General features: G+C 29.4%; 11 protein-coding genes across 15 annotated transcripts; 4 read left to right on the top strand and 7 right to left on the bottom strand.

Annotated features, from left to right (window-relative positions):
- Positions 1–1755: 1755 nt before the first annotated feature.
- Positions 1756–10133, top strand: LOC123301217 (carboxylesterase 4A). Its single transcript, XM_044883952.1, has 8 exons — positions 1756–1813; positions 1881–2126; positions 2184–2411; positions 3604–3853; positions 4097–4495; positions 6606–6908; positions 9314–9463; positions 9529–10133. Exons 2-8 carry the CDS (start codon positions 1887–1889, stop codon positions 10131–10133), a joined length of 2175 nt encoding a protein of 724 aa, XP_044739887.1. The 5' UTR covers positions 1756–1813; positions 1881–1886.
- A 1115-nt stretch (positions 10134–11248) lies between these two features.
- LOC123301535 (piwi-like protein Siwi) lies at positions 11249–22550 on the top strand. Its single transcript, XM_044884311.1, has 12 exons — positions 11249–11432; positions 11557–11821; positions 11878–12043; positions 12899–13027; positions 13088–13253; positions 15546–15783; positions 16161–16487; positions 16571–16929; positions 17958–18426; positions 18530–18698; positions 20545–20827; positions 21996–22550. The coding sequence occupies exons 2-12, from the start codon at positions 11558–11560 to the stop codon at positions 22258–22260; spliced, it is 2835 nt and encodes a 944-aa protein (XP_044740246.1). The 5' UTR covers positions 11249–11432; position 11557; the 3' UTR covers positions 22261–22550.
- A 6602-nt stretch (positions 22551–29152) lies between these two features.
- LOC123301216 (coiled-coil domain-containing protein 18) lies at positions 29153–55571 on the bottom strand. The gene is made up of 22 exons (XM_044883951.1): positions 55527–55571; positions 54676–55392; positions 52728–52940; positions 52383–52505; positions 50861–50921; positions 50677–50812; positions 47994–48757; positions 44959–45131; positions 44756–44794; positions 42473–42640; positions 41274–41300; positions 40228–40605; positions 39545–39823; positions 39112–39280; positions 38273–38940; positions 36551–37378; positions 34689–35642; positions 34457–34624; positions 34180–34320; positions 33769–34099; positions 29999–30182; positions 29153–29460 (listed from the first exon to the last, which is right to left on the bottom strand). Exons 1-22 carry the CDS (start codon positions 55569–55571, stop codon positions 29325–29327), a joined length of 6702 nt encoding a protein of 2233 aa, XP_044739886.1. The 3' UTR covers positions 29153–29324.
- Positions 55572–63252: 7681 nt separating this feature from the next.
- On the bottom strand, positions 63253–66606 carry LOC123299703 (dynein light chain 1, cytoplasmic). 2 transcript variants are annotated; one of them, XM_044882008.1, is made up of 3 exons: positions 66485–66606; positions 65820–65937; positions 63253–63573 (listed from the first exon to the last, which is right to left on the bottom strand). In XM_044882008.1, exons 2-3 carry the CDS (start codon positions 65925–65927, stop codon positions 63412–63414), a joined length of 270 nt encoding a protein of 89 aa, XP_044737943.1. In that variant the 5' UTR covers positions 65928–65937; positions 66485–66606; the 3' UTR covers positions 63253–63411. The 2 variants fall into 2 exon arrangements, with proteins under 2 accessions (XP_044737943.1, XP_044737942.1); XM_044882007.1 differs by having other exon boundaries at positions 66392–66547.
- A 3130-nt stretch (positions 66607–69736) lies between these two features.
- Positions 69737–74822, bottom strand: LOC123299667 (TRAF-type zinc finger domain-containing protein 1-like). Of its 2 annotated transcripts, XM_044881957.1 has the most exons (8): positions 74556–74822; positions 73072–73205; positions 72768–73013; positions 72118–72375; positions 71410–71797; positions 70806–70934; positions 70660–70738; positions 69737–70211 (listed from the first exon to the last, which is right to left on the bottom strand). In XM_044881957.1, exons 1-8 carry the CDS (start codon positions 74585–74587, stop codon positions 70014–70016), a joined length of 1464 nt encoding a protein of 487 aa, XP_044737892.1. In that variant the 5' UTR covers positions 74588–74822; the 3' UTR covers positions 69737–70013. The 2 variants fall into 2 exon arrangements, with proteins under 2 accessions (XP_044737892.1, XP_044737893.1); XM_044881958.1 differs by lacking the exon at positions 70660–70738 and having other exon boundaries at positions 70017–70211.
- Positions 74823–78537: 3715 nt separating this feature from the next.
- On the bottom strand, positions 78538–86804 carry LOC123299896 (dihydrolipoyllysine-residue acetyltransferase component of pyruvate dehydrogenase complex, mitochondrial). Of its 3 annotated transcripts, XM_044882301.1 has the most exons (7): positions 86529–86804; positions 85793–86247; positions 82896–83270; positions 80872–80946; positions 80463–80799; positions 78970–79266; positions 78538–78909 (listed from the first exon to the last, which is right to left on the bottom strand). In XM_044882301.1, the coding sequence occupies exons 1-7, from the start codon at positions 86651–86653 to the stop codon at positions 78780–78782; spliced, it is 1794 nt and encodes a 597-aa protein (XP_044738236.1). In that variant the 5' UTR covers positions 86654–86804; the 3' UTR covers positions 78538–78779. The 3 variants fall into 3 exon arrangements, with proteins under 3 accessions (XP_044738236.1, XP_044738235.1, XP_044738237.1); XM_044882300.1 differs by having other exon boundaries at positions 80463–80946; positions 86529–86803; XM_044882302.1 differs by lacking the exon at positions 82896–83270 and having other exon boundaries at positions 80463–80946; positions 86529–86801.
- A 3520-nt stretch (positions 86805–90324) lies between these two features.
- Positions 90325–93717, top strand: LOC123300445 (phosphatidylinositol 4-phosphate 5-kinase 1-like). Its single transcript, XM_044883020.1, has 3 exons — positions 90325–90444; positions 92008–92463; positions 93533–93717. The coding sequence occupies exons 1-3, from the start codon at positions 90336–90338 to the stop codon at positions 93577–93579; spliced, it is 612 nt and encodes a 203-aa protein (XP_044738955.1). The 5' UTR covers positions 90325–90335; the 3' UTR covers positions 93580–93717.
- Positions 93718–93786: 69 nt separating this feature from the next.
- Positions 93787–104706, bottom strand: LOC123301215 (integrin beta-nu-like). The gene is made up of 11 exons (XM_044883950.1): positions 104646–104706; positions 104004–104089; positions 103744–103939; positions 102110–102441; positions 101679–101969; positions 100088–100420; positions 99260–99432; positions 98811–98909; positions 97502–97579; positions 96967–97319; positions 93787–95718 (listed from the first exon to the last, which is right to left on the bottom strand). The coding sequence occupies exons 1-11, from the start codon at positions 104704–104706 to the stop codon at positions 95363–95365; spliced, it is 2358 nt and encodes a 785-aa protein (XP_044739885.1). The 3' UTR covers positions 93787–95362.
- A 3272-nt stretch (positions 104707–107978) lies between these two features.
- Positions 107979–109953, bottom strand: LOC123301214 (chitin deacetylase 1). Its single transcript, XM_044883948.1, has 6 exons — positions 109674–109953; positions 109387–109611; positions 109080–109323; positions 108743–109020; positions 108333–108577; positions 107979–108254 (listed from the first exon to the last, which is right to left on the bottom strand). The coding sequence occupies exons 1-6, from the start codon at positions 109951–109953 to the stop codon at positions 107979–107981; spliced, it is 1548 nt and encodes a 515-aa protein (XP_044739883.1).
- A 9237-nt stretch (positions 109954–119190) lies between these two features.
- Positions 119191–120940, top strand: LOC123300241 (chitinase domain-containing protein 1). Its single transcript, XM_044882774.1, has 6 exons — positions 119191–119545; positions 119610–119790; positions 119847–120050; positions 120115–120276; positions 120363–120585; positions 120786–120940. The coding sequence occupies exons 1-6, from the start codon at positions 119321–119323 to the stop codon at positions 120925–120927; spliced, it is 1137 nt and encodes a 378-aa protein (XP_044738709.1). The 5' UTR covers positions 119191–119320; the 3' UTR covers positions 120928–120940.
- Positions 120941–122368: 1428 nt separating this feature from the next.
- Positions 122369–130411, bottom strand: LOC123300679 (short-chain dehydrogenase/reductase family 16C member 6-like). Its single transcript, XM_044883292.1, has 6 exons — positions 130292–130411; positions 126713–126986; positions 126410–126645; positions 123864–124025; positions 123603–123802; positions 122369–122505 (listed from the first exon to the last, which is right to left on the bottom strand). The coding sequence occupies exons 2-6, from the start codon at positions 126969–126971 to the stop codon at positions 122400–122402; spliced, it is 963 nt and encodes a 320-aa protein (XP_044739227.1). The 5' UTR covers positions 126972–126986; positions 130292–130411; the 3' UTR covers positions 122369–122399.
- Between the last annotated feature and the right edge of the window lie 13768 nt (positions 130412–144179).

Genomic DNA, 144179 nt, shown 5'->3' with positions numbered 1-144179 from the left:
CGAGGTGAGTTTTGACGGTATTGAAGGTCAGGATCAAATTCAATGTGTCTCCAAATTTCCTCCTTTAAACCCAACATTTTTTTTTAATTTTTCTGTAATTTTCCAATTTTTCAGGTGACAATTATTACCTCTATATTACTGCCTACTTTTTCCTATGTATTTCAAAAAATTCGTGATAAATTCTTATCATAGCTACCACCGTTTGACTAAAAATCATTTTTTTCATAACTAGTGTAAAATTTAAACTATAATTGATTTCATAGCTGCAATAATATTTTTTATACATTTTCATATCTACTGTGTGGGATTTTCCTTATAATCTTTACAGTAAAATTTACCCGCTTATATGTTGGTTAGAAAATGGTGTGATACATATTTACCGTTTTGAAAAAGATTTTTAAACAATAAAGTTACCTAATGTTTTGTAAAGTAGATATTAATAGTTTAGTCATATTTCCGAGTGGTCATAATCTTTCTGAGCATTCCACAGTAGTAGCGGTTTTAATATTTGCCAATAAAATAATTGAAAAATAGTTCCATAATTAAATTACGACTTTTTGTTAATCGTGTTACACATCGACTAATTTGATGAGTAAAATTCTCCCCATACAATTTCCTGCATCTTATCAGGTGCAGTAGTTTCGCTCATGCGGATACGTCCCGTTCGTAATTAGAACATGTAATTAGCTAGAAAAATCGGTGAAAATTATGTGCTGGTGAACGTGCCAAACTTCTTCAACTATTGATGATTTCAAATCGCTAATGCATACATATCATAGTATTGTTATCGCGTATTGAAAGTGAAGCTCTATCAGTCCCAGTAAATAAAAAACTTGCGAAATCCATTTTAATGTGAAATTATTACAGCAGGAAACAATTTAGGCATAAATTGTTGAACCGTTATCTGAGGTCAAAGGCCGAAGCCATCCATTTTGATCATCCTTGATCCATTTTTTAAAGCGCTTGAACCTTTAGCGTTGTGAACACCATACCATATTGCAACTATCTCTGAAGCCGAAGGCTCCCTGTCACTATCGAATTGATGCTTCTATAAGAGTAAACTCAATGCCTTGCAACTAAAACGAACTCAAATACAAAAAAAAAGACCAAAATCAAGCCGAAGGCCTCTTTAATGTCTAAAGAGAGACGGTTCAAAAGCTTCATGGATATTAACAGAGAAAAAGGATGATGTCAAGAATATTGTAATGTGGTATTTGTTTTTAAAATTGTAACTGTCAAGTGAAGCGGGCGGATAACGGCTATTAAAACTATTCAAATAGTAAAATTAAACCTATGTATAAAATTTCATTTGATTTAAATAAGCCTTATAATATAAAAACCACCTTATATGATCGCATTATGTTGATCACAAAACCAATATTTACAATTTTAAAATTACAGTGCAGAATAATAAGGAACGCAAGTTTCAAACTTGAAGTTACTGTTCCTGACCACTCTGTAGGTACTTCATGAACATGGGAAAAATGGACCATCAAAAATGATTAAAATTTTGGCCACTGTCTAGTTTTGGGTGAATAATTATCACCATTTATCACCGACCATACAAAAACTGAATGTAACCTTGCCACATTAAAAAATTATCATTGTTCCAAATAATTTTTAAAAAAAATGTTGCCCTTGAAAGTATGTGTAATCCATAAAGGAAGACAAAATATTCTAAATTATCTATCCGAGTTCCTGAAATAAAAGTCAGTGGGAGAAAATTTAATCATTACTTATATAAAATATAAAATCAAAGCAAAATATAGTTCAATTTTTGTGTTTCATCAAACTCTGTCAATTAGTTTTCATAGTAAGTTTCAGTTCGTTTGCTTTTTCGGGATAAAATTTATTTTTACTAAATTCTAAACTTCTTCCAGAACAAAATGTTATTAAAGAAATTTATACCTTTAGTAGCGTTATGGGGCGTATTTATTTTACTACCCGATGCTACTGAAGGTATTGTTGGGGGTCAGGAAGCTGTAGCTCCCCCACCCGACGATCCTGTGGTGTTTGTAAATAGACGTGGGAAATCTGCAAGAATATTAGGAATACGGGATGAAAAACGGTACAATTTCAAAGGATTACGTTATGCCCAGCCTCCTGTGGGAGAATTACGTTTTCAAGTAAGATTCAATTTTAGAAATTTTCAAATAATCATCTAATAAATTTTCTATTTATAGCGTCCACGAATGTATACTTTAAATGGTGATATACAAGCTACGAAATATGGACCGCCGTGTCCACAGCCAAAAAAAGGGAAGGACAATACTACAATGATTGTCGGCAAAGAAGATTGTTTATACCTAAATGTATTTACTCCAGAATTGTCTGATGGAGGTGAAGGTCTTCCAGTTGCCGTTTGGATTCATGGTGGTGGTTTCCGTGTTGGCTCCGCCGCACAATACGATGTAAGTAAAGGACGACCCATATAATACATTGTTTCTAAATTCATTGCCTTCGCCATCAATGGCGGATCCACCTATATAGGCATGATGGACATGCCCATCACCTAAATAGACTTATGATTCAATAAAATTAAAAAAAAAAAACAATTAATTACTTTAAATAGTTAGTCTATTGTTCCTAATTTCATAATAAATCCCCGCCTGATAATTTTTTGGGGGAACATTTTTTTTTGTTTAAAAATTTGTTTCAAAGCATGTAGATTCCAAAAATCGAAAAAAAATTTGAGCGAAATCGGTAGAAGAATACTTTCGGAAATCAATTTTCATATTCCTATATTAGATTCCGTTATCAATGAAACAAATGTTGGTGTCAAGTACTTGACCATCGATATCCAGGCAATGAAAAAAGTGCTTCACAGGTACCGGCGATTCATTAATGATAGTGAATCAACTGTCATAAATGAATAATGACTCTGGATGGCCAAATGGAAAACAGAATATGAAAATAATTCTGCCATACCAGGAGTCGGTGCTCATCTCATAAGACAGGAAAGATTATTCGGTCTTGCTTTTCTAAGCATCTAGAAATCGATGATATTATCAACGCTTTCGCGAAAATAAACGAAAGCTTGAATTAAGAGAAGAACCTAAATAAAATTATTTAATGTAAAATGTATACTGGCGTTTAATTTGATATCAAATAAATATTTGAAGATATCAAAATTAGTTCAGTAGTTTAGAGTCTAAATGTGACACTGTGATGTGTAAACAAACGGACATTTACTTTTGTAATTTTTATTAGCGAATAAACTAACATTTTACAGATTTATTAATTTACAAATATACTTTACAATATTTATAGGAATGCACTGTATCGATCATGAGCGAGTTCATACTCTGATTCGAATTTGGCCGATTTTCGGGTGCTGTGCCGTGCCCATTTTTTTTTAAGAGCTAGATCCGCGCTTGTTCGTCATTCAAGCAGCAATATACCTACTACATATTCAACCAAATCGCTGGAGCTCTAATATTAGCTAATTTTGAGCTTGATCCATTGAATTCAAAATAAAATGAATTTTATATGTGTCGTCCTTTAAACTTATCTAAAAATGAATATATATTGATCGGCATAGAAATCTGAAATAGTAAAATTGCTAAAAGGTATTTCATTTTAATATAATATACAATTTTTTAGGCAAAACATTTAGTTAACAAAAAAATGGTAATTGTTACGTTACAATATCGTCTTGGTTCACTTGGTTATTTGAGTACAAAGAATGGAGATCAACCAGGAAACGCTGGACTTTTTGATATTAATATGGCATTGCGATGGGTTCGTGATTATATTCAATTTTTCGGTGGAAACCCCAGAAAAGTTATAGTTATGGGCCAAGGTTCTGGTGGTAGTGCAGCTGTCCTTGTTGGCATGTCTGATATGACAAAAGGTAAATACACAAATACAGCTCGAACAATAAGTTACAATTTAGAAAATATTATTGGTTCTGCAAAACCGAAATTTGGAAAATAATTCGAACTTAAAAATAAAAACCTTTTTACAGAGTGTGATTAACGTTTTGAATTATCTATTTTCAATTTCGTTAGGAGTAATAACTTGAAAATTCGATTCACAATCAAATAAAATGTTACCTTCAATAAATTTTATTTAAAACATTATCTCTCTTGTCTAGGATACACTCATGGCGTAGTTGCTATGTCTGGAACGGGATTATCCCATTGGACATTGGACAAGGAACCGAAACGTACAGCAAGATCATTAACAGCTGCCCAAAAATGCCCAAATAATTCCGAACGTGAAATGGTAAAATGCTTACAAAAACAACCACACGAAGATCTTATTAAAGCGGACTCAGATATTGAAGAAGATCGACAAGCTGATGGTGATGATGTTTCACAAAATATTGCAGGTTTACAAGCTGCTGGACCAGTTAACGAGGGTGAAGACGATAGACGTTCACTTCCATCATTTGTACCTCGTGAGCCACTTGAATCAATGGAAAAGGGTAAATTTACCCGTGTCCCATTACTGACTGGTGTCACCAAAGATGAAACAGCAAATGCTGTGAACAGTACGTATGATATTTAGGTCACTTACATCCCATATAAAAATGTCTCAAAACTACAGCATAGAAGACCACATGTGATATAGACCATAAAATTGAAAACAGGAAGTTTCTATATATCATTAACAAGATAAGGTCTCTTTAGTTTTTCGGTTGTAATTTTGAGAATTTTCATATTAATATTTTTATACTTGAAATTTTTATAATACAGTCCCATCAATGATGTTTTTACTCAGGAGTCCTCAATAACAGCTCCGATTTTGATTTTTTTTTTTTCAAAATGATTCTTTTTGTATATTATTTAAAATCATAAGCATTTCAGAGGGGGGAATAATCTGGAGTGGTGATAGGCAATGTCGCGACTGATATATCGACGTACAACCTAAATCGCTAATGATAGAAATTTGAAATTTCGAGAGGGTATTGTAAAATTCATTTAAGAAATAATTTTTCGAAATTCATTCCCTAAATAGGGGATGAGAGTTTGTATGAAAATATGTACAAATCGTGTTCATAAAATCTACTATAATTAATCCATTTTCCTTTATCCGTCTGTCCTTCCGTTCGTCTGTAAACACGAAAACTGTAAACCGAGATATCAAGCTGAAATATGTATAGCATGCTTAGGACGTAACAAGTTCCTTATAAAAAATAAAAAAAAATTTTTTTTGTGTCCATTTTCTTCAAAACTATGAAAGATAGGGAGTTGCAAATTTGCAAGTAGCTTCAACTAGTTATTGTCAAAGATTCTTGAAAATATTTTCAAAATTTTCGAAAATCCAAACAAAATGTGTTCTTCTTTCTATATACAGTGTATTTCAACAATTAACTCAGTCAATTGTTTCTTTTCACTTGTTTACATTATATCTCTATTCATATTTAAATATTTAAATTTGAGGTCAAATTTCTTTTTTTCATAATCATTTTATAGATTTTTCTGGTCATCTAGTGGAGGACCTTTGACCTTGGAAGAACAGGCGAAATTTTTTTAAACATTATAAATTTCGCCCGTTCTTCTAAGGCCATAGTGCTGCACTTACGACTGGATTTTTTCATTCTTACTATCATGTTTTTTATCAAAAATCTAAATATTTCTTAAACGAATAGAGATTTGACACCAATTTAAATATTTACAAGTGGAAACAAACAATTGACTGAATAAATTGTTTAAATACCATGCATAGACAGTGTTGATTACTCTCTCACATTACACATACAAACTGATATTCCCATATAATACTATACAATTTACGCCTAGTTTGCGCTCTCACGGGTAAACAGTGATGTTTACAAAAAAATGTTTCAAACAAAAGTTGTTTATTTTTTTAAAAAGAACATTTTTTATGTTTAAACTTTTGTTCTATCTCTAACGGTATACAAGATGGGTCCTACGGACCCAATACCCAATTGACCAATATGAAATATTGGTCATTTAAATAGGTTAATCAGTAGATATTTTATATACAAGTGAAAACAAACAATTGACTGAGTTAATTGTTGAAATACCATGCATAGTCAGTGTTGATTTCTTTATCACATTACACATACAAACATGTGACACATACAACTGATAATCAAGTATGGTACATATTATAAAATTTCCGACTAATTGGCGCCCTCACGGGTAAACAGTGATGTTTACGAAAAAAAGTTTCAAACAAAAGTTGTTTAATTTTTGATAAGGAACATTTTACATTTAAACTTTTGTTCTATCTCTAACGGTTTACAAAATGGGTCCTACGGACCCAAGAAACAATTGACCTATGTTGCTCATTGACGAACTTGATCTCACTTTTTACGTCCTAAGTACGCTGTAAAAATTTCAGCTCGATATCTTTTTTCGTTTTTGAGTTATCGTGTCCACAAACAGACGAACGGACGGACGGACGGACAACCGGAAATGGACTAAAAAATTTTTTTCCTAGCATCATTATTTTTAAGCGTTACAAACTTGGGACTAAACTAAATATACTATGTATATTTCATTAATACATGGTATAATAAAATTTACCAATGACAATTTGAAGAAGGAATTTACTCCCGTTTTGCATATCTGTAAAACTTAAAATCGCCCAGTGAAGCGTAACTGTATTGTAACTATTTATTTTATTTTCAGATAACAAAAAAGTAAACATGCGCAAAAAATTAAAAGATAATCCAAAGTATTTACAAGAAAATCTACTTGGAAATTTACAATCATTTACAAATATTCTACAAAATGGATTACTATCAATACCTGGAATCAATCAAGTGGCTGATATTGCTGGTGGGGTGGCAAATCGTTTAACCGGACGTACAAAACGGCAATCAATTACAGACCTTGTAAATAAAGTCAATCCACTTAAATTTGATAATTATCTAAAATTAGCAAATCCAGGAAATCTAGTTGAAGGTTTACTCAAAGCTGCTGAAGTAACTGGTATGTACCTATAAATAATTTTTAAGAAAATAGTATTCGGCCATAGATGCTTATTAATTAATAAATATCTGGTTACTCGGAATTTTGTTAGTTTAAAAGACACAAATTTTATCACCAATATAAAAACCGTTTAAAATGTCTTCATACACAAATACCAATTTGAATGTCCCAATAATATCTTTTTACGATATATGTATAAATCACAACAGCTTCTACCAACCAAATCTGACTGAAGCCATAAGGACTTCACACTATACAATACATACGAAGCAAACCACGTAAAATGTATATACTCACAAAATTTTCTAAAAATGAAACCTAGCTAAATCGATTTTTCGCCCCAGAAATCCCCTGAATAATAAGTTTCATGGAAATTGTTGGAGCCATTTCTGAAATTGTTTATATGTATACAACGTGATCTGTTATTAACTACAGAAACCTAACTTTCCAAAATAAGCTCATCAAGAGCAACAAAAAAACTCTTTTCCAAATTTGGATCTGAGCCCTAATTTGGGAGCTACAGGTATGAGAAAAATTGATAAATTTGTTTATTCACTGACAACATTCGATAACCAGTAGCCAATGATAATCAGAAGATATTAGTAAATTTCAGGATTTTCAAAAGTTATAACATGATTTAATTGGATTATATTATTTTGCAAAAACATTAAATTATTGTACGTAAACAAACAAACTATATGACAATGGGTGCGGTTTGTTTGTTTACGTCCAATGATAAATTGTTTACTGATAAGTATTATTATTTTATCAGAATAATAGAATAAAAACTTATAAGTAAATAATTTATCATTGGACGTGAACAAACAAACCACACCCATTGTCACATAGTTTGTTTGTTTACGTACAATAATTTAATGTTTTTGCAAAATAATATAATCGAATTAAATCATGTTATAATTTTTAAAAATCCCTACCTCAGTTCAATATTATTATAAGAAATTTACTAATATGTTCTGATTATCATTGGCTACTGGTTATCGAATGATAGTCAGTGAATAAACAAATTTATCAATTTTTCACATACCTGTAGCTCCCAAATGAGCCCATACAGGGGCTCAGATCCAAATTTGGAAAAGAGTTTTTTTGTTGCTCTTGATGAGCTTATTTTGGAAAGTTGTTTCTGCATTTAATACCAGAACACGTTGTATATCAATATTTTATATTTTATTGGTTATCATAACTCTGAAACTACCCTTGGCTTCGCTTCATTACGATCAGTCTGAATGAAAATTTTTTTTTTTTTCATTTAAAAAAATCTTGAAATTACTGCTTTTACATACTCTATAGGCCATTTAAAAGTTACATTTGGGGTTGCGCTTGTCAGAAGATGCAATTTTATTTTTTAAATATCAAGGATGGGTTAGTGTAAGTTAAATTCAAGTTTGTGGGGTTGTAGCCCTTGTCAGGTTTTTATTATTGCAATAAAAATCTAATTAAATAACAATTGCAAAATACATCATGCCATTTTTTTCTCATTCCTATATATTTAACACAATGAGATAAAACCATGACTTTCACTCAGGAGGCTCGGGTTCGATTCTCGGTATCAGAACCAAAATGTAAGAGGTTGTCCTTACATATGAAAATACTGCAAAATACGAAATAAAAATCAAAGAACTATTTCTGACAAATTATTCCGCAATAATAAAGTGCAAACAACAGGCAATGTCTACAAGGCAAATTCGCATTATCGAATGCATACTCTGTGTCCCAAAAAACGCACATTTTAGTATATATCTCTATGTATATTCGTGCGATTTTTGTGACACAGATACATTCGAGAGAAACGCAATTGCAATGTCGTTCTAGCATCAAAATAGGATGTATTTAGGTACAGACACATAATTTATATCATAAAATACTATCTATCATTTTTTGAAAAAACTAGATTATAATAAGTTCCGAAATCTTTTGACCTATGCTACCTTTAAAGTTTAAAAAATTTGTATTAATCAATTAATAGGATGTTCTAAGACCAAATAAGTATATCAAAATAAATATATATTTAGCAATAGCAAAGAAAACCAAATAATGGCGGAATAATGACTAATCTTCCAATTGGTCGCAGAAACAAAGCACTTAAGTTCGAAAATTTGGACAGTAAGACGGATTTGAATGCGGTTTTCTGTATTCGATTCATTAAAGCGTCAGGAAGTTTTGTGACCTAAATTGATTTATAAGATTTTAAAAATATGCAATTCACAATTAGGTTAGAATTTTTAGTTATTGCTTAGTCCAAATCCAGCAGCAGAATCAAATTTTTTTTAATATAATTTTTTTTCATTTTTATACCCTGTATATATGTAATATATATCTTGCAACTTTGAAAAAATAAATGGCAAGTTTAATGATTTTAAAAATGTTAATTTTTATTTTGTTTGCAGGTGATGCATTATTTAATTTTCCAGCGTTTTTAACTGCTAACTTATGGACAAAATCAGGAACCCCCACATATTTTTACAGCTTTGAACATAAGGGTAATGCATCAAAAGGTTATAATTTCCTAGCTGGAATTCCTTTAGTATCAGAAGAAGGTAATTCTTAAATTGATATTCATCTATTAAAAAATCGGAAATTTTATGTCAATTATTTATTTTAGACAAAAAAAGTTCCGATTCAATAAGCCATGGAGATGATTTAGCGTATTTATTCAAACCTCAAACACTTGAAGGTGAACCAATTGAGGGAGCTGAAGATGGTTTTACAGATGAAGATCATCAAGTTCGTGACGTGTTTACTGACCTCATTTCTCAATTTGCTCATCAAATTGGTCAAAAAAGAAAAGGCAGAGAAGTATCAAGTTCATTATTGAAACAATTTACTGAAAAGAACAATGACTTTACTCGGGTTAAATCGAAACCAGAAGTCTCCGAAGGTTTCCGGTTCTGTGAAATGGCTTTATGGGGTGGATTGAGTGAAAGGTTACAAAGTCCAGCATGTAAATTCCTAGATGCTTTTGGTGATACTGTAGAAGGAGTCAAACAAGGAATTGAAGGTGCAACGAACTTACTGAAAAATCCAATAGGTGGTATTGGTAGTAGTGGATCTAAACAAAGTGCAAAGCCAAATAATCCAATTGGAGGATTTCTAGCAAACAGAATGGGCGGAGGTGTTGATGAAGATGAAGAAGAAGAAATGATGCAACCAGTGAAAAAAATAAATAGTCGCCCAAAAAATATTTTTGGTAGATCAATGTTTGGATAAAATTTCTCCATAATGTATGATGCAATAATTGAAATAAATAATTGTCTTTTATAAAATCAATTTTTTTTTAAATTTATTTTATTGCATACCAAATTTTTCAGCGATTCTAATTTAAAGAATAGTATTGAGAATACTATTTCAAATTCTCATAGTAGAAATCACACTGAACATCATAGTAATATTGAAAAATGTGTTTATTGTTAAAAGCAACAGGCTTTATTGTTAAAATGCAATATCTTTTTTGATTTTAGCCAATTTTGTTTCTCTTGAAAGAAATTTGTTTGTTCATAGAGTTATCAGTATTTTTTGTTTGTCGATATCTCACATATTTGGTAAATTTTTAAGAAATTTAGCTAATTTATTTATTAAGGGTTGGTGGTTTTCCATAAAAGTTTTTGCATTCCTTACAACCACATGAATCGAAAATAGTAATTAAACTACATATTTGCACTGATGTTGTTTTATAAAAATTAGATTTATAAACAAATAGAATATTGCGTCTCAAGGACATTATATTAAAATGCAACTAATGACAAATAAAAGATATTTGGAAAAAGGAAAATTTTGAGCTCATGCACCATATACTGTTAATGGAACCGAAAATATAAACAATTTGCTTTGGAATTATGCACTTATTGCACTTATTAATGAATCAATTTTGAAAAAATCTGTCATCAAAAAGTATGTAAATTAAATTAGCTCTCAATGTTTCAATAATAAATCAGTGCTCCAAATTTCGTAACAATAAGCCAGACTAGCTCATTCAAAAGAAAGTTTCCCCTACTGGCCTAAAATATATTTAATAAAAAATTTTTTTTATTAATTACTTGTAATTCTAGCGAGTAATTATTCAAAAACCGAAAGTTTTCTAAATTTTAAGTAATATTTTGAAGAAATGCAATGATTGAACAAAAGGTTGTTTAATTAAGAAAAATACCTCCATCTCATATAAAATGTAGTATATTATATAAAACAGAATCTTCCTTGAAATAGACTATAAATTTTAGTAACACATACACATTTAGGGATTTTTAAGTTTGGCTGTTATTTGTTTTTAGTGTATATTTTTTAGCGGGCAAGTAGGTTCGGATATTAAACTTATGGAAAAACTGTATTATTTATGAGTTTATCACGTTACACGTATACGTAATTCATTTATTATATTTCGATTGGTGTTAGTTGTTATTTGTATTCTGTACTAGTACTGTGTAAAATTAATAACATAGAAAAAAATATAGTGGTGTTAATAATCAAACATTTTGCGAAGCTTTTTTTTAAATTTTGTTAGTGAAAATAAAGGTACTTATTAAAGGTTATTATATATTTTTGTATGTAAATTTATAGATACTTATTTTTAAAAAAATACTTGTGTGTTTAAAAACAAGTTATGACCTGCTTTTAACTACGACTTTTTTTTGTTCAGAATGTCAGATCAAAGACCTCGTGGTCGAGGCCGTGGGCGAGGTGGTGATAAAGGTGGTCAACCACCGCAACAAAGAGGCCCACCTCAATCAGCAGCTGGTGGACCGGCACAACAAAGGGGTCCACCTGCTTCACAAGGAGCATGGGGTGCAGGGCGCCCTCAACAACAATCTGCACCTGCTCCTCAAGGAGCATGGAGTGCGGGGCGCCCACAACAAGGCCCTACGGGTCAAGGTGCCTGGGGTGGAGGTCGACCTCAACAGGCAGTAAGTAAAATTGTCATTATTGTTTTGTTTTATTTTTAATATTGTTATCTTTTTAGCCACAAGGACCTCCTGCACCTGGTGCAAGCTGGGGACCACGGCCTGGTGGTACTGGTGCAGCACCACAACCTAGACCCACAGGCACACAAACCACAGCTGGTAGAGCAACACATCGCCAAGCAGCGGTAGAACGAATTACCGAACAAGTTGGTCGAATGGAAACAGGTAAAAAAACAATATTCATTTCTTTTTAAATATAAATTGATACGATAATAAAAATACTATTTTGATTCCGATTCCTCCATGTCTTGAGTAGAATATTTCTTAGGTTAAATATTCTAAAATTGGTGGACAATGTTTTTTTTACGATTTACGGCGTAAATATTTGATGTAGTGAAAAAAGAAATGGAAAAGTTCTAGATAATTAAAAAATCAACTTTTATATATAACCTTTTTTGGCATACCTCGAAATTTTTGAGCAAAACGCAAAAACCAAGTTTTTAAATTTTTATTCCGCCAAAAAATCCAAATCTTATCTTTTTTGGTATGGTTGCAGCTATTGATGTTTCCGCTACCTAGAATTTTTTTCAAGTCACTTAAATGGTTTTTTTTTTACTGTAGACAACTTTTCCCATGCTAATTTTTTTTCCGTAAAGACTGCAAATTTCATACAACAAAATAAAAACATACTACATCAACAAAAAATTTCGTTTAGTTTGCAAAAACTGAATCAATAGTTTTAATCATACCAAAAGGCATCAGGTTTAGATTTTTTTGGGAATTAAAGAAAAATTATAACAAAAAAATCGGTTTTTGCGTTTTTCTCAGAAATTTCGAGATTATGTTAAAATTGTTACATGAGCCACATAACGACCCACACACTTTTTCAAAAACCGACTGGTTGCAAACAAGTTTGTAACTGATTTACAACATAAATCTCAGCCGTGGGTGTAGTTGCGAGCAATAGTTTACTTTTTATTGACCCTAATAATTTTTTCAAGATCATTACCTAATACAGCTCTTAACCACACAACTTATAATCATTTTTGAATACGTTGAATTGTTTATATTCTGCTTCAGGATCTGCAAGAGGAAGTGGTGAACCCGACGCAGGAACAATGGGTTCTGGGCGTGGTGCTACCCGAGGACGTCGTAACGTCGCTGTTGATATACTAAGAACTCGCCCTATCTCTGTAACAACAAAATCAGGTAAAATATAGAAATCTTTTTAAAAAATTAATATTTATTAATGTAAATAATAACTTATAGGTTCAACGGGCGAAGCAATCCGCTTACAAACTAACTACTATGAATTATTAAGTACGCCAGATTGGAAGTTATTTGAATATTCAGTAACTTTTGATCCCAGTGAAGATAGACTAGATTTTCGTCGAAAAATGATGCGTGTCCATGAAAAAACATTAGGCGGGGGCGGGTAAGAAACATATTTTAAATTAATACTACCACTGATAATTCAAAAAACGGACCATTTGAAAAATTCATTTTTTTTTTTTAATCAGATCGAAATCATCTACAGGAGTATTTAACCATAATTCTAGTTTTGGAAATTAGTTTCCTTTTTGTTTTTTACATCTCACAGTGTTTCGTCTAATGCAAGCTAGCGGGACAAAATTATTTTTTGACTTATTTTTATTGTATATGTATTTTCCAGGTATATTGTGCTATTTTAAGAAAGAAAAAACATAATTTGTACACATTAATGTATGTAGACCGTAGATCGGTATTGATATCACAATTTCGCACGTTTCATCATCATTCCCGGGGTGAAATGTAGGTAAAGACGTTGTAATTAGCGGTATATACCTACATACGTACCTTACTTACTACCTACTTTAGGTAGAATTTATCATTTATGCTTCCTTCAGGTAGATTTTAACAATAAAAAAAAAGAAAACATATGAATTGTCAAAAACTATATTTGATTCGGTTTCAATATTTTTTCAAATTTTTATGTATTAAATTAACTAAAATATGGTAAGAATAAAATAAATAAGCTAAAGTACTAAGAAATTATTTAGAAATATAAAAAAACTTAAAAATATGTAGGTTGGTTGCTAGAAATATAAATCTTAAAACGAGTAACATATACTATATTAAAAAAATATATAATACTACATTAAAAATAAAAAAATAAATATATATTAAAAAAAGTTAATCAAGAAAAAATGTAAAGTTAATGGTCGTCATCAGATTCTTCGACATTACTATCCCATTCTGTAGAGTCTGACAACAAATAATCCTCCTCATTAATTTCGCGTACTAATGACGTGGATTTTGATGAAATTGAAGGTAGGACAATTAACTGCAGAATCTCCGCTGGCAAAGAAGTATAATTCTTCCGTGGTAACTCTCTAAATGCGTTTATTACAGGATCGGAAGTAATCAGAAGCATTCTCAATAGATCTGTATTGGTAGCAACACGTGACCTCTTTCTGGAGTGTTGCTCACGGAATCTACGGCAATCTTTATTTCTTACTTCCTGGGCTTCCTCGGATAGCTGCTCAATTGGAAGAAGGCAAGATTAATGACTTCTGTACTGTGTATAAGATTTCGTCTGTAGCGTTGCTGTTCTCGAATCTCTGCTTATATATACTGTGTCCCGAACTACCATCACAGTCCCATTTGCTTATCAAAATGTAGGATGAACGATGTAACACACTTCTAATAACTTCCGACTGAGCTGCAACTTAGCTCATTTGCAGATCGAGTTTCCAACAGATCTACTACTCTTCGTCTCTTTGTTTTCATTGATAAGTCATCAAATGACTTTTTTGGTCGGCCTATATTCTGACCTCCTGAGGTTGTTGAAGATGTTGAAGGGCACGGCTGGTTTACACATACAGTTAATTCCATACCGCACCCATCCAACCAGTTTTTATGTTTCATTAAAAATATTTACCTATTGCATTTTGATGATGCCCACTTTTCACTAAATTTCGCGTAAAAACTTGAGATTTTCGTCTTGAGTTTTCTTGTAGATTCTTCAGACATTTTATTCAGGCTATGTTTATTACATAAAACATCAAAAATGCGATGAATTCTTTCACTTTTGTCATATTTTAGCCATTCTTCGAAAAAATCGATTTCGTCATAGTTACGACTCGCTCTGAAAAAAGGACAATATTTTTACTTGCGGGCGTTTTCGGGCTTTAAAATATATATGAATCTTTTCTTAAATGTTTGAAGTATAATATACAGAAAAATCTAGCTGGATACATTTGGATACAAAAAGTTGCAACCCTTTAAAGTTTAAATTTCGCAAAAAATATTAAGTATTTCCATGATATTAATCTAAGCCATGGTACACGAAAAATGTGAGTGATTTAATTTTTAAAAAAACATAAAAATAGAGTACATACCTTCAACTAAATGATCCATCACGAAAATCACTTTCCACTATACCACAAATTTTAATATATGCTATCGAAAGTGTGAACAAAATTCAACTGATTTGCAAATGCAACACTACCTTTGTTATCACTGTACTTTGAACACAAACACCTACCTGGGTGGAATGTTTACCCCAATGGTATCTTCGAATTTGGTACCTACAAAGGGTTGTTAACATAATGTTCTAATCATTTTTTTGAAATTGCGTTATGACTTTTGTCCCGCTAGCTCCATTTAAACGACACACTGCATCTTGATGATTAATTCGAAAATAATTGAATACCTTACATAAAATTAATGAATTTCTTATTTTTAGATATATATTTACGGGCGGTAATTTATATACAACACACCGATTAGGGAAAGATATACTCGAAGTATTTTCCGACCATCCAGTAGAAGAAAAACCTATTCGTATAACTTTAAAGTTATCTCAAGAACTACCGCCGACAAGTCATCAGTATCTCCAACTATTTAACAGCCTCATCAGAAATTGTTTAAGATTTTTAAAATTGCAACTTGTAGGTCGAAATTATTTCGATGCTAAGGCCAGTGTAAGTAATATGCGTAGATCGTTAATGTATTTCAGTGACTTTAACTTAACAATCAAAATTTTTCAAATAAATTTTGATATTTTGAAAATTCGTTTATTTAAAAATTTCAATTTTGAATTTTTTTTATTACAAATTAGAAGTTACTGGACTAATAGGAAAATCATTGATAACGTCAGATAGTCAATATGACGAGTCCTATGCAGGCTTAAATCTAAAAAACAGAGCGAAATTTTTTGGAAAAAATAAAACATTAAAAAAGATTGGTCTGTGAATGGCCCTGTAATCTTAGTTCTATTTTAATCATTCGGTTGACGCATAGTAAAATGATTTTCCCAATAAGAAATAAACTTAAATATTATTTTTTGGTATATTTACAGGTTGACATTCGTGACCATCGAATGGAACTTTGGCCGGGATACGTTACCTCTATTCGTCAACATGAGACGACAATTTTAATGTGCTCAGAAATTACGCATAAAGTAATGCGTCGTGATACCGTTTTAGATTTCCTTAAAGAGTGTTATCATCGTGATGCCAAAGAAGCTCGACAACTTTTTGAGAAAGGTATTATTGGGGCTGTTGTTCTTACGGACTACAATAATCGAACTTACCGAATAGATGACGTCGATTGGGAGAATTCCCCATCAAGTACATTCAAATTACGTACTAATGAGGAAATTTCATATGCTGAATACTTCAAAAAGGTAATAATAAAAATTCGTGAATTATTTTCTTGATCGTCCTAAATTCACATTAACAATTTTTATTTAAATTTTGTGTTAAACAGAAATATCAAAAAAATATCGTAGATATGCGTCAACCCATGTTAATATCCAAAGCAAAGCCGAGAGAAATTCGTATGAACATGGCTGATCTCATTTATTTAGTTCCCGAACTATGTCGAATGACAGGACTTACTGATTCACAACGTGCTAATTTCACTTTGATGCGAACTTTGTCGGAATATACACGTGTCGCTCCAGACAATCGTATACAAAAATTACAAGAATTTTCACAAAGACTGTTAAAAAACAGCGATATTACAAATTTATTTCGACAATGGGACCTAAAGCTATCCAATGCATTGGTTGAAGTAGCTGGTCGAGTTCTTCCACCGGAAACAATTTGCGCAGGAAATCAAGTCAAGTAAGTTATTGGTCTATGAAGTATTTCTAAGTAGATGAGTAAATTGCAGTTTGACTATAATTTTATTCCATAAAAATATACAATAATAAAATCTGAAATAATTTGCAGACATCAATAGATTAGGTTAGTTCTCGTTTTTGTGTGACGTATTAGTTCCACGATTTAATAAACGTTTATATTAAATGTAAAGTTGCTTCAATGCAGATTTAGAACAGCAATATTCCTGTCAAAGCACGATGAAAATTTGCTCCATTTTGCAGGAATCATATTTTTCGAAAAAAAATGGTAGCGACAAAATCGTGGAAGTAAATAAAAATATTTATTTTCCCAATGATTTTAAATTCAATTTATGTGCAATTGATTAGAAGACGCTTGTTAAAAATAAAAAAAAGAAAGTAATAGTAGGGCAAAATTTCTAATTTCAGTAGAATGACCTAAAATTTGTTGGCAATGTATAAGAGTGTAGAATAGGGTATTCTACTATTTTTGAAAAAGTACTTCAAAATGTTGATTTTGCTAATAAAAAGTCACCAAAAATTTATTTCGGAAAAATACACACGCTTTCTTGCCAAAAACTTAAATTAAATTTTAAACCTTTTTTAAACTGTAAAAAACGCGGGCATCCAATTTGATGACGTAATATCACTATACGAAATAACACAAATAAGTTTGAAAGATATATTCATAGACATCTAATTATAATAAATATAAATATTTATTATCGTATATATTATACTCAGCCGTCTACACTGAACTAACTGATGGTCTATGACTCATATGGCTATGACATCACAGCAGGGCTTACCCGCGTTTTAGGTCACGTGATATACAGTTTAAAAATTACGATTTTTAATTTTAATATTTTAAAAGAATAATGTGCTTTTATGGCTCGAAATCAGAATATTTAAGTATATTTTTACATAAAATTTAACTTTTTTCAAATTTCATGATTTATTTTTGACTAACGATAATACCCTATTGATTTTTTAGTATTTATCCTTGTTTATCATTTTCAAATTATTTTGCAGGTTTTCTGCGGGTCCAAATGCAGATTTTACTAAAGAATTACGTGCGAATCCAATGCATATAATTGCTCCTGTTAATCAGTGGATTTGTGTCTGTCCAAGTATGCTTAAAAATGAAGCCTTCAATTTTGTTAAAATGATTGTCAGAGCCTCCGCTGGTATGAGTTTTAACATACCAACTCCTAAATTACATGAAATACAAAACGATTCGGTACCTAATTACTTGGAAGCTTTAGAACAAGCAATTAATAACCATAAGCCTCAAATGCTCCTTTGCATTGTTACAAACAATAAATTGGATCGATACTCAGCGATTAAAAAGAAATGTTGTGTAGATCGTCCTGTTCCAACTCAAGTTATTGTAGCCAAAACATTGAGAAATAAAGGTGCCATGTCGATTGCCACCAAAGTGGCAATTCAAATTAACTGCAAATTGGGTGGAGCAGCTTGGGGAGCTGAAAATCCCCTTGGGGTATGTATAAATTAAAGCAGCAGTTCTATCAATAATTTAGTTGGTGGAACTAAGCCAAACCAAATCATACATACTGGAAAACATTATTATTTAAATTTTTTAGGGGCTTATGGTGGTAGGTTTTGATGTCTATCACGATACTATGAATAAAGATAGAAGTTTTGGAGCGATGGTCGCGTCAATGAATCGATCCTGTTCACAGTACTACAGTACCTGTACACCACATACACAAGGAACGGAACTAAGCAATGATTTCGCATTAAACATGGAAAGTAAGTGTTAAGAATAAAACTACATAACAGGGTTCTAACGAGGAATAAATTGATAACACCTCTGTATATACCAAAATTAATGGAAATGATGAAGAAAATTTTCAAACAGTAACTTTTGTTTTTAAGGAATAATTTTCCATATATATTGCGTTAACTTTACATTAGTCTATCGAAATAAATGTAAAAACCCCGCAGTAAGGATACTTTATACCTCTAGAATTTTTTTTTTTGGAGTCCAAGGTTGTTGTTTTATTATGAGCCGAGCATAGTGTTAGAAAATCTAAATTTTTTGTACGCTTATTAAGGATATTGTAAAACAATTAATTATTCTTTCTCTAACCTATTTTGAATGAGTTGGCCTTGAACTGATTTCCGAATTTCTTCTCTTCAATAATTATAGTTTGGAACATTAAACTTATTTTCGATTTATTTGCTTGTGTCAAATTATATAAAAGCCCTGGGTAAATTAAGATTAAAGCTCTACAGAGTCAAAAAATTCATTGATTTCTGATTGGATTAAAGGATTTATCAATAAACTTACAGTCTAACGCTGATGTCAAAAAAGGCACCCATCGAACTTCAAAATATAAAATGAAAAACTGTTCTGGTAGACAATTTGTTATTTTTTTTATGAAAATACCTCCTTAAACTTTTTTTTAAAAATAAAGTTTAAGATATCTTGTCTGGATGAGGATTTTTGTTAATAAATTTTCAGACTTTATTTTGAATGCGTAGAAAATAAAGCTTAAAAAATAAAATATGTCGTAGTAAAAAAACAACCTCTTTAAATTTACGCAAGTTGTAGTAAATTAACAGATTTTTACTTAAGTATGGCGTGCGTAACATGTTTTTCAGCCACTTTCACTTTATAATTTTAAGGTTTTCGATAGAATGCCAAAAATGAAAATCATTTTGATCAATTCGCATATCACCTTCAATAAATAAATAGTTTAGTTAGTGAAAAAAATGTCAAATGAATAGTCATAAAAACAGTCTTTCAACCATAATTAAAAACAATTAAGGTTTTTATTATACTACCATTTGCCCATCAAGGCGCTACAGATATCTCTGAAAATAAATTTTAATTCGCCAGTTTTATAAATAACAAGTGAAAACAAACAATTGACTGAGTTAATTGTTGAAATAGCCTGTATAAAAAGTGTTGAATGTCAGTGCTTGCATTATTTTTATAAATTAGAAGAGTTAAAAAAACCAACAAAATTATGTCGAAAATATTTACTAGAATTTTTTGTTTTTTCGATAATGTTTCAATTTTTAACTCCCTATCATTTTTATTTTTCACTTTTAAATTTTTGTTTTATCTCTATCGGTTTACAAGATGGGTACTACGGTCTCAAGATCCAATTGACCTATGTTTCTCTTTAACGAATTCAACCTCATTTTTTTGTCCTGAGTACATTAAAATAATACATACATAAAATTTCAGCTTGATATCTCCCCTTGTTTTTGAGTTATCGTGCTCATAGACGGACAGACAACCGGAAATGAACTAACTAGGATATTTTATGAACACCAAAATTTTGTTTGTAGCATCAATACTTTTAAGCGTTAAAAACTTCGGACTAAACTTAGTATACCTTGATATATATTTCATATTTACAAAGTATAAAGATTCATCGATGGAACGAATCTTCATGTCCTTCATTGTGTAGTTAACTAATACCGTTGAAAAATAAGTCCCCAAGCGAGTGCCTCTGTAACCAATTAAGTGTTTCATCACGAAATGTTGAAATTATCAATTTATCGAATCTGTATTTTTTCTTAAAATTTATTCAAAATATCTTACAACATTAATTAAAACAATAAATTTTGAATTTCTTTTCAGGGGCAGTAATGAAGTATAACGAAATTAATAAAAAATTGCCTGACCGTATATTGATTTACCGCGATGGCGTTGGTGATGGCCAAATTCCATTCGTATATGAACACGAGTTAACATTAATTAAACAAACTCTTAGTAAAATTTACGGTGAAAACCCTGTAAGAATGGCATTTATAATTGTGAGTAAGAGAATCAACACGCGATTTTTCTACACACCACCAAACAAAAATCCAGAAAATCCACCACCAGGAACGGTGGTAGATAATGTTATCACTTTACCTGAAAGGTTAGTTACATTTTTAATTAATAATTTTTATCAGAAGTGTTTAAGGTGAAACCTGTTCCTTAATCAAATTGATCAGATCTCATGTTTTGAATTTTTTTTATTGGTCTAACTTTTTTCAACACTTCTAGGTAGTTTTTAGGGTTGATTAATTCGAATCAGGTCATAAAAGGGGGATGGAGAAGGGTCCTAAAATAATTTAAGTGGCTTTTCCTAATTTTAATTATGGAAAAAGTGAGCCGTGTTAGATGAAATTGGGTCATTATCATAAATATTAGAAAGTAGTCCAAAATTACCCCTACAAGGGGTTCATCTGAACGGAAAAAAATTAGAAGTCTGTGAGATGTAAACGGGGGTCCACGACAGTCGATCTCATTTAAGCAGGTTGCGACTTTAATTTTCACTTTTCAATAATGGAATAACTCACACACAAAGATAGTTTTTACCTGAAAACATAACAGACCGACGACGATTAATTCTAAATTGTACAATTGTAACCTTTTTAAATGAACTTATTTTCGCAATTTCATAATATTAGTGGTGAATGAATATATATCTCATAAAATTGTATATGTTAGTAGGATATTCAATTGGTAGTCGCAAGAAACTTTGAACTTGTTGGACTTTCATTAACTCGTTTAATTTATTAATGAATAAACAGTAATATCAGGATCAAACTCTCATTAAGAAAACTTTGATTACATTAGTATTTAATTTTTTTTTCTTTTACACCTGACCACAGTTAGAAATGAGTCAAAACACGTTTGAAGTGGACGAATTTTCAAAAATTCAATATTAGCTAACCAGAGGGTCCATTTACAACCGAGAAACATGGCAAGTGGTCCACAAGACAAAAATGTTGGGGGACCTCTATTCCAAACGAATGTTGTCCGTCGATTGACACTCCGAAAATTGAAATTTTCAGAATGTTGGCTGACAGACATATTCCGTTCTTTCAAAGATCTGTCACACGCATTTGGTAATTTTTTTGTACGTAAAATGCTGAAATGTTTTATCTCGCATGAGTAAAATAAAAATTATAAATTTTTCATTTTATGCATAATTCAAAATTTTGAATCCACGACGGTTTTATTTGACTTGAAAGCGTGTAACAACCTTTGTAGCAACTTTAAATAAAATTTTAATGAATTCTATTTTTATTAATTCTTAGATATGACTTCTTTATTGTATCACAATCCGTGAAGCAAGGAACAGTTTCACCAACATCATACAATGTGATCAATGATACGAGTGGATTAGATCCAGATAAAATTCAACGTTTGACATACAAACTGTGCCACATGTACTTTAATTGGAGTGGAACTGTACGAGTGCCGGCTCCATGCCAATACGCCCATAAATTGGCCTTTTTGGCTGGATCTTCGTTACACAGATCACCAAGTCCACAATTGGCAACAACTTTATATTATCTTTAAATTTTGTTTTTTCTACTGAATTATTTGACTTGGCTTATCTGCTAAATTTTTGTAAACTTTGAATTTTCCTTGATTTTTAATCATTTACAATTAATTTAGTTAAGAATTAAGTTTGTTTTGATATGATTTAGATTTCTTTTTCGTAAATAATCAGTAGTGTTGTGGACTATTCGGGGCTAACGAATTATTAGAAGTCTCTAAAAATGCATCAGTCTTAAATATATCAAGTTAAAATGGAATTTTATGAATTAATAGTAAGAGACGGTATAAGGTGGAACTTCACCCATCTGATAATCAGGTGAGACATATTTCGTATTTTTTTATTTATTAATTTAAACACTTCTATCATATAATTTTTTTTTATCGAAAAGTGTTGATGGCTATTTTTAATTAAATTAATTTAAATTTTTTTCCATGAACGGTTTTTTCAGGCAAATATAAATTATACTATACTTTATTAATTATACTAAAAATTATACTTTCATTTTCATAATTAAATTATCTTTCTTCTAATACGAATTTTGATATCTATGATATTCTAATACCAATTTTGATAAGTGTAGTTACCTATATTGACTTAACTGTTCATATAATATGAACAGATCTACACTGATCTAATAATCAATTGAAACTAGTGTCAAAAGAATGATAATTAAATTACGAAAATAATGGTATATGCCTGCCTGAAAAAACCATTCATGGAATAAATTGATTAAAATTAATTTAATTAAACATAGACACATGAACACTTCGATAAAAAAACTATGATAGAGTGATCAAAAATCAATAAAATTTGATACAAAATATGTCCATCTCATCAGATGGATAAAGTGTTAAACCTTATACCGTCTCTCGAACTGTAACAAAAGGTTTTTTCATGGCAGAAATCGTGATTAATTAATCAATTCACACTTTTTGGATTATTTATTGAAAAGCTATGATTCTATCATAAATATCAATATGTAAGAATATTTTCCACATTAGGGTTTTCAAATTTTTCGACATGAATCAATAAAATTCCATAAGTTGGCAACACTACATAGAATTTTGTAATTTTTCGTTAAATAATTAATTTGCTTCATTCCCTTTACACTAATAAAAACATTTGTGATCATATTAATTTAAGAAAATAAAGAAACAGAAGAAGTGCTGGAAAAGTAAGAAAATGCATTTCCAAAGATTTTTTTATAATCATCAAAAAAATACTTAATATTTTTTAGAATAAAATATATTTTTATAATACTACCTCAAATTTTAAAATTAGGCAAAAAAGAATTTTTGCGATCTGGAATATTGTTAATTTTTTTTGTTAAAAAGTCTATTCAACGAATTTAGTATTATGTTATTTTGAATCTCTTTATATTTGAATCAGTGGCATAACAATACTTGGCAGAAAGGTGGTTTATAGACCTAAAATTTTATGTTTGTTAAAAATCAACAAAATCCATAAAAATAATCGTATCTGTCAGAAGTTGTATGGCGTTCAAGAATTTTTTTACTCTAAAAAAAATGATATAAAAAATAAAAAAATTTGAAAAAAAAAAAAATTATTCATCGTACCATATATTTGTTTTCCACCGATTTGATTAAATATTTTCTTTTTTGTAATAGAATGAAGAATTGAATTTTTTGAAAATATTTGACTAGGTTTAGAATCAATCGCTTAATTTTTTTTGAATCAATTTTTTTTTTTTTAGATATGATTTGGGATAATTCTAAGTATTTTATAAACAAATACTATTTTTTTTAAATGTGTAGAATTGTTTCAAATCATACTAAGAGATTTATTAATGTTAAGGATATAAACAAAAATTATAAAAACAAAAATGTTTATTTTTTTTATAAATTTTTTAAAATAATCAAGTTGTTTTATTTATATTGCAAAACCGAGGAGAAAATGAGAATTTATCCATGGCAGTGGGAAATTACACAACCTTAAACTGATGTTTCGACTTCTGTCACACTTGAATTAGAAACAACTAATATTTACAAAGACAAGGAACATCTTAAAAATTCTTAACTTTGTCGAGTGTTTTTAGAAGATATAAGAGAAGACCACTAAAGTTTTTTTATTTAAGATATATTTTATAAGAAATAAATTATCAGCTTTTCACCACATTTTAAAGAATCATCGTTAAAAATTATAAAATTTATCGTATCGAAGGACTTTATCGTAATACGAATAGATTCAGCAAAGGATGTTTTCAGTTCAGAATCAATCTTTCCTCGATCAAGTAGAAAATGTACCAACCTAACATAACATATTTGTTTTTTTTTTATTTATACTGAAATATCGCAATTTCACTTTGAAACACTTCAATAACAACTATCTGTCCTACAGACATAATATTTGAACGAAAGGTTATTCAAAAAGTGTCAGCTGAATGTTAAGAAAAAAATTATATCAAATTTTTAGAAAAAAGCAGCGGAAAATACGAGGAAAAAACTTCAATCCCTACTTTCTAGGCGAAATTATGCGATAAATTTTTTAATAGACAATAAATCGCAAAATGTTTTATGACGATATGTTGTAAAAAAATTTAATTGACAAAATCATTTATCTGATTACTCTCTTAGTTAAAACTAGTAGGGAACACCCTGAAATTCAAGATAATGAAACTTCATATGGATAATTAAAGAATACTTTATATTTATTGGAAATAATAAATCGTTAATTACGACATAACTTGTCTACATTGATTACATTTACAACAGAAAATGGCAACGAAGATAAAAAGAACGGAATTTTAAGAAAAAAGGAGAATATATGAAAAAAGAAAACATAGTGAGGTTAAAGCAAGTTCATGATACAATAGATTACAAATAGAACTCTAAAATATAAATTTAGTACATAAATATTCATCATAAACAAGTGAAAACAAACAATTGACTGAGTTAATTGTTGAAATACCATGCATAAATAGTGTTTATTACTCTATCACATTGCACATACATACACAATTTACGCCTAATTTGCGCCCTCACGGGTAAACAGTGATGTTTACGAAAAAGTAGGCCATAGGCCAAGACCCCATTGACCTATGTTGCTTATTTACGAACTCGACCTCACTTTTTACGTCCTGAGTACGCTGTAAAAATTTCAGCTTGATATTTTTTTTCGTTTTTGAGTTATCGTGCCCACAGACGGACGGACGGACAACCGGAAATGGACTAATTTTATTAACACCTATACCAAATTTTGTTGGTAGCATCAATATTTTTAAGCGTTACAAACTTGGGATTAAACTTAGTATACCTTGCATATTACATATATGCATGGTATAATAACAAATTTCAAATATTGTGTTCAAACTACTAAAAATCTATATAAAAATATAGGAACCATTTTTTTGAATGTGGTAATCATGGAGGTTATAAAGAAGGAGAACGATCGCTACGCACTAAAGCATTAGCGCGTCTGTCCCTGAAAATTTGTAGAATTTATAGTTCATTTTTCAGCCACCAGTCGCGCTGTCGTTGGTAAGTAGTATCTGCGAAGTTGCTGTTTATGAGTACAAGTAGATGAAGTTAGTACCATTCAAATTTATAAAGTAGTATTGATAAATTTATAAAGTAGAATAGATAATTTATAATTTATTCATTAGTAAATAATAATAATAATTTCATTATTTGCTTTTTTTCTTTTGAATGATATTATATACGCGTATATTAAACGTTGATAGATCATTTGAAATTGGCGCACAACAGCCCGCTTTTAATGAGACAACTTAGCCTTCCCAGCGCCTCACTTATTTTGTCCATATTTTGGGGACAATATTTTCTATAGCGATCGTTCTCTTTCTTTGTAACCTCCATGATGGTAATAAACTGTTAAAAGTTAAACTTTACAAATATTTACGAACAATCTGTGAACGTTAAAGAAAATAATATGTTTCTGTGAAATTATATAAAATATAAAAATTAGTGATCAGGAAATCCAAGCCTTGCCAACAATATTACAAACGCTTCAAATACGGGAGCAAGCAATTCAAAACATTTTAATACATTACAAGGGTAAACTATACATAAGTTAGTACCCCTACAAATACCACTGTAGCAAGTCATAATATTACTTTTGAAGGTAATATCCTTTTGAAAATTTGACCCTAAAGAAGAAGAATTTAATTCATATCTTGAAATATTCGAAAATTTGCTGGCGAGGCTTCTTAGAGGCGTCAAGCGGAAAACCAAAAAGAGTCATATAACTTTAAATCGCAATGAATTTAATTAAAATCCGATAAAAAATAAATTAAACCTGCTGATGTTCCATACAATGAAATTATTATAATATTTTACTCACAGGTAGGCAAGAAAGGATATGGATAAGGTCTCGTTTGCGCCCCAGGATAACGGAAATAAAAAGTCATACGATTTAATATTTTTTTCTTTATATATTCTGATAGGAGATTGTGTGCCTAAAGAAAAAATACATTTTTAGGAAAAACAATTGACTGAGTTAATTGTTAAAATACCATTTTTACCCTGTCATATTACACATACATACATGTTACATATACATAAGTGATATTCCCATATAATACATACTATATAAGTTGCGCCTAATTTGCGCTCTCGCGGGTAAACACTGATTTTTTCGAAAAAATGTTTCAAACAAAAGTTGTTTTATTTTTTTTAATAAGGGACATTTTTTACATTTAAACTTTTGTTCTGTCTCTAACGATTTACAAAATGAGTCCCACGGACCCAAGACCCATTTGAACTATGTTCCCCATTTACGAACTCGACCTCACCTTTTATGTCTCTAGCACGCTTTAAAAATTTCAGCTTGATATCATTTTTCGTTTTTGAGTTATCGAGTTTACAGACGGACAACCGGAAATGGACTAATTAAATGATTCTATGAACACCTGTACCAAAATTTTTTTCGTAGCATCAATATTTTTAAGCGTTACAAACTTTGGACTAAACTTAATATACTATGTATATTTCATATATACATGGTATAAAAACTACTTGTAGGACGCCAAACTTAAGCTCAATGTGTTACATTTTCAGTAACATTTTTTTATTTTACAAGGAGCACTTTTTTATTTTACTTTAGCGGTGTTATGTTACTACACAATATACTAAAAAATTACATTGCTTCCATTCTGCACTCATAGATAAATACAAATAAAATGATTTTGACGAATAAAAAATTGATGCATATAATGAATGTATAAAATAAAGGACCCCAAATGATTAGATAGAAAAACGGTTTTCTGTGAAACTTTTTCAAAATGTCCCCAAAATATTCTTTAGATCGTTCTGATCAAAAGCTCTAAAGGCGACCAGAGCTCGATCTGCATGCATAACTAAATCGTCTCTCCATCGAGGAACCAGTATCATGTAAAGTCAGAGATCATCAGACAAGGGTGCCATATGACCTTCCTATCTCCAATTTAGGTATTTAATGGTGAAGTGATTGTTGAAATGTCTTGTTTCTAACTCTTTTCGTAAAAAGAATTAGACAGTCTTTAGTGTATAATTTATCCTCTCCTATAGGATCAATACAAAAAAATCGGGAATATTTCTTCTGACAAGGGAAAAAAAATTTCATAAATAAAAGCATGTTTACAAATATGAAATATTTTATTGATAATCATACTTTTTAAAGACAATAAATTATAATCGAATGAGCAACAAAATGAAAACAATAAATATTATAATTAAATAAAATAAAAGGTGCTTCAAAATTCTTAATTAAACATATTACTTTAATCTATAATTAATTAAAAAAATACTCCAATAAACGAAGAGAAAAAAAGACGAAATCTCTAAATTTTGACCTATAGCACCGATTTCGATGAAAATTTGAAATTAAGCTTTGTTCACCCTCTAGATCAAAAGTTATTTGGTGCCTAATGGTTTTTTCCCAGAGGGTAGAAAAGCATGTGTTGAAAATAGTAACCACTTACAACATGTTTTTCTACCCTTTAGAAAGGGGGTTACCAACCACGAGGCAAAAGCATCACTAGGCATCATATATCTTTTGATCTAGAGGGTGAAACATGTTTAATCCCAAATTTTTCTGGCCAATCGGAACTATAGGAAAGAGTTTAAGAGGTTTTAGCCTCGTTTACTAGAGTAATAATAATAATAATAATCATTTTAACAGTAGTATAGGATATGCTATGCATTAAATTTGTACTATTCATTAAAAATCTAAAAGTTGCACATATTTTAAAATCGAATGAGTATGCCTCAAAATAAATTTTAATTTCAGTATAAATATAATAAATGTTTCTAGTTTTCTTAAAATTTTTGTTCAGAAAAATATGTAATTTTTAATTTGTTTAGGTCTTTTATTTATAATTAATTCATAAATATTATGGCACTTTTATTAAAAGGCACCCCGTGTACAAAATTTAAATGACTAGATAATTTTAAAAAATTGAGATTCATAAAAAATTCATTTAAAACTAAAAAAAGTCTATATATTCGTTGTCCAAAAATTTTAAATTAATTATAATATAATTAAAAATAAACTCGTCTTTCCATAAAGTAAAATTTTAAGTCATCCACAATAGTTTTAACTAAAATAATCAACATTTTTCCAGCTTATTATGAAGCCGTGTAAAGCTCACTCTCCAATCAGAAATATTAAATAATAAGAAATAATCCCATATATTTTCAGTCATCTTCAATTTAGGAGGTTTTTTTTGTCTTATTTCCGATATTCGAAATAACCTTCAGCAAGTTTTACTCTTATTTAATTAATTTATAAATAAAAAATAATAAAACTGTTTTCCATTTTTAGGACTTTTCTAACAAAGGCTTAAGCTTTAAAAATGTTGAAGGTTTTAGTAGCATCTTTACGACAATAATTAAATAAATCTAAAGTAAAAAAAAAAATTAAACTAGTTATAATAATTTGCAATATTTCGCACAATTACTATTTCTTACCGGATCAATATCCAATATCTGAATGGTAAAATCTATTTAGCTAATGCTTGTGACGAATAAAAATACCCACTGAAACAATTCGCTAATATTCCCTGCAATTCAATTTTGGTACGAAAATTTTATCTTAATACTGGTTTAAACGTTTATTTTAATAGATATTATGGTGGGGGTAGACCTTGTGATAATCCTAAACCTAATCGTTGTTGAATTTGATCAAATCGTTGCATATATTGACTAAATAATGGTGCTTGAACTGAAGAACTGTGTGGAAAATTGTGGGAAGGAATCGTATGCCTAGAACAAAAATTTATGTTAATTCGAATTCGAAAAAAATCTATACTCTATTTTTGAAGAGAACAATTATACAAATTTGTTTTAATTAAATAAATTGAATACAATCTCAATTATACTCAAATCTTGGTAAACAAATGTTCATGGTATTGCAAATTTTTCTCACTAAGTAAATTTCTCATTTATGCAGATGCAATAGCAAAAATAAGGAGAAGTTATCAAACCTCGACTGTATTACATTTTGGGTAAAAATAGCATATTATATCACTTATGGAGTGTCCTCATTTCTCCAGGTTCCATTTTATGCTAGCTAGTTTTTAATGACGATTCCACTAAACGGATAAAACACAAACTCGTGTTGAATAACTTTTTAAAGATTGGCATGCTTTGCAACAGTTAGAAAACACAAACACAACATAAACTATCCGTTTAGTGGAAAATCGCCTTTATATCAGCTAAAAAGTAAATTGAACTAAAATTCAAAAATTTCGAAATTGTTCTATGAGTGTACGAGTTATAGATATAAAACATTTTATATTACTTAGTAAGATCTCGTTGAGGTGGTGTATCGCCACTCCATTTAGGCATATTTGTTGGAAGCCTCGTTGGAGTTCTTATTGGAGTTCGATTTTCTGCTACAGCAAACATTGGAACATTATGTGGAATGAATGGAATATTACTAGTTGCATCGCCTTGTCCAAAATGATGATAAGGCATATTAATCACTGAAATAAAAAAAAATTGCTCGTCAAATATGGTACTCCAATAAACGAGGAGAAAAAAGACGAAATCTCCAAATTTTGACCTATAGCACCGATTTTGATGAAAGTTTGGGATTAAGCTTTGTTCATTCTCTAGATCAAAAGTTTTATGATGCCTAGTGGTGCTTTTGCCCAGGGGGTGGTAACCACCCCCTTCTAAAGGGTGGAAAAATATATGTTGAAAAAGGCAAGAGGAATCGATAAAGCAACAAAATCTAAGCAAAAAGTGTCAATTAAGTATATTTCGACAAGTGAAATTTACAAAATTTAAAAGACCCCCGATAAATTTTTCGGTAACGGTATCCTATGGCACGCCATTTTACTATTTAATGTCCGAAAAAAAATGATCGTAATAATAATACATTATTATTATGTTATCATCATAATAATAATCATTTTCATTATGTACATAATTTTAATTCAATCATTTTTATTATGTACATAATTTTAATTCAATCATTTTTATTATGTACATAATTTTAATTCATATTAAATAGTAAAACGGCGTGCCATATATTTCCATTATGTACATAATTTTAATTCAATCATTTTTGTTATGTACATAATTTTAATTCTCTATTTCCATTATGTACATAATTTTAATTCTATCATTTTTATTATGTACATAATTTTAATTCTCTATTTCCATTATGTACATAATTTTAATTCAATCATTTTTTTTAATCTAATTCAAATAAAATTAACTGATTTATTATTATGTATCATCATAATTTTAATTCTCATCTCTCTTTTCGCATCTTATTATATATCAATCTCTCTTTTACTAAGATTTATTTTACAAAATATAAAATATAAAATTTCTGATTGAAAAAAAATAATTAATTAATTTTTTTCTCGATAAAAATTTGCCTATTAAATAGTAAAATGGCGTGCCATACATAGTATCCTCAACTCGCACTTGAAACATTTCTAAGAACACTCTTCATTAAATTATCTTTTTCCTTAAAGCTTTTTCCAAGCTGAGCCGATTTTGAAGATCATCGCCAATTTTTTAGTTCTTTCGAGTACGGAACCTTAACTCGCGCTTGAAATATAGCAAAGAATACTCTCTATAGAATTACCTTTCAAACGAAATAAAAAAAATCAAAATCGGTTCATTCGTTTAGGCGCTATGATGCCACAGACAGACACATACACACACACACATAGCAATCAAACTTTTAACACCCCTATTTTATTCGAATATTCGTATTTAACGTTATATAACTGAAAAATTGGACGTTTTTAGAAAAAAGTATATCATACATTTTTTAAGGTACTATAAGAAAACTTTGAAAATGAAAAAAGTTTCGAGTCATTAGCACGAAATTTAACGGAGTTATAATCAAAAGAAAATTTTTCGTACCTTTTTTGTATGTTCTATTCAGCACAAAAACTGATGAATTTACCACAGGAATCAATATTAACGCTTACCACTTTCCAATTTACTTTATTTAAGTACTGACAATATGCTTAAAAACAGTTTCTGATATAATGTATAGTCTTCGAAATATTGCAATTTCAATGCAAAAAATTTTTGGTAAAAAACTAAAAATAAGTCTTTTTATCGTTAAATAACTCGAAAAATAATAATGCTACAAAAAAAAGTTTGGAAAGCAAATATTTTACGGAAAAAGACTTCAACTTTTTTTGTAACTTTATTATTTTTGAGTTATTTAACGATAAAGGCAATTTTTTTTTTTTTTTTGAAGTTTTTTTTTTTTTTTTTTTTCTTTTAAATTGCAATATTTCGAAAACCATATAACCGAAACTGTTAGAACTTTTTGAGAATAAAATACTAAAATAAAGTAAATTAGAGAGCGGCAAGCATTAATTTTAGTTCCCGTGATAAGTTCATCATTTTTTGTGCTGGATAAAACAAGTGAAAACAAACAATTGACTTAGTTAATTGTTGAAAAACCATGTATAGCCACTGTTAATAACCGAATCGCTTGTTTTGTTACGTCATGTAAATAAAGCAAGATACCCACTCTTAGATAGCCACACGCATGTAACTGATATTCCCATATAATACATACTAAAAAATTTACACCTAATTTACGCCCTCGCCTTGTAGGTAAACAATGATGTTTAAAAAAAAAATGTTTCAAACAAAAGTTGTTTATTTTTTTATAAGGAACATTTTAAAATTAAAATACTTTTTTCAAAAAACGTCCAATTTTTCAGTTATATATAACGTTAAATACTTCGAATTTTAATCGCCAATAACCCGGAAAGTATTGACTTTTAAGTATACTTCAATGTCATTTTTGCTTAGATTTCAACGCTTTATCGATTCCTCCTGCCATTTTCAACATATATTTTTTATCATTCTTATTTTCTTTTTATTTCATATTTTTTATCCTTTAGAAGGGGTGGTTACCACCCCCTGGACAAAAGAAATCAAAAGATATTTTGATGATATCTTGTGTTTCATCAACTAAACAATGAAGCTCTTTAATTTTTATACGAAATTCGAATACAATATTATTATTATTATTATTATTATATATATATTCGAATATTATAAGATGCGTTTATCATTCTAATATTAATTTTTTTAATCGCTAATTAATTAATAAAAAATATTTATTATTTTTATGGGAGTTAGCATGTACGGAAACCTGAATTCTTCCTGTCAATTTATGAGAAAGTGGCGCTACAGTAGTGACTTTTTAAAAATTGGTTTTATACTTGTGGGTAGTTCACATTTAAAAAATAAGCAAGTTTAGCGCCACTTTCTCATAAATTGACAGTGAGCCATTCAGGCTTCCGTAAGCATGAAAGTATTTTAGTTGACAGTCTGTATGTTGGAAAATCTTGTCTTTATATTATCTTAATGGTAGGGACATCAAACCGATGCCAGTGCTCTCAGAGGATAACAGTGGCGTTAAAGTGTGTTGTTATGACTAATTTTTAATTGTTTACATGGAAATGGTATGATAAATGTTAAATTAAAATTGTTGAAAAATACTTGCTGCATTAGAAATTGTGAAAATAAGAGACGAAATTGCATACATAATATTTTTTAAATGGAAATTAACATAATTACTTATTTAAATTAGTTAGAAATTAGTATTAAATTTTCAATGTAAACCATACATACAATTCATAGACTTATACACATATAACAATAAAGTAGTGTGTCTTTACTATGATAACTCCCTGAAATAAAAATCATGCACGAAGAGAATGAAACCCTTTAAAAATATACTAAGCAATGATTGAACGATAGTATGCATGTTCGTTTATAAACTAACGACTGAAAAGCGTTAAAATGTAAGTTAGCCATTGTTTATTTATAATCCTACGAAAACAAAAACGGTTAAATTAAAAATATTATTGTTTGTTCACAATCTATCGAAGGTTTACAATTTGACTGGATTTCCTATAAACTAACGATTTTTACAACAGTTCGGTGACATATTCACTGTAAAAATTTCAGATTACTTGCTCAGTTTACAAGACATTGTTGAAAATTCAAGTTCTTTCAGCGCAAAAGAAAACAAGGTCTATTTTCAAATTTGATAAAATTTAAATCTAATCGTACCTGGAACATTTTCCGTTTTATTTGCAGTCGTGCCACCAAAGCCAATATTATTTTGACGACCCCATGCACGGCTATTTAATCGAACACCAGTACTCCACCGTCGTACCATAAATTTCATACGAAATATACAAAGTACAACAGTAGCAATTAATTTAAACGATTTTCTTCTTGATGATGGCGTTCTTTGCTGATGGCTACTTGTTGGTAAGACTAAACAACTTGGTTTACCGGTCTCGTAGCTGTATACAATCGCTAATAAATATTGTTTTTGCCATGCTAATGCTTTACGAAAACTTTCAACACGTAAGTATTTTCCAAATAAAATATTAAACTGTAAAAAAATACAAGATTTTATAAAAAGTTATTTGAGTAAATGAATATAAATTTTCTTACTTTAATATCATTTCCCGCTTCAACATCCATTTTTGTTTGTTGACTTTCAAGCTGTTTTATTCGCTGTTGCAACATTTGACGCTCTTCCGTTAGTTTATTTAATGTTTCAGTCATTTGCTTATTTTCTTCGACATGTGTATCCAAAACTGATTTTAAATCCTAGAATACAATTTCTAATTAAAATAATAATAAATATTAAAACAACCCGATTCGTTTGAATCAATGGCACTTAAATGTATAGGTTGTCGCCCCTTTCAGAGTCTAAACTAAAAGTATTGAAATTGAATTGACTTACATTTAATTTTTCTAAAAATTTAGCCGGAACAGGTGATTTTAATTGTTCTTCCCGCTCTCTCGCTAACAAATCAGTTAAACGTTTTTCTAACTCTCGTTGCAATTGTAAATCTTTTTTCAATTCTTCAACTTGCAACGATACTAATTTATTTTCTTGTTCTAATTCTGCCTAAAAATAATAAAAATAAGAGAACAATAATTTATTAATTAGGAATTCGTCTATTTTAAGTTACCATATGTTTCGCATAATCTTTTAGATCAAATTTACTACGTTTTGATTCCGTAGATAATTTTGCTTGGGTTTCATTATCTTTTTTTAAGTCTTTCCATTCTTGTTCTTTCAATTTAGCCATCTCATTGGATTTTCCAAGTTGATTAACTAACTCCGATATTCGATTCTTATATTCAGCCCGTTCAATTTTTAGCTTTACGTTTTCAGCTACAACTTGATCCAATTTATGCATATTTTCAATCGCAATAGAATCCGTTTTATCCTTTTTTAATTCGTTAAAATCTTGAATCATGGAATTAAATTTCGCTTTCCATGATGAAATTTCATTTTCTAGCGTAGAAATAGTTTTGTCATAACTTTGTTTTATATCATTTATTTTCGTCCTTAATTCTGCAATTTCTTCATCTTTTTGAGCCACAAGTATTTTAAGTTCTTCACATTTATTTTGTAATTCGATCGTTAAATTTGATAATTTTTCATTATCTGTTTTATAAACGTTTTCTTGCATAATCGTGGATGTTAATGCGGATTCTAAACGATCTTGTACTTCTTTTAAACGTTCTTCTAACTCACCACGCATGTTTTTCTCATTCTCAATGGCTTTATCTAATTCAATTTCATTATCTAGTGCTGTTTCCAAACGTAATCGCATTTGTTCGATAATATTCGCATCCTGAATTTGTATATCATTCGAATTGGTTTTCTCTTCCTCAAGCAGTTTTTGTAAGCGTACACAATTATCTTTTTCTCCTACTAATTGTTTACGAATTTCATCTAATTCTTCGATCAAAGAATCTTTCAATACTAATAATTCTTGATTGCAACATTTAACGTTTTTTAAATGTTCGGTTAGATTAACGTTATCTGTTTGTAGTTTAAGATATTCACTTTTTAATTTTTCATACTCTTCAGATTGTGTATTTAAGGGAGGAACTTCAATGTTAAAATTTGTGACCTAAAAATAATAATAAAAAACTTGAAATATAAAATATGTTTTTATATTTAAATGGAAATATAAAATATGTTTTTATATTTCCATACAACCCAATTCCAAGAGAAAAAATTATTTGAAGGTAATGTTCGACCGTTTTTAGAGAAAATTCAAGTCTTGAGTCTGCCGTAATTTCCCACATTCCTGGGCTACTCACAATATTGAGTAATTTTTATAACATGTATATATGAAATATATCATAGTATATTTAGTTTAGTCCCAAGTTTGTAACGATTAAAATTATTGATACTAGGAACCAAATTTTGGTATAGGTGTTCATAAAATCAGCTAATTAGTGCATTTCCGGTTGTCTGTCTGTTAACACGATAACTCAAAAACGAGAAGAGATATCTAGTTGAAATTTTTAGGTCGAGAGGTCAAGTTCGTAAATGAGCAGCATAGGTTAATTGGGTCATGGGTCCGTAAAAAAATGTTCCTTATAAAAAATAACAACTTTTGTTTGAAAAATTTTTTTGTAAACATCACTGTTTACCCACGAGGGCGCAAATTTTATAGTATATATTATATGGGAATATCAGTTATGAACGTGACGTCAAAAAACAAACGATTGCGTCATCAACACTGTCTATATATAGTTGTTTAAAAAATCGTTGCCCTAACTAGGCTTGCACAAGCATTATCTTTTTGAATAGATAAAGAAAATTAAAATTTCAACAACATAAATTCATTTGGCCTTGTTCCGATTACTGAATGTCAGCGATTTTCGAGACTCTACTGTATTCATAATTTGTTGATTATAAAATTGAGTCAAATCTCCAGATCTGTTCACCTCCTAACATTTTTTCAGTTTCCAGTAGCAATCTAAGTGTTTTGTATACAATTCAATAAATAATCTTAATATTCTTTCTTACCTTTTGTAAACGTTCTTTTTTGGGTGTGCTCGATTGTGATGACGTTCCAATTTTTCGATTTTCAATCGCATTCAATATATTTGAATCCAATTGTGCCGAATAATCTAATTCTTGTTGAACTTGTCCAGTAATATCTTCCCATTCAATAAACTCCTGTGTTCTTGGATTTACATCCTCCAAACGATTAATTTCACTTTTTAACAATTCAATTTCTTCACGTAATTGAGCCGAAACACGTTGTTCCTCTTTTAATTTTTGCATAGAATCAATCACATTACCGGTTTCTTTCAATTTTTTCTGTATCGCTTCTAAGGAGATTTTTAACGTATTACTATCTTCAGTAACTTGATGTATAATTTTATCCTTTTCTTTTAAGTAATCTTGTAAATGCACTATCTCTTTTTGTAATTCATTTATTTCATTGTCTTTTTTTAATAAATATACGTCTTTCTCTTTAATATTTTTATTTAATTGATCGCAAACAGTTTGGTTATCACGAACTTGGACTTGTAACGATGAAATATCTTCATGATACTTGTTTGCATCCTCATTTAATATTTCAATTTCACATTCACGATCTATTAATTTCTCTTCTAATTGTTTAATTTTAATTAAATTTGTTTGGATTTCTTCGTTTTGTTTCTGTAAAGCTGTTTCATGCTGTCCGATTGTTGTTTGTAAACTTTGAATATGTTCTTTTAAACTTGAAACATCTTCTGTTAAACTATCACATTGTACAATTTTGTTTTCTAAATTTTTCGAGAATTTTAAACTATGTTCTTTCTCCGTTTCGAGTTGTTCTTTTATTGTTTTTAATTCGGTATTTACCTAAACATTAAAATAGTTTTTATTTAATGCTAGAAAAGGGCCCTACACAAAACCAATGTAAAAGAAATTACTGGCAATTTTTAAAATACGAGTTTTTATTTAAAATGGCGTAAGACTATCTTATAAAGAATTATCAAGCCAATTTTGACCGAATTCTTTAACCTTGGTTTTGTGTTTAATCGGAGCGAATTAATGTAACGGAAAATTGAATACTCTCCAAAGAAGCTGATGTTATACCAACCATTTGCTAACAAAGTATTAAATTAAAGTTAAGGGTTGCTTAAACAAATTTGGAAGCTTTAGAAATTATGCTCTAGATTTAAGTTCTGAGAGGAACTAAATCTCCTGATACTAATTAACATAGTTAGGCTGATCGCCCCAAACACCCTTTTGACCTGATCCTAATATTCCCATGGCAAAATGCTCTGTAATTTCCGACAGACTAAGCTGTGGCTAACCACAGCTAGGCCAATTGACTATGTTCGGTTGAAACCGATCATATTACAGTTAAGACAGATAGCGGGTTTTTCTGACAGCATAACTACGGCCGATTGAATTGTTATCTTCTTAATTCGGAGATCACAAATGATTTCACTTGTAGGTCTTGGATAAAGGATAATGAAATTTCCATGCATGTTATCTGCATCTGTACAGGCTTACAAGGAGTCAAATATAGAATGTTTTGGTGCGAAATTTTGGACTCATCAATTCTGGGAGCTATCCTGCCTGGGAATCTGTAGTCTTTCTGCGCTACCTTTGCCCTCCTCAGTATCATGTAGCTTCTTTTGCTAAAAGTAGCATCTTTCACTTGGAGACGCTCTAAGTACTAGGGACCATTTGCGGTATCTCTTTTGTTACTATTATTATAATAAAATAAATAAATAAATTACTAACTTGTTCTAATTCATTCACTTTCGCTTCATATTTAATTTCTAAATCCTGTAACATCACTTTAAAATCATCCAATTCTTTTTGTTTCGAAATCAACGACATTTCTAACTGTTGAGTTTTCATAATCAAATCATTTTCAATTATTTGATTCTGTTCACTTATTTTCGTTGCTAAATCCGTTCTTAATTGTAAAATTTCCTCTTTTAAATTCGCAATTATATTTTGTTCAGAAAAGTGCACACGTTTTTCCGAACTTGATTTTGTTGAATGATTACTTAAATCCTCAATATCTTGTGGTGGAATATCACTAATTAATAGATTATTCGGAAAACCATGAGTAATATCTTCGGTTGTGTTCGGTTTAAACAAATGATCTAACGAATGAATACTATGCGCTAACGTATTATCATCTTTGCGTAACATATCTGCAGCTTCATCGAATTCTGATATTGAAACAATATCACTTAAGGTACGTGCACTATTTTTACCATCACTGTGATCTTTGAAACTTTGACTTAGCTGTTGAATCAATTTCTCTTTTTCATCCAATTGAGATTTAAGCAAATCAACTTCTGAATTTTTATCCGCTAACAAAGTGTCCATTAATTCAGGCAAAGCTTTAATACTTTTTGTTTCTTTTTCGAGTTTATGTTTTAAAATTGCATTTTCATCTTCCAAATGTTTCAATTCAATTTTATGATTATGATTTGATTCTTTTAATTTATTATTTAGAATCGTTAACTCCTTTTCTGTTTCTTTTAATTGTTTTGTAGTTTTATCTAGTAAATTATTTAAATGTTTTATTTGTTTTTCAAATGTATTTAAATTATCAGATAAATCACGATTTTGATTCTTTAGTTCAAATAATTCATTCTCTAATGATTTATTTGATTCTTTTGTGATTGTTTGAACTAAATGACGTTGTTCATCTAAACGCATTTGTAATGTTGAGATCTCTGTTAATTGATCTGAGAGACGATCTTGTAGGACATCACGTTCCACTTGTAAATCCTATCAAGAAAGATCATACATATTATTACAACAACTGAAATTTGGTGTCCTATTTTAGAAGAAAAATTATCCAGTTAATCCATATAAATTTGATATTCTTAAATAGGAATTTTTTATTTTTTAAGAGAATAGAATTACAAATTTTGAATAAAATTCGTCCATTACTGCCCTAACTTATAAGATCAAGAGCGGATTAAAAAAAAAGAGCCAAGGGCAATAAATATTTCTAGCTCCGTCGTGTATGAATTTAAATTTAAAAATTACCTGATATTTTTGATTGATATTACTAATTTGCATTTCTAAATCTTTGATACGTTTCACTGCCGCACTTTCAGCTCGTGTGTACTTTTCGAGTGCATTTTTTAATCGTCGTGCAGATTCTAAAGGTTCGCAAGAAATTTGGTTTGGCTTTTTATCTTTCCGTACAATGTCTGTGGCTGAAATATCCTCTGATGGTGAACTACAACTGGTTGGCGAAACAAATGCATGTAAAAATTCTAAATCTTTGGTTCGTTTATAAACTAATTGCTCGATTTCTTCAATCTAAAAAAATAAAATAAATTTAATTTCCAAAACTTTTGAAATAAAATCGGACTGCAGTTGCCACTTAAAAAAACATTTAATCATTTAAAAAAACATTACTTTTTCAATTTTCTAAATTACTTCGAAAAATATTTTTCTCGACGAAATTCACTTTCCCTTTGGAAAAGCTTTAAAGTATATAGTTTTTACATAGAAAAGTTGACTTTTGTCTGAAAATGGATAAATTGCAGAATTGAAATGAATTAGATTAAATTGCAGAATTGAAATAAATATGGCCATATTTTGTAATGATGATTATGTTACATTTCTATTATTATTAAGATCAAAAATCTAGAAAAATGTTCAATTTTATTTTTAATTTTTGGGGATAATTTTTTTTTTCTTCAAATATTAAAAAATCTTACTTGTTCTTGCATTTGATGTAATGATTCAATCGTACCAAAACTTTTAAATTCCGCTAATTCTTTTTCCAAATGATCGGCATGGTCCAATAATTGCTGACTATCTGGTAATGATTTCATAGAATGCAATTCAAGTGCTAATTCCTCTTTATTTTTATGCTCTTGTTTAACAACCTTTTGTAATTCTTCAATTTCGTTTTGTAATTGTAATTCTGTTTGAACTTTCACTTCTAACTGTGATTCTAAATCGCGTATAATATCACGAAGCAACCAAACTTTGTCAACAGCTTCTTTTAATTCTTTTTCGGTTTCTTGTTTTTTAGCTTCTGAGTCTTCCATCAAAGTTGTCATGTCACGCATTTTTTGCTCTAATTGTTCGATCTACAAGAAATATTAAAATTTGTTTAGTGTATTCTTATTATAAATTAAATTTTTCAATTCTGTAATCGAGGTTTTAACATCAAAGCGATATTTTGCAGATTTAAAAAAGCAATCGAAAAACGAATACATTGAATAAAAACGTGTACGACATGAAAGTAAGATGTCCCTTTATAAATGGTAGTCCTGAAAATTTTTTAAGAAAAATATGAAATCACGATACACAAAGAGAATATAATTTTGAGCCTACAATAAATTAACTGAATGGGTTGGTAAAATGATCGTGTTTTCGAAAATAAATTTTTTTGTGATTTCAATGAATTTACTTCCACCTAATTTTTTTGATAATTGCAACAAATAAGTAAAAAAATTAGTCTTTGATTTTTAATTTTCTAGTAAATAGAACCCAAAACTCAAATGAATTTTTCATTTGACTATTAGACAAATAACTTGTTTGATATCGATACGGGAAATCGATGTTTCTGTGACATTTTGGACGATATGTTAGAAATTATGCATAAAATTATCAAATAAATGCTGATTTAAATGCCTAGTTTAAGCGGAAGATAAAGTATAAGGGGCAAAAGGATAAGAGTAAATTTAAAATATTAAGTTATTTTTTCATGCGTTTAGTATAAAAAAATATTAAAAAAAAAAAAAAATTTACTCACATTTTGGATAATATCCTTATTTACACACTGGATACAATACATTTTAGTGACGAATTCCAGAAAAATAAATAACAAATCACCAAACCAAACAAAAATGGAAAGTAGAAGAAATGAAATTATAAAGCCATATAAAAAAATACATGCATTAAGTTCGAAATGTAGGTTTTTCAATATTGATTTAAGTCTTAATTTTAATTAATTTAATTTTTGTATTTGATCAATTTGATAATTTTCCAAAAGTGATAATTTGTCATTAAAAAAAAATAAACATTTTAATAAGGCTTTTTGTTGAATATTATGTTAAACATAAATTATTTCACGTTAGTTTTGAAATCTTCGTATTAATTAATAGCGCTTACATTTTCGATAAATGTATAAAATGTTTCTATGGAAACATAATTAAATTTTCAAATTACCTAGAATCATAACTGAAAAATAATATTTAGGGGCCAAGCCGGTTATGTAACAAGTATCGTATGGGACATATGAAGTTCAAAGTTTTCATTTTTACCTAATCTTTCACATGTAGCCCACGTACATACATTTACCAGAATACTTTCAGTGTGTTGTAACTAAATTGTCGCGTAAACAAGTTGAAGTAGTCAATACGCCTAGTACACAACCGAGTATAGAGTTAGTCGAAAACGTAAAGTTGAAAAGCGCTGACAGGAAACAAATCTATTGTTTGTTAAAGTATTCTTCCAGAATGATCACAAATTGCATTTTTTTATCATGGCATCAAACAATTAGCTATATTATGCCCGTTTTCCACTAAGAGGACAAACAAAAACAAAATTCAAACTCAAATAATAACATTACTTGTCGCAAACTTTTTGAAGACTAGCGTGTTTTACGACAGTTGAATAACACGTCAGTCTTCAAGTAGTTTGCGAAAAGTTATTATTTGAGTTTGAATTTTGTTTTTGTTTGACCGTTTACTGCAAAACCGTCATTAGCCATTAACAAAACCAATAAAATAACACGCTAGCCTGTTTTGTCTGAAGAAACTTCAACCTCAGATATTTTTAAAAGCTTAAAAAATTAATCCCTACTTGAGAAAATGCATCAAGAAAAATTTGGTGCAATTAGTAAATTTTATCCATGAACATTAATATTATTAGTGCACATGCGCTTTAAATAAGTGCAAATATATATTATAACGATGCAATATTAATATTAAAAATTTTTGCATAAAATACCTCTTGTGCAATATGATGAGTAGCTGCACATTCTCGTTCTCGTTGAGCTAATTGTACTTTTAGCTCGGTTAATTCACGTTGAGTTTCATCTCGCTCCATTTCCCGTTCATTTGCCTGTACTTCAAGAAATTGTACAGTATCACGTAATTTTTTATCGGCTGAATCCACCTATAAAAATTGAATTAACAAAATATAATTAATTTTTTGGAAGACCTACTTGGATGCCAAAATTTAATTCATTATTATTTATTTGAAAATTGATTAGTAACAAACGATTTCACAAACATGATTTACCGCATGCGTTAAATTAAATCTGAAAAGAAAGAAACAAGTCCAGTAGTTTACATAGCGACTTTAACAGTCGGGACCCATTATTGGGAAGATTTGAGTCGGTCAAGAGTTTAATGGGCCCTGGCTGTTATAGTCGCTATGTAAACTACTGGACTTGGTTCTTTCTTTTATTTAACGCAGTCAGGTTTTTTATTTTTTTAAATATTTAATTTATTTTAGACTTTTAAGTGTCCCACCACTAAAAAAACCCCCTTATTATACTACATTAAAACTTTTAACCCAATTTATTATTAATAATTAAATTTAAGCATATAACTTTATTTTGATACCCCAGTCGTTAGGTTTTGTTAATTTTTTTTTTATTATCGTATTACTATTAAGTTCCAAAAATCCGACATTTGATTTGTTTTTTCAAATACCTATCCTAAGAACACTTGGGTTTTTGAGGCAAATATAATTATAACTTAAATATAGAAATCCATTGAGCCGTTTGAAAGATATGAGGTAATAAAGAAATTTACAAACAAATATACATACATACATAGATACAAGATACGGACGAAAAACATAACCACTCCTTGACAGTCGGGTAAAAATATTCTAAATTAATAATTTCTTCATGTCAAATAGATACTTTTTATAACGTATCTGTCATGAAAATGATCCGATCCCAATATATTTTCATTTGACATTAAGAAAGATTATCCTGAAAAATATTCTTACTTAGGATATTTGGACTTCACAAGAGAGTTTGGCCAATAATTTTTTACTATTACTTAGGACCGTCATTTCCCGAATACGCGTCGCCTTCGGATGACAGATTCTTCTCAAGGAGAGCACAGAGGACATTTTGGTCTAGGTGCTTGGGATCCGTCTACGGTACCCTTCTTATGTTTTACTAACCCTCGAACTAAAAAAAAAGGTGTTAAAATTATAAGTTTAATTACTATGTGTGTGTGTGTGTCTCTGCCTGTCTCTATGTCTGCGTGACATCGTAGTCTCTGTCTCTATGTCTGTGTGACATCGTAGCGCCAAAACGATTGAACCGGTTTAATATATATATATATATATATATATATTTTTTTTTTTTTTTGAAAGGTAATTTAATGTAGAATGTCCGTAGCTATGTTTCAAGTGCAAGTTTAGGGTTCCGTAACTGGATCAACTAAAAAATAGGCTATGATCCTCCAAATCGGTTCAGTTTGGAGAAAGCTCTAAGGAAAAAGGTAATTTAATGGAGAGTGTTCTTAGATATGTTTCAAGTGCGAAATTATGGTTCCGTACCCGAAAAATTTGTCAGGAGTTTTTTAAATTTTGTAAATTTCTCTTGTTATTATTATTAGGACCGTCATTTTGGATTACTAAGACATTTTGTCACGATAAAAAATTTTGTGCAAGCTTTTATTATAATTTTAGTGACGCCCTATCGAAATTCACATTGAATCACCAGAGATGCTTTGAATTAACTCCTTCGTAAACTTTTTTTTGTTACTTGCGTTAATATTTCGTGCAAATGGACATGAAATATTTCAGTTTATGTCAATGAAAATGATTGGAAAATGATAGTCGTATAAGAAAATTAAGGTTACTAAGAATAGTACTGTAACCTGTGAATAAAAAATTTGCTTTCAAATTGATTACAACAGGTAATAATCTCATACTTATATTTAGATTTTCGAAATTCTCAAAAATTGACATGCCATTAAAACAAATGATATAGATTAAAGGTTTAAGTTAAAATTTTTTGTTAATTTTTTTTCATGCTGGAAAACGTGTTTAACTTATTTCCAATTTTTTATCAGTTTATTTGAATTCAAGAGTAATTTTTATAAAACACAAAAAATAAATACATTATTTTACCCCCCAAAACAAAGGAAATTTCCTGTGAAACAAGGAAACATGATGAGCTGAGATGAAGTTTAAGTCTCGATGTGGGGAAAATAACGATACACATCAAGTTAGTGTTAATGCACCAAAAATACTAAATTTTACCTTTTGTGCGCAAATGCTTTGAATGATTTGAAGAATTACCTAACAGTAAAAATAAATTAATAGAAATAATTTAAAAACTAATTTCAAAAAAATATTAGAAGTTAAATTAGCAAAAAGAAAAAAACTTCTACTTAAATCTTATTTTATAAAAAAATTTACTATTTTACTGTTAATTTCATGCAAAATCGTGCGATTTTATTTACCTGTAATTGTAAATCGTGTATTTCTTTACGTGAATCTTCCATAGCTCGTAAACCAGCCCGGCATAGTGACTCAATTATCGCTAACATTTCAGTATGATCAGTACCTTCGCCATCTTCTCCAAGCACATTTCTTGCAAGTTCAACAGCTTGTGAAAATGATTCACGCGGTGATTCTTGAATAAAAATTTTTTAATTATACAGATCTGTTAAAAATGTGAAATGTTTGTTGAACACCATTCACGGAACTATAATACTGGAGTAAATTTAAGCAAAAAAAGACTGTTATATGGATTAAAAATTCGGGCAGCGAAACTTTGGGGTTTTTCTTTTCACATCAAAATAAGTATTTTTTGAATTTTTTTACTTTCCCGGAGTGGTGCAACATGTCTAACCAACAAAATGGCGTCAAAAATGGAATTTTTTTCAGAAATTTGATTTTTTTTATTTTATATTCGCAAGAGGAGACATCGATGCTTATCCAAATTTGGTAGGTTTGTAGTCAATGTTTGTAGTCAAGAGGTTTTTGGGGTCGCTGAGCTTGAATAATTTTAGGGAGTGTACTTATTTGGGCCAAAAGTTCGCGATCAGCTACCCCAAAAACCCCCTTATACGTTATAAAAATTTTAAAATTTGCAAAAAGTATGAAAGCGTGAGGGGGAGGGGTGGATGTAAAAAAGGCTATATTAATACAAACATCTAAAGTTTTGGGTTACTTTAGCATTTAAAACTATTTTGACCTTTTTTTAAAATCTTTTAAAATAAATCTATTCCATACACCCCTTTCCCCTTGTAGCACGGGGGTTAAAACTTAAAAATTTTGCTTTAAACCATATAGACCTCTTTTAAAAACAGTTTTCTGAAGTCAAAGCAAAACACACCCCCCAAAGCCAGTCCACACACCCCCCAAATAATTATTTCCAGAAAGTGTTAAATTTTCCGTTTTTCGCCAAAATATGGATCAAGGAGTCATTTTACGGGTAAGTAACTTATTATAAAATCAAAAGATAATAAAAAATGCTACAATTTAAAAAATTTAACCCCGTAGGACAAAATGGCATAAAATGGCAGCCATTTTAAACAATTCACTAAATTGGAAATTTTGGACGAACTATTCAACGGATTTTGCTAAAATTTTAACCGAAAGTTGTTAGTAATAAAACCTACTATTAATATTAGTTTCATTAAAATCAATCCAATATTTTTCAAGTTATAGTCAAATGAACTGTTTTACCATATGTATGTATACATATATATATAACTGGGAGGGGAAGGGACAAAACCTACCCAAAAAAATATGAGAAGTAGTTCTTAACATTGACTACAAACCTACCAAATTTTGATATGCACCGATGTCTCCCCTTGCGAATATAAAATAAAAATGATAAAATTTCTGAAAAAAATTCCATTTTTGACGCCATTTTGTTGGTTAGACATGTTGCACCACTCCGGGAAAGTAAAAAATTTCAAAAAATACTTATTTTGATGTGAAAAGAAAAACCCCAAAGTTTCGCTGCCCGAACTTTTAATCCATACACAAGGCGTAATTTCACTCTACTATAAGAAAAGCGCATGAATAAATAATACTTAAAAAAAAAAACAGAAAGGAAAAGACAGCACTCTCCAAAATAGAACGGTATTGGTACATTATTAGACAACAAGCCCATGCTAAAAATTTTCGGGTGAAATGACCCATCAGGAATCATGTTCAAAAAGATGCTTTTATATGTAAAAGTGAGTTTAAGCACCATGAGGTCAATTTTGCGCAGTGTAGGAGAGAATATGTATCACACACCCCTTGGCGTCTCACCCCTGCACCAGCAAATATGTACGGCATTACTGGATACTAACTCTGTATAAGATTCGAAGGGAATTACATAAATTCCGTACAGAAATACAGTGCAACCTCGATATAACGAATCTGAAGGGAACCAGTAAATATTCGTTATATCAAGTAATTCGTTGAACTGAGGTTCGTTATGTTGAGGTTAGATTGGTCTAAAATTCGTTATAAAGAGGTAAAAGAATAGTTTTATTCACCTTAATATGTATTACGTACTTATACTAATAAATGATAACACATTTTTATCAAATTACTACATATGTATATGTATTTGCTATGTATTTATACTATTTCTTGATAGTTGAAAATTCGTTATATAGAGGTTGTACGCAAAGAATATTCGTAATGTAGAGGTATATTTTATATTGACTCTTATGGACAATTCAAGGGGATTACGAAAAATTCGTTAAATCGAGGAAATCGTTATATTGAGGTTCGTTATATTAAGGTTGCACTGTAAATCCCGTAGGACTTCTTCGGAAATTGACGGGAGATCAAAAATATTTTTTAACTTCCGGTACCGAAGTTATTGGATTTATTTTCTGTACGGCATTTATGTAATTCGCTTCGAATATTTATGCAGAGTTAGTGAGTGTGTGTGTGTGTGGGTGTGTGTATGTGTCTGTCTGTGGCATCGCAGCTCCTAAACGGAGGAACTGATTTTGTTTTGTTTGAAAGGTAATTTAATGGAGAATATTCTTAGCTATGTTTCAAGTGCGAGTTTAGTGTTTCGTATTCAAAACATTTGTCGGGGTTTTCTAGAATTTTGTAAATTTGATTTGCATTTCACTGATTACTATAGTATTTAATTCGTCTTCGTATTTAGAAAAATATTGGATCAGAAGGAAGTAGTTATTATATTATATTATTTTTTTAAGTTTCCTTTTCCCTGGGTTTTTCTGGCTAACGTATAAGAATATAAGCATCACACCCTCCTATAGTTATGCAGACTGTCACTCTTTAAAAAAAATTTAGAAAATTTTTTGAAAGAGCGATGTGTCACATTAGTCTAGAAACTTGGGGGTTTTAATCCTGCAGGAAAACTTTCTTCTACTTTTTCCCGAAGAAAATAATATCCGCGTATGGTGTATGGCTAGCTAATGCGTATAAATAAATTTATCATAAATAAATACTTTCTACAAAAGCTATTTTTTATAACTATTTTACCTAATGGGGATAAATGGAAGTTTTTTACCTAATGGGGGTAAAGTTGATACATGGCTTTCACCATAACCTTCTGAAACAATTTCTTTTTGATGATTTTCACTAACTAATTCATGAATTTTTCTTTTTGCTCTTTCTAAATCATCTATTAATTTTGCTTGTTTTTCAATCATTTCCGTAAGTTGTGTTTCTAACGTTGTTTTTTCCAATTGTAAATTATTGATTATTTTTTTCGACTCATTAATTTGTTCTTCTAAATCTTTGTTAGTATGTGGTATTATCTGTGGTTTTACTATATTTTGATTTTCTGCAATAGACGTATCTTCGTTTTTCTCATTAGTTTCATTTAAAATTGACGTATTTGATGATAATCTATTTGATTTATGATTCATTGTTAACGTTAATAATTCAACTGCTTCATTTTTCAGTCGTTTTAAACAACTTTCTAGTTCGTTTTGGATTTCAAATGATAATTCGTTCATATTTTCATAATTTGGTAACAAACCGTCGGCATCAAGCATGGTAATAATATTTGAAATATTTGGTGTAAAATGTACCTTTTTAAATTTGGTTAGTTGAGATTCATTTAAACTATCACACGGTGATATATTTTCAAGGGAATCATCCATATTTTGTGTTGGTTCATTATATTTTGACATTTCAGCATTACCAAAAGTTTCTTTTAATATTTCATCTATTACTATGTTATTTAATTCGTCTTCGCATTTTGAAAAATATTGGATCAGTTCTTTGATTATTTGCCGTTGTAAATTATTCATATCTTTTAGATTATGTCTAAATTGAAAAAAGATAATCGATTAAAATTTGAAATATAAAGTTACCATGGAAAAGGTCGCATTTTCTTAGCAAATGCAAAGAAAAATAAAACAAGAAGAATACTTTTCTATGGTGGAAGAAATAAAAGGTTGTAGGTTACAGTTTGTCTTATTTATGGTACAGTAAATCTGGCATTTTGACTGGAAAAAATTACAATAGTGGATCTGAGGTTATAGATCGTTAGGGGGGCATGTAAATAACTTTAAAAAAAATTAAGAGAATTTTTCGTTCCGCTGTTTTTGAGAAAATCCAAAAAAATGGGAAAAAAAATTTGGAATGCGTTTTTCTCGGAATCTATTGATTTAAGGGAAAAGTTTTTCAAATAAAAAATGTAGAAGACACTGTCAGCTACATTTTATGTCATTGGAGCAACGTCATACGAGTTAAATTACAAAAAGTAGGTGGCGTTAAAGTATCAAAAAAATGGTTTTCCACGGTTTTCATTAAGAAAAAATGATTTTTTTGTAAGTTATTTACATGCCCCTCTAACGATCTATAACCTCAGAGTCACTATTGTAATTTTTTCCAGGTCCGGCCTTTTTTTCGTCTATATTGACTGAATCATTAAGCTGAAATATTTTTTACCAAAAATAATAGTACAGAAGGCGGTATTAAGTCCACCTTCACCTATCTGATAACCAGATGAGGATAGTTTTTATGCAATTTTATTGATTTATAAACACACCTATTGTGTATCGAAGTGCTCATGGCTATTTGTAATTAAATTAATTTTTATACGGTGCTAGCGAATTTGGAAAATAAAATTTAAGGACATTTCAAGAAATTCCAGGACTGAAAATATTGGTTTTGAAGGTCACTTTTTTAATTAAAAAGACTAATTTAATTTAAATTTACACTTATAAAAACACCATGCATGTTTACAGAGTGCAGACTATTTTCAGATATGGAAATCGTTAATCCTGATCAAGATAATCAAATAAACTTATTAAATTATTGTATTGTCGTCGGTCCCTGATAAGTATGCCAAATTTCGAGTTCATTCGACGTTTTGAAGAGGGTCAAAATCATGTTCAAAGATTCCGTTACATACTAACATACATATACTAGCATACGTATGAAGCTAATAAATAATAAGAATATAGTTTAAAAAACTAAAAAACACGCTTGTTGCTTGTTCTAAGTATATATGTATAGTATGATTATCGGTAGTATAATAAATGTATATAACTGATGATGTCCTATGCATGGGGATGATATTAGAGAGTTACATACAAACATACATACATACAAGTGAAGCTAATATGAGCGTGTTAAAATCAAGGACATTTTCAGGTTTTCCAGGATAAGATTAAAAATCAAAGACTTTTCCAGGTTTTCAAGGATCCTTAAATACCCTGCTTTAATCAATTTTTTTTTCATAACGTTTTTTTGTAGACAGGCTTGTAACATTATTTTCGTAACTAAATTATCTTCCTTGTGATACCAATTTAAATTGGTTAACAGATCGGTGTAGTTACCTGTATTGAAAATCCTATATTGATCGGTGTAGTTATCTACGTTATGAACATGTGAGTGTATATAGATAACTACATCGATTTGTCAGCCAATCGAAATTGGTATCAGAAAAAATATAATTAAATTACCAAAATAATGGTACTTGCCTACAAAAACCTTTATTAAAAAAAATAAAATTATTTGATTTAAGTTAAATAAAACTATATATATATAAAAAAAAATTGATAAAAATTAATTTAATTAAAAATAGTCATGAACACTTTTCGATAGACAAGCTATCATAGACGTGTTTATTAATCAATAAAATTTCACAAAAATATGACTCATCTGGTTATCAGATCAGGTTGACCTTATATCGTCTCTTAAAATAGTATTTTTTTTAGTAAATAAATGAAACTTACATTTCTCCTTTAATACTTGCAGTTTCAGTTTCCAATTCTAGATCTGTTTTACTTCGACGATTTTGTCGTTCCACTGATCGTACAATAAAACGTTCATGTTCCTCTTTTAATTTTGCTATTTCCATGGCGTGTTGTTCTTTCAAATGATTTATTTGGTTTTCGAATTTTTTTGTGAACATTGCACGTAATTGTAAAAATTCATTTGGACAATCCGTTACTTCTTCACCATTATTATCAAGTAATTTCTAAAGTAAATAAAAATAATGATAAAATTTGAATTTAAAATAATACTTATTGATAAAAAATAATATCCTTATCAAGATTCTTTTAAGCTATTACTTAAGTCAACAAAGAACCAATAACCGGTTAAACAAAGCACATCGTATTATCATGGATCAGAACTCTCGTTTAGAATAAAAATATAAGCCGAGACCAAGAAAGATTAAAAGTTGAAGATAAATTTTGCTCGTGAATGTATATTAAATTTAATTGAGGAAATAAGACTTTTGAGGGCGCAATCTAAAAGTACACCTCCGATTTTTACGGGACCGGGAGCAAGCTGTTCGTATGAGGGTGTAGAAAAGAATCAGTTTGGTCAGAAAGTGTGGTCTTTATTTTAAGCGTTTTTTGTTCTTTTGACATTTTTTTTTAACCACGCCGTTTTATAGATACAACCATTCAAAAAAAAATCTATTGGATGTTATGTTTTGAACTATTTTAAGCGTTTTTGTTCTTTGACATTTTTTCCTAAACTACGCTTTTGGACTTTTCTAAACAATTTTTTATATGACTTTTTTTCGCCTAAAGTTTTCGAGATGTCGACGTTTTTAAAAAAAAATCTTTTTTTTTATACTATTTTAAACACTTTTTGCATCTTGATTTGACATTCTTTACCTATCCTTACCGTTTTTTAAATATAGACGTTTAAAAAAATGTTTAATAATATCAGTTGGTTTTCGATCAAAACTACTCGAAAAAGGTCAAATTTGTTGCTAAGAAAATTATAGCCTAAAATCCGATTTGTTTTTTAAAAGATCATCTCGAAAACGGCGAGGTGAGATGTAAGAGATAATATAGAAATGTCCATAATGTTAGATCCAATTGATTTTGAATCAAATATTTGATCAAAACCACACAATAATCGTTAAATTTGACAATATCTAATTTTCATCAAAATAATGATTTTTTTCTAACGTATCTAAAAAAACGGGGAGGTTTAGGAAAAATTGTCAAAGGAAAATGCTTAGAATAGATCAAAATATCAGATCCAATAGTTTTTTTTTTTTCTTGATTTTACAGCCGACTGGTTATAAAACTTGTAAGCGCGCGCGCACTCTAGCGTAAATTTAAAAACCACACTTTCTGACCAAGCTTATTTTTTTTACACCTTTACACAAACAGTTTGCGCCCAGTTCCATAAAAATCGTAGGTGTACTTTTAAATTTCGAGCTTTTGGTCATTTTTCGATTTTAATACCTCGATTAATTCGAATATCCTCTCAGAGTTTATTTTTTATTTTAAATTTATCCTAGTAAACAAAGAACAGTTAAGTAAGTCAGCAAATTAGGCTGTAAAATCAGGATTCCGTCCCAAAATTTCATACCACCTCTAAATTTAAATTATCGAACTCTGGTTTGGAATAAAAATAAGAGCCCATCCATCCTACGGAAGACAAATTAGGGGTAATATTAAAGTGGAATACATACCTGAATTTGAAATTCAAGAGCTGCATATAAATCATGTTTAGCAAGTTCGACTTGATCGTGTAACCGTCTTTCATAGCTTAATACAACTTCAGCAAGCTCTTCTTCACTCGTACTTGCACTAGCCTACATCAAATATTATTAAATATACTACATTAAAACCAGTGGCATAATAATTGGTTGGTTTTAGTAAATTTGAGGAACCTTCATTAAAAAAATTCCGCAGTATTTAAAATTGAATTATCAATATATTGTTACGCCACTGATTGATTACAAGCAAAGCAAAATATAAAGGGAATACTTAACGAAAATAAATAAAAATTATAATGGATAGATTAAAATTATTACCGATTGATTTTTGGTGTCAATATCAGCTTTTAGTGATGCCACCTCATTTTTTAAGCTATCAATTTGCTCTACATATTTTTCTTCCAAAGTGTGTAGAATTGAATCATTATTTTTCATAATATCTTCAACACGGTCTTCATAATCATTTTTAATTTTTTTTATTTCTACTTTTTTTGCTTCCTCTAATTCACGTCGAATTAATTCTGTATCTCTCTATAATATAAACATATTTTTAATATTTAGGATGACACAATAAAAAAATCCACTCCTGATTCATAAATCAAAATCAATTTTTTGTTAAAAAAACTACATTTATAATTTCCATAAAATTTAAGCAAATAACACAGGTCTGCGACTAAAAAACTGCACAGGATTTTTTTTACATTTTCTTATAGATTTTGACCTCCCAAAAACAGGAAAAATATTCAAAACAATCTATCACATAGGTTTTTATAGATATTAGTAACAACATAAACTAGTCTTTAAGTAGTATTATATAGTATTTTATAGTAATATTATATTAAACTAGTCTGAAAGTATTATATAAATTAATGAAAATAAATTAACTTCGCTTCCAATGGGGTATTCTGTAATACTAACTGTAATAATTTGGCCATTATCCTGGAAAGAATCAAATATCAGGACTATTAATGGATGGTTTGTGGGGACTTTTGGGTCAGCAGGCAGGCTATACTAAATACCCTTGCTTCTTATGCTTATGGGAAAGTAGAACCAGAGAACAGCATTGGACTAAAAGTGATTGGCCATCCCGAGAAACTTTAAAACCTGGAGAGAAAAATGTTATCAATACTACTTTGGTGAAGCCAAAAAAAGTTTTGTTACCACTTCTCCATATCAATTTGGGGTTGATGAAACAATTTGTAAAACCCCTGCAAGAGGTTGGAGACTGTTTTAAATATCTATGTACAAAATTCCCGAAGCTGTCAGAAGCAAAGTTGAAAGAGGGAGTTTTCACTGGCACCCTCTTTGTGGAAATTATGAATGAGAAGGAAAAATAAGCTTGTGTATCGTTCAAGGATGTAGTGTGAAAGTTTTTGGGAAATACTAAGGATCCTGACTACAAAACCATTGTTCAACTAGCAGCATACGAAGCTCAAGGCTGCAAGATAAGCCTGAAGGTCCATTTTTTGCACACCTAATAGCGAAAAACAGCGGGAGCGATTTCACCAGGATGTCCGCGATATCGAGAGACGGTACCAAGGAAGATGGGATGTGACTATTCTTACAGGCTACTGTATAATTTTTAATATACGAGTGCTTTTACAAATTTGTAAAAAAATCTTACGTGATAGAAAAAAATGGCCATCATTTCTGAAATCAGCGCATTCTAAAACATATAATTTAGTAAAAATATCTCATGCAGCTGACAAAAAATTTTTTTTTGCAGACCTGTGTAATTAATTGATCGATTTACTTTAAAAATACAAAATTTGTATGAGATTTTTTACGTTATTACAGAAACTATGAATCCAATCATTAAATGAACTTGATTTTATTATTTTAATTCACCCTACGAATTAAGTTATTTTATCGGGATAAAAATTTGTTGACTTTACAATTTTTTTTTTATGTAAAAAAATCGAAAAACCTCAAGAAACTTTTTGTTCTGGAATTTGATACTCCGTTTATATCATAATTTTGATCAAAAAATAACAAGAATCAGGTTCATTTCACTATTGATTGAGTTTTATCTATGGAATCGCCCGAAATTACATTACGTTATATTTTAGAGGGATTTCCGGCGGAATATTGAGAACTACTCATGTAGTCGCCAAAATGAAATGGATTTTTGAATCTTCTATATTTTGAAGCAAATTAAAAATTTTTTTTGTTTACTCTTTATAGCAAAAATTTTTCTTAATTTATTTTTCATATAAAAACAGCGAACGGCGAACCTTTTAATTATTTGAAAGTAAATAATTCTTACCTTTAATAAATATTCTTCAGCTAATGCCTTATATTCAGTCGTTGTTGTGTTTGAACTTAACGTCGAAAAATTTTCGAATTGTGTTCGTAAAGTTTCTAATTCTATTGTTAACGTTCGAATAATATCATCTTTATTTGAAAGTAATTCTTGTAAGTCTTTAATTTTGGAAAAAGATTGTTCTAAAGTAATTGATTCAAAATCATTTATTAACAAATTATCAAAACAGTCGTCTTTTTTCAAGATTTCGTCTAGAACATCCTGTATTTTATTTTGTTTTTCAGTCATATTGTCCGTAATTATATCTTCAATAACTATAGTCGAATTTAACGATTTACTTAATTTACGTGGTGAACAATTTAAATCTTTTGATACTAAACTGCATGGTTCCGATTTCATTGCCTCACTAGATGCTGTATTAAATAAATTTTGTACATTTTGTAACTCCGTTTTTTTATCATCTCCTGACACATTTAGAATTTCGATTTCATTTAACGAGCGATCATTTTCACTATTACTTAAATTATCGCCTTCGATTATTTCTGATATTGATATACTTCGATCGGTATCATCTTTATCCGGTTCGATTTCTTTGTTATTATTAAATTCTGGTAAAATTGGTGGTGTAACTGATACGGAAAATGAAAAATCACTTTGTGAATTTTCACTAGATGATTGTTGTTTTGAACGCGGTGATTTTTGTTTCTGATATGCCGTTAACTACAACAAAGAAGTGTATGTTTAGGGAATAAAGTTATAAAGTGAAAGAATCTTTTTAAATCCTATTTTTAGATTAGAAAAAAAAATACAGTTCAAATAGTTTTAAAATGTGAACAAAATAAACAAATATTTACCATTTCCCTGCCCGCCTCAACGTCTTTTATTCTTTCTTCATCCATTTTATAGGTTTATAATAGATGTATTTATAAAAACATAGTTGATTTAATTCACTTAAAAATATTTTAAAACATAAATTAATTTAAGTACACTTTTTTGGTTTATTTTTCTTTTGCTTGGAAGCCAGATGTCAACATCGACAGAGTTCTAGTATAAACATTTTAATACTAGATGGAAGTAAATCTATTTTTCATAAAGTTCTACTCCGTATTAAACACAGATTGACAGATCATATAAACAGTTCTAATAATACAGGTAATAGAGAAATCCGCTACTCTTGTCCATAATTCGCGATCGCAAGATACGGTGGCGCCGCGCAGGGAGTATTAGTGAAACTATTATAGAGGATTTTGAGTTTTGACAGCTATACAAGTGCTGAATGTTTTTTTTTGTTGAGATGGAAATTATCAAAAATGAAAAACGTTGTGGTGTTCCCCAGTGTGGGAAAACAAGATTTACAGGCTCACTTGTCGCACAATGTCGCAAAAAACATGCTTGCACTTGCTTCCAGCGCCCGCTTTGCAAGAACAATAGCATTCGATTTTTTTGTTGTCATTGGCTACAAACACTTTGATTTAGATCTCATGAGGTTTCTCGGTGATGTTCGACGTTTGCAAACATAAAGATTTGATTAATAAACAATTATTTTGCTTCGATTGGATACCACAGAAAAACAAGTTTTTGGAACGAGAAAGCGCCTCTCCTTCCATCAACGGCCTTACTGATCCACCAAGTAGATAAAATATATCACCAATATTAATATCCAGGGCTTTCTCCATGTTAAAAAAACAAATAAACAAAAAAAAATGCAAAAATTTATTTTGACAACTTGAACGAAAATCCTCTATATCGGCCATATTGCATTCACACCAGAGCCATCTCTAGGTAATTTCGTTCGCCCCAGAGACTATATCAGTTATGAGTTAACCGATATATTCTCTGATAATACCAGATACCGATATATTCTGTGATAATATCAGAGAATATATCACTTATAGGTACTGTGTGTGTTTGAAGCATCTTGGGATAGAATTATGTCTGTAGTATGACTGAATACAGAATACATTCGTTTAGTAATGCATCTAAAAGAGAGGTATTATTAATGTATTGTAAGCAGAGAGTTGTATGCAGAGAGTGGGAGATTTGTTGCATATGATTGACGAACTTACTAGTTATCTGTAACTAAATAACTTCCACTTCCAAGTGTCTTCCAAGTAATTCAATGCATGTATATAATACCTCTCTTTTAGATGCATTACTAAATGAATGTATTCTGTATTCAGTCATACTACAGACATAATTCTATCCCTAGATGCTTCAAACACACCCGGTATAGTCTCTGATAATACACTAAATTATTATAGTAGATTACCTATTTTTTATACCTTGTATATATGTAATATATATCAAGATATACTAAGTTTAGTCCCAAGTTTGTAACGCCTAAAAATATTGATATCACAAACAAAATTTTGGTATATAGGTGTTCATAAAATCATCTAATTTGTCCATTTCCGGTTGTCAGTCTGTAAACACGGTAACTCAAAATCGAAAAGAGATATCAAGCTGAAATTTTTATAGCGTACCAACTGAGGACGTAAAATGTGAGATCAATTTCGAAAATGAGCCACATAGATCAATTGGGTCTTAGGTCCGTAGGACCCATCTTATAAACCGTTGGAGATATAACAAAAGTTTACGAATATAACATATATTCGTAAACGTTACTGTTTATCCGTGAGGCCGAAAAGTAGGACAAAACTTTGGTGTCCATTTTCTCCAAAACTATAAAAGATAGAGGAATTGAAAATTTGCAGGTAGCTTCAAATAGTGGCCTTGTGAAACATTCTCGAAAAACGAAACAAAATTCTAGAAAATACTTTCGAATGAAATGTTTTATGCACAAAATCCTTAGAAATTTCAATTATGTGGAAGTGCCACCATTTTGAGAAATTTTTGTTGATAATTTTTCTTTTCTTTATTGTAAATAATTAAATTTCCTATCTTTTTTGTTCATAAATGTTTTTTGTATCACTTATATTAGCGTTTACGACTTATACGACTATTACGATTTATTTATTGACTTTTTGACCGATTATCTTTTCTAATATTAGTTTAACAATAAATTGCTAATAAACACACATTTACTTTTGCATTTTTGTGAGCGAACAAACTAACATTTTACAGGTTTATTAATTTACTTGGGTTCGGTACACGGGTTTGCCCACAAGGAACTATACACTAAATAAAATTTTGGCCAAGGCGTCGGACAGATATTAAAAAATTTCTATTATCTGTAGTTAATAGTGTAATATCGAAAGTTTAATAACTTCAAAAATATTAAAATTTTGGAAAAAGAAGTGAAAACAAACAATTGACTAATTGTTAAAATATCATGCATTGACAGTGTTGATTACTATCACATTACACATATACCTATACATGTCACACATACATAACTGATAATCCCATATTAATACATACTATAAAATTTGCATGTAATGTGTGCCTTCGTGAGTACAGTGACATTTACAAAAAAATGTTTCAAACAAAAGTTGTTTATTTTTTTATAAGGAACATTTTTTACATTTAAACTTTTGTTCTATCTCTAACGGTTTACAAGATGGGTCCAACGGACCCAAGACTCAATTGACCTATGTTGCTCATTTACGAACTCGGCCTCACTTTTTACGTCCTGAGTGCGCGTAAAAATTTCAGCTTGATATATTTTTTCGTTTTTGAGTTGACAGGCAAGAAAATGGACTAATTAGATGATTTCATGAAAACCTGTACCAATAATTTTTTCGTAGCATCAATATTTTTAAGTTACAAACTTGGAACTAAACTTAATATACTATGTATATTTCATATATACATGGTATAAAAATTTAAAGTATAAGTTTTAGGAAATAAAAAAAAAAGTAGCTTATTCTGTTTAGAAAACTATTCTGTATCCTTCTGCAGATTTTAGGTAAATTGGTATTTTACGTTTGGAGTTAATATTCAAAATTAAATAAAGCTGTGAAACTTCCACCTTAACTTGTAAAGTTTTCATAAGCATAAGGTCTAGTTTTTACACCTATTCAATTTACAAAAATTTTTTAATTAGATATTTAGGATTTTTACACAATTTCATATTAGTTCATATCTAAATAGAAATGATGAATTGGATTTAAATTGTGTCCGACCGAAATTGAAATTTCTACCGAAACCGAAACTGAAACTTTTTTAGACATGTTAAAAATTGATCATTAACTGAAATTTAGCTTATTTTTTTATACTTATACAGACAGTTAACACGTAATAAATCAAATAAAAAACAATAATTGAATTTGAATTAAATGAGTATTGTTTACATACTGTATTTTTTCACAGTTAAAATCAACAAACAAGTAGATCACACTTAATTAAATCATAGCCATAGCAGGCAGTTGTTTCAATAGAGCGAGAGCCCGCTGCAAAATCTTGGGCCTATCGAGTTACCGGATAATACCTTTTTTTAGTGAAGTACTCACTATTATATTTTCAAATATTGAACGGCTGCCATCCTGAGTGGTGCACAAATTTTGTATGGTTTTTTAAAAAATCCATTATACGCACAGTAATCGTACAGAACGAGTTACCGGTTAAATTTATGCTTAAAATTTACTACTTACCGTGTTAAACAATACCATCCTTTAGTGCCTTCATAAAAATGAATTCATCACCTCGGCAGGACATTTTTTAATTATTTTTTTATTGTCAGCAAATGTACCTATCGAGTTACCGCTTCAAACTTACCTCAAATTAAAGTTCAAACATTCCTGTGTTTAAAAAATATTTTCAACTTGATAAGAAAAACATTCATCTTTATTCGTAATAAACCCTTTTTTTTGCCCAAAAATGCTGCCACACTATCATTACAAAAATAATCTTAATATACTACTTCTAATCTATTAGAAAACTAATAAATAAAAGCTTCTTTGAATTTAATGTTTTTGAAAGCTTTGTAAAAATCCTGGTTTTAAAGAGAGAATTTTAAAGATATGGAAATATTACAACAATATACTTCTAAGCTGTATGGTATTAATTGTAATAGCGTAGACGATGGTAGGCTATTAATTTTCCAAAATCAATTCACATCGACCTCTGTTGCAGAACATTTTCTAAGAAATGTTAAAAATATGGTTTTCATTTGAATTTATTTATAAATGTTATTATTATGTATTACTTTTACTCCATCCCTAAATCCTTTGAGTCACGAATGATTAGTCAGGTACATATGTTTAACGTTTGATGCCACAGTGTTAGATGTAAAATAAACGTCGCACTAAATATTTTTTAAACAGAGGAATGTTTGAACTTTAATTTGAGGTAAGTTTGAAGCGGTAACTCGATAGGTACATTTGCTGACAATAAAAAAATAATTAAAAAATGTCCTGCCGAGGTGATGAATTCATTTTTATGAAGGCACTAAAGGATGGTATTGTTTAACACGGTAAGTAGTAAATTTTAAGCATAAATTTAACCGATAACTCGCTCTGTACGAGTACTGTGCGTATAATGGATTATTTAAAAAACCATAAAAAATTTGTGCACCACTCAGGATGGCAGCTGTTTAATATTTGAAAATAGTGAGTACTTCACTAAAAAAAAGGTATTATCCGGCAACTCGATAGGCCCAAGATTTTGCAGCGGGCTCTCGGACCACAATGTTTGAGTGGTTAAAATTAATAAAACCAAATCCAAGAACACATACCTAACACAACAAAATTACACCAGACTTTTCAGCAAACTCAGCAGGCACGAGCTCAAAGTTAACCGAACGGCAGCAGAGTTTCGGTGTGGTCGAAAGTTCGGATGATTTCTGCCCAAACCGAAACTGATGCCGAAACTAGATTTTCTAGGCCGAAATCGAACCTTCGGTCGGACACTAGATTTAAATATGTAAATCTATTTACCTTGTAATTTTTATTATGGAAACTCTTTTCTTAAACGAAAATTTCATACTTACCGCTCTGATGTCCATTTTATCAAACATTTTTCTTATTTGGTATTCTGACAAAAGCAATTCGAGATTTTAGGTTTAGTAAGGCAGATTAAAAAAACTATAAGAGTAGCATAGTGTTAGTTTTTTTATAGAAAAATAGAAACTTTAAATTTTGGAGTAGCATACATTCTTTGTATTGTATAATTGATCGGTATACTCCATTCTTAATTTCTTTTGCCCATAACACTTACCTTACTTGTATTATATTCCGCTTTTTTTCTTTTTTTTGCTTTATTGGTGTCATATCTCATATAAGTTCAAAAAACAAACAAAAAAAAAATAAAATAAAGAGATAAAAATTGCTGTAACAACGAAATATTTAATACATTAAATGCCATTTTTATTTTTATTATAATTATATTTTTTTCCTTTTTTTAAGATATTGATCAGTAACAGAGCATTAATATTTAAAATAAGAATGCCAAAAAGATTTTTTTAGAACTAGAATTAGGAATGGATTGAATCACGCGAGACTTTTTTAAAACCTTATTTTAGTAATTAAAGATGATTCAATCTCAAACCTTTACATAAAAGCAAATTTCTACACAAAAAAGGTGTACAGTATCTTGAGTGTTTATTTATTTATTTTTTTTTTTTTTTGAAATTATTACAAATTCGTCCCTTTCTCAATATTATTGAGGTTTATTTTTGAGTAAAAAATGCAAGTATTCGATTCAGTATTAGAAAATAAAATATCTATTTTGATTTATTTAAAAGAAACGAATTTGGAATAAAATTTCTCAAAAATTTGTGCAATTTTTCCATAATTTAATCTAATTAGTAATATTTTTATAATAGAGCTTTAAATTTTCACAAGAACCTGTACAACTGTCTTTCAAACTTTTATGAATCTATTTATAAAAAAAATTATAATACTTTTTTAGAACACCTTGTAAGAGAATAGGCAATTCGACCAAAGGCGGATTCACACTTGAATTAATACTGCCGTAGCTTAAAAATACTGTAAATAGTTCATAAAGACAAGACAGGATTTTATGCTTAAAAAATATACTTCACACACAAATTTTCAGAGATTGTTACAGATCACGGCTTTTAATATACTTTAACTCTCGAATTCTTTTCGAAATTTATCACAGAAAAAATAGAATATTCGAAATTTTTTTACCATGAACGGTTTTCCCAATCCAACATCCAGAAGACTAATTAATCTACTTCTACACCAGTGAAAAAGTGACTAAGTTATGTTTTAATCCGTGAAAGTGACTAAGAATAGAATTACAGATGTCTATACTAAATCTAGATCGTTGAGAAAAAAAGTGGGCCGAATATCATTTTCATCGATTAAGGATAATATTCCATTATTGATTTTCTTCGTGTACATGTGTTCATTTTTCTTTAGAATGAATATTTGGTTACGTTTTTCTCTGTTTGCGTCTTTATTTTTGTTAAGGATTTGTTGATAAAACAACGAATCAACCTTTTTGGATGAGAATAAAAAATACACAACTTTCAAGAGCTTCTTTATCCTGCACTAAAGATGAAAATTCAAAGTGGGATGCACAACTTATTTATTTTTCTAATAAATTTTCTTGATCTCGTTGAAAGGATATTCTGGAATTTTTATATGTATCTAGATTTCATATAGTCATCTCTGGAAAAGGAGTCTTAAATTTAATAATAGTGCTATTGCTCTCTTATAAACTAAGATTGCATTTGCGCAGTCTTGCTATACCTGCCACGTGTAAAACCACCTTTTTATTTGTCAAAAGATTTTAATAAAATTCAAAATTTCAATAAACAATTTATATTTTAAAAAATTTTGTCAATTTACCTATACTTTTACAAACTTTGAATTCAAATACTGAATACCAACAAAAATATTTTCAAAAAAAAAAATTCTAAATTCGGAACAAAAAAATAAATTATAAATTTTTTCCTGGCTAAATTTGAAGGCAAACAGTACTAAATTCGTATTTACTTAGTTATCAAAATATTACAAATTTGATTGCACTTTTAATATTTAATGCAATTTTTTTTAGTTATTAACTAATTAATGACCCCATTCTTCGGTAAATCAATTTGTTAAATCGAATTAAAAAATAAAAAAAATTAAAATGCTCTCTTGCTTCTCAGTTAGTACAAATTACAATTGTTTTTTTTTCTTTAAGTACTTAGAAATAGAAAGTATGGACAATTTTTCAAACATTTAACATCAGTGGCGTGTCTAGAACATATTTTTTACGGATCCAAACATAATACACAAATTACGCCCCCTAATGTTTTTTTTTTCATTTTCAAAATTAAACATTTTTTTTAAAATAAATATTTTTATTGAAAAAAAATAAAATAAAAATAATTCAAAATACAAAATTATTTGTTTGTGAGCGCGTTAGAAAAAAAAAAAAACAAAAAACGAAAAATTTTCAAGTCAATAAAGTTGGGTAAGTATTTACAAAATTTTTGGATCAACCACAATTTAAAATTTAGTTAGAATTGAAAATCGAAAAATTTTGCATGTACTTTGTTAACAATTAAGAGGATTATTACATACATAAAATTTTTTTAGAGACATTTAAATAACATCATTGCACGTATGTCGTGCGCTGTTTTGTGGCAAGGGTTTTTTTTAATCCAAGATGGTTTAGGTTTTACGAAAGATATATATGCTTATATAATTTTATAAAACACGCACATCTCTATAATTGAATGAAATTTTTTTTTTGAGAAATTATTACACAAGTAGAATTTGGTTCGTCAAAATAATTAAATATTTTGTAAAATTTTGATAGATAAGGAAGGGTTTTGTTGTTGTTCTTTGAAACTTCGGAATGTTGGTAATTTTTTGAACATGTCTATCCACTTTTGAAGAGTAATATGGCAACTTGTCCAAGATAAAAATATATGAAGTGACGTGTTTCATGTGTTACATATGACCCGAAGTTGCGACCTACGATGCAATGCCATGTTGGATTATATTTCTTGTCGAATTCTTTTTTAATATATGCAGCTATGTCCTGGAAGTAAAATACACAATTTTAATTAATTGAAAAATTATATTTATGTGAACGTAAATAAAGGATGCCCAAAATTATTCAAGATGCATGTGTTAAGTGTTCACAATGAAACAAATAATATTTCGAATAGGCTGCATATACGCATCCCTATGCTGTTAATATTTTATGAATCAATAAAAATGTACAAATTTAGATTAAAAAACTGTTTTCAAATTAATTATATATTGCGTTAATTTAAAGACATCTATAGTTGTATATTGTTGGCATGGAAATGGATGTATTGAATTAACTAACGATTAGAAACACCTTATAATTTGTTAAAATAAAACGTATTCAATTTACATTTGTTTCCATAACAATGAAGTGACTGGAAACGTACCGAAGATTTATTTTTAGCCCCCGAACCAAAAAAAGAGGAGTGTTTTAAAAGTTTGACCGTTATGTGTGGTGTTATCTGTGGCATCGCAGCTCCTAAACGAATCAAACGATTTTATTTTTGTTTGTTTTAAAGGTAATTTGATACAGAGAATTTAGCTATTAGGAGAGAGGTACAAGAAAAAATCGCATTTGATCAGATTTTTTTAAATTTGGTTAATATCACTTGTCTATTTATAAGCACATTCACTAACGCGTCACCCAGATTTCTGCCCTGCCATAGCAAAAATACATAATGATTTCCAATTTTCTAGTACAACTTACCAAACTTTTGGTATCTTTACGTGTAACATTTCTAAAAATCATTTATCGATAAAATCGCAAATCATAAAAAGTTTGTTAAGAATTTAAAACATAAAAGTTAATTTTTTTGGTTAATAATTTTCAATACTTGTAATTTCATATTTTTAAAAATTTTCGGTTTATGGTCACTCTGAAATGTTAACTGGCGATTTCATTGCATTCAGAACTTTTAGGATAGAAAAAAAAAATTGTTGACTATTTTTTAAAGATATATCACTTTTAAAATGTTATTTCAGAATAAGACCCCCTGCCTGGATTAAATCTCCCATTACTTTTTTATCCGATATCCAATTCAAGGGTAAAATTACTGTTAAATGAATTCAACAAATGCCTTAGGTTTTCTTTAAATATCTAATACGAAAAAAAAAAGGTGGGATACAGTAACGTAACTCTCTAGTGCGTGGGTGTGAGTTAAACAATCTAAAGTGTCCCTGACACGACTCAGTGAATATGTGAATAGACCTTTATAATTGACTATTATGCATTATTTCATATTAATGAATAATTTTTATTATATTAATCCCACATTTTAAATTAAATAACACAAAAATAATTTGTTGTTTTTAAAAATGATGAGCTACATGTAAAAAAAAAAAAACTATTTTAAAATTGGATGAGGTTATTTGGACACTATCATGTGTTTAGCGTGAGCCTCACGCCAAGATAATTTGGAATAGACGATTAGCGTGAATAGAATATTATATAAGTTTTTTGATTATTTCCCAGATTTCTGAAGATCAGTAAATAAAAGCAATCACAGGGTTAACCAAACACAAAAAAAAACGTAGATGCGTGCTAAGTCGACCCCATTAAAGGCATGGCCAACCCGTGGATCACTGAATGTACTCAGTCACAGGAAAAAACTAGTAATTTTTCACCAGCTTCGACAACGGATTGGTAATCTACGTACAACATGCTTTAATTTTGTTTGTTTACCTGACGTTCTATGAGATTTTTAAGAAAACTCGCCAAAGTAATAAGTTTTTTTTATGGACAATTTTTATCAAATTTTAAAAGTTGTGTGTTTTTGCCTTGAGAGAAGAAATTAAAGACCTATGAACGAACTTCAATCACATTTAGGCAAATGATCAAGGAAAATTTTAAGATCGTATGTGCCAACGTAGCCTTGGAGTTGTAATCCATATGAATTAAAACCTACGTTTTCTATCAAAATTACTTAATGCGATAATTTTGGGACACCCTTCACAAAAATATTGTAATAAGAGTGCATTTTTATGAATTCTTCGATAAAAGCGGTCATTTTTTTGTTTATTATCTAAAATATATTTTAAATATTCAAGACAAATTCATCGATATAGTGAATTGGAACTACACCCCCTGAAGCATTGTATCACGTCAACAAGCGTAGATGTTGTTTATATGCATTTTATAGGTATGAAATTTACCACTTTTTGCCACGCCGCAAAAGAAGTTAAATAATTTCAATTGGAGTTTAGAAAAATTTGAATAGACGCTTAAAGAATTTAAATAAATGTAATAAATATTACCTTCTCAATATTATATTTTTCAAGCGCTTGTGTAGCACAATCAACAGCATCTTGCTGCATCTCTTCGCTCATATCAGCATTTTTAATAACAGCTTTACGATCGGTCATCTTGTATGACCTAAAAAATTCGAAATTATTAATTAAAAAGGTTCAATTGTAATATATATACAATAATTAAATTTAACAACGATGAATATTAAATGAAGAAAAATTGCACCTTTTGGTAGAATGTGTCAGAGAAAAAAAAAGTGTGCGAATTTTGGGGGGGTAACGTAAAAATGCAAAAATTCAAAGAAGTCACACACACCTATGCCCGTTATGTTTGATATTAACAAGGGCATTACAAATAAGCTCCATGTTTGATTAAAAAAATTATTGTAAATAACATAATCAATTTGTTTTATCAATATGATATGAATATTAATAAACAATTCAATCATCTTTGCATGGAACATCTTTTTCGAATTGATTGACATTCAAGCTAGCGAACCGAACCGGTGATTACAAATTGCTTGCAATATTAAAAAAAAAATAACCTTAGTTTAAAAAATTGTTAATTTGAGAGAACTTACTTGAATTTGACAGAATTAACTAGAGCAAATATATATGTCCGTAAACGCGTTTTTATTTTAGTATATCAAACAAATTATTATTTAAAAACTTACGTCTGTTATTCAATTTTTTATAATGTCTGCTTTTTTGCTGGACGAAAGATAGCCTTCAATTTAATGTAACAAACTGGATACTCTGATTGGCTGATTTCCAGAGGTTTCTATCAGAGGTTTCTATCAATATATTTATTCCTGTATACAAAAGATAGGAATATATATTACTTTCTTTCTTTAATTATAATTCAAAAATATTTTTATTTAAAATATTTTAATTATTTATCAATTGTTTTTACTAAAAATATTTAGGAATTTATTGAAATTCTATTTCGAACTCAATACGAATAATTTTCATGTCATGAAAATTTATAAATTTTTAGAAAATTGTATCCATGGTAAAAATGGTTTCAGTTATATTTTTTTTACTGTATATATTCAATTATATTTAGTATCGTTTTTGTTGAAGGACCCGCTGTCTCTATTTTTATCAAATCGATCGATGAAAATTCTGCTGCATATTTCTCGAATCGAGCTCAAAATACTAGTACAAAATTACATGTATAATTTTTAACATGTTTCAGAATATTATAATTATATAAAAGGAAAAGTAATTAAAATCAATTCTTTTTAATTGGAAATAATTTTGATTAATTCATCGTTTTTTATCAAATTTATGAATTTTCCTATTTATTTTTCATTATAAAATTATATCATACTAAAATGTGAATATACCTTTATTTCTGCATTTAGAAAAATTGTTTATTGCGTTTCCAGGCAACGTCCAGGGCAATTCCTCGGTTCAAAGTTTATACCTGTGTAACATGATCATTATTAATTCTGCATTTTTTATGCGGCCAAGGATCTAAAAATTTATACAGTGTGCTTTTCAATTTATTTTAAAAAAAAATTATTTGAAGAAAATCTTCGAATAAACTATTTTTAATAAATTCGGCGATACTTAAGCGTGGATCCAAATAGGAGCAATCGAGGTCTAATTATCTCTAAAAGTAAGAACATCATTATTTTAAATAATTACCAAATAAATTCATTCAAAAAGATGTACGCAGTGCCTGATTTAACTTCCCCAACTTTTGGTGCCCTATGTTTTTATTGAAAAGGGCACTGTAGTTTTTCATTTGAATAAAAAAGGAAACAATTTAAGTAGATTAAGTGGATGAAATATTTTTTGACTTGACTTTTTAATAGCCACATTTCAATATCGTCAAAATTAACGATTGAATATTAAAAATATATCAAAACATGCTCCTAAACGGATGAACCGATTTTGATTTTTTGTATAAAATGTTATTTAATGGAGAGTGTTCTAAGCTATATTTTAAGAGCGAGTTTTGTGTTCCGTACCCGATACAACTAAAAAGAGGTGATGATCTTCAAAAACAGTTCAGTTTGGAGAGAGCTAATAAGAGTAAAAAACCGCATTTGTCGGGAGTTTTTAAATTTTGTTTTCAATTGATTAAATGAAAAATGGTGGAACTATATGGAATATACTAAGAATGAATTACTTAAGGTGCGATTTCATGGTGACGCTTGACGTTAGCTTATAGCGTCAAATTTGAATATTTGATCACATGGTATAATTTCGATCAGTGTCACCTAGCGTCATGTGTTACCATGAAATCGCACCTTTATAAAACCTTTTCCAATCAATCTTATTAATACTTAATAATAATAATCTGTGATGTGTACAGGGAGCAAAAACTAGAAAACCATTTTAAGACGGTTCTATACACATTTTTCAACAGCGATGATACCTTTAATATACCGATTTGAAATTTGGATATTTTATAAGTACTCATATTCTACCTGCCCTGATTACTTTTATTTTTCGAAAATTCTGTTAATTTTTCCCAATTTTCACTGTTCACATTCAGATATAGTGAAATATGAAATAGAACCTAAGTCTGAACAATGAAAATTGTGAAAATTAACATAATTTTCGAAAAATAAAAGTAACTAGGACAGGTAAAATATGAGTGCCTATAATAACATATCCAAATTTCAAATCGATAGAGTAAAGGGTATAATCGCAGTGCTTGAAATTCAATTGTAACTTTAAGCATTCTTATCTGGAAAACTGCTTTTCTTTATAAATATTTTTTTCCGCCAATTAATATTTAAGAGGAGTCTTCAAAAAATTATAAAGTTTCACGCCAATCGAATAATGATTTCTCGCTGTTGAAAAATGTGTATAGAACTGTCTTAAAATCAATAAGTTTCTGCAATAATTTTAATATTTTGACTTAAGAGTGTAAGCCTGGAAAATTTTTGGACGATACGTTAAGTCAAATTTAACCAACCGTTGGGATGTTATGCGGTATAAAGAATACCACATACTTTAACCAAGCCCACAGCTTCTTTGCGGTTAGACACTAAAAAAATTAACCCATAAAAATTAACGCTACGTCGAGTCTGCCTGCAAAGTTTCAGCTCGATTGAATCACAGGGAAAGGGTTAAAAATCGATCCAAGGTTTTTTGGCAGACACTCAGACATTACGAGTTAAAAGAAAGTGACTAAAATATACTCAATCTTGAGGATATGAAACAAAATAGCCTAATTAAAGTCACTATATAGTTAGTTCATTTTATAATGAGTTTCTAACTTTTGAATCAACCTTTTTATAATAACGTTATTATAAAAAGGTTGATTCAAAAGTTAGGAACCATCCATAAATAGATAATTTGGATTTGCAATTATATTATATTCTGGAATTTAAAAAATAAAAATTCGTATTTTTTTATTAAATTAAAAGTTTTTTTATTTGAAAATATTTGCATTAAATATAAACAATAGGAATTTTAGTAACAATATTTTATCAATTTTTTTTAAATAGTAAAAATTACATGTAATGTCTGTTCCTATATACAAGCCGTCAAGCTGCTCATCATGGTTTGCCTGTCATTTCTATGGATCTACCATTATAATAACAAAGACAAAACCATGGGCAGCATGATGCCTTGTATTTAGGAACAGACTTTTACAGTCCAACAGCTGTAATTTACTTTTCTAATTTAAGCTTCAAACTAGCATCCTTTCGCAAGAACGAATCACTTGTAAAAATGACTGATTGATTTCCTAATTCAAGTAAATTGGAAATTAATCAGGATAAAATTGAAATTCGGTTTCCTATTTAACCTTACACATTTTGAATCGTAAGAAGTATGCAATTTAAAATTATTTTTTCCGTTTCATTGCTTATTCCCCGTCAATCAGATTTAAAATTTAGAACGATTTTGAATACAATATGAATTGAAAACTGAATTTTTGATTCATTTGAACGAACTTTATTTATTAAGAAAATTTCCGCATTTAAAATTTGAATAAATTTTATTTCGAAAACAATATAGAAAAAAAACTAATTGTAATACAAATTATTTTTCTGAATCCGAATTAACACGACAGTAACAACCCGATTATGTCAAATCCACTCGATTATTTATCTCGATCTTGACTTAAATTTACACCGTCTGTTAAGGAAGACTTAGTTTACGCTTATTGTATAGTAGGCTTTAGACCTGATAGCTCTTGGACTAAATAGTGTTTAAATTTAGAAATAAAAGAAAAATTTAAAAGCCAAGACAAGTTTGTTGATGTTGCAATAAGCGTGATTCAGGGAACAATTTATTACAGAATTCGCATGGTAGTTGAGTAACATCATGATTTTCCGGTTCTCTAATTGGTGTAATATTTTGTAATTCTCTTAAATTAAAATCACCACCATCGTACTTGCGTGGTGAGATGCTAAATCTTTGAGGACAATTTTTCTGAAAATAAAATCAAAATTAAAATTATGTTAAAGGAACCAGATTATCAATGTACGTTATAGGGTAAGCAATTCGTTTTAAGTATTGGTTGATAATCCACAGCTCAAATCCAATATGAATTGACACAACCAAAACCAACAGTCTTAAATCACAAGTAATTAAGTTTTTACTGGGATAGTTTATTAAAAAAGGGCAGTAGCACAGACAGTTTATATAGTTATTAGCGTGAAATTAAAGACTCGGTGAAATTAACAAACCTTAAAAAATCCGTGCGGAGGCGGGTGGGCTTAGATTAAAGAAACGAATATACAAAATATGTAACGGATCGTGACGTGGACGGAAAAAATTCTATAATGATGAGTTTTTTGTATATATGTTAAATCATCAACTTTACAGACAGACGTTACGACTTTTTAACGTTTCTTTGCATATAAAAATAATAGTTTACCTGATGATTCATTAACAATGAGGGCACAAATAGTTTTTCGCACATTTCACAAGGTAGTAAGATTTCCTCATTCACTTTCCTGAAATTTTGAATAAACTTTGTGTGATATGCTAATTAGGTAAATTAAATTGAATATTTTAACTTACGGAGCAGACGGAGTAAGATGGCCTGGAGGAGTATTAGTGGATGATGTTGTGACCATATTTGGAGGTAGTGGAGCTTTTCGTTTTACTCTATGTGGTAAGACAGCTCTTCGTATAGCTCCATGATCGTTTCTTTAAAAGAAAATGAAAATTAATGAATAAAATAAAAATAATCTTAAAGATACACCCACACACACACAATTTACTGTAACGGCTTCTTTGTTTAAATATCCTTGGCCTTTCTACCACTTTCAATCTCCTTATCGCCCCATTAATCTACGTACCCCGCATTAGCACAACTGTCAACCCCTCCTGAAAGCCTATGCCATTGTGTTCTAGACAGCAACCAACATGGCTTTGGATTAGCTACGGACCTAACACATACGTTTGCCCTTAGATAAGATGCAAATCCTTAATTAAAAAAGAATTGTTTAATTTAAAAAACAACTTCATTAGATAGGACACGGTAACCAATTAGAAACCATTTTGATTGCATGTTATGCTGCGACGGTAAGCAAATGCGGCATCAAATTTGTTTCCGCAACCCAACGTCTTTGTTTGCCGCGATCACTTGTCGTTAAAACCAATTTTGTTTAAAAATACATACCGATTAGAAACTTTAGTTGGCGATGGCGACGAATCTGTAGTAAAGCTGTTATCACTATCATTTAAATTTTTTGTAAAAAATGGTTCAATGCCAGAACTTCTTTTATTTCTACCATATTGTGGAAAACTTGGATTAAATAGATTTGTTATTGCATCAATGTCACGTGTTACTTCTTTAGGTACAATATCATCGAAATTATCAAAATCTACTGAATCTTTTTTACGAGGAGAAACAGGTTTTGATTGTGCCCAAAATGGTATGGGCTCCGGATCTATTCTTTGGGTAGTCGATCTTGGTTGTCTTGTCAATGGAGTAAACATAGGTTCTGTGTCTCTTCTATATGATGGGGTTGATCGGGTTTGACTTGATAATGGAAGAGGTCCTGGCTCTAAAACAAAAAATTTAGATGCGACTAGACTAGAGAGTGAATTTTTGGAAAAAAAATTGGCTGCTCTTTCGAAAACTTTAATTACTGAGCTGTATCGTCTGTAATAGTAGTGCGGTATTAATGGTTAATAAGAATAAGAAAGACAGATCGAGATCGGGGTACCTCCTATTTAATCTCACCGAAAAAGTAGGCAGGGTGCAGATATTGACTGTTAGCTCAGTTTTTCCTTTACTGTAGGTCAGACATATAGAGTAGATATAAATAGTGTAGTAGTTAAAGATTTTCGTCCTCTGATTATAGAAGAAAGAGTATTTTCTTACCATCATTCAATTTCAGAAATGTGTGATTCGATTCTAAATGTAAATTTCGATATTTTAACATAACGAACTCTCCACATTCAGGACATTCTCGAGTTCGAGTACCACAATAATTTTTATGTGTTTCCAAAAATGACCTTCGAATATCTTTATCACAATATTCACATTTAACTACTTGTTGATCACAGGTTAATAAATGATTTTCAAAATTATCTTTCGCAATTAGATTTTTACAATCTGGACATTGTTCTTGTTCTGGAGCTGAAAAATATGGAAGACATTTTAACGAAAAATTATTATCTATCGAACTACGCTCCGAAAAATTTTGAGCAGAGATCCACTTTGGTTTTTCAAGAGAGAGTTTGGTTTATCAAGCGATTTTGGGGTTTATCATGCATTTAATTTATAATAAATAAAAGAAATTATTAAATTCTGATATCTATTACAACCTACATGAATCGAAAAGGAAAATAACACATTATATTCAAGAAAATTATTATTTAGAATAGTTCAAATAGTATGCTTGGTCAATAAAACTAGCGAGTTAAATAGGCAAATTTTATTGACCGGGCAATTGTTTCTATCAGTGTGGTCTTTCCAACATATGGATAGAAGGCATTAAAATTCAAGTTACGTTACTTTAGTATATTTACCATCGTTAATTTTTATAAAAGTATGATTGGATTCTAAGTGTAATTTTTTATCTTTGAACATAATTAATTGCTTACATCCATCACATCTTTCAGTACGAGTCCCACAGTATGCCAAGTGTTCATCCATGTCCAATTTACGCAGCTCTAGCTCACAATATTCACAGCTAACCATACGTTCATCACACATTTTTATGTGATCTTCCAAATCTTTTTCCATAAATTCTTTTTGGCAATATTTGCATTTTTCTATGGAAATAAAATTTATTAAAAAAAATTTCAATTTTTAAAAGTTTAAAATTTTTACCTAGCTTTGTATGTTTGGCCATATGTTCCTCTAGCTTATCTGCTTGAAGTACTTCATTGCATATTTTGCAGGTAATACTTCTAACACATCTTACCATATGAATTACCATATTCGAAGCCGGGACTTCACGTTTACTAAAATTTATAAAAGAAAATGTAATTTCATACTAAAAACGATACATGAAAGAAGCAACGGATTGCAAAACGAGACATTAAAGTTGCTTATATATATTAATGTGAAAGCTTCGACATTCCTTAAATTCTTCTATTAAGAAATTAATCTAATATCTGTAAGGCTAATGAGAGAATAAGCTTCATCCATCCTCGAACATTGCCTGGAATTCTGACTGAGCATTGCAGTTCAGTTCCATATATTCCGTATTCAATTTTATTGAGATATCCTTTTATACATTATCAAATTGAAAAAAAGAGTCTTTAATATTGTTGACTTGTATGTCTTGCATGTGAGATGTGACACATGTTGCATATAAGAAAATAAAAAAGCAGCCCGACAAAAATTTGCTATTGAATTTGAAAATTTTAATAAATCTATCGAATTATGCGATGAAATAAATCTATATACAAAAAATTCAAAAAGAGATTTAGAACCGTGACATAATTGCAGCTGAGAGTATAGTTCTTTATAACAATAAAGAACTAAAGAGTGTTATAAGTTTAACCGCTATGTGTGTGTGTCAGTCTGTGACATCGTAGCACTTAAGCGGATGAACCGATTTTGATTTTTTTGGTTTTTGTTTGAAATGGAATTTAATAGAAAGTGTTCTTAGCTTAGAATTTAGGATTCCATACTCGAAAAACTAAAAATTGACGAATATTGTAAATTTCACTTGTAATTTGAAATATTTTAAAGATTGCCTCACAAATATGTTAAATTTAGGAAAATTTTGATAGGAAAATATAAGAACATAATTAGTAACTTTTGTAAACAAAACGACCCTCATTAATTTTTAGAAGTTAATGACCTTCAATTTATTCTATGATAATGAGCGTTAATAAATGACTTGTTTTTTACAATAATTTGATAACGTTCCAGAAATAAATTGAATTATCAATTTTGAAAGTTTACACTTAAGTCATTTCGAACAAGATTAAAAATGGAAAAATTTTTGTTTGTTTGTACAAGTAGGAACACCCATCTTTCCCCATAAAAATTTAAAAAAAAAATGTTATCTTTCGAAATTATATAACATTTACCTAAAAACCTAAACCAATAATTATTGTTTAATTTTAATACAAAGAGACCAAATATTTTATTAGAAATTAATCATTTTTTATTTTTAAACACATGATACAGAAAAGTTTACGATGATGAAGTTCGTATATGAATACTATAAATAAACTTGACGACACGTAAGATTCATTCTTTGAAGTTTTTTATATTAAACATAAAAGAAAATTCATAAAATTTTGGTTTATAACAAATTAAAAAATTAAATTAATAATTTTAAATAATAAAAAACAAACCAATTATTACAAATTACTGTCTCTTCTTCCATTATGTGTAACTTGTTGCACTTCAAAAAAAAATTTACTATCCGAGTTTAAAAATTAAATCGTGAATGATTGAAAAATCGGTGAATAATGATTATTGATTAATTAAAATACATTCATATGTATTGTAATTGGTATTCCCCGTTTTAACTCGGAGTAGACAGCACGATCAAGTTTATAACTTTGTAATCACATCTATTGCGAATACATTGAACACGCGTTTAATACACGAACAATTGCGATTGTGTGGGCTTCAAATTTATGTGCATGCAACAAAATTATAGCAAAAGTAACTAAAAACATTTTAACGCGTCTTTGTTTTCATCATTTTAATTTTAATAAAAATCAAATTGGCTATACTTAAGGCTCAGCTACACTATATACTTACTATAGTCTAAAAAAATATCACCTTATGATTTCCTTGTACGCAAAAACACTAATAACAAAATATTAAATTGATTGCATCTCTGTAAAAAATTTGGGTTTGAAAAAAAATTATAATATTGATTGAAATAAAAGTTTGCTAATAATTATATTTATGAAAAATTATTTATTTTGTGATTTGACCCTTCTGCAAACTATATAGATATTACAACATATATTATATACCGACAGACGTCTCGTCTAAAGTAGTCAAAATGAATTCAGATTTGCTAATATATTTATATCCGCCGAAATTTGGAAACCGAAATTTTCACGACACAATGTAGCAAATATGTCGCAGCCAATTAGCCGTTCAGTTAAAAGCCTTTTTTGCTAAATGGCGCTGTTCAACTGTGGCCTAACAACTCCATTTTTTGGAATCCCTGGTCATCAAAAGGAAACTAACGTGCCCCAGTATCTTTCAAAGAAATTGAACTAACTGAAATTTCGTCGCCATAGTTTATATCTGAGTAATGCAATTCTTGTCGTGACAGTGTTGCCAGAATAGTTTTTCTAAAACCCGTCAATGAGCGGCGAATCACGAATGGTAATAAATAGATGAGAATTTCAAATATCTGAAATCTGGAGCATGCAACTATCTTAAAGATAGTTTCATGCTCCCATGCTTCCCGATAGTGCTTTGAATACTTAGCTTATTTGCCCATGGCGCGTGTCTACTACAACTGTTGTATATTTTTTAACGATAAATTATTATTAAAATTTGATCACTTTGGTCATGACGAGTGAGTATCAACAATTCACAACACGAAAGTGTATGACACACAAGTATGATATTTACGCATGCGCATCTTAGCGCGCCAATCATAAAATATTTCTGATAGCGATAATCAACTGTCATAACTATAAATTAAGTAAATTGATCACTTTTCATAATATAATTTTTTAATACACGAGAAGACTTTATTACAAAATAAAATTCATATTTCTGAAAATTAAAAATAGCCCAAATGGCTATTAGCCGTCGACAGAAAATTTTAACCGCCAACCGACAATTGAAATAGCCCAATAACACTAGTCGTGACGTGAAAACCAATTTTTAATAGTACCATACTTAGTTCCAATTTTTTTCACTATCCGCACTCTTACATTGAACTTTATTTTTGCGTCAACCCAATCAAATAATTAGAAACACCAACATTGTTGCTTGCCGATGCCATATTAACAGTGTGTGGATTTCAGCGCGAGTTGGCAGAAAGTGGAACTAAATTTAAATAATTTGGCTAGGCAAGTATAGTTAAACGTTACCGATCCAAGTCATTTACTAGAATATCGTTTAGGCCGTTAGTTGAACGACGCCGCTTAAAGACTAGACTGTTCATTGAACGGCTAATAAAAGTTGGCTGCGACATATACCAACACTTCATTTACTTTGTACAATGAAGTAAAACTGATGATAATATTGATAATTCCATAAAAATTTTTACTAATGAGATAATTTAAATCAATTATCTAAAAGTGCACTCTATGTACTTATAATTTTGGTAAATGCACATAAATAAGTGAAATTCGGAAAATTCACTCTAATGTCAATCTACTCAAATGTCAATTCAATTTTCGTTATGCTTATTATTTTTATTTGTAAACATAAATTCTATTCAACATTAAAGTAATTAACTCCCTTGCAGAGTGCTGAATCGTAAAGCTAGAAATCATGGATTCGATCTCCTACAAGAGGTGTGTGCTAGTTGCTTCACACCAAGGAACATTGTCAGAAATGTTAAATAATTTTGCTGAATTTAGATGTAAAACAATATAGACCGTGGGACGGAAAAGGTTTTTTTGGAAAATGATTAATACATACTTGAAACTTCCTGAATGGTTTCCTTTTGGCGAGTCTACCAAGCTTCACACTACGACTTTTTTCGAAAGCGCTGCGTTCTCAAATGAGCGCGATAAGCAAAGAATTTGACGGACACTATGGCCATTTGGTAAAAATGAACTATGTATGTATTGAAAGGCAAAAATACTATAGTTTGAAGTCGTGAACAAGCTCATCGGTGCAGTATTTTTGTTGGACAAAATATTTTATTGTTTAATAATTATTAATGTTATCAAGTGTCCGACAAATTCTCTGCTACGTTTTCTCAAACCGATAACTTAAATAAGATTTTATCGTGCTCATTTGAGAACGCAGTGCTTTCGAAAAAAGTCGTAGAGAGAAGTTTGATAGACTCACTAAAAAGAAGCCACTCGGCTGAAATAAATCGCGAACTGAAATTTTAACAATGCAACCTAATCCACACCTAATAAATTCGTGAACCAGCAAAATCTAGTACAGTAGGAAAATGGAGCATTCGATAACGTCCAATTAAGACAAGGTTGCAATTCTATGGACCAATATGATTTTTTATGGGACCCTGCTCAAAATGTTCGTATGAGTATGTAGAACATAGTCATATTGATTAAAATAGTTCCCCCAAGCTAATTCTACTGTAAAATCATGAAAATTAAAAAAACACTCATTGGATCTTATATTTTGGGCTATTCTAAGGATATTATTATCGTGACATTTATTCCAAAAACGCAGTTTTTGAGATACGATTGATATTATCGAAATTAACGATTAATGCGAGGATTAATAAGGACCAAATATTTGATTTGAAATTCTCATATTTTGACTTGAAATTTGTACTTTGGATTATTTTAAGAAACGTTTTCGAGATATAAGCGTAAAGCGAATTTTTTTCCTAAACGATTATATCTAAAGCACGGTGAGACGAGAAGAAGTTTAGAAACAAAAATTATTTGAAGTCGTCCAAAACTTGAAATACAATAACTTTCAAATCAAATATTTGATAGAAACCATATAATAATCCTGAATTTCCACGATATCAAATTTTCATTAAAATTAGGTTTTTTTTCAATCATTTGTACCTTAAAAACGGTGAGTTTTAAGAAAAAATCACAAGACAAAAATGCTTATAATAGCCCAAAATATAAGTCAATACGACTTTGTTGTACGCACTCATTTTTATCTTTATCCGACTTAATTTCTTAGATTATTGCTCAAAGTAAATAAATACTCGTATGCTTAAGTAATTATGCACTATTTTGTCGAACAATATTTCAATCCATAGTAGAGGGGAAAAGGTGACAGAAGTATAAAATATGCTTGAAAACAAATTATAATCTTTTATTTTACATACATAATTCGAACATAACGTTTTCAATTCTTTCTTTCTGTACAAAATCATAATTTTTTGGTTAAAGTTTCGTTTTTGGCAAGTCGAAATTAACATAAAGAAAAATTGGGTAAAATAAAAAGAAAAAAAAACAAATTTGTAAATAGTATACCAATATAAATATATATTATATAATTTTCTATATTATATATATAATTTTTTCTAAAAATTGTTTAATAATTTATGCATTAATAATTATTATTATCAATTATTTATTATCTGTTTTTCAAACACGTACTTTTCAAGTACGATCTCTTTCCTTTAATTAAATATACAAAGTAAAATATTGTAATTGGATTTTGTTTTTTTTAATTAAACAAGACTGTACAAATGTTTTACAAAATAAAAGAAGGAGGAAGTCACTTAACAAGAGTAAAAAAAAAAAGACAACAATGTAAGCCTAAGATTTAACACGAGCATATATTATGGTGACGACTGACGGTGTTCGAGTATGTAAAAGATGAGTAAGATGTTTTTCTTAATAGAACAAGTTCACATTGTTGATGTTTTTTAAAAACATTTTGGGGCGACACAACGGCAGTGAATTTCTCGATCAATCCGAAAAATATTTTTACAGACAAATTGCTGCTGGATCTGATAGATTTTGTTTTAATACTTTCAACCATGCTGCACCTAGGGCACCGTCGATTACCCTATGATCACAGCTTAATGTTGCAATTATGTGCGGTGCTTCTTTAAATCTGAAAAAGATAATATTATATTAAATAAGGTCTAATTTATATAAGTTAAAAAAAACTTACCCTCCATCCTTGTCAGCAATAACTCTATTTACAACTCCACCAACAGCTAAAATTGCTGATTGAGGGGGATTGATGATTGCACTAAAGAATGTTAAATCAAACATTCCTAAATTCGATACACAAATGGTGCCACCCACAAAATCTTGTGGTTGTAATTTATTTTCTCTCGCTTTCGTTGCCAAATCTTTCATGTTTTTCGATATTTCTATTACGCCTTTACGATCAGCATCTTTAATAATTGGAGTTATTAAACCTTTATCAGTGGATACAGCGACACTTACATCTACGTTTCTGTATCTGAAAAAGAAAAAAAAATTATTTTTCTCAAAACGCATTATTCATCAAATTTTATGAGAATTAGTCTCTAAAGGTAAATAGAGGTAAAAAAAAGTCGAATGATTTGTTTCTTAAAAATAATTTCTCCATTCACTAAAATTAATCAATTCGAATTTTTTTAATCAAATTTTTCTCAAATGTTGTGTGTCATTCAAATCAAGAACGAAAGTAATCAATTTTTGATACGTACATTTCTTTGAAAAATTTTAAAAGTTACAAAATTTCAGACATGTACATTAACGGCTATTTACTGATAGCAAAAAATACTTTCTTCCCCCAATTTAAAAAAGAGGTAGCTCTTTTCATATTGTTAAACTGAATGTTAACATCAAAGTTTTCGAAAATGAAATAAAAGGCTTAAAATACATTTTCTCGTTAGGTGAATATTTTATGAGATATAATCATAAAAATCTTAAATAATAATCGGAGTGGTTTCACGAGAGTCAATTTTTAAAATTATCTGATGATTCCCGATTTTCTAGTATAATTGACCATACATTTCCCTGATTTTTAGATATTTCTAAGATTAAAGTCACACTCAGGTTTAACGTTATTTGAAGATAAACATTTTCGGAAAAAGAAATTTGATTTTTGCTCATTAATTTGATATCGCTAAAAAAATTTGTTTTTTTGGTAACTTATACCCTACAAATAATTAAAATAACAGAGACAACAAATATTTTGAATTTCGTGGTAGTTTTTAACGATAAAAATTACATGAACAAAAACAACACAATTTTTGATCAATATCAAATTTTAATGAGCAAAAATCAAATTTATTTTTCCTCATGCTTGACTATATGTAAAAGCTTAAAGCTTTTTAAAACTTGTTCCTTAAAGTTTGTTTTTTTTTTTTTTTAAATTATAGAATGTGTAACAAATATGGTGGAAGCGATGGGAAAATTAGGTCAAGTTTACCATAAATATGTATTATACGATTTACATATGCAAGCTATGGCATTAAGCTCAATCGGAAACCGGGAATTGGGTCAAATTTTGATTGCAAAATTGCAGGGCATATACATACATACTGTGAAGCTAAATAAATGCTTTTTAAAATTAAATGAGATTGTGGAGTTATGAAAGATTTTTAAATTGCAACAAATGGATGAAATTATCATGTTTCTTACAATTTGGATACTTTATTAAATACTTACTGTCGAATAACGTTTCCCATCCAAGCGGAATTTACTTCTGGTACTCGTTGTGTAGTTGCCGCGACTGCTTTAATTATAAAATCATTTACACTGAGTTTAATCTTTTGCTTTTCCAATTGTTTGTTCATTTCCACCCTAAATGCCATAAGTTTCTCAACATTGATTTCCGAACTTAAATAATAATGTGGTATTGATTGTTTGGATTCAACTAAACGTTTGGCAATTGTTGCTCGCATACTTGTCACTGGTATATCAATGTATGAAGCACCGGGTACAGGTGCTGGTGGTGGTGGAGCCTTAACAGATGGTGGTGCTCCTGCTTTTGCTGCTTCTTTTGCTACTTGAACAGATTCACCCTTTTCAGGTACATCACTCGATTTAAATGAGCCGTAAATTCCTGAACCTTTACCTTGTAATCGTATTTTTCTAACTTCCGCTAATCGTTTTGCCATAGGACTTGCATATACTCGCCCACCAGTGTCACCTACAAGTCGATAAAAAATAATTAAAAATACAATGTACTCTAGTCAAATTTCAATTGGTCGCTCAGAATATTCAAAACAAAATCATTACAATCATTTCAGTATGAATATTAAGAATTTCCTTTTTGTCAAGAAAGTGTAATTTTTATCAAAATTTGATTTATAATCAAACATTGCTTATGCAGTCAAATCTTATTTTTCTTAGAGCGTGCTTCTTGTCAATGACATTGTTATTTGTATCAAATCTCTCATTAACCTTAAATTAGCTTATTTTCTTATTTTTCTTAGAGCGTGCTTCTTGTCAATGACATTGTTATTTGTATTAAACCTGTCATTAACCTTAAATTAGCTTATTTTAACCGCTAGATAGAGTATATGTTACATTCAAAAGCCGGTATTTTTTCTGCATAATAATTATTGGCTTATCGTCACGAACACAATTTGGAATTCCTAACCAACAATTTCAGCCTATTCCAACTTTTACGTGTACCGGGAGAAATAACGATTTGAACTATTTCGTATAACGATTTGCATGAAACTTTGTGTACTATCTTCGTCTGACTCGAAAATATACACAAATTGTAAAGGGAATTACAAAAAATTCAACTCGCTAATTAAGGGTAAAAAAATCAACAAGGAAAAAAAAAATTTCGAACGATTTTTTTCTAAAAAAAAAAAACCTAAGGAACTCAAATTTAATGGCTAAACAGATACTAGTAAAAGAAAGGTCTTATACTTCGTTAATATTTAATTCGCATTTCTTGCATAAAGAATATTGGCGCCACTAAAGTTATATCTACATAAAAATTCAGGGTAGGTAATACATTACATTTGTGCATTTTTATAACTATTTACGTTAACGTAAACAGTAACGGAATGATTGCGATAATTTCGTAATAAAAATATGTCATTTGGTAAAATATAATGAATATAATTGTGCTTAATTAAAGAGTGCAAAGGTTAAGAATCTATTAATAGAATTGTGCTCGTGGCTTTATTTTTAAAATTACTTAAAAATGCATGTGTGCTTATTGTGTATGATAATATCTATTTCTACAAGAAAATATGTTTCATTGCTACAAAAATACATTTAATTTGCATACAAAATTTGGCAATGAATCTTTTTATGTTTGCATATTTTTATTTGCTCACACGGCTCAGTTGTTAAATAACTATTGGCGTTCCAAAATTTAACTGTACGCCAATTTATTTTCAAAATACATATTTGGAGAAATTGTTTAATAGGCTATTTTTTCTACATCGTCGAATTTAACTTAAACAAGTAAAATTTACAAAATTTCAAAACTTAATGAATCCCCGACAAATTTTTCGGGTATGGAACCCTACATACGCATTTGAAACATATCTAAGAACAGTCGTCATTAAATTATCATTCAAACGAAACAAAAATATCAAAATCGGTCAAGCTTAGTAGCACCCCTTTTTTGGTCCGGGAATTAAAAAGGTGTTAATTAAAGACTTTAAATTAGCTCAATTTTTTACTTATTGAGGTATTTCAAGACACGTTGAAATATGAAATGGTGTTTTCTCTGATAGAATCAATTATTAAATTATAAGTTTAAATTTTAGAGGTTTCATATTTGAATTAAAGATTCAGGCCTTACGAAAAAGGGATATTAAAGCTTAATTTATGGAGAGTTTTCCGTTTCCTAGAAGTTTAGTTGTCCAGATTGTACTATCCAGATTTATAATTAAAAGCTAGCCAACGCAATCACAATAGCTTATTTTATAATACATCCCAATACATTAATATTTGTGCAGAACTGTAGGTTAAATATTCTTGGATTGTCTTTGTAAATAAAACTCAATTTTTGTACGGGATTCTAAATCCTTAAAATATTTGAAAACTAATCAAAGCCAGGATAAATGATATTAATTTTTCTATTTGCAAAATTTGCTAAACTAATCACCACACAAAATTTGACTTCACCTGTATGACTTGATACCGATAATGAAGGAGACGGTGCTGAAGCGGCCGGAGTTGGAGCAGCCGGTTGCGCTGAAGGTGACGGTGCTGGACTATCAGTATAATCTTTAAAAGCTGCAATATCTGCTTGATCGGATACGATAATACACACTAATTTTCCAACAGTTACATTTTTTGCACCTGCTGGTACTAGAATTTTTGCCAGATAACCTTCTTCGGGTGTTTCAAAGCCCATTGTCGCTTTATCTGTTTCAATTTCCGCTAATAAATCACCCTCATTTAATTTGTCACCTTCTTTTTTTGCCCAACTAGCAATATTTCCAGTTTCCATAGTGGGTGATAGAGCCGGTAATGCTACAGTTGTGTGTACCGGTAAGTCTAGCGGTATAAATAATATAATTTTTAACTGACTCATTTTATAGCAAACATTTTTTGGGATATATTTACCCACAATTAGGGTTAAATTGATTGAATGAAGCACACCAAAAAAATACTGTTAATAACCTGACAGTATCATATTAAATCATGCATAAAAGTTTGGCCAGGAGAGTTATTTGGATATTTTAAAATGACTGCCATTCATAATTAGTAAAAATGAAATGAACTTAAAAAAAAAGCTAAAATTATAAATAATGAAAGTTTATATATAGTCCTATTCAGCTCTATAGTCCATTCAAAAGTTATTTTTGGGGTTGTAAAAATCAGATGACGCAATTTTATTTTTGGGTTGTCAAAAGGGAGTTAGTGTAAATATAAGTATTATTATAAATTCCGATTTTTGCCCCAATTTCCTAGAAAAATTTTTGTATTATATATATGGAATGTAGAGATAAGGAAGACAATCTGTGTTAAAAAAGTGTCCTTAAAATTCATTAAATAAAGATGGCATTGGTACCATGTAATACATCATAGACATAGGAAAAGTAGGGAAGAAGTATAAAGTTGTATAATACATTTGTATAATACTATGTCACACTCTGGTACAATTACACTCCGTCTCTACTTTTCCTTTAATCATGATATACATAACATTTGCGACACTAGCCATTTTAGCCACTTTATTTAATGCTAATTGTGAACATTTTTTTATTCAAACAGCCATGTGAGATTATTTTCCTTATTTCTACATTCCATAATTATATAAATACGTATTTCGGCTACCAAGATGTGTCGACTTGTGTACAGATGCCACCAAATTAGCAATGAGTAACATACGCTATTTATAGCTAGTTCATACTGATGAAATTGATCTAGGAAATTGGGGAAAAAATCGAAAACTAGCCGAAAACATGTGCAAGAAAATAACAGCCTTGTATTGTAAAGCTTGGCAATGTTCTTTAAACAAGCTTCGATATGAGTTATTTCAGAAATCAACATCTCGAGCCACTTTTAAACTATACAACGTATCTTAATCAAACAAAACTCATTCAATAGATTTTTTTATTATCAACAATTTTCTATTGTAACTTTTTCCTGTAAAATGCTACGCTTTTTTTAAATAAATAAAAAAGTATAATCGAAAAAGTCGATTTTCATAGAATTACTGAACTATAAAGAATACAAATTTGGGAACAAATTTTCTTTTGGTCATTATAACTTTTTTTTTAGTCATTTTACAAATTTTCTAGTCAATTTTCATTACAATCTTTTTTTTTTTAATTTTATTACTATTCTCCAGTACTCGTAAGTACACATTAACATGAATGATTAGGAATAATTTTCTATGCGACGAATATTTTGCCCGATATAGCGTAAAAATCATTCGCACCCCTTTTTACAAGATGGACAACGGTTACCTACAAACATGGATTTAACTTTGCACTAACCCCCTTTTGACAGCCAAAAAATAAAATTGTGTCCTTTGACTTATACGCTAAGTCTATAAAGATTTAACATTTCAATGGCCTACTTACTAATACCAATTAAAAAATGTGTCTTATCCTTTAAATCAAGACACTAGACAAAATGTCATAAAAATTTTGAAAATTCTTATAGAAATATAGTATTATAACTTATTTAGAACGCAATATTCAGTGGTTTAATCTTGCTTATCATAATTCTACTTCACAAAAAAAAATTAAAACAAACATTTCTTTTGATGTTAAAAAAACCCAATGCACGATGAATATTTATCTGGAAATTTTTTTGTAACTCACAGATTAACAGTTTTCGTGGTAATATTTCCAAATTTTCACTTTGCGGCCTTCTGCCTTGTATTTGGGGAAAAATGATTGGCTTTTCCTAAACGGTTCATTTTCAAATATATGATATTGCACAAGGTCATTCAAGGTAAAAAAAAGGAACAAACATTGACTTTTGAATTAGGTCCAAAATAAATAAGTGGATTTTGTAGATCTATAAGAAAGAAATAAAAATTCTTAAAGGCGTGCCTCGATCACTGACAATGGGCAAATTTTATTCGTATTTTACTTTTTATAAGTTTAAAAATTAAAAAATCTGATATTCACATAAATTGTCTCTTAAATCGCAAAAGAAAAACGTTCAAAGGTAAATATATGGAAGTAAATCTGCTAAAAATCCATATACGCATAATAATAAATGTATCTTTTGCTTCATAAACATTAATGATGAAAGCGGTAATTATGGATTTTTAAGCTGAAACTATGGAAAATATATTGATTTTATGGAAAAAAAAGTTTTTTGTTTTTGAAATCCACCTTTTTATAAAAATTTCCTGCCAAAATTTTCCAGATAAAACTACGACGATATTACTTGACTAAATATGATGAAGTCAAAGTGATTATGATGATTAAAAAGAAAAAATTGTATAGCCACAATTTTGCAACAATAGTAATAAAACACACATGCAAATTTATGTAACACCATTGACAATTTTCAAGACCAAGCAATAGTATGGATAATTAAAAATTATATCTTACTTGCAGGTGGGGCACTTGGTGCGGCTGCAGGAGTTGGGGCAGCAGGCGCCGGTGCTTCAGCGGCTGGTGCAGAAGCTGCAGGCGCTGAAGCTGCTCCAGCCGGAGCTTTATAATCTTTAAATGCTGCTACATCATCTTTATTATTTGTAATAATACAAACAATTTTTCCAATTTGTACATCTTTTGAACCAGATGGATATAGAATTTTTGCTAAGTACCCTTCTTCAGGTGTTTCAAAACCCATTGTTGCCTTATCTGTTTCAATTTCAGCCAAAAGGTCTCCTTCATTCAATTTATCACCTTCTTTCTTTGCCCATGATACGATTGTTCCAGTTTCCATTGTGGGCGATAACGCTGGAAGTGCCACTGCAATATGAGGTGGATAATTTGCATAACGACGATATATTTGATCTTTCCATAACGTCGGATACCGTGGTTCTGTCAATCGTGGTGTTCTAGAATATTTTAAACTTTTCTCAATATCCAACTTTCGGTTACTTTTTTAAATGACCTTGCGAATAAACTTCAAAGTTTTCAGTAAAAAATATCAGTGAAAACAGAAAAAATACATAAACAAGTAGCTAATAAAACATTTACAAAATTAAGAAGGTAGAATTTATAAAAGAAACACGAAAATATTTAATAAAATTGGCAATAAGAGGTTATGTTATATCATTGAATGAATTTAATCAGAGGAAAAGGACAAAAAATACAAGTTACGATTTAAATAATTTACCTGTGTTGATGCCCTCGTCTTCTAACACATTCCGAGCTCAATCCTCGAACAATTTGATTTTTAATTAATTTTTTAACACTACCTCTAACAATTTGGTTTCTAGTTAAAATTAACGTTCGCAACATTTTTTTTAATTGATCAATTCGTTAAAAATTTTTTATAAATGAACTCGGAAAATATAAGAAGACCCTTGTAGATCACATTCAACCGACCTATCACTAGGTCATTTGAGGAGACAGCCACCAACACACCACACTCTATGAAACTGACTGTGACGTATATCGTTTAGTTTTAAGCATAGCCAACTGATATGTATCTTAAGTGCTCTCCTCTAGACTCTAGAGCATATTATTAGGTGGCGCTAATTGTTGAAAAATTGTAATTTTCATATTTAATTATTTACAAGTAAAAAATCGGGCCAATAAGTAGCTCAAAATGGCAAATAATAGCAAAAAAAATGGAGCATGAGTTTTTTTTTATGTCAATACATAGTATAAAACGCAGTCGCCACCCGCTGTCTGTGTAACTATCACGTCCCTATGTATGCTTACATCTTTAAAACTTCGCAACGGATTTTAATACGGTTTTTCTACATGTGCTTCATGAACTGCTTCATGATGAGCTTCAAAAACTTAAAAAGTTCTACATCGATTAAGCATTACATATTATTCAAATATCGATATTAATATATTACTCAAATATCGACAAGTAACACAACCAGCTTCAAGGATTGTTTTTGAAAGTGAGGATGAATAATCGAATATTTTAAAATATACCCAAGTGGGGTATTAAATAAAAGAGCATTGCTTGTACATTACAAAACTGTAACCCCTGGAGATGTTGCACAGCAAAGCGGGTAGTTCACCGCTAATGTTTAATACATTGAACATCGATATTGATCATTGGACAGTAAAACTCTGAACTTAAAAAAGGTTCGAATGGAGGTTTACTTTTGCAGTTCTTATTATGCCATTTACTTATGTTATTTAAAATTCCACGGTTAACTAGGTATTTTTATTAAATCTATATACTTACGTTCTTAATTAAGTTTCATTTTTAATTAGTTTAGGCAATTCATATTATAAATATGTAATGTATATTGCATAAAACGAACGAATGAAAATTTCATTTTACAAGAGTATGTTATAATATAAGTGTTGGCATCTTGTTATACCATGTATATATGAAATATACATAGTATATTAAGTTTAGTCCCAAGTTTGTAACGCTAAAAATAATGCTGCTAGGAAAAAAATTTTGTCATAGGTGTTCATAAAATCACCTAATTAGTCCATTTCCAGTTGTCCGTCCGTCCGCCCGTCTGTGGACACGATAACTCAAAAACGAAAAAAGATATCGAGCTGAAATTTTTACAGCGTACTCAGGACGTAAAAAGTGAGGTCAAGTTCGTAAATGAACATCATAGGTCAATTGGGTCTTGGGTCCGTAGGACCATCATCTTGTAAACCGTTAGAGATAGAACAAAAGTTTAAAAGTAAACAAGTGAAAACAAACAATTGACTGAGTTATTTGTTGAAATACCATGTATAGACAGTGTTGATGAAGCAATCGTTTGTTTTTTGACGTCACGTTAATAAAAAAAGATATTCACTTTTAAATAGCTACACACACACTGATATTTCCATATTAATGCATACTATAAAATTTGCACCTAATAAGCGCCCTCATGGGTAAACAGTGAAGTTTACAAAAAAATTTTTTGAACAAAAGTTGTTTATTTTTTTATAAAGAACATTTTTTGCATTTAAACTTTTGTTCTATCTCTAACGGTTTACAAGACCCAATTGACCCATATTGCTCATTTACGAACTTGACCTCAGTTTTTAGGTCCTGAGTACGCTATAAAAATTTCATCTTGATATCTCTTTTGGTTTTTGAGTTATCGTGTCCACAGACGGACGGACGGACGGACGGTCGGACGGACGGACGGACGGACGGACAACCGGAAATGGACTAATTAGGTGATTCTATGAACACCTATACCAAAATTTTTTTCGTAGCTTGAATATTTTTAGGCGTTACAAACTTTGGACTAAACTTAATATACTATGTATATTTCATATATACATGGTATAAAAATGTTCTTTATCAAAAATCAAACTTTTGTTTGAAACATTTTTTCGTATATGTGATAAAGAAATCAACACTGACTATGCATGGTATTTCAACAGTTAACTCAGTCAATTGTTTGTTTTCACTTGTTTACTTTTTGGTTTATTTGCCACTGAACCAGTGGTTTATTTAAAAAAAAAAAAAAACTAAAATATAATATGGTATATAGCCCCTTCGTATATTTTGAATGACATCTCGGAATCTATACACCCAATTGTTAAATGGAACGATTTTTGTATTTTTTGGCTTAAAATCATTCTGGAATAATAGTTCGTGTATTAAGTAAAGAAAGCATAGCGATTTAGGCTAGGCGTTGATATACCAGTCAGGACATTTCATTTTCCCTCTCCAGACAATTCCCCCCCCCCCCTTTGAAAAGTGTCTGATTTTAAACAATATATAAAAAAAAAATATTAAAAAAAAATCATTAAAATCGGAGCTGTTATTGAGGACTCCCTAAGAATAGCTATTTAATGCATTCCTTTATCCGACTATTCGCACCGTGCGTGAGTTTTTTTGGAGGCGTTTATATACACTACTTTAACTATAGAATTGTATAGATGCATATATAATTGTATGAATTGCATTTATCACTTACATTGAAAATTTAATATAATTGTCTCGCAAATTTAAATAAATAATTATGATAATTAACATTTCAAAAATAATATTTGTGCAATTTGATTTCTTATTTTCACAATTTGTAATGCATTAAGTTTAATTAATTCGTGTTCGAGCCTCCTTTAATGCCAAAATTTTTAACTGGAAGCGCTAGAATCGATTTTATTGTCCCTACCATGAAGGTTATAAAGAAGGAGAACGATCGCTACGTGTTAAAGCATTAACGCGTCTGTCCCTGAAAATTTGTAGAATTTATAGTTCATTTTTCAGCCACCAGCCGCGCTGTCATCAAGAAGTAGTATCTGCGAAGTTAGCTGTTTATGAGTACAAGTAGATGAAGTTAGTTGCATAATGTACAAATTGATATATCATTTCAAATTAGCGCACAACAGCCCGCTTTTATTGATACTACTTAGCGGTCGCAGCGCCTCACTTATTTTATCCATATTTCGGGGACAATATTTTCTATAGCGATCGTTCTCCTTCTTATAACCTTCATGGCCCCTACCATGACTACGCACACAACGAATATAGGGCCGGCGTCCTCTATTTTATTATTCTGTTAGAATAATTATTAATATTAGCCGGCCTTGATTATTGTACATGTGAATATTATTTTTCAATTTTTGATTTTCGGTGTATATTTGTTGACAATCGATTTTTAAATTGGTATTATTGAATTTTTTAAGTTGTACACATTAATTTTTTTGTAAATTCATTGTTGTTATACGGTATATTATGGCACCTAAAAAAAGTAAAAAGGAAATAAGTAAAGACGTAATAGGTAATGAGAAAAATAAGACAGATGTAAAAACGAAAGATGCAAAGGTAAAAGACCAAAATGAGAAAGATAAAAATATAAAAGAAAAAGATTTAAATATGAGCGATACGAAGAATAAAGATAAGGGCAATGATAAGAAAAATAAAGAAAAAAAGAATAAAGGCAAAAGTTTAAAAGCGATTAAAAAGGAAGGAAGTGATACCCTCAAAAGTGGTAAAAAGAATACGAAAAAGGAAAATTATAAAAAAGATAGAAGGGGTCATAAAAGTCAAATGGGCAAAGAAAAAAAACATATAGAATATGGAAAATTCCTAATGAAAAGGGGTGATAAATACACTGGCTATTATTATAGAAATAGCCATGGAGATGTGTTTCGACATGGTAGTTTTGCATTTATTTAATAATTATATTATAGTTAGTTTCACAATTTACACGGTTTATGAGACAAAGGCGAGGCAATTTATGCTGATCGCAACAAATCACGTAAAAAACCTAAATAAAATAATTATAAAAAATAAAATAAATTATAAATAACAAGTGAAAACAAACAATTGACTGAGTTAATTGTTGAAATACCATGTATAGACAGTGTTGATGCGCAATCGTTTGTTTTTTTGACGTCACGTAAATAACAAAAGATATTCACTTTTAAATAGACACACACACAACTGATATTCCTATATTAATACATACTATAAAATTTGCACCTAATTAACGCCCTCGTGTGTAAACAGTGATGTTTACAAAAAAATGTTTCAAACAAAAGTTTTTTATTTTATAAGGAACATTTTTTACATTTAAACTTTTGTTCTATCTCTAACGGTTTACAAGATGGGTCCTACGGACCCAAGACCCAACTGGCCTATGATACTCATTTACGAACTTGACCTCACTTTTTACGTCCTGAGTACGCTGTAAAAATTTCAGCTCGATATCTTTTTTCGTTTTTGAGTTATCGTGTCCACAGACCGACGGACGGACGGACAACCGGAAATGGATTAATTAGGTGATTCTATGAACACCTATACCAAAATTTTTTTCGTAGCATCAATATTTTTAAGCGTTACAAACTTGGGACGAAACTTAATATACTATGTATATTTCATATACATGGTATAATAATATACTATGTATATTTCATATATACATGGTATAAAAATAAAACTCGTTGTTTGGACCATGGAGATTACACTAGGAAACCGAGCTCATGCGGTAGAATTAACAAAATTTTTCAACCTATTGGTAGAAATTATTAGTATCTAAATTGGCTATTAAAGAAACCGGAAGAACTAGGTCCAATCTGATGTCAGAACATGACGTCCTCCGTCAAATTCTGCAACTTTAGTTGAAGTTATTTTTTGATTGGTTAACTACAAAACCAGATATTTAGGTGTATAAATTAAAATGACCCAACCTGTATACATATGCACTAGGTCTCAAAAAGAACTTGATTCTAAATTTTAGAACTTTATTAACTTTAATTAAAGAGAATTGAAAAAAATACACTCGAACCAGGACTTTTTGGATTCATGTCAAGCGCCCTACCAATTAGGCTATTCGAGTTCTAGACACGAATGCATTTTTTTCAAATCAATGAATTTTTTTAATTTGTTTATCCACTTATTTATTATTATTACTTGTTGTTGTTTACATTTAATCATGCATTCGTGTCTAGACCTCGAATAGCCTAATTGTTAGGGCGCTTGACATGAATCCAATAAGTCCGGGTTCGAGTCCTGGTTCGAGTGTATTTTTTCAATTCTCTTTAATTAAGATTACTAGACAAGATATTTGTCAATATTTAGTTTACGCCTGTATGTATCATATTACATCAAATATAATCGAATAGACCATGATGTAAATATCGTATACATGATTAAATGTAAACAACAACAATAAGTAATTTATTAACTTTATTTAATTAACATGTGAATCTTGTTACAGGTCATGGTATATATGAAACTAGCGATGGCCAAACTTATGAAGGTTTATGGGCGATGGATCATTTAGTCAATAATGATTCAGTAAAAATAGTTTATGAAGATGATTGCATGTACGAAGGTACCTTACAAAACTATCTTTACGATGGATATGGAACCTACACATTTTCGGGTGGTTCAAGACTTCAAGGTACTTTTCGTAAAAATAAACCAATTGCAAAAATTGAATTGATAGATCCTAATGGAAACAAATGGAACGGACAATTTTTGTCTGAACGTAATTGTATATTACAAATACGTAATGTTTTTTATCGGAATATTCCACCAAACTTAGGATTACCATCATACGAACTTCAGTTTGGCTTCGAGAACAACGAAGATGCTGCAAATCTTGAACGGACGTTACATAGTTCTTCTCAAATAATAGAAGATCAACTTGTTCCAAATAAAAGTAGATATGGTATGTCAAATTTTAAAATGTCGTCAGACATTTCATCTCTTCGGAAGTTTTAATGCTAAAATAATAAACAAAAAAGTTGGTCGCCTAAAATATTAGAATACTATATTCTTCTCAAATAGAATAGGATAGAGAAGAAGATTGCAATCATTGAAATGAGATATTTTGTAGATTGTCCATTTTTATCTTTGAAGGGAACCATCGATAGTATAATTTTAAAAATCGATGAATTTCGAAAAAAGTTTTAAGGGTATTCGGAGAATAATTTAGTCTAATTTCAAAGTTCAGAGTATCGAAAAATTCAAGGGTCAGGATATGGAAAAATGTAGGTGAATTATTTACTAAAATTAAAATTCAATTACTAGCCTTATGCAAACAATAAAATCCAAAATCCACATTTTTATACCATATATGTAATACGCAAGGTATACTAAGTTTATTACTCCATGCATATATGTAATATGCAAGGTATACTAAGTTTAGTCCCAAGTTTGTAACGCTTAAAAATATTGATGCTACGAACAAAATTTTGGTATAGGTGTTCATAGAATCACCTAATTAGCCCATTTCCTGTTGTCTGTCCGTCTGTCTGCCAAAACGATAACTCAAAAACGAAAAGAGATATCAAGATGCAATTTTTACAGCGTACTCAGGACGTAAAAAGTGAGGTTGAGTTCGTAAATGAGTAACATAGGTCAATTGGGTCTTGTAAGCCGTTAGCGAGATAGAACAAAAGTTTAAATGTAAAAAATAATTCTTATAAAAAAGTAACATTTTTTCGAAAACATTAGTGTTTAGCCGTGAGGGCGCAAATTAGGCGTAAATTTTAAAGATGAGAATATTAGTTATGTATGTGTGACTTGTACGTATGTGTAATAAGATAGAGATGTGTGTATGTGTAATGAAAACACTGTCTATGCATGGTATTTCAACAATTAACTCAGTCAATTGTTTGTTTTCACTTGTTTATTTTGAACTTCTGTTTATACAATAAAATTAAAACATAATATAAATTTTTAAGTACATATTTTATTGTCATGTTATTAATTATAATACATTTTTGGTATTACAGATAGAAACCAAGCAGACGGAAAATCGATAGACCATCAATATTTCTAGTTATAAAATTATATTTTATAAAAACGAGCATGTTCTCATCACTTATACTTGCTACACTTACCAAGGCGGATGGAGGTTTAGTGTTAATTTTGTGAATGAAAGTGTAACGTTGAAGTGCTTAAAATGAAACTGCCACAGTGCAAATTTGCTTATTACTTTCGTTACTTAAGTAACGAAAAGATACTCCAATAACTGAAAATTTTAAATTTAGCAAAATATATATGTACTATATTTTCACATCTGTTACGAAGCAAATCTTAAAAACCTGTATTCCGAAGTAGAACGGTAGAGTTCCGTGCTACAATCGTTGTACACACGAGCCCTTCCGTAGAAATATGTATAGAAAGTATCTGGAACGAGAACATACTTTTTTTTTTTTATTAATACTGTCTTGCAGAAATATAAGTCGTGTAAATTTTCGATGTATTGAAAATAAATTAAAAGAAGTGATTAAAACATAAACTTAAAAATATTTCACAATGGAGCTATCTGAAGAATCCAAGGACCAGGTATTATCATGTAAAATGCGTAAAATTATGTTGATCATACCCAATGTAGGCTGGCTAGGTTTTAAAATAGTAGACAATTACCTCTCACCATCTATGGTACGCTATAGAATACAACTGATATTTGTTTATAATCGCAGAATACATGTCGCAATCAAATAGCTTATATAGCCGTTAAATTAACACCCTTGCCTTTTAACGAAACGCGGGCGACGTTCAACTAGCGGTCTGAACGATAAGTAGCCATTCAATCAAACAGCTAGAAAAATGACTTGGATTGATAACATTTAACTACTTGCCTAGCCTATTCATTTAAATTTAGTTTCACTTTCTGCCACCTGGCCTTGAAACCCATACACTATTAATCTGACACCGGCAAGCAACAATATTGTTGGTGCTTCTCACAGTTAAATTAGTTGGCACACAAAAAATTACAATGGAAGAGTGTAGTGACAAAAAGTTGCAAATAAGTATGATACTATTAAAAAATTGTTTTCACACGGCAAGAGTTGCATTATTCAGATACAAACTATGGCCCCAAATTTCAGCAAGTTTAATTTCTTTGAAAGATATTGTCGCAAACCAGTCACCTTTCTTTGGCCAGAGATTTAAAAAATGTAGTCGAGGTTTGCTGTGAATCAGTGAATTGCAATAAATAGATGCGTTTGTTTTGGTTTTTGCGAATTGAAATGCCATGAAAGTTTAAACAAATAATATTTTAATTACTTACATGTGTACTTTGTTATTGAGTCATGTGCACTTTGTTATATTTTAAATTACGAACATAAACAATTTCTATGTCAGATACAATATATTTCTATTGTACGAATGGCGTAAGCATCAGCCAGTCAGTTCATTAAATGTTGTATTAGACGCTACTACTGAAAATCATTCAGGAGCTACGAGATGAACGGCGCCGTTTAGTAAAAGGCTAGGCTGTTAATTGAACGGCTAATTCAAGCTAATTGGCTGCGACATATACAACAAAATCAGAATGGCAACTTTACGACGAATTTTTCAATTTATAATATTTTAAAATTTTTAAGCTATTTGGACTTGATTATTTATTTAACGCATACATCGTATGCGATTGCGTGCCCTCTAAAAAACATGTTTTATGATTGGACAATTAAACCCTCTAGCGTTTTATTATCCAATCTAATTAGCGGAAAATTTTACCAGCATACTAGCATGCTGTTATATATAATAGGAACGCAAAAAAAATAGGAACCGTTAAAACATAATCTTAAAAGTATTTCAAAATTATGTTGCATCAATTAGTCGATTTTACGTAGTTCTTTTGGAACTTCATGGAAAGTATGTGGCGATTTATATAAAGGATTCATTTCAGTTTGTTCAAATTTTCTATTTTCTATGAATCGTGCATATTCAATACGATCTTTATAGGAATTACGACATTTTATAATAATTAGTGCTATGATATAGGCAATTAATAAGGCACCTAAAATCATCCAAATATTAACGTATGCTACTAAAGAAGTACCACAATTTTTTGGATATATTTTTAAATTAATTTGATTCACTTGTAATACATTGTAAGTATATTTGTATTCACAAGTTTCCTTTTTTGCATTTATCTCACGAAAAATACATACATTTTCGTTTGTAATATCTGAAAATGAAAAAAAAAAAAATTAAAAATATTCGCACGATAATTGATAAATGGTAAGTAAGCAGGTGGTCTAAATTGGAACTACTGAACGAGCGGTCCTATTCCTGTTTAATAGCACAAATTTGTATCGCCAGTTAGCGAGATTTATGTGATTTGAATTTGAATATTTTTATTGGCCTTCAAAAATGGTAAGTGCATGTAATGCAATCTGGTTATCGAAATTGAAGTTACTGAATTTGGGTGTATTTCGGAAGCTTCTGATTTTAATTAGTATGTATTATTACCGCCAGTTCGCAAGTTGCAACTAGAAGTTAAATAATAGATGACTTGTATTACGTATATGTTGTACATGTATAATATTGTGTTTTACATACCAAGTGTTTGTCAACTAATCGAATAAGTCTACACATGTATCACATATATGTAATACAAGTTGCCTTTATATTTGTTTCCCTACATTATTGTAAAATAGGTTTGGTTTATTGCACGGTACATACATATACCCAAATACATGCTTTGTAGTCAAATAATGTGTTATTTTTAGTTTTTATACCACGCAACTACAAAAATATAAAATATATTGTGTACAAGTGTGGTTATAAATTTGATAATGTAGATATCGCTCTTCAATCATCAATACTCTAACTATAGTCGTCTCTGTTCATCAAATGATTGATCTTCGATGAACTCATAATTAAATTAAAATTTTGTTTTTATATCATCGACAACCTTATATTTTTATGGTATTATTATAAACTAAAAGATTGTTTAAATATTTTAGATAGTTTTTTATCACACTCTCTGATTTTTGATATAGAAATATCCAATTGAGAAGGATAACCTATAAGATTCATCATTTTATCATCCAACTTTGAACGATAAAATAATAATAAAAAACCCGATAACCTAGGAATTTTGTGTGATTTTTGGAAACTTTGTTAATCAAAAAATGTATTTATAAAGTTTTATTGAAATCTCTAGTGTTATTCAATCCTTGCATATCTTCTTCATTTATTTAACCATTTATTGTTTATAAACAAATAGAAATATTTGCGCAACTAACACATGGTTTACGGATGATATTTGACACCTAGAAAACATATTCCACAAGGTTTTAGAAAAAAGTGAACGGTTATTTCATTTTATTTAATCTGTTACATCTTGGACTGTACTAGATATTCTAAATATTTTCTAAAAGGCAAATTAGATTTTTAAATCATAAATTTCGCTTACACGAATATACTTTACCGTTATCACTAAGCTCGATGACATTATAAGTAGTTTCATTTGTTTTACACTCATCCTTGTTTGTACCACATTGGCCATCCACAATACATTTGACACACGGTACAAATTGTGTACAGTCACCCTCGAACAATATTTCACAATATTTACCAATAAATTCAAAATTTGGTACTTTCATACAAACACATTGGCCACATTTACATTCGCCACGGCCGTTACACACTTTTGTATTTCCCTCTTCAATGCATGTATCATGCATTGAGGCACACTCACAATTTGTACCTGTGTATTCGGGCTCACAAACGCATTCACCACAATCACAAACCCCATGATTGTTACAAATTTTTCCACCAATCCTATATATAGTTAAAATAAAAAAGGATATGTAAAATCAGAAAAGTGTAGAGAAAAGCTACAACTGGAAGCACTTGGAATTAGTTCATAGGAATGATAGAAAACTGTTTGCTTGACTCCTTTAAATGCTTCTACCAGAAGCTACTTTTAGAATAGTTGATTAAAGATAAATAAATGCTTTTACCTGTCACAATCGTTACACTCACAGTAGGGGCCCGAAAATCCAGGATCACAATGGCAGGTTCCACAAATACAGTCACCTCTATTGGTAAAAATAACGTTAGTTGATAAATAATTTATTTGAAGCCATTTTTTATTGAATGTTTGATAATTGGAAAAAGCTGGAACGGACGCCGTACGAATAGATAGGAAAATGGCTTTCTGTGAAACTTTTTCAAACCACCTCCAAAATGTTCTTAGGATTGTTCTAATCAAAAGAGCTCTCATGGTCACAAAATTTTTTATCGGGTAGTTTTCGAACTTTGGGTGATCCAAGTTACACATATATTATATAGTTATTATAGCACCAAGGAACATTCAGTCAACTTAACCTAATCATAGGGGGGCACAATGCCCCAGCGGGGGAGGGTATATGTAGCCCAAAAACTACCCAATCCAGGATATAACTAAAAAATGGTTTTGAATTGCTTATTTTACCTTAAAATTGTCTTCTAGTAAGTATTTTTGGTTGCTGAGTACGAATTCGGTGTCAGATTACACCGATTCTGCCTCGTCTTCCAATAATCATGCTATTTTTGGCTAAGAATTTCACTTTTTTGATGTCTTCCGAAAATAAGGTTTGCCTGATGTCAAATTTGCCATATTACGCATAAAAATGTAAAACTAGACTTATTACCATGACAAAATTTGAAAGTGAAATTAAAATTGATTAAATAACGAAGAAGTTATAAGTACCTAATTCAAATAATTGTTGCCCAGCTCCATTTAGCAAAATAAAGTTTTGTATGTATTTCATATGTATCTCTATGGTGATATCGGACCTTGACGTCACTAACCTATATCTTCCTCTTTGTTTAATTAGGAATTTTAAACGTTCGTACTTTGCTTACTTCTATAGATTTTCAAAAATCAACTTCACTTTTCTGTCCGTAAAGTGAGAATTCTTTACCCGAAGTGATAAAAAATTTAATAAACATACCTATCATCCCATTTTTGGGAGTAATTAAAAAAAAAAACTTTTTTTTTTTGAACTTAGTCTCTAGAAACTACTAATAGCTTAAAAAATTATATCCGCATAATCCGTGTAATCTGGCATCTGATTAACTGTAGGTACTAATAACTATAATATATGTGTAGCTTTGATCACCCGTAGCTCGAAAACTACCAGTTAATAAACTTTGTGCATGTGAGAGCTTTTCATCAGAACAATACGAAAATTTGGGGGCGGTTTGAAAAAGCTTCATTAGAAGCCATTTTCCTCGCGGAATCGTGTAGAGTCCTTTATATCGGTAATTCGTATGTTGATTACTTACCGATTAGAACATTTCCATATAGATCCATTTTTTCGACACTGATCGTCAAGCTGTAAGGATGTTTCTACTGCCGAATCACATTGGCAATATTTGCCAAGCCTAAAAAAAGTAAAATTTTACAATAGCATCCAAGCCAAAAAGATGTTAAAGCAATGTGCTAGTTTTTTATACCTAGCATACTATAGGAGTCAATATTGTAAATATTTAAACTTTTTTAATAAAGCATTTAATACAGAATTGATGTTACGTCGTGTTAAGTATAAGAGAGATGTTTTGTTTACTTATTTTGACATAAAAGTCAGATTATTTTTAATACCCTACTGAAATTCGGATCACGAATCATTCGTTTCCTAAACGATTGCTCTTTTAAGGTAAGAGATGTTGTTATGAGGAATTAAAATTTTTTATCTACACAGTGGTTATATTACAAAAATACTTTGTATAGGTACCATGGTTTTTCACATTCACATAATCCACAAACTTCATTTCCATGATAGTTACAATTCGTACTATTTGCTAAAACATTATTAGGATCGTTACAATCGCAACCACATAGCATTTCAATGTCAACAACTATATTTTCTGATCCTAAATTCGCTTCATCAATAATAAACCTTTGTTTCTAGAAATAATATTACCAAATTATTATATTATCCATAATATATATTTTATATAGTTCCATAATACGTCAGGCGCGGATCCAGCCCTCAAAAAAAGTGATGGCACGGCACAGCCACCCGAAAATTGGCCAAATGCCAGTCGGAGTATGAACTCGCTCATAGTGCATTCCTACAAAGGAGATGTTGACAAAATATATGACGCCCTGACCAAGATTTTGTACAGTGTATTTGTTCAAGTGGGCAAAGTCGTGGGGGAACACTAGTACATTAGTAAACCTGTAAGATAATAGTTTGTTCGCTCGCAAAAATTATAAAAGTAAATGTGTATTTGTTTGTACAACACAGTGTCGTCTCATTTAGATTCTTAACTACTGAACGAGTTTTGATGAAATTTTTACAACTTCATTTAAATTAAACGCTAGTATGCATTTTACATTAAATAATTTTATTCAGGTGCTTACTTAGATAACAAATGCAAGCTTTCGTTTTTTTTTTCGAAAGTTCAGGGTATTTCAACAATTAACTAAGTCAATTGTTTTTTTTACTTGTTTTTTTCTTCAAACTTTTATTTAATCATTAGTCTATTTAGGTGATGGGTATGCCCATCATGCCCATATGGGTGGATCCGCCACTGTGATACGTTTAAATTATACTTACTCGGTCTTTTGGATTATTAGGGCAACTATCAAGATTAAATTTTACTTGAAACTCATAAACTTCTCCAATTTGAGCATTTTTGCAAGTGGATGTTTCCACAAATTTTCCGTTTTTCTGACCACAATTTGAATAATATGTTAGGCGTAATGGGGATGTTGAATTATCTTCTAAGTTTAATTTTGATACGATTTTTGCATATCCTTGTTTTAGTAAATGTATTATATTCGAACTATCTTCTTCTAAACGACCGACATATGTAAATTTTGGAATTAACTCATGTATTTGGTCGTAAATTGGCATAATATTTTCAGTTACAGCGAATATTACGTTTATCTGTGGACAAAATTCACGTGTTTATAGTAATAGAATTTCTGTGATACAGAATCTGAATAACTAGGGTAGATTTAACATTTTTGGTATTGTAATCATATAGTTGAGGCTAGTTTCTCTAATTACATAGAGAACTTGCGTTAATTTTTTTTGGCACAAATTCATATATAAATGAAAGAAGAAATTATTCATTTCAAGTATATTTAAGTGACGTATTTACACTCGCTGATGCAGTGAGCTAATCGGAATCACGCTAAATTCACATTTTTCAGCTTGTTTCTATGGAAAATTACGTTATAGTATATCGAAAGCAAGTTTAGAAACAAACCATTTATCATTCTGCATGTTATGTTATCATTTCTGCGTGCGGTGTCATTTTTAATTGCAAAATTACATAAAAAACAATTTAAAAATTTCTTTTTTTTAATTTTTCTTAGTAATTTTTAGTAAATTTTCGAAAAAATAAAATTAAAAAATATGCAAGTTCTCTAATCGGACTCCTCTGGTACATAGTTTTGCGTGTTATTTGTTTATTTTTAATAATTTTTTATCTTTAATTTATTACATGGGGTTCAGGAGGCTTTATCAGGGAATATCCAAATTTTCTTGGTTGTAAAAGATATGTTTTTCTAGATTGGATTTTCGTTTTTCTTGGGTCAAAATTGAAACAAAATTACTTCTCCTTTTAAAAAATGGATAAAAACGTACTCCTTTTAAAACATGGATAAAAATTATTTTCTCCTGCTCATATTAAAAATCATGCTTTTAGATCATTTTGTGTCGTAAATTTCGAAAATCGACTTAAAAATTTTGATTTGAATTAAGGTTTTCGAAATATTTAACTGCGTATGTGGTCGAATTCCAATTTACGCATGTCTGTGGGATTTTAGGCAATGTTTTGGACTGTATTTTCGTTTTACTTGTGTCAAAATTACATATATAGGAAATAACCTTTCAGAAGCCTCAATGCTAACTACTGTGGAGAATTCGACGAAGGAAAAAAGACGGTAGAAAATGTTTATCGGTGCCTAGCAAATGTAAGTTGGCGTAAGTAAATCTAGGGCAACGTTTTATGAATGCTTCAAAGTGGGCGTTTAAGATAGATTATGAGTTTTCGAATGAGTCCCATGATAATTTGTGATTTGAATGGCCATTGATCATATATGGACTTTGGATATGTTTCTACAAAAGAGTAGAATAATCAAAAGATGTAAGAAGTTAGATGTTGGACTATACTGAACATTATTTTAACTTTATATACCTTATTTTGATGAAGAATTTTATATATTTGTGAAATGGATGGATAATCCAATGATAATGCATGCGTATAAAATCCATTTTCATCTAAATGACACTTTCCATCATTTGGTTTAATAATACCACCTAATTTCCCATCACCAGCAAAATGGCATAAACTATCACTAGCCATAATTATAATTCGTCGAGTGTCCTTCAACCATCCAACATCCTTTTCACATGCAGCCACTTGCATTAATGCATCTAGCCCACCATCGACATTATCCAAGTTACCCGTAATCATATCTTGTTTTACCTAGAGAAATTTTAGATAAGTGATATTTGGCTACTTGCAACTGAGATAAGAAGTAAATTCTCTATGAAACAAATATACAACTACTAGAATCCGTTTCTTGTCTCGGAAGCGAATTACCTAATGTTAGATTTGTTTCAAACCTGTTCAATAAATTTTGCTGTGTCATTGGTCAATGATAAACCATGTTTAAAATCGTAGGGTGGTTTACACGTTAACGACTGCCCTTTGCATGGATTCTTTAAATGTTCTGGACTCATTTGAGTCCATGGCATTGTTGGTTTATCCGAGAATGTACCAAATCCCAAGCGATAATTTAATGTTAACTCTTTTAACGATTTCATAATTTCATTTCCAAGTTTAATAATTGTGTTTACATCGTCCATCATACTATAAGATGCATCAATTAAAAAATATATATCCAAAGGATAATTTTTTGCTGGACTGACTGTAATATTTATTGTAACTTCTTTATCTGAAAAAGGAATACAATTCATTAACATAAACTAACAAACTTAGAAAGAAAATAAAACACAAAATATTTTTTTATTTAAAAAAAGTCTGGATCATGTCTAAAATTATCTTGAATCAAGAGTTTTGGAAGATTCTAAATCAGACTCCTATCGCGAAAATTATTAAGACAAGAAAACTTGGATGGATTGTGTAGCCAAACTCACCGTAAACTTGAACAGAAAATTCGAATTCATGATTCAAGTGAAATCAAGGAAGACAAAATATAACTTTAAAGAGAACATTAGAAAAATAAGTCAAAGCGGAAGTAGAGATCAGTAGGGGAACTAAAAAAATTGTTTGTAAAGCCGCAAAATGAAGAAGTTTTGTTGCAGCCCTACGTCTTCAAAGTTCGAGGAAATAAATAAATATACTATAAGAGAAAAATAAGGATTACTTTCTTTACATAAAATATTAGGGATACAAAGATATTTTTATTTCTGGCCTAATTTTTGGTGTATATGATAAATGGTTTAATAGATTCTTTGTCTCGAATTCATCCAATATATGAACAAAATTAATGAAGTATCCCGCACGGTTAGGCAGGAAAATGGCTTTTTTAAACCGCCCCCAAAATTTTCATCTTATTATTCTGTTCAAAAGCTCTAGCGACCACAAAATTTTTTAACGGGTAGTTTTCGAGCAAAGCTATCTCTATGTCACAAAATTTGCACAAGTTGATTATCTATTTTTATTAATTCAGTAAAAATTCTAAGGTTTCTAAGGACTAAAATTTCTAAGGTTTGTTAAAAATAGTTATGACATGTATATATCACATGTATATCACCAAATATATTTTAGAGAAAAAAGTATGGCACCTTTTTTTATATTGTTCTGTGCAAATTTTGTGACGCAGAGAAACATATATATTATTATAGTTATAGTATATGATTACCGTGTGTGATTGTATGTGTGTTAGTTGTATTATGTTGTGCTGTCTTATTAGTTGGTGTGTTATACGATATATCATTATTAAGACGGTAGTCATATACTATAACTATAATATATGTGTAGCTTTTGTCGGTTGCTCGAAATTTACCCATTAAAAATTTTTGTGACCTTGAGAGGTTTTAATCATATGATCCGAACAACATTTGAGGGATGTTTTGAAAAAATTTTGCAGAAAGCCATTCTTTTATCTAACCGTACGGGGTCCTTTGGATTTATAGTGGAACACATTTTAAAAATGGGACATATTTCCCTATTCCAACTCTAGTTATGACAATTTGTTTTAGAAAATATTTTCTCGGTAGTACTTATTACTTACTTTTTGATAATTTGATTTGAAAATGTTGAGGTTTTAATTGAATTGTTTTTAAATTTCCATCAAGATTAAATTCACCCAATTTATCATCCCTTGTTATTTCCAGTGAACTTTTTTTTCCTGTTTGGATATATTCCTCTTCACATCCAGCTTCTAATAGATTCTCTTTTAAATTACACTTAACTTGTATATTATCATCCTTAAAATTAGATTTTTTGTTTAAAAATTAATGTTACTGAGAAAAAAATAATTTAAATTTTTACCCATTTTGAACACCAAGCACATTCTTCATGAATATCAAGACAATTAAAACACGTTGTTTGTGTTCCACAAATATTTGGAGATTTTCCTAAAAATTCCATATTTTTTTTAATAAATTTTAAACACATATTATTTATGCTAGCTTATCTAGGCGTTATCAGTCTAAATATTTATAATAATAAAAAGTTTGCTTCATAATCCGAAGATTTGCAAGTAAAAGTACATTTTTTCAAAAAATTTAGGTAAAGCCGTTGGTAAAGATGAATCTCTTTGGGCGAGTTTATTTTTAAAAGGAAAAAAAGAAAATGACTATGTAATTGAATGTAACTGATCAAATTTTATTCATTTTTAAAGGAGGCTTGCTGATTTAAGTAATATAATACGGCTTTCCAAATTCTATAAAATTTCCGGAGACTATTTCAAGTTAGTTGACACAACTTCGGACTTTAATATTAAGATCAACTGTGTTCAGTTGTTTGCATTTTCTTTATACAGACCTTGAACAAAACTCCAGAAGAAAAACTATAATTTATTGTGTTTTATTTTAAATTTAAATCCGGTTTATATAATAGGCCCATTTTTACATTTCCTTTCGATTTAATACACATAAATAAATATATACTAACGTAAATTTAAAAACATACCTAACGTAAATTGAAAATTTATAAAAATTATTAAAAATATCACATGAAACCTTGTCGGCATCTTTAATTTATAAAATAATTATTCCAACGATTAACAATCATTACTCAATGTTTAGAGGCAAAATAGATACCGATTCGGAGTTTTAATGGAACAATTTATCTTTATTTTTATATAGAAAGTGTATAGGATGATCTTTAAAATATGATCATATATATTTCTGATTACATAGCTGACGTCCGCGACTTCGTTCCGAATTTCAAGCCTATGTATCTTAAGAAACAGGAGTCTTTTCACGCCACTTTTCGCATCCTTTATCTCCTACGTATTGTCCTTTACTCCCAGTTATTTCTTTACTTATTGAACTTAGATGCGGATGAAGTGCGTTTTAGGCAGCTTTGCCGTTGTTCCAGATATTATTTTATAATTAAGAAAAAAATGTTTTCAAATCATTTTAGTGTGGCTGTAATTTTAAAATGATTTAGTTTTATAATTAAATAATTTAATTTTAATAAGCTCGACTAGAAATTTGGTTGCTTTACTAGGGCGTATTCAACGTTCGCTAACGCAACCACTCTGAGGTGCGAAACGTATTTCATCCTTACCTAAGCTCACCCATACTGTCAAAAAAATTATACTGGAAGCACCCTATATATAACGTAAATATATGTTTTAAGTGTTATCTTATCATTTAATAAAAATAAATAAATAGGTGTGCGCTTACATTTAAGGTAAAATGTCCGTAAAGTCACTTTTTTTACAGAATGAAATAAAATTTTGATTATATGTTAAGAATAATCACCCCCATGAGAATTGTTAAATTCAAAATATTTTTCTCGAGAATTAAAAAAAAAGCTTTCGCTATCAAATTTGGAACTATTTGGAATGACTACAAAGCTACTCAGCCAACGCACATCGTACGTCTTCGGGTTATATCGGTTTATCATATACATATCATATATGTATAAATTATACTTACTACATTGTTCGTATAACAGACAAAGCATCTATTGTTTGCAATTGACAATAATCTGAAGAACACAGCACACTATATAACACTTAAAGAGTACCAAATGATTAAAACTGGCACATTTTAAATTATCAATTTTGTTCAAAAATAACTTAATTAAACAAGAATTTTTTTGTACTAAGAAAACGTTTCTTGACCATCTCGTTAAAACGATAAATACAAAAAACAATTGATAAATGTGCAGCTTTGTATGTATAATTCGTATATGTATACATTTGAAATATGTATAAGTATAATGTAAAGTTATCCGCCTGTTGTTAAACTAGAGTACGTACATAGCAGCATGCTTTTATTAACTTGACTATAACGGACATTATACCCTAAGTATCAGCAACGGTTGAATTCTAAAAATTCAAACTCATGTATTTTGTTATCAATTTAAACAGAACGAAGTATCTCATCCTAATGAATAAATGATACCCTCCGCCCTAGTATTTAAAAGAACTGTTATAACTGTATATACGAAATTCATCTTTATAATAGATCTTAAGTTCAGGGTCGAATTAAGTCTTTAGCGATTTTTTGAATACTATACTTTGTAATAGAAAGTCTTTTTATAATGCAGAAGTTCATTCATTTAGCCATTATATTTGGACCTCATATGTATTTTTGTGTATTATGTAGGTATGTGCAAGGCCTCGATAGGCTCAGAGCCGGATTAACATTGTCGAGGTCTCTAGAAAATGCAATTCTTGGAACCCCTTTTCAGCCGTTTGAAGATCATCCACTCCTTTCAAGTTAATGAAGGGATGTGATTAAAATGAGACGCGGGTGTTTTAATTTTAACTTTATTCTTGTTAAATGCAATAAAAAATGAAAACAAACAATTTTGGCTGAGTTAATTGTTGAAATATTCTGTATAGAAAGTGTTGAATGTCGGTGACTGCATTATTTTGTATAAATTATTTTTTTATAACTTTTTTTTCGTTTTTCGAAAATATTTCATAAGAGCACTTGATAAGCATCTTTTATAGTTTTGGAGAAAATGGACACCAAAGTTTTGTCCTAATTTACATTCGTATCTCTATCTCTAACAGTTTATAAGTTGGTTCCTACGGACTCAAGACCCAATTGACCTATATTGCTCATTTACGAACTCAAACTCACATTTTACGTCCTGGGCACGCTATCAAAATTTCAGCTTGGTATCTCTTTTTTTTTTAGAGTTATCGTGTTTACGGATGGACGGACAGACGGGCGGGCTAAAATTAAAAGTGTAACAATAAACGAATGGAAATATTTTTGTCAAGTGCATTAAGTTAAATATTAACTTTTCTAACTTGTTTGTATAGGAAATCCAATTATATTTTCTTTCTATTACAGTCAGTTTACGATAGTCCAAAAAAATATAGGTATCACAGAAATATTTATATAAATTTAACTTTAGAAGATTCAAAATGGATGAAAATAGATTTCTAAGAAATCGAATAAAATGAGAACTAAAACCAATTATTAATTTCATTTGTTTTATTTGAAATCATGTATATTGCACAACAATACTTATTAACAATAATAATACTAATATAATATTTAATAAATTTAATTTTTTTAAACAAAATATAATATAAAATAATAAATTAAATAATTATAAAAACAAATACTTAATGATTCTTGGAATTTCCTCAAAGACAGCCTTACTTTTGAATTACTGCGACCACGTTTGTTTTTTTACAAATAGTTTTTTTCACTGCGTTAAAATATCTATGTTTACCAATTCAAAAAGAAATGGTCGTTGCCCTAAGCCATACGCTGACAGACCATAATATTTACAAGTAGTTCCAAACATCATTTCATTTCAGAGGAGAGAAAAAACCAGGCTCTTTGAGATTTAATCAATTGCAGTGATATTAATTCTTTAAAACTGAAGGGACAAAGCAAATGACATATTTTCCATTGCAGACTAGTTTTGATATAGATAAATGACATCTTAAACTTTTCATTTAGCCTATATTATATTTTATGCGTGTATTTTTATTCAAATTGGTAGAGAATAAAAAAAGCAAAATCTTGCAAATTAAATGACATATTTTCGCTGACAAACCAATTTTTTTTGAAGCTTTGGTTTTGCTTGCAAGAAGGAGTCTAAATTTGAAATAAACATTTTTTTTTTTCGATTTATTCTTTTTTCTGCTATTTAAAAATTTGTTCAATAAAAACCCTTAGCCTGCTGGTAATTAACATGTTCCCAATATCTTTTACTGTCATTTTTGATTGTTTATTTTTAGAAATTTAATGATCTATCAATTAATGCACTGGAAGCTTGAATGTAAGTTCAAGAAAGACACTCTAAGAAAAGCATTATTCTTTAATCTAAACCAAATTCATTTCGTATCCAAGGATATTGCTCGGGACATTCAGTACATGTATACATAAACCGCTCTTGTTGATGTACTCGACTTCGTAGCTTACAAACTTTTGGTAAATTGCATGCAATTTCATTTGGTTCAAATTGTCGTTTACAATTGAATGGCTCAAATGTGGATATTGCATTTATGGGTGTTGGATTTCGCATCCATTGTATCGCTTGCCATGCAGTAACGAAGTATACATCGGGTAATTTTAATATTTCATCCACAAATTTCTACAAAGAGATCAAAAAATAAGTTTAAGGCTTAAAGTAAAGAAAGGGAATCTATGAATAATGAATATATTGTCTTACCGTAAATGCTTCCAAGTATTCTGGTTTTTTGAACCATGTTGTATGGAAGTAGAGTCCATATGGAGCTCGATTTGTTTTATAATGACGTTTAAAATTATGCATAAGCATTGTATATACTTCGGGGCCGTTTAAATGTGGTGGACATGAATCGACCATACCACAAGTGTACTCATTGGCACTTAATTGATTCATTACCATTTCCCAGATCCCAGGATATGATCGTGATGGACAATTTTGACGATTTCCTAATCAGAAATATTCGCATTATTGATATCAAAGTAATAAGCAACGGAAAGGCAGTAAATTTTATTACTTAATCAATCTGGTAGAAGAAAAATTCTTACTATCTGATTGGCAAAAAACAATTCACTTCTTACTCTAGTCTATGCCTTAATGAAAGTTTGAATTACCTGTGCAAGAATGTGGCATTTTATGATCAAGTGTATATGGCCATAAAGGTGGATCTGAATATGGTGCCACCATTGAACTATCATAAACAAAACCAAACTCTTTCATCATTAAAAATTGTCGATTCCAACCAACTCTCAAAAATGGTACACGCATTCCACGCAACTCTTCCATACGAACACCAGCAAAACGATTAATAATATTTGCCTGGCCAACCATTTCATCAAACCAATCTTCAATTGTGGCATTGTGTGACCACCATTCCTCGGGGCCCCGATGTCTACAATATTTCTTACATTAGAATCGCTTTCTATTAGAGATGAAAAATTCAAAACTTACGTAATCGAATGTATAGCAATTTCGTGACCATCATTCCATAATTTTTGCGTTTTGGCATAGTCTGTGTATTGATGACTGACATAAAATGTAGCATGGATTGGGCAACCGTTTGGATTTTTTCGCTGTGGTGTAAATAGTGTCTGTGTATATAAATCCCAATTTTCGAAGTTAATTGCATCGTCAAATGTAAGTATTATCATTTGTGGTACTTGAGTTGGCTCTATTTTTCCAGGTATTAGTGTTCCTAAAAATTTCAATGAAATTATATAATACTTATGATAAATTAATAATATGTTTATGATAATACCATCTCTAGAACAATAGCAGTCGGGTAATAAACATGTTCGAGGATCACAAGCGCTTGCGGCGTTTGGATCATGGTTTGCGTCACACCATCCTTCGTCACTGGTATCTGGACAATCCACGGAGCCATCACAAAAATATTCAGAGGGCAAACATGTGCCATCAGCACAGGCTAATTCTTCTTCGTGGCAATGTTCTGCTTCTAAGATTGGTTTCGGAATTACTGCCTCTATAAAATCACCCAAAAGTTGTTTGAACATACGGTTTTACGCTATTTATAATTTGTCTTACCTGCTGTAATATCACAATTGTCTACATTTAATTTAAAATCGCATATCTGCCGTTTTACATCGAACAATAAACCAGCGGAGCATTTAAATTCAAATACTTCACCGTCTAAACATAAATAATATCGTGCACATTCGCCAGCTGACCATAATTTACTTGTTGGACGATTTGGATCACGGTAAAAACGTCCATCTTCATAGCAAGGTACATCTCTGGTACTTCGTATAGTTCTTGTATGGTTTTTCGATGTTGTTGAATCGCCATCTATATATAACAGTTGCATAATAATTTAATCAAATCGAAATTGGTTTAATAGGCTTATCGATATCACTTTTGATTCAGACTCCTTAATACTTAAGGAGGCTCCTTTGTTTATTGAATTTTAATTTGAACCGTTTGAAGCCGATACCTCAAGAACCATAATTCAGAGCAGATTTCAGATTCAAAAAGAATTGAAGCTTCGAAATGATTACGGCTTGATTTTTTGTATGTAGTTGTTAATACATACAAATTAATTATCAAAATTTCAGGCGGGGTCCCCAGGCGGCATATTTTGAAAGTTTTGGATAATTTTCACTTAGAATAAAAAATGACAAAGGATAAAAAAAAACTTTTTAATAGAAAGTAAAGATATTACCAATGACATAGAAAAGAAAATACATAATAGTTTAAAAAACTAAAAACACGCTTTTATAGAAAATCGAACTAAAAAATAGAAAATAAATTTTAATAAATATGTATTAAGAATAGTGTCAAAAAATTTAATAAATATAAATTAAGAATAGTGTAAAGTGCACTCCACGCTTTTTTACAATAAAATACTTTTATTCTTATTTATATATTTATTAAAACTGTTTACACTATTCTTAATTCAAATCTATTAAAATTTATTTTCTATTTTTTAATTTTTTTAATCATTTTATTGGTCACGGCGCAAAAACACTACCGAATATCAGATACTAAAAAATCGCTAATCTTGAAAATTCTTTTAAGCATAACGGGACTAACTTTAAAATATTAAAGTTAGTCCTCTTATTGAATTGTCATCGGTCCTTGATAAGTATGGCAAATTTCGAGTTAATCCGACGTTTTGAAGGGGGGAAATCATGTTCAAAGTTTCCGTTACATATTAACATACTAACATACATAAGAAGCTAATAAAAGCGTATTAAAAACCCAGTACCACCGTTTATATAAGGGATGTATGAATTTTGTTATTATTAACTTTACGAAATTAGACATGAAAATAAGAATAAAATTTTTCGATATCTGCCTTGGTTTTCGAAATTTTGAAAACTGAATATTAAAAAAATTTTAGTCTTACTTTTCGATGTCTTAGATCGTCAAGGTACAACATAATTGATCATCAAAATTGAAAAAATTATTATTTTACTGAATGTTACTATTCTGCTCGTACATCCTTAAGCGCATTGGTTGCATAATGCATTAATGAAATGATTATCGAGAAAATGGGGCTATGATAAGGATATTTAAATTTTGTGTAATTTGATTGCGGAAGACAATAAAAATGATTACCATTAAATCACAGTTTTAGAAAATAAACCAGTAGTCTTTAAAAACATAATTGTTTGAACAATTAAGAGAACACTATTGTTTTTAAAATAAATTATGAGAAATAAACTTTAATATGATTTTTTTTCTTTTATTAGTCGGAAATAAGATGAATAAATAAAATAAAAATAACATTTTTATATTTTAATAAAAAAAAAACACCATATGCAGTATAGATACAATTACAATTATTATTATTTATTTAATTATATTAAAAATACAATATACATATATTATTTAAATTTCACTTATGTTCTACAAACCTACTAAATTTATTATTAATTTTAGTTATTTTAACTATCGATAAATAACGTTTATTCGATTTTTATCTGAATACTATCAAAACTGAGGGTTTATTTTATACTTTGAGGAGTCTAAATACGTACTGTTCCTCCATTTCCACTTCAAGGTACTGTCCTGGTAATCGGGATTCAATAAAAACCAGGAGTGTTCCGATTACTGGGAATGTATTGAAAAATTCATTATAAATAAAATAAACCATTGGAATGTATGTATATTTACGCGATTGTATACACAGCCTTAAACACTTATTATATTGTGTCTTTTAACACTTATATTGTGTCTTTAGAATCATAACAATGAATCATATTCGATGTATATCCAAACAAACAATATCATTTTTGAGTGATAGATAGATAGCGGAGGAAAGTGTGATTTGATAAAAAGTGTTTGGGTTACTAGACGTTCTGATTATCGAGACTCTACTGCATTTAAATTTGATTTCCAATAAATTTTTGTTTCTATGAATTTCGAGAAGAAAGTTGGAAGTATTAAAAAAATTACCTTTGATTTATTAGCAAATTGTCCTGTCGAACAAAAATTGAAAATGACAGCACAGCTGGATAAATACGACTAAAATAGGTGCTGCCATGAAGACACAGGCTCTTTCCCAATAATCGTCATTTTTTTGAAAAAGACTTTAATAAACTGTAGAAAAATAAAGGAAATTGTCCCCATTGACTTAGTGCTCCCTAAATAAAATCATTTTAGCGACGAATAAACTGTTTATACATAAAAATTGTAGCACCAGGCTTTCGTGATACATTAAAGACCAATTAGATAGTTAGATAGATCAATTTAAACATCAACACAATATAAAGAAAAAGTACCTGGATGACCAATTTTGCAGTTTATGTTTCAGTTTTTCTGAAAACACGGATAAAACGACGTGTTCTAAAAATGAATCGAAGCTAGATCGATTTTTCGCCCTGAAAACCCCCTTCAAACTAAATTTCATGAAAATCTAAATTAAACTAACTCGAGAGCACTGTAAATATAATTCTAAGCTAACGGAATGGTTTCTTCGAATAGAAAGCATCTCTGGTTTCTCACTTATAAGCGTCTTAAATCTTACGAGAAACATTAATGGCGTTTAATTTAGCCTGATTGATTAATTTTTATTAAAGATCTATTGTGGCAATTAATTTAAAAAAAAAAATTTTGATTGGCTTTCTCTTAAAAAAAACTATAGTTTATTAGAAAGTAATTTACACAGGATGCTTAATTGATTTTTTTTTTTGTTTTTTGTTTTAAATTTACAATATGATCGAGAAATATTTTTGGGTAATTCATATTCAAATTCGATGACACAATTTCAACCGGATTACTTAATTACAAAACTTGCAAAAACAAAAAAATACACAATTAATTAAGCAGTAAACAGATAGATATTAGAAACATTTAATTAGTAGAATAAGTAGTTTGAATTTCTATCTTAGTAGAATAATTTTTATACTTTGTACCTACATGAAATATATACAAGGGATATTAAGTTTAGTCCCAAGTTAGTAACGCTTGAAAATATTGATGCTACCAACAAAATTTTGATACAAGTGTTCATAAAATCATCTAATTAATCCATTTTCGGTTGTCTCTCCGCCTGTCTGTCAACACGATGACTCAAAAACGAAAAGAGGTATCAAGTTGAAATTTTTATAGTGTGCTTAGGACGTAAAAATTAAGATTGAGTTCGTAAATGAGCAACAAAAATGTTTCTTATAAAAAAATAAACAACTTTTGTTTGAAACATTTTTTCGTAAACATCACTGTTTACCCGCGAGTACGCAAATTAGATTCAGAATTTACAACAATGCTTAAAATTTTTCAAAAATTTTAAAATTGTTTAAATAATCTATGGCTATGCAACTACTGAAAAAATTAATAACAACTTAAGAAAAGAGAAAGATGTTATGAAATTTTTAAAAGTCAAGTTCATTGTACGATCTTATTCATTTATAATAATCGGTGCGGTGATTGGTAATCTTTAAACATTAATTTACCGACCGGTTAATAACGATTAAAAATTTGTATATAGGTATAGAAGTTTAGTATTGTCAGCTGAAACGCGATTATGCACTTGGGATTTATTAAATCATAAATTAATTTCTTTTTTTTAAATTAATTGCTAAAATATATTGCAGATCCAAAATGCTTGTCTGATAATAGATAATTTATACACTAACATTATTAAACACGTATTTTATTAGTTATATGATTTAAATTTAATAATATATCGCAACCAAATTTTAAGTTGATAGACACAGGTAATTAATAATCTCGTTTACCTCTTTTAAAAAAAATATCGATCATGTTTTTCCTGATTTATCTTGACGAACTAGCCCTATTATACATAAAAAGACGAAGGGCGTTTTTCCGAATACCATACGTAATTTTTTAAAGTGTAAATTTTGGAGACCATAGAAGTATAATTTCAATGTTACAGTCAAGCGCATTGTTGGATTTGTCAAAGTATCTTCGAAAATATACAACATTCTTTTATGTTTATCTCGATTTGTGTTCAAACGAAAGTGTAATAATGCTATACAAAAATTAAAGGTATACATTTTTTGATTGTTCAAGTTTTTTTCCTCTCATAAAAGCCACAAAACCGAAAACATTCGAATGTAATGAAAATGCAACAGAAAATTGTTGATTTTCAGAGTGAATTTTCTGTAAACGCGAGATAATCACTTATTTGATTATATACATATATCAAATTTTAGAGTTGTTGGATATATATCTTTGAATTTTGTAAGATTTTCGTGCAAGATTTTTGCAAGCTCTGCTGTAATCCTAATTAAATAAAGGGTTGTTTTTGTATTAAAAAAATAATGGGGTTCCACTTTTTATTCTTTGTTTTGAAGGGTATTCGTACTGAAGTTTAAATAAATTTAGGTGAGCTTGGAATGCAACTTTCCATAGAAATGCTTACATGGTAACATCTTCAGAAATTAATTTGTTGCAATGATCATGGTGTTGTTAGATTTTTTTAAGTTGAAAGTTTTACGGAATTGGTCCTACACTTTTCTAATAATTTCTTAATAAAAGCGTGTCTGCTAAATAAATCGTACCTACTATTTTTTCTATATGAAACTTAAACAACAAAAGAGAATAGTTATATTCAAATCCATAAAGGTTTTCTAAGCGCTTTTCAAAATTAAATTTAAAAATTGTCTCGTTAATAAAATTTAAAAAAATATTTACTTACATGAATTATTTGTAAAATTTATCAATAAAATCACACTAATAATCACAAAATAATTGTTAACTGATGAGATGAATTTCTTAAATATATTGGTCTGCATTTTTAAATTGACTGGATGGTGGCTATATTTGTACTGATCTTGAAGAATCATTCTGATATCAAAGAAATACAAAGTCTAATACTTCTTGTAAAACTTTTATAACTTTCATAATAGTCCAAGAACCTATTCAAAAAATAGTCGTGACTCATAAGTAATTTTTAGTTTTGTCAATTTTTGTTTTTGAAAGGCATGCCTTAGGAATTTAAGAAATTTATATAGAAATTTTATTTAAGATAAGTACAAAAAGCTATTATCGCCCGCATAATTTGGAATAACAATAATATACGAAAAACAATAGTGCAGGAAATTGTCAATTGCCCACGAAAGCGGAGCTAAAAACAAGAACGAAGTAAGCTGCTCATACTATTTTTTTTGTGCAGCGGCAAATAGCTAATTAATTAACCAATAATTTACTAATAATGATCGAAAATGCATTCAATTTCGATGATGCTTCGAATGATGTCGTAAGAAAAACAAAATGAGCCTGTCGGCTAATGACAGAAAATCACTTTCATGTTCAGAAACAATTATCTATCGTTCAGTCCAGAAATCTTCTGTTGGCAATAAGAATAAGAAATAAAATAAAAGTTTATTTACTTTTTAAATACATGGTACTCTTTTTAAATACTTGGTAATTGGATCTCTTTAATAGAGCCTTAAGTTTGTAATTGGACCAGGGCTTTAGACAAAAAAGATTTGAACTACTTATACCATTTTGAATTTAGAGTTTTTGTTTGTTTACAAAGATAAGTGAAATTTACAAAATTTAAAAAACCTCCAACAAATTTTTCGGGTACAGAACCTTAAACTCACACTTGAAACATATCTAATAACACTCTCCATTAAATTACCTTTTTTCTTAAAGCTTTTTCCAAACTAAGCTGATTTTGAAAATCTTCGCCAGTGTTTTTGTTTTTTCGGGTACGGGACCCTAAATTTGCACTTGAAACATAGCTAAGAACACTCTCCATAAAATGACCTTTCATACGAAACAAAAAAATCAAAATCGGTTCACCCGTTTAGGCGCTACGATGCCACAGACAGACACACATAGAGCCAGAGAAATTTCAATTTGATAGTGTATTGCTCATTTTTGTGACTTGAACTCTTGGTCTATAAAAATTATATTATAATGTGATTATAAATTTTAGTTTATTAAAAACATATTGTATAGCCTTGCTATTAAAAACCCATGCCAGACTTGTTCTTTAATATATAATGTTAATGTTCGTTCAACTTTAATAATAATTTATTTATTAATATATTAATAGATCCTCAATATAATAATTACTTTCACTTTAAGTATCTTGTATTATATGTTTTAAGAGTGATATAAAATCTTTAACGACTCTCATGAGCAGTAATGAACATTTAAGATTATTCCCAGAAACAGATCAAGTAAAAGAAACAGTAAAATTTACTATGCGGGGCTGAATAATTAATCTGCTTTTTATAAAAATGGCTTTTTGGTCAATCTTTCTATGGATTCTGATATCCGTTGATGAATTATAGTTATTATTCGCGAGGAGAGAAGACCATCCAACCATACTCCAAACAATGGAGATAGAATATATGCTGTTAATCTCTTATTTATTTTGAGAACATTTTTTAAAGGTTTTGAGAACTACTTCACCATTATGGTTTGGGCAAAAACAAAGCGCAGAAAGGTGTATACGCGAGCAGTTATTTCAGACTCTGTATCCTGTAATATTGAAATATTACAAAGGCTGGTAAAGGGTTTCCTTCTTTTGTCACAATAGATTTTCTTCAGTAATAATATTTTAAGCTCTGTAATGACCTGGTGAAAAATTTAGGATGTTGTTCCTACAGCTCTAAGAGATTCTCATATTAATCCTTAAATATTCGAAAATATGAATTTGAAAAACCTGATTTCAAATAAGATAAATTTACTACAAAATCGGTGGAAATTGATAAATTATTCGCTTATTTTCATGTATGGACTAATTTTCTTTTTTCTGCATTAAAAACAAATGCAGGAAATTATTCTTCTTTTTCAGAGAATCATTGTCATTTAAAGAATTAAAATTTAAAAAAAAATTGAGCTTAAGTGATTTTGAAACAGTAAATAATCACAATGTCTGATATGTGCACATAAATCCTGTAATGAGGAGAAAGTAAAAACAGCTGTTATTTGATTCTGTGAAAAATATGTTTAATGATTGTAACTTTTATCACCTTACATCCAATCAAATATTAAATTTTTTTTAAATAAATTCATGGGCCTCGATGAGGGGTGGGAATAAAAGATATTGCACTTCTCTGTAAATTTAAAACATCTATTGTTGAATAGATTTTCTCTATTTGAAAGAAATTTGTGAAAATTATGAAATATTTCATTTATTTGATTAAAAAATATTCTGATAATTTTTTAAGGAATTTTTCTTTAATTTATTCTAAACAACACTTCTTTTAATATTTCAATAATGGTGATTTTACTATTGTTTAGTAATATGTGATTATTTTATAATTTAATTACTGTGTAGAAATTAGGTAAATAAAAACAATGACTTGAACGAGAGGTGACATAATGTAAATTTCTCTATATATTATTTGTTCATTAAAAAATATTTACAAGATATACAGGGTGGGCCATTTTAATCTATTATGGCTAATAGCTCATTTTGTAGTTAAACAACCAAAAATTAGCTCAAATAAAAGTTGCAGAGTTTGATGGGGTACATCATGTTCTGACATCAGATTGAATTTCGATTCTAAAAAGTAAGAGATAGAATAACATTTTAAATTAGAAAGAAATTTACTAAAAACATTTATAAAGGCAATAGAGAACATTTGCCTGTATACATGACTGACTTAAAATTCTAGTTTCTAGTTCATTTGACCTTGATCTTCAAATGATCTTGAAAATTTACCTGGACTTAACAGTTATTAATACAGACGAATGATCTTTATTACCCTTGATATCTTTTGTCTAAAAAATTTTCTAAGCCTAGCGTATTTTCTTTTGAATAAATAATGACATATTCTTTAGTCGCATTTCCTGCGAATGCAAACGATATTCGAAAAATGTTTTAACTAAAAAATGTAAATTTTTTTATGAGAATCAACTTTCTAATTTAAAGTGATATTCTATCTCTTATCTTTTAGGATCTAAATTTTCTATAAAAGCAACCTGGACAATTAGGTCCAATCTAATATTAGAACATGATGTCCCCCCGCCAAACTCATTGTTTAAGTTATTTTTTGATTGGGTAACTACAAAACGAACTATTATCCATAATAGACTACAATAATCCACCCAGTATAATTATAGTCCGAGAGACATTATAAAAATTTTGTATTCAATATTTAAGGAAAGAAAAATGCATAACGGTTAACATTTACCTGAATATGAGTGGAGTTAAAATATCTACTTTAAAAAAAACGCAAGCTTTTGTTTCACGCATCAAACTAGAAAATAAATTTCAATGGACAAAAATTGGAAAATAAATATTTCCCCTGAGTCACCTTCTTGTGACTATACATAATGTCCTTTAGGCAGTTAACATTATTAAAAGGCAATTCCAATTTCTTAAACGTTTTAAAACCCGAACGCCTCAAACTTTAATGACATATTATATTGATGATTCAAACGAGAGAGTCACAATATTAATTGAATTTCCAAAATTAATGAGAATTGCAATAACTTTTGCAATCGAGTCATAGGAAAAAATTTTTGTCCATCTTCAAAATTTAATGTTTTGTATTAGAATTGTTCATTTATTGATCAGATTACAATTTCGAAGTACTACACACGTTTTCGGATTATTAATTGCTTATAAATTTTTTTATCGTATGCACTGTATAGGTACTAAAAGTTGATCTTGATTTATTTCTGTACTAGATTTAACTCTCCAACTATGTTCATGTTTGCACATAGGTAATAAGATTCGTAGTACTTTTGAGCAATCAATAAAAGTGAAAACGATTTCAGTCAATATTTTATACTTTTATTACCATGAAAATTCAAATATGAAAGCAATGAATGTAGGAATTACAGAATTTCAAAGATCGTAATTGTTGACACCTAAATTGTGGCATAAATTTAGGCAAGTTAGATACAAATATGTATAACCGGTTGCCTTTTACATCAGTAAAAACCTCAAAGATTTAAAATATTAAATTATGTTTGTATTAAATTTTTTCTTTTATTGAAAAAAAGATTATACTAACTAGATTGTACTTTTTTTTTTTTTTGCCAAGTTTTTCAAATATAGGAAACAATATAGAATCTTGACTGGAAAATTCGATTATAGATTTCATTCATAACACCTGTATACGGAGGTTACGGAGAATATTTGAATTTTGAATTTTGATACGAAAAATGTCAGTGTGACATGTGGCATATATAGTAGTGGTGGTGTAGTGTCATGCAATGCAAAATGCACTAAAAGTAGAATTAAGATTATAAGATTTTAATATAATCGAAAATAAAAGCTATTACTCTTAATAAAAATGAAAATACTAATTATATTTGTTACTTTTAATATACTTTGCGCTTGGGGCGCAAGTAAAGATAAGACAAAACCATTAAAGGGACCAATTGATCAGTCAGTATTCGAACGAGATTTACTTCTAGAATTTCCATCAGCTAAACAAATATTAAAACATCATCAGAGTTATTATCAAGAGACTGATTTAGTGAATTTTAATGGAACAGTTTTAGGTTATGTTACACCGGTAAACAATTTTTCTTATAACGTAAATAAAATGAAGATTAACGGTTTCTGTTTGTAATTTTTAGTGGAATAATCATGGATATGATGTGGCGAAATGGTTTGGAAACAAATTTACACATATCAGCCCCGTATGGCTACAAATTCATCGTCGATCACCTTTAAAATATGAAGTAACCGGTACTCATGATATTGATAAAGGATGGATGAAAGATGTGAAAACTGCTGGACGAAAACGAAAAACTAAAAGTAAATTTTTGGAGTGATTTTTAAGTAAATCGAATTTTTATTTCCCTTTTTTGTAGTTTTGCCAAGAGTTATAACCGAAAATTGGCATCCACAAAGTGTTGTTGCACTTATGTCAAGTGATGACGAACGTGAAGCGTTTATTACAAAACTGATCTCAACTTGTATCGATAATAAATTCGATGGTTTAGTCATAGAAATGTGGGCACAATGGGCTCGAACAGCCGATGATTGGTTATTAATAGATTTAATTAAAGATTTAGGTATTTTAATTTGAATATGAATCTTTGCAATTTTTTTTATTTATAAAAACGTTTTTTTTTAAAGGATTGCGAATGAAACATTCGAACTTAGATTTTATTTTGGTAATCCCACCAATGCGTGGAGATGATACGGAAATATTTGATGCGACCCATTTTGATCAGTTATCCAATTCAGTTACAGCATTTTCATTAATGACATACGATTATTCAAATATACAGAAACCAGGTAAATTTTGGTTCTTTTCATCCAATGGTCAATATTTTCTCTTAAGCATTAAATATTTACAAAAATTTTCTTATTTATGTTTTTAGGTCCAAATAGTCCAATTGACTGGATAAAACTATGTGTAGAATCATTAACATCGGATACAAAAAAACGAAAACTAATTTTAATAGGTTTAAATTTTTACGGATATGATTATACATCACGTGGAGGCGGCCCAATTGTTGCTCACGAATATCTTAAACTCTTAAAATCGTTTAAAGGGAAGCTTAGTTTCAATAAGGATATTCAGGAACATCATTTCGAACTTAAGTAAGTGCGAAAACCTTTAATATTCGAAAATATATAAACGAGAAAATTCTTTGAGTGAGATAAATTGCTAGGTCTCATCAGTTGATTTAGTTTAGTATTTAGAGTCTTAATCAACGAGTCTTTTATTAGGCAGTGTCCTCTACTCGGGTTCGATTGTTTTTCTTTGATTTTATTAATCTTTGTTTTCTTTTATTTTATAGAAACGAAGACGGTCGGCATTATGTTTTCTATCCAACGTTGTTATCTATCAAAGCAAGAATTGATTTAGCTGTGGAATTAGACACAGGATTGTCGATTTGGGAACTGGGACAAGGATTAGATTATTTTTATGATTTATTGTAATAGTTTTTTGTACTTTTTTTTAATTGTTAAAATTTTATTTCTTTAATAAAAGTATTTGTGATTCTTTTCTTATTTAAATTCAATTTTACTTAGGGTTTTTGTGAACTTCAGGGGTGGCAAACCTTATGTATCAACGTGCCATTAAAAAAAGAAGTTTAATGAGGATATAGATGAGTTCGTGATTGTTGGGTAAATGCAATTTTTTCAAATCAATTTCTTTCGCAGCAAGCGAATTTTTAACAGCTGTACAAATATTTGTGCCTGTTATAGTTGTTAGCAATTATGTTTACGCAATTAAATCTTTCTTCAAAAACTCTCCTACTTTATAAGGTTTACCATGTTGAGCAATGACGTTTACTATCAAGTAACTTGCCGCGCTCGTATGACAATTTTTGCAAACATATTCAATCATAGACGTTGACTGTTTATTTCTGTCTTTCATTGCACTTGCAATCGATTTTTTCTGCTCTGGTTCGCTTTTTTGACTAACGAATTAAGTGATTTATTTCAAAATGCCGTTTTACAGGCGATATAAGAGCAGTCACATATAATACCTCATAGTGGCGGTGGCGTTCCCAATATATTGTGTCGCGTGTCATTGGTTCGCCATTCCTGTTATAGTTTAAGTGGAATCGTACTTCTAAGTAATAAGTACCAAGAATCTTATTAAGTAATTGATGATATTTTGATACGCATCGCCACGGATGTGCCTTCGTCCGGTCACGTAGAAACTGTGAATGTCTAGTGGTAGGAAAAAAATGTGAGGGAAAGGCAAAACAATAGAGATTGGGAGGTGAGGGGTAATCAAAATGATTGCGTCCTAATTCGAACGCAAGCTCGTTATAGTTATTCATGTTATGGTCGAAGATAGATAGTAAAACTAAGCAACTATTTGATCAAAGGAAGAACTGGTAAACATACAAGAGTAATCTCAGGAAAATATCCTGTAGAGGTAAGCCCACACCATAGGGTTTCACCTCACAAAAAGAAAATAACAGAATGAATCTCTTAAAATGAAAATAGGGAAATACACTAGTAAAGGAGAAAATATTATTGGTTATTATTAGCTAGGCCCTTCAAGCTCTTTTAGATTGACTGCTATACTTGGAATCTTTCTATCCTATCTTTCAGATACCAAAATGTTTATTTTAGGCGCCCTGTATCATTGTATTTTAATACGCTTTTATAAAAATTACTATTTTGCAGTTTTTAGAAAATTTTATTATAAAAAATAAGTATCAAAACAACTCTACAAAATAGTATTTACAATTGCAAATATTTCTTTACACAAAAATATTAAAATTGAAAACTTTCTAATATTTTTATTCTTCCAAAAAATAAAATAATATTAGCAAATTTTGCCCAAAATTTTAAAACTTTATCATATTTTAAAATCATTATAATTTTTTATAATATTTAAATATGTCCCATCATAGTTTTAAGATTATTTAGGTCTTTGGGATTATTTAACTTTACTGAGTATATTCGATTTTATTATGCCCTCTAAATGTCATCATCGATTGTGGGCCACGTATTACTCGATACATTAGTGTCCAACACATTTTTGCTGGTAATAAACTGCAAAAAAGAAAATACAATACTTAGAAATTTATGTTTCAAAACTTAGTGTTATCATTAATAAATAACACATAAAATCAAAATTTAAAGAAATCAGAGACACAAAATCAGATTTGATCGATTCGTTGTGGCATCATAGTGTTTAACAGATTATCCGATTTTATTTGTATGTTTGTTTCAAAGGTAATTTGATCAAGAGTGTTCTTAACTATGTTTCAAGAAAATGTGCTCAACCGTTTGAAAACCATCACTTCTTTTCTAGTTGGCGTGTTCGGTAGCCTAAATTCGCATTTGAAACATTGCGGCACACAGATACACAAACACTTTAAACTTATAACACCCTTATTTTAGTCGGGGATAAATAAAATATGAAAAATGGAATAGTATAAAATTTCACTTAAGCGATTTTCATGTATGAAATTTTTTTCAAGGCTTGCATTTGAATGCAACATGTAATTTTTTTTAAATATGGGAAAGGAAACATACTAGCAGATACCCACCCGCTTTGCTAGTCAATTTCAACTTCAAGAACAAAAACTACCGTGTTATAGCCCTCACTTTCCTTGACCTCACTTACCCTCCCTTTTGTTTCCAATTTTATAGATTTTAATTTTTTGTTGCGGAACCCTAATTTTTTTCAAAATAAAATTATTCCATGCTTCTCCCTGACAATGTAAATCGGTTAAGTATTTAATTTAAATGACGAATATCAACTTTGATTCAAATCACCCCAAAAATAAACTTCTATCCCTTTCGAGCCCCGTTAGCGATGAGTTTCATAATTAAATACGAAACACCTCTTCCATCAAAGAATGTTTATGCAAAATTTGGAGTAGATTGGGCCAAGGGATCACCTTGTCCCATACAAACTTTCCCGTTTTACTTTAGAGGAAGAATTTCGGAAAAACCTTTCTTATCGGATGCCTACGTCATACAAAGAACACATCCTTCAAATTTCAGCATTCTCTACGATCAGCGGTTTAGGCTGTGCGGTTGATCCGTCAGTCAGTCAATTAGATAGATTTTGCTTCTTTTAATGTCAAATCTAATTGAAATGAAAGGTCGGTAGTTTTAAGGCACCTTATATAAATACTCACCATTTTAGTGGTAATAAATATCTCATCGAAGAAGGCATAATACAATTCACTTCTTTCAATTGAATTGATGAAATAATCTTTGTTGCAACTTCATGTGGCTCTAACATAGGCATTAACCTTGGTTTCGCTCCAGCAAACATTCCAGTGTTTATGTAATATGGACAAACTAATGTTGCATGAATATTTGTATGACCATGAGTCTGTAAAAAGAGACGTTAGTAGTTCTTAAAATTCTTGGAGTGCTTTAATGAAAATACTGACTTGTAATTCGGTGTATAGACTTTCATGGAATCCAACGGCAGCAAATTTTGTACCACTGTAATCAGTACACCGATATGTTCCTAATAAACCAGCAACACTTGCCACTGTGACAATATGCCCTCGACCAGCGTCAATCATATCGCCTAAGAAAGATCTTGTTGTCTAAAAAATTAGAAATTTTCAAAATTAAAAAAAAATTGTAGGAAATTTTAATCATGTTACAATTCATGCAAGTTTAACTTGCACATGCATAATTCAGTTGAAAAGTTCGTTACTGGAATGGAATGTCTTATAGATTTTAAAAAAATGAATATATCTCTTAGGAAAAATCTGCAAAGTATTGTCTTTGATTTGTATAAAAATCAATTTCACTAGTAGTTATTTAATACGTTTTTCAAAAAAGCACAAACATTTTGACGGTATAGGGCGAGTAGTAACTGGAGGACTGGAGCAATAACTTCAGTCAATACATCAAAAATTTATATATTATTTACGGTAATTAGGACTCAAAAAAAACAAAATAATCCAGCACATTTGACGATTAGATGAATGTTTATCGAGATATCTACAAAATTATTCCGAAATATAAACATTTAAGCCAGAATTCTATGCGATATCTCAAAAATTACTCACGCAATTGGGATTTTGAGCCAATTTTTTTTTTTACAAACATGGAAAGATCATATTTAAGTTTTATAATAAAAGTGTTTTTATTTTTTCATAATCAGTTTTAAAAGAGAAATGAAAACGCCCGACAAAATAATGTTCGTAAAACATCGTTGTGACGTAATAATGTTAATTGAATAGGATACACTGTATACAATTATTATTTAACATTATGACGTTAGACGATCTTTTACGAACATGTTTTTTGTCGGGCGTTTTCGTTTCTTTTTTGAAAAGTTCTTTGAAAACTGCCTGTAACTATAAAATTATCATAAATAAATAAAAAATATAAACATTTTTGTAATAAAATTTATATAAAATCTTTCCATTTTTGTCAAAAAAAAAGAATTTTCTTTTCAAAATCCCAATTATTAAATGAATCCGATTTCTGTACTTGATTTCTGTTAAGTAATTTTAACCCAAAAAATTGACAGTTGCTGGAGTAGTTTTTGATATGTCGACTAAAACAGTATTCGAGTCTGGATTGACATCCCGGAGTAATGTCATTATGTAAGATATATAACTAACTACCTTGATAAATGATTTTCGTTAAAGTGAAATTTTTTTAAAGTGGTTTTTCAGAATATTTTTTTGTTGTTGAAATCTATGAAACTGAACTTTTTCTAGAATTTGTATCTATTAAACTGAATTTTTATGAACATATATAATTACAATCAGTGAAACTTGTATCATTATTTGTGTTGGTGAATCCAAATGAAAAATCGAAATATTTATCAATTTCTTTTCAGGTAATTAAATCTTTAATAATTAATAAAATATTCCAGTCAGCAAATGAAATGATTAAATTATTGTATATTTAATTATCAATAGTGAAATTTAGGCACTTTTTAGTTTGTTTAAATACATAATTTAATTTAAAAGGCACGTAAATTTAACAAATTTAAATTTATATATCAGAAATACAAATTGGGTACTTTGACCCCAATTATGTAATTATTGCGAAAATAAATTGCACCATACGGTGGTTAAAGTAAATAAAATTTTGAGTTTTTGGTAAACTGTTAAGCTTGATTTCATAATTATTAAATACTTCTTTCATTCTCGAAAATGGAATATTGATTACATGATGAAAATATTAGACACCCAAAATATATCATTATATTTTTTGTCTAAACTAATTAATTTTCGAGTAATTTTGGGATTTCGATCCTCTTTTACATCTTGTACAAAAATTTCTTTTAAAATTAACTATTCTGTAAAAAAATTTTTAAGTGAAAAATCTTCTTTAAAGATTATTTTTAAAGAAATACTTGATTTTCATCGTTCAAGAATTATTGAAAAGAAGTATTAAATGGCCAAGGTTATGCTTTTAATGAAACGTAAATATTTTTAATTATTCATTATAGTTAAATAATGAGTAATTACGCTTTTAGAATAGTTTATCAGAAATTCTTGATTTATATTTAAAGGTTTTGGGATTTAAATTATTATATTCAAAGGCGGCCCTAGCAAATTTTAATGGTAGAGCGAAATTTTTTTTATGATGGCCTGTTACACAATCTACAATGACTTATTCTTAATCAAGCTTATTAGCGCCTTGGTTTATAAACAGATCGATGATTTAACATTGTTTGAAACAATCAAAAAAGTTGTTTGATATTTACAAAATTAAACCAGTTAGCATACACTAAAGCCGCCATTGGTTATATTGTAATATTCTTTACATGCATAATTTGGAAGAAAATTTTGCAAACCGTATAGTGTATCCCCAACAAAGCAATTTTTTTGCAGTAAAACTTTAAGAAAAAAAACTTTTTAGGCGTATTTTTTAGACAAACAAACGGACCAATGCAAAGTATTCATGCTTGCTTGCAGCCAATTACATTTTTGGTAAAAAAATTTTTGATTTAGATAATTACCCAATAATGTGACAAAATGTTCACTTTATACGTATTTTCAATCATAAAATCTTCTAAATCCATTAACGTTCGTCCATAAACTACCCCCGCGTTATTTATTAAAATATCAACTGGCCCAACTTCGTTACGAACTAAATCGGCAGTTTTATAAACAGCTTTACGATCAGCTAAATCCACTGTATAACCATGAATTTTTAAACCCTCACTGGATACTAATTCACATGTTTTCTCGATTGCTGTAAGAAAATTCTTAATTCAAAACATTAAACGATTTTGGATTAATATAAAGGTATGAAAACTTACCATACTTGTTAACATCCCAAACAACAACGGTAACTTTCAATCGAGCTAATTGTAAAGCTAATTGTCGCCCAACTCCACCTCCGCCACCCGTTACTAATGCAATACGACCCGACAGATCTTCGACTGGTCGTAAACATGTGGGTAATACTGTTAAAAATAGTGCTTCTAATATATAATACGTTGATAGGGCAAAAAATACAACGGTATCCCATAAAAGTAATATCACATCGAAAAGAACTTGTATTAATGTTAGTATCATTTTGTGGCAGGATTTCTGAAATTTAAAAAAATATGCGAAATTAATTTCTAGTAAAGGTATTTTTTTCGATATAAAAATTTGTTTGCCAAAGAGTAGGAGTGGGTGAAAATATTTTTAATGAAATGGTGGAAGCGTTGGGAAGTCTCATTTAAATTTGTTAGAAAACAGTATTAAATTTTCAATGTATATCACATATACAATCCATAGTCTTGTCATATGTCCATCCATACAATAATATTAATAATAGAGTGTGTCGTTACTATGGTAACTCCCTGAAATAAAACTCATGCACGGAGCTAATTAGTATAATCGTATGATTCAACAATTTTTTATTTTGCTTTAAAAAATATTGGTTTTTGGGTAAAATCAGGTAATTTTTAAACGATTTTCGGGTAATCAGTCATTTAGACATTAGCAACACTGTTTCGTTTTCTTGTTAGGGGCTTGTCATACAAAATACGGAGGCAATTCATCTTAAAATGTGCCTGAAGATCTTTTACTATTTTTATTATTATTGAACTTCGTAAACAAATAAAATAAACAAATTTAAACTTTCTCCTTATATGAGTAGTAATCTTGGAAAGTTTTATTAATTCAATTTTTTGTTTTTGTTTCTAATATGCACTTTTATTGTATTTGCTTGCAGATAGGTAATTGTTCAATCACAATCAATACTCTTTCTTTTAATTTAACCTTGGCAATACTGTCATTCTAATATGGAAATATTAATAATTAATTTTATAAATTGAAGTAATATTATTAAGATATTAACTAAGTATCACATCTTAGCTTCTTTTATTTTTTATTTTATTTTTAGAAATAAAATAAAGACTGCAGTGATCTTGACATTCACGTGTATGATGGCTTTATATTACAGAGAAAGTATACATTTAATAAACCTCATATTTATTTTTTTTTTATTTTGAAGTAAATTCTTAATAAACACAAATGCTTTCTAATTGTTAATTAATATGTTTGCGAAAATAATTATTTTAAATGTACTGCCAGATGGAAAATAGCTTTATAGTAAAAAGATTTTGAAATGTACCTACGTGATCCAGAGTAGAATTTTAAAAGATTAATTAGGGAGGAGAAAGTGGTATATAATGATCCCTCAGGGTAAAATGATCCCACGTTGTTTTAAGTGAACCATTAAAGCCATCTAGTATATTTATATATCTGCTATATTTATCGATATATCTCCCACGTGATCAAATTAATCGCTTAACAAAGACTTATGGCGATGAATAAGCTATTTTGTGTTTCGTAGGAAAAATATTAATTTTACTGTTTATGATCTATGGTAAAACAAATTTCAACGTAAAATTTCTTATTTGGGTTTAGTTTTCGCCGGCTGGTTGTTTTACTTTTGGCTTCTGTTGACTTTTATTAATATTATAACACATTTTGATGGGGGTATATTAAATTTTAAGGTCAGTTTTTATGACGATATTAAAACATATCGTTACAGGTAAAATGATCCCCTTTATATACGTTAAAATGATATCTATTTTGTGGGTAAAATTATAATAGGTAAAATGATCCTCCGTCATGTGATGGGCCTTGAATGTGTTGATTTTGCTTATTAAATTATATTATTATCTAAAAGAACAATTAATATTTTATGTAAATTATTTACAAAAAATATCACATTCGGGACTCGACTCGCCAAATTTGTTCTCGTGATGGTTAGGACACCCTTATAGCGGTTGATAAGAATTTTTTTTCAGTATTTTTTGATAAAAATACCGAAAAAAGGTAGAAGTAAGAAACTTTTTCTTTAATAATTTTAAAAAGCGCTTACATAATAAAAAATTATATTCGTTGACAACCAATAAAAAAAATTTACCTCTTTTCTCTTGTGTAACGAATTCTTAACGGAAAAAAGACAAAAATGCGATTAACGCTTAGAAAAGTCTGTATTGAACTTTTTTCTCTTTCAAACCAGTCAGTTTTTAGCTAGTATTGCTTGAAAACTTGAAAAATACCTAATATAACAAACGATTCTGTATAATCTAAGAATAGTTTCGATAAATTTCTGGAGTTTTATATGTTTCATATATTTATCATCTTTAAATATTATAATATTGTTTCTGTCTCTCTTTCTATTAGATTGATTTTATTTCAAAAAAATATATATTAATATATTAATATATTTCTATCGGATTTTAATGCAAATTTATAGGATATTTGATTGGGTAGTTAACGCGTAAATAAAATTTGGCTTTCTCGCATACACATTATCATAAAATTATCAGAAAATCTGGCTGCTTACATTTGATCAGATCGAAAATTCACAATTGAAATAAAAAATCGGCTCCAAAACTATTTATTAATAATATTAATAAAATTTTATTTATTAATAAAATACATCGATGCTTAAGTATTTGACACTGATAAATGAGTTTTTAAGATTATTAATTAAAAAATTAAAAGTTGAATTGAAATGAAAAAAAAAAAAAAAAAACTTATTTTCAATAATCCATTCGAACAGAGTTTTCCAAACTATGGCTGCTAGAACATTTTGCATTATTAATGTAGATTTTAAATATTATAATAATTCTGAAAATTTTTTTTGATTTATGCAGAGGCTTTAAGAGATGGTGATAATAAAATATACCATTTATCTGATACTAGAGTGATACCCACCCGCTTCGCTGAGTTTAAAAGTAAAGATTGCTCTCGCTTATCACCTTTCTATAACACTCGAAATAATGGTAAGTATTGTTTTACACAGGTAAAATATATGTATGGTTTTCTATTTTTTTAAATGTTTAATAGTCGTAATTATGCATTGAGTATAGCAGAAAAGATGGCCGTGAAATATTTTATATTGAATATTTTTACAGCAATCTGTAATTTATGGTAATGTCAAATGGCTACTTTTACAGAAATCTGTAATTTATGGCAATGTCAAATTAAATTAATTTATAATTTATAATTTTTTTTTTAATGAATATATCTTTATAAATTATATCTCATGTGTTAATCTGAAGTAAGCATGTGTTAAAAAGCATGGGGTGATCAAATACACAGATTTATTTTCATAACCTGTGGAATAAGTCTGCAGTATTTATGCGAACACTTTTGAAATCATTTGAGAAACTCTGCTATTAAATCCCATTAATAAATCCCATATTCTAACATGACATTCAATAAATTAAAAGTATCATTAATTATTACATAATAAAAAAAAACTATTATTAATCAATAATAAATCTAAAAAGAAAAAAATTAAAAAATCAATATTTACTGATCAAACATACTTGATAAAAATTATATTTATTTTAACTCAAAAAAATAAAAATAAAATGTATTACCTTGCCGGTAAATAAATCAAAATTATTTGCTTTAGCAGTAAAAAACAAAATTCATCCACTTCACTCAAAATGCGCAAAAAACAAACTAGCACTTGATTTTATTTAAACATTCAACAGCTCTCTATTATTACTATCGTATTATTTAACAATTATCTCACAAATAAGGACTCAAAAAAGTGTCTTTTGTTGAATATTAATTATAAATAATTTAAATATTTTGATTGTTACATAAATTTTTGTTTTGTTTCATTGTGTTATGGAGTACATTAATACTGCGACTCAGAAACTTCAGAAGTCAGAGTCATAAAATTTGTACATAAAACTCGGATAATAAAATGTTTAATAAATAATAACTTTTTTACTAAAAATTCTAACGGTATGTTTTTATGTTTGTTGATGAGTGTTTAGTGATGATAGTATGAAAGAATGGAGAAAGAGTATTATAGGTGTACTCATGAAGCGGAAATCGGGTCAGAGAAATTACCTATGTATAATAATTTTATTATTATTGGCTTTGATGAAGAGTTTGTTACTATCTATCCGCTTGGTGATTGAACTTCTGCATATAATTTTACTGTTTGACCTTGCATATTCTCAGCTTCGAAATAATTTGCATTGGTAAAAGGGAAAAGTGTTGCTTTTTTTTCAATCAAAGATAAAAAAGGATCTAGGAATTTAATTGATTAAATTATTGTATTATTTCATGTGTTTAGAATACACTCCAAAAACTATATACGCCAGTAAAATCTTAAAAAAAAAATAACAACCCAAATAGATTTTTTGATAGGTATGTCATTTGGACCTCTTAGCGGAGTGTGAAAAATATAACATATTACGTTTTTTGGGGTCCAGAAAACATACCAAAAATTTGTTCTGGTTTTCGGAGTATTCGAAGTATTTTCTTGAAATTTTTTTGTTTATTTTTTTCAACAATTTTTCTATTTGAGGCTACTAACAAATTTTCACCTCTCTATCTTTTATATTTTTGGAAAAATGGACACTAAAGTTTTGTTCAAATTTCCTCGCTAGTTGAGGCTGCTAGCAAATTTTCACCTCTCTATCTTTTATATTTTTGGAAAAATGGACACTAAAGTTTTGCTCAAATTTCCTCGCTAGTTGAGGCTACTAACAAATTTTCACCTCTCTATCTTTTATATTTTTGGAAAAATGGACACTAAAGTTTTGCTCAAATTTCCTCGCTAGTTGAGGCTACTAACAAATTTTCACCTCTCTATCTTTTATATTTTTGGAAAAATGGACACTAAAGTTTTGCTCAAATTTCCTCGCTAGTTGACGCTACTAACAAATTTTCACCTCTCTATCTTTTATATTTTTGGAAAAATGGACACCAGAGTTTTGCTCAAATTTCCCCCCTCACGAGAAAATGGAAATGATGTTTACTCAAAATTGTTTCAAACAAATGTTGTTTGTTTTTGTATAAGGAACATTTTTTACATTTAATTAAACTTTTGTTCTATTTCAAACGGTTTAACACAAGCAAAACTCAAAATTTGAAGATTAAATGTAGAGAATACCCCACGCTTTGAATTTTAGATTGATATTACAATTTTTATTTTTAGTGCAATAAAGCGTGTTTTATTCAATTTTTTAAGTTATAATTTCTTTGATAAGGTATACTAACAATTAAGAAATACTTTTTGAATATGAATCACATATTTTACGGTATTGTTGCAAGGTTTACAAATTTTATTCAACTTTCTTAAGCATTGCTTCAAACCATTCACTTCGTTAAATAAAATAACATCAGATGGCACCTACAACCTTATAATATCAAATGATTGAATTAAATTTTTGTAATTTATCATTTATTTTTCACCGAAATTATAATAATAATAGCGAAAGTGTTGGACGGAATATGTCATTTTAACCAAATCGGTAGTTTGAAGTTTTCATTCAAGACATAAATTTCGTTTCTTAAACATAGATGTTTTTTCTACAGAATGTTTTAGAAACAAGAGTTTTTGCAATTTCTATAGCCAGAAAAGTTGTAAATCTGTGTGATCTTATATTTTAACCGACGAAAAAACTTAACGAAGGAGGGTGCTCAAGTCGACGCCTCTTTTATTTGTATTTCGATATTTCGATATTTGATAGGGTATATCTCGAAGTTGGTCCCATATAAATTTGGAAAAAAATTTCTACCCTAAGGGTGGGAAAATATTGGTGATTTATTGTTCACTCATAGATTTTAATGCTGAGTTGTGTTTTACAAAAATTTTAGGGCTTTATTAAAATTATTTTTTACTTTTTATACATTTTTCGCAAGTTCTATTTTTTTCAAATGTTAAATATTAAAATGTCTCAAATTTGTTATTTCTCTAGCATATTTTGATAAATAATTTAAAAAAATTAAAACCAATACATTTTTTTGAGATTGATTTTTAAAGTGTTAAATACTTGAAAAATCAATTTTTATTGGACGAAAATTTGAATAGACTTCTGAAGGTTTTTGCTACAGTTAAAAAATTTCTGCATAGTTAAGAAAATGAGAATGTATTTTTAAGTAAAAACCTTCATAGTTTAATCGAAAACTACAGTAGAATCTCGATAACTTAAACCTCGGTAACATAAAAACCTCTGTTACTTCAAAAAATACTATGTTCCCTTCCCATCAGAGCCCAAAACCTCTATAACTTAAAATACGCAACCTCTATAACTTAAATAAATAATCTCTGTATAGGCCCTCAGTAACTACATAGAAACATGTACATACCTCTATATTAACTAGGCTATATAGAAACATGTACATACCTCTATATTAACCTTTACCTAACATAGACCCTTGATAACTTAAAACCTCTATAACTTAAAATATTTTGTGTTTCCCTTGGACTTTAACTTATCGAGATTCTACTGTATTATAATACTGTGATGTAAATATGTTAAGTAGGATACTTATAATAATATCATCTTCTATTAAAACAGAGATTAAGTTGCTGCTAATTTGTTATTTTAATATACAGTAGAATCTCGATAAGTTAAAGTCCAAGGGAAACACAAAATATTTTAAGTTATAGGGGTTTTAAGTTATCAAGGGTCTATGTTAGGTAAAGGTTAATATAGAGGTATGTACATGTTTCTATATAGCCTAGTTAATATAGAGGTATGTACATGTTTCTATGTAGTTACTGAGGGCCTATACAGAGATTATTTATTTAAGTTATAGAGGTTGCGTATTTTAAGTTATAGAGGTTTTGGGTTCTGATGGGAAGGGAACATAGTATTTTTTGAAGTAACAGAGGTTTTTATGTTACCGAGGTTTAAGTTATCGAGATTCTACTGTATTATCTTATGTAACTTTAAAAAGTCGTGAAAGAATTTTTATTACAATAATTTCATCATCATCGTTATACTGCACAATGCAATTTATTTTCATCTTATAAAATTTCAATTCTGTTCATCCATAATATGTCTGTCTACCTATAAGAATAATTAAAACTAACTTTGCGAGTCTATTGCTCAAAAACAACTTTTAACAACAAAAAACCGACTTCAAAAAAAGAACTGTTTCAAAACAAATTAATATGCACTAAAAATTAAAAAAATAACGATGATATAATGTAGTTACAATTATTTTTATTTTTGGAGTCGGTGTCAGCCAACGAAACAACTATGACAGAACAGTTTGCTACATTAACTTGGCTGACACCAAATCCAATAAATTTGAAAAAACAACAATGAATTTGAAGTACACTAACTAATTTGTCACTGAAAAAAGAGTCATCGAAATCTGTTCTCGTGATATTGAGTTAAACGTCCATTTGTCGCGCACATACTTAATACAAATTTAAAACTTGGTTTTCTCATGGATGCCATTGTCAGAACTGGGCCAAATAGAAATAGAACCACACGGGAAGCACCAGCTTTCAAATAAATAAAGAATCGCCAAAATCGGCTCTCTCAGTCAAAAGTTCTAAGGTCACAAACATTTTTTTTTAAAATGCAGTTGAATTAAAACCCGCCTCCTTTTTTGAATTTGAAGTCGGTTAAAAATAATTACTCGAAGGAAATAAAATTTGGTATGACCCATCTGAATACGAAAACTTCTTTTCATCGAACATTAATTACCTTTTTAGAAATTATAATTATAGGCTTCAGGTAAGTTATATGATCTGAGGAGTGCCTCAAGATGTATCTTGAGGCCTTTGTTGTTTGAGGTCTTTATAAAAATAAATAGTAATTTTGCAGTATTATTGTAAAGTTACAAAATATTTAAGATCATAATGTATAAAAATAAATAATAATAATAATTTTATTTGTTCATTTGTAAGTAATTAGATATTGTAAAAAAATATAATTAATTAATTTAATATGCACTCTATTGTACGTCTATATACATACATACTTGCTATTTTTATTAATTAATGAAATCTTATATTACATATGTTGTAATTGTAATTAATATTTTTATTAGCCTGTGCTATAAATAGTCGGTGGTTATCAAAAAAGTTGCGTACGAAATAGTCGTAAAATAAAAGTTCCACCTGCAGAAGTTGTAATCAAATTTTGGAATAATATTTTTTATGAAAGATTGGTTAAGTCCCTACAAATTAAAATTTATTGAGTATCAAATATACACAGACAGTGGCAGATCCACCTGGCTGTGATGGACATTTCCATCACCTGAATAGACTTATGATTTAATAAAATTAAAAAAAAAAATAAGGAATCGCTTTAAATAGTTAGTCTTTTGTTTCTAATTTCATACTAAACCACCATCTGATAATTTTTGGGGGAACTTTTTTTGGGTTAAAAATTCCTTTCAAGGCATGTTAATTCCAAAAATAGAAAAAAATCCTAGCGAAATCGGTTGAAGAATACTTTTGGAAATCAATTTACATGCCCCTATTAAGGCATGTAAATTCGACCAAATTTAGTTGAAAGCTTTACTATTTGAACCAACTGCTGGTGTCAGGGACTTGAATATGGATATCCAGGCAGTGAAAAAAGTGGTTCAGATGTACGACGATTCATTAATGATAGTGAATCAACTGTGATAAATGAATACAGACTCTGGATGGCCAAAAGGAAAACAAAATGTGAAAAAAATTCCGCCATACCAGAGTTGGTAGCTCATCTCATTGAAGTATGAGACTAAAATTTGTACCATAATATAAAAATGTTCTTACAAATACTGAAAACTCTTCCCTCCAGCATAGCTACCACAGAGAGATCGTTTTATATACTTCGCGGGGTAAAATCTTGGTTGCGTGCCTCAATGGGACTGGAAAAATTATTCGAGATAGCTCTAATAAACATCTGGATATCGATGACATTATCAACGCTTTTGCGAAGAAAAGCGAAAGCTTGTTTAATTTGTTGTTATTATTTGACGTTGAAAAAATTTTATCAAAATTGGTGTAGTAGTTTAGAGTCTAAATGTGACACTATGATGTGCAAAACAACACACAATTACTTTTGTAATTTTCGTGAGTGTAATACAACTTTTTTCGTGGCCACTTTGTCATAATATTTACTAATTATAATTTTGTTTGTAAATATTATTAAAAATTTTATACTATTATTACGATATTATATTTAATAATATTATTAAAAAATAATAAAAAAATATTTTATAATTTCTTTTAATTGTTTTTAATAATATTTTATTTTTAACACTTCACACAATTTGAATTTTGAATTGCTTAATTAAATTATTTCAAACGAATTGAACTGTACAATATTTGTTTTTACTATTTCGAAAACATTAAATGTTTCAAATAAAAGTTGTTCACCGTTTTAAAAATAAATATGAATATTATCTGTAGAATAAATTGAATAAAATAAATTATAATGTTTTGTAAAGTAGAAAATAATTCTGCCTAAGTTCGAAAACTAAAACCCCGAAAATTACAGAATCGCGCTCTTAAAAGTATGAAAACAAGAAAATATTTTCATCTGAAATTGTTGTGATAAGCAAAATCGTCATTACAGTCGGGAGACTTCTTTTCGGTCCTGTGTATCATAACAATTTCAGATGAAAATATTTTCTTGTTTTCATAATTTTAAGAGCGCGATTCTGTAATTTTTGGGGGTTTTAGTTTTCGAACTTTATTTTAAGGATATTCAGGTAACTTAATCTAACAACCAAAAACCTGAAAAATGTGATAATAAAAATTTGGAACGGGTAAATGCAGTTAACCTAAATAAGATGTCTATAATTGTCTGTATCATTATCGGAAATCACAGCGATCGCTTAGATTTTATCCCCGAAGATAAAATTAAAAAAGAAAATTCCTTTCAATTTCTTGAATGACTTTCTAAAAGTAGGCATATTTAACATTGGTCTTATGGGAAAACGGTAGATGGATGACGTGTTTTGATGGATTTCCTCAAAACTAGTCGGTGGAAATTAAAAAAAAAAGCTATTTAAATTAAAGTTAAAACCTAAATAAATAATTGAAAACTAAAAAAACCCGTTGTGCTCAACTAATTAAGGATGTATATGAGCACGGAAGTGGGGGCACTTTTTTAAAATAAATAAATTTTTTCAAATTTGATGGTGAATTTTTTCAAATTTGATCATGTTAATATAAAACGAAAAGTAAGCATATAGTTTTTCGATATCTGGAGTAATTTTCAAAATATCGAAAATTGAAAATTTTGTTTAATTATTTAGTCTTCGATATTTCGAAAACCAAGGCAGATATCAAAAAATTTTATTCTTATTTTTCATTCACATTCATGAAGTTATAACAAAATTCATCATCAAAGTTGAAAATAAGGTACAAATAATTTCAACTACAAGTCTAAACTTGCTTCGGTGCTCGGACTACCTTAATGGAACTATCTCAATAATATAGAAGAAAATGTCAAGATAAATTGTTGCAAATTTTATTTTCTATTGGAAAATCATTAATGACGACAAGCAGTGATAAGCAGGTATAAATCTGTAAAAAAATCATTAAAGGAAGCACTTTTTCATTAGATAATTCATTCATACATTTGAAGAGTATTATTGTAAATTACAATGGTTTCCTAGTTTCCATCTATTAATTCAAATCCAGGTTAAGTATGTGAACACATTTTCTATTTCGGAATTTCGGACACCGATTGTCGCATGACAAAATGATTTTCCCAATATCTTTACACAATTGACACAATTTTACATAAATGATATGGTTATTTATTATTATTTCTGATACATCTTGTAACATTATTTACCATTTTCACTTTCATCTTCTTTGCTTTAAGTTTGACATGAAATTAAATATTTATTTTGTTATCAAAATTATTTATAACGATCAATAATAAATTATTATTTAATTTCAATTATTTGTGTACTCATGAAAAAAAGGTCGAATTCGTTGTTGTATAAGCGAAAGATTTTTGTGATTATTTATTAACCGATTTCAAATTTATAGTAAGGTTATTCTAAAAAAGTAATCAAAAAAGATGCTTAATATAAAACAATCAAATAAATTTTCCCTGAACGTGAAAATGACTGCACAAAAAGTTTGAAGAGCTCAGGCCATAACGCTCACATTAAATACAACAGACAATGTCTCTAGAAACGAACGCATCGTTCGAATTTATTGGCGTTAGGAAGTTTGTACACCGTTTAGGATTTGTGCCGAAATCTGATGTTTCGAAAAAAGTTGTTTCCATTTCTAATTGTTCTATGGCAGTTTATCTCTATTACAAAATGAGATAATGCAAAAATTCTCTCTCTTTAATTAAATAATAGAGATCGAGCAAAATTTTAAAGTAAACAACTTTCTTTGAACATTCCCATTAATTAATTATTGAAAATATTTAAAAAAACACACGGTATATAGTCAAATTTAGATGTAATTTGAAAAAAGAATATATTCTTAGTTAGTTCTCAGTTAAAAAAAAAAAGAAAATTAATATAATTAATACTATTTAATTTAAGGAAAAAGAAACAATTTAGTTTCTCAAAGCCTTCACCATTTTTGTATTGTATTTTAGGTACTTAGTATTTTATATTTTCTTCTAAATTTATATGTAACTATAGTGCTAAGGTACCTGTTTGGTTAGTGTAATGAGGTTCTCTATATTTAACCCAGTTACTATCCTGGCCGAGTTCATAATGATCGGGGTTAGTACTATTTAGCCACGGTGGATGTCTTATCAGATTTATACAATGTGGTTAACGATATTTTGCCTGGTTATTGTCTGGTTGGGTCAATAATAATCGGGATAGCACGTTTAGCCGTTGTGGGTGTCTGTTCGGGCTCACGTTCCCCTCACGTTTCGGGCTAACTATACTAGTTACCTTTAGCAGGATTTTCGAGACCCGGGGCAGTAAAACATAATTATATGTAATTATAAATAAGAGTCGTTAAAATTTGAAACTTTCTGGAATCTTGTACAAAATTTGGTATCGAGTTTTCAATGTTAGAGATTTTGTATAATGAGAATTCCGAAATTCAGTTTCACTAGTTTTGGCTAAATGCCTAAATGCCATGTCTTATTAGTGATGTGCCGAATATTCGCACATTTTTAACATTCGCATTCGCATTTACAAGAATCTATGCGAGTGTTTTGCGAATGTTTTTGACAAAAAAATTAAATTATGTACGTATATTTAATGACTACTAAGATTTAATTTTTTTAAATTTATAAATTTAAATTTTTAAACAGATTTAAGCCCCACCGACTTATACGGTTTGTTTTTAATGAACTTATACGACGGACTCTTTTAAGCTTCTATTCATTTGAAAGTTAACATTCGCATTTGCATTTGAAAATATTAGAGATAAACATTCGCATTCGTGAATGCACAAAGTACAAATTTTGGCACATTTGATTTGGGATTGTTGCGACATCTAAATGTCCATCTCTCCTTTTGTATTTCCTTGTACGCAGCAATATTGAAAATTTTCGATCTACAAATTTCATTAAAATTTTCGATCTACAGATTTCAATTGATAATTTACAAGAAAGTTTACTAATGGGGTCTACAATAAAATTTATTTTTGAAGTCAGTTTTATTTATTTTTTCCAATTATATTTTTCAATTACCAAAAGAATTAATTTTATAGAAGATATTATCCCGGTCATGTTTAGATTTAAGAGATACACATTGACAGATATAATAAACTTTCTCTCTTTATTACACATTACATTCATACAAAATGATTATTTTTTTTTTTTAAATCTTAGTTTAAAACACTAAAAACGATTTGTGTATGATTACTAAATAATTCTCATTTTAATTTTACTTTCAATTCATATTCTAGTTTTGTTATTTTATACACACAGAATGCATGAATGTAGAGTCAGAGATAGAGTTGTACCTATAAACGGCCTTGTAACAAATACTTTTGGTCATCTAGTTTTTTTTTTTTTTTAGTTTTAGATACAAGTTATTTGTTAATACTTATCAACTTAATAACTTCCTCATCGGTTTGTAGGTACGTACCTGCCTGCAGTGTTTGTATAAGTTATTCATGTAGTACAAATTACTTAATCTTGACAACCCTGTTTTTTTTATTTCTGTTCATCAAAAATATTGTGAAATTTTGTTACTACTGACATTCTTACCTGGATAAGAATTATACTTCTAGAGATTAGTGGATTTTTCACCTACTTTAACTAATGATTGTTAAATAATCTAAAATGATAAAGATACTCTTAATAAGATATTAAGTGTGCATCTTTATAACGGGTGATTTTGGAGGTTCGCAACTTTCAGGGAAATATGCAAAGATTTAATAATACCAGGGATTTCAAGTTTATAAATACATTTTTTGATTAACGAAGTTTCACAAAAAATTCCTAGGTCTAGGTTTGGCTGAAAAAATTATGAATCATATAGGTTATCCTTTTCAATTGGATATTTTTGTATCAAAAAATCTAAAGAGTGTGATAAAAACTATCTAAAATATTTAGCAAATCTTGTAGTTTATAATACAGTAGAATCTCGATAACTTAAACCTCGGTAACATAAAAACCTCTGTTACTTCAAAAAATACTATGTTCCCTTCCCATCAGAGCCCAAAACCTCTATAACTTAAAAGACGCAACCTCTATAACTTAAATAAATAATCTCTGTATAGGCCCTCAGTAACTACATAGAAACATGTACATACCTCTATATTAACTAGGGTACATAGAAACATGTACATACCTCTATATTAACCTTTACCTAACATAGGCACTTGATAACTTAAAACCTCTATAACTTAAAATATTTTGTGTTTCCCTTGGACTTTAACTTATCGAGATTCTACTGTAATACCATAAAAATATAAGGTTGCCTCGAATATAAAAACAAAGTTTAATTTAAATTATGACTATAGTTAGAGTATTATTGATGATTGAAGAGCGATATCTATATTAACAAATTTATAATGTTGTCGTATAGTCTAAATGGACTTAAAATAAGTAATAGAAGATTTTGGTATTATTGGTAGTGGTTTGGTTTTTTAAAATTATGGTAATGCAAAAATTTTCCTCAGATATTTAAAGCTTTACGATTTTCTTTTAGATTGTCCTGAAAAGTTTAAATAAAGTCCAATATCCTATATTTTTGCATTTTTTAAGCTCGGTGTTTTAGATGAAAAGGCAGCAGAATGGTCTATCAATATCAAAAAAATTTATTTGTGCTCCTCAATCATTAGAGTTGATATGTCATTTTCGAAAAGTTTTACTCAGCTCAATAAATTATCCCTTAAAATCAAAATATAATTTTTGCTAAGATCATAGTCTTATCTATATAATAGTCGCAGAAACAACACACTAAAAACGGTCAAAGTTTGAAAATTTGAATGCGGTTTTCGGCATTCGATTCGCTAGTGCGGTAGGAAATTTTGTGGCCTAAATTGATTTATAGGAATAATGTTCATATTATAATTGTATTTTAATTTAACTGTAAATATACTAACTTCACAATTCAGTTAATAGTGATGAAAATGATTCCAAATTTTACGAACTTCATTGCTTCGTTTCTGCAATTATAATACTTATTTATTTCTTTGAATAAAGAAATTTTTTCATCAATCCTTTTTCAATGATTATTGATAAAAAAATTTTTTATACCATGTATATGAAATATACCAAGGTATATTAGTTTAGTCCCAAGTTTGTAACGCTTAAAAATATTGATGCTATATGAACAAATCATCTTATTAGTCCATCAAGCAGAAAATTTTATAGCGTGCTGAGGACGTAAAAAGTGAGGTCGAGTTCGTAAATGAGCAACATAGGTCAATTGGGTCTTGGGTCCGTAGGACCTATCTTGTAAACCGTTAGAGATAGAACTAAAGTTTAAATGTAAAAAAATTTTCCCTATAAAAAATTAAACAACTTTTGTTTGAAATATTTTTTCGTAAACATCCCGTTCTCCCGTGAGAGCACAAATTATGCGCAAATTGTATCAGTTATATGTGTTTGACATATATGCATGTGTAATGTGACAGAGTAATCCACACTATGTCTATACATGGTATTTGAACAATTATCTCAGTTAATTGTTTGTTTTCACTTGTTAATTAATTTTTTTTTGTTAGTAATAATTTTATTATGTCACGGACATTAATATTTTATTTTAAATGGACACACCAAATATGTAAATAATATTGATAATAAAAAATAATACCAAAAAAATCGAATAAATAATTTAAATAATAAGAAATAAGAAGTTATTTATATTGATTAATTAATTCTTTTTTCTATTTATTATTAACCGCAGTTAATGAATCTGGTTTGAATGTCATAGGTCAGACATCCTGTGTAACTGATAAGCAAATTTTATTTAGCTTGCATACATCTATAAAAGCATCGGGAGTATTTCAAGTTTTTGTCAAAATTTTAGAAAGTTAATATAGCTTAATATTGCTAATATTTAGTATCATACATCCTACAACTTATTTTCTTCGAAATATAACGATTTAAAATTATTTTTTCTAAAATCTGAGTAATTTATGTCAATACAATACTGAAAGTCTTTGATAAATCAAATACGGGTTCGTCATGATTCAAATTACTGATACAAGGTTAGGTTAGGTTAGGTTATATTGGCTATCCACGAAGAACACGCTTAGACTATAGAGCCCATTTCCCCTGATAATTTCATTTATCAGCTCCTCAATTTCAGAGGCTGAGTGCACCTGCTTCATGCGTATACCATGCACGACACCAGCCCATCACAACTATTAATTAAATTAATTTTGTTGCGACGATGGGAATCAAACCCGCTACCCTAAGCATACCGCGGACGGAATTGGTTAAATTATGTAAAAATGTCGCCGTTATCAGTTTGGTTGCTGTTTTGGAAAATTTATCGATAGTATAGAACGGCGTCAAGATCAAATTTGTTCCCATCGTTCAAATTGAAAAGTAAACATGAATGAGAATAATCGGAGTAGAGTATACATATTTCTTCGTGGCCATCCATCCCGTTGATGGTAGTGGCCATCCATATCTATTCTCCATCCATTTTTCTGGTCACAGGACTTTTTATATAAATTTAAATTAACTTACGGTAGACTCTCGATGATCGGAACATTCGATTATCAGAAACATCTAAAAATCGGAACATTTTTCATCCACTCGCACTACCCCTACTTCTCTTTCTAGCAATCACTCAATAATGATATTGTTTGTTAGTGTAAACATCTAATTTGAATCATTGTTATGATTCTATAATCACAATAACATATGTTTAATCCTGTTAAAATAATCCTGCTTAAATAAATACAATAAAAAGGTGTTTTTACATTGTTTTATTTTTCTATAATAATTTTCTAATCCGAACACCGAGGTTTTTAATTAATTATCGAAACTACGGTACCTATTTATATTTGCTTTAATTTATTTAAAAACCAGAATAGAGACATGAATATATATGTTTACTAGAAACTACTATTTTTACTATTTTAATCCGATCATAATAGATGAAGTTTGATTTTTCTTACAAGCAATTTTATTTTTAAATTTACTATAAACTTTATGAAAGTTTGCACAATTAAAAAAGATTTTTAAAAATTGATTCATTTCTGGAACGTTCTCCGAAATTTGAATCTGATTTGCCTATAGAGGAAACGATTTGTCTATGTATGGAGGAAAGAAATAATACAAGTGAAAACAAACAATTGACTGAGTTAGTTGTTCAAATATCATGTATAGACAGTGTTGATTACTCTATGACATTACACATACATAACTGATATTCCCATATAATACATACTATACAATTTACGCCTAAGTTGCGTCTTCACTGGCAAACAGTGATATTTACGAAAAAATGTTTCAAACAAAAGTTGTTTATTTTTTGATAAGAAACATTTTTTACATTTAAACTTTTGTTCTATCTCTAAAGGTTTACAAGAAGGGTCCTACAGCCTCAGACACAATTGACCTATATTTATCATTTACGAACTCGACTTTACGTCCTGAGTACGCTGTAAAAATTTCAGCTTGTTATCTTTTTTCGTTTTTGAGTTATCGTGTCCGGGCGGACGGAGGGCCGGACGCATGGACGGACAACCGGAAATGGACTAATTAGGTGATTTTATGAACACCTATACCAAAATTTTGGTCGTAGCATCAATATTTTTAAGCGTTACAAACTTGGGTATGCCTTGCATATTACATGTATGATGCATGGTATAATCTTCTAGCTATTTATTTTATAAATAAATTTATTCAACAAACTCTATAGATACAATATTGGTAAAAAAATTTTTTAATTTAAATAAAATAAAAAAAATGATTAACATTGATTTGTCATTAATGGAAGTAAAAAAAAAATTAATATTGGTCAATTTTCTTTAACAATACAAGAGTTATAAGTGTGTTTGACTTTGGCCTTGCTAAAATAGAAGCTATTATTCATTTATTTATTATTTATAAAATAAACAATTCAGATAAATACATTTTTTTTATAAACAAATTAAAT

The sequence above is a fragment of the Chrysoperla carnea genome, chromosome 5 (genome assembly GCF_905475395.1).
Source record: "Chrysoperla carnea chromosome 5, inChrCarn1.1, whole genome shotgun sequence".
Taxonomy (NCBI): domain Eukaryota; kingdom Metazoa; phylum Arthropoda; class Insecta; order Neuroptera; family Chrysopidae; genus Chrysoperla; species Chrysoperla carnea.
This window is presented reverse-complemented; position numbering and strand designations above follow the sequence as displayed.

Excerpts from the sequence above, each read along its gene's own strand:
- LOC123299896 (XM_044882300.1), bottom strand. The coding sequence starts at position 86,653 with ATGTTGCGAACGTTAATTTTAACTAGAAACCAAATTGTTAGAGGTAGT. Across the intron at positions 86,248-86,528 it reads AGACGAGGGCATCAACACAG|AACACCACGATTGACAGAAC; the intron begins GTAAATTATTTA and ends AAAATATTCTAG. Across the intron at positions 83,271-85,792 it reads ACCAAGTGCCCCACCTGCAA|ACTTACCGGTACACACAACT; the intron begins GTAAGATATAAT and ends TTATACCGCTAG.
- LOC123301217 (XM_044883952.1), top strand. The coding sequence starts at position 1,887 with ATGTTATTAAAGAAATTTATACCTTTAGTAGCGTTATGGGGCGTATTT. Across the intron at positions 2,127-2,183 it reads TGGGAGAATTACGTTTTCAA|CGTCCACGAATGTATACTTT; the intron begins GTAAGATTCAAT and ends TTCTATTTATAG. Across the intron at positions 9,464-9,528 it reads TCCTTTAGTATCAGAAGAAG|ACAAAAAAAGTTCCGATTCA; the intron begins GTAATTCTTAAA and ends TATTTATTTTAG.
- LOC123299667 (XM_044881957.1), bottom strand. The coding sequence starts at position 74,587 with ATGGAAGAAGAGACAGTAATTTGTAATAATTG. Across the intron at positions 73,014-73,071 it reads GGCCAAACATACAAAGCTAG|AAAAATGCAAATATTGCCAA; the intron begins GTAAAAATTTTA and ends TTATTTCCATAG. Across the intron at positions 70,935-71,409 it reads CCAACTAAAGTTTCTAATCG|AAACGATCATGGAGCTATAC; the intron begins GTATGTATTTTT and ends TTTCTTTTAAAG.
- LOC123301215 (XM_044883950.1), bottom strand. The coding sequence starts at position 104,706 with ATGCCGACAAGGTTTCATGTGATATTTTTAATAATTTTTATAAATTTT. Across the intron at positions 104,090-104,645 it reads AAATTTTCAATTTACGTTAG|GAAAATCTCCAAATATTTGT; the intron begins GTATGTTTTTAA and ends TGGAATTTTTAG. Across the intron at positions 98,910-99,259 it reads TGTGAATGTGAAAAACCATG|GCTTGGCAAATATTGCCAAT; the intron begins GTACCTATACAA and ends TACTTTTTTTAG.
- LOC123300241 (XM_044882774.1), top strand. The coding sequence starts at position 119,321 with ATGAAAATACTAATTATATTTGTTACTTTTAATATACTTTGCGCTTGG. Across the intron at positions 119,791-119,846 it reads ACGAAAACGAAAAACTAAAA|TTTTGCCAAGAGTTATAACC; the intron begins GTAAATTTTTGG and ends CCTTTTTTGTAG. Across the intron at positions 120,277-120,362 it reads TTCAAATATACAGAAACCAG|GTCCAAATAGTCCAATTGAC; the intron begins GTAAATTTTGGT and ends TTATGTTTTTAG.
- LOC123301535 (XM_044884311.1), top strand. The coding sequence starts at position 11,558 with ATGTCAGATCAAAGACCTCGTGGTCGAGGCCGTGGGCGAGGTGGTGAT. Across the intron at positions 16,488-16,570 it reads ATGCTGAATACTTCAAAAAG|AAATATCAAAAAAATATCGT; the intron begins GTAATAATAAAA and ends TGTGTTAAACAG. Across the intron at positions 18,699-20,544 it reads TTTCGCATTAAACATGGAAA|GGGCAGTAATGAAGTATAAC; the intron begins GTAAGTGTTAAG and ends ATTTCTTTTCAG.
- LOC123299703 (XM_044882008.1), bottom strand. The coding sequence starts at position 65,927 with ATGACCGATCGTAAAGCTGTTATTAAAAATGCTGATATGAGCGAAGAG. Across the intron at positions 63,574-65,819 it reads AAAAATATAATATTGAGAAG|GACATAGCTGCATATATTAA; the intron begins GTAATATTTATT and ends TTTTACTTCCAG.
- LOC123300445 (XM_044883020.1), top strand. The coding sequence starts at position 90,336 with ATGGGCAAAGAAAAAAAACATATAGAATATGGAAAATTCCTAATGAAA. Across the intron at positions 90,445-92,007 it reads TGGAGATGTGTTTCGACATG|GTCATGGTATATATGAAACT; the intron begins GTAGTTTTGCAT and ends ATCTTGTTACAG. Across the intron at positions 92,464-93,532 it reads TCCAAATAAAAGTAGATATG|ATAGAAACCAAGCAGACGGA; the intron begins GTATGTCAAATT and ends TTGGTATTACAG.
- LOC123300679 (XM_044883292.1), bottom strand. The coding sequence starts at position 126,971 with ATGATACTAACATTAATACAAGTTCTTTTCGATGTGATATTACTTTTA. Across the intron at positions 126,646-126,712 it reads TTGGGATGTTAACAAGTATG|CAATCGAGAAAACATGTGAA; the intron begins GTAAGTTTTCAT and ends ATTTTCTTACAG. Across the intron at positions 123,803-123,863 it reads GTCTATACACCGAATTACAA|ACTCATGGTCATACAAATAT; the intron begins GTCAGTATTTTC and ends CTCTTTTTACAG.
- LOC123301214 (XM_044883948.1), bottom strand. The coding sequence starts at position 109,953 with ATGCAACTGTTATATATAGATGGCGATTCAACAACATCGAAAAACCAT. Across the intron at positions 109,324-109,386 it reads CTGCTATTGTTCTAGAGATG|GAACACTAATACCTGGAAAA; the intron begins GTATTATCATAA and ends TGAAATTTTTAG. Across the intron at positions 108,578-108,742 it reads AATGCCACATTCTTGCACAG|GAAATCGTCAAAATTGTCCA; the intron begins GTAATTCAAACT and ends ATTTCTGATTAG.
- LOC123301216 (XM_044883951.1), bottom strand. The coding sequence starts at position 55,571 with ATGGATGAAGAAAGAATAAAAGACGTTGAGGCGGGCAGGGAAATG. Across the intron at positions 39,281-39,544 it reads ATATCAATCAAAAATATCAG|GATTTACAAGTGGAACGTGA; the intron begins GTAATTTTTAAA and ends CTTTCTTGATAG. Across the intron at positions 29,461-29,998 it reads CCTCAACGAGATCTTACTAA|GCATACGATTCCTTCCCACA; the intron begins GTAATATAAAAT and ends TTTTTGTTCTAG.